We start from the raw sequence: 121896 nt of genomic DNA, 5'->3' as shown, positions 1-121896 counted from the left end.
AGTTGAACAGTGAAACCATATATTGTACCAAATCTAGCACCATTGTTAAAAATCTAAATTATCTCTCGTAAAAACGCTGAATGGATTGTGGAAAAAATACTAGTGTGTCTGAGCTAGCCAGGAAAACCAGTGACTTGGCAGAATGCATGACGCGTAGGACGTAATCATCTTCTTTTTTGAAGAAACGTCTGTATTATATAAGATAAGATTTGTTTTTGTTAATAAGATATCAATAAAATGGGTATGGACCGCTATTAAGACGATAAGCAAATATGGGTACTGGGTAGGTCGAACAAGACTGCATGATGGACATGAGTGTAAAAGAAGGCCTACATGTTGAAAGTAAAAATGTTACCTATAGTAAAGTGAGGTCCCATTTAAATGTTTCAGCTTGCTTGTAGGATCTCTTTTTTCTTTTAAGTATAATTTTTTATCACATACTGTCCTCGTTAACAAAATATTAACAACAAACAAACAAAAATTTACTAAGAATTTCGGATCAGACCCGATCTCTAGCAATTTTTTTGTTTTTGGAAATATCCAGTGAACGATTTGTCTGTGAACAATTTGTCTGTGAACGAATTGTTAGTGAACAATTTGTCGCGTGAACGATTTGTCGTGAACCAACTGTCGGTGAACAAGTTGTCGGTGAACAAGTTGTCTGTGAGCGTGACCTCCGTGTCGAAGGCGCCGCTGTGAGCGAATAGTCCGTGAGCGAATAGTCGCGTGAACGAATTGTCTGGTGAACGAATAGTCGCGTGAACGAAAAGTCGTGAACGATTAGTCGGTGAACGAAATGTCAGTGAACGAATTGTCGTGTCCCCCAATACATACGTATACGCATCTATTATATATTTTACAAATTACAGACGCGCCCTGTGTGGATCTATTCTATTGCCTTTGTTTCCATGTTCGTTTATGCTTCTATTGGGACACGTTTCTCTACTTAGTGTTGTCTGAGTATAATATAATAGTTATTGGTTTTCCGGGATGATTCAGATGACAGCCTACTTTGAAAGAAGAGGATATTATAATCTTATGACGGATCGAGCTTGAATTGTAAATTCTCCAACTGCCCTTAATATCACTCACACTTCAGTAGGTCTTACCTCTTGTAAATGTTAAATTACTTTTTAAACGCGCTATTTACTTATTGGGGAGAATGAATTTCTGAAGCTCTCTTCCCACCCCTGATCCCTAATAGTAATAGCTGACTAAAGGGAGAGGACGCGAACATAATTTTTGTTGTCGTTTGTAAAAGTTTGAAAAACACTATCTAGAATTACGATACAATCATAGAAATAAATATATTTTAATTCTATGGATACAATATATTCTTTGAAAAATCCATATACTAAACTAAACTATATAGGCTGTTCGTTAGGAGTTTAGGAAATTTCCATTCTTATCGGAAATGTCATTTATGAGATCCCTAGACTAGTTTTTTTTTTTTTGCTCTCTCAAAAATTTTTTCTATGATGTCTATAGATCTAGTAGTCAAGTTAAGACTAAGATAGATGGAATTATCCGATGATCGATGGAACCTGATCTAGGCTCTATACTATATATACTATATGATAATATGTAGATCTATGCATTTTAAAAATTTATTTGTTATCTATAGCCAACTTAAACGACTCTATAGATTCTAGATCTGTAATTATAGACCTAATTATTAATTAATGCTAAGCAGGTTTAGAAGGTCTTACCTGGACTGACACTTGTTAACTGTAATCTAGTATAGAATAGATCTATATAATCTAGCAGGGCTATTTAAATTAGTTAAAATTAAATATATATCACATTTTAGTATGTTATGTATCTTATCTTATCTTATATAATACAGACGTTACTTCAAAAAAGAAGATTATTACGTCCTACGCGTCATGCATTTAGTCATGCATATTAACCAATGACTTAAATTCTGCCAAGTCACTGGTTTTCCTGGCTAGCTCAGGCAACCCATTCCATGCTCTAATAGCACTAGGGAAGAAGGAGTATTTGTACAAATTTGTCCTAGCATATGGGACGAGGAATGTGCCTTTATCTTTGTGTCTTTCAGAGTATTTTATTTGAGAACAACATATCTTGTAACACTGGAAATGTTCATGTAATTGGACCATAGCTGGTTATTGGGACTTAGATCTAAATTAGTCTAAATGATAGTCTCTTGATCATGGCTGATGTGGTCCACTTTATTGTAATATACAGTATTATAATTTGAATAATTTGATGCTTTTAAATAATGACAACATATTTATTTTTTAGTGCATTGTTTTAGAGTTTCAACAGGAATGAGAACTAAAATAAATTGAATACTTCCTTTTTGTATTCATGATAAATGGAAACAACAGTATCCCAGTCAAAGTATAACACACATGATGATGACATCTTTATTTTTGAAGGTAAACTGAATGAAACCAAAATCATTTATAAACAAACCAAATAAAAAAAATACTTAAAAAAAAAACAAAGCTAATATTAAGTGTATCAATTAGTTTGGATTAGTCCTGTAATTAAATTTGTAATAAGCCTCAAATGACAATTGATTAGGGGACTTATTCTGCTAATGCTACCACAAATACTATTTCAGCTCATACCACCACTTCAATCAAGTACTATTTCTTTCCCTTGTTTGAGATATCAAACAAAGTAATTTATTACCATTAGTAAATTAACTAATTGGTTAATTTTTTTTTATTGATTCTTGTGTTATCAGGTAAAATAAATAATTGTGCAAAATTTCAACTTGATCCGAGATAGGGTGTCGGAGAAATAATGTGTACAAACTTTTAGCCAGACAGACAGACACACAGACAGACATAGTTGATACAAGCTTTGTAAAAAAAAAAGAACACTTTCAAAAATCTATCAATAAACTAAAAAGAATACCATACACTAGATGTGTAGAACAAAACTATTTTAATTTGTTTAATTATTTATGAGCTCCTGAGATAAAAATTGTAAGGTTAATGTAAGGCATGTGGGTGAATCACGTTAAAGACAGATAAAGTTCCTGAAAACTTTTTAAAAAAAAAATAAAATAATTCATTAGTCCCTAATGTTCCTTACTATTTTTACTATTTGTTTCTTTTTGAATATTTATTAAGACAAAACACAAACACAACAATATGTAACATTTTCTCTAACTGTTCTGAAATCGTATTATGAAAATAAACTTAAAAAGATTAAAAGATTACTTTTTTTTAAACTAAGGCTGAAAATTTATTTTAAAAAAAGTAAATTACTTTTTTTACCCTTATTGTAACGTGTCTGATCTCAATCAAGAGTAAAAAATATTCCACATGAATGCACAACAGTGGAATCTACACCACACACAGAGGTCATCTTCAGGCACAACACACAGAGGTCATCTACTGGCACAACACACAAGGGTCATCCACAGGCACCATATGCAGAGGTCATCTACAGGCACACACAGTGGTCATCTACATGCAAAACACACAGAGTTCAACTTCAAGCACAACACACATAGGTCATATACAGGCACAACACACAGAAGTCTTCCTTAGACAGAACACTTTGAGTAATAAATATTTAAATCTTGTCATTACTTAGGTGGTACATCAGAAGCTAACCAGGAGTCTGGAAGAATGATGCAAATCATCCTACCAGAGGGAACAATCATTCAAACAAGAGTGTTTTCTCTTGAGACAGCTTATGAAGTATGATATTAATTTTATTTACATTCTTAAAAAATTTTCAGAAAAAATTTAAGTATTGTAAAATAACGGAGGCGCTGTGGCTGAGCGTTAAAGGGCTTGACTTCTAAACCGGGGGTCCTGGGTTCATATCCTGGTGAAGACTGGGATTTTTTATTTAACCCTATTTGGGTGCCACTGAGTCCACCCAGCTTTAATGGGTACCTGACATTAGTGGGGGAAAGTAAAAGTGGTTGGATGTTGTGCTGGCCACATGACACTCTTGCTAACTGTAAGCCACAGAAACAGATGACCTTTACATCATCTGCCCTATAGACCACAAGGTCTGAAAAGGGAACTTTTTTTTTATTGTAAAATAATTTTAAAAATTCATAAGAAATATGCTAAAACTTATCTTATCTTATAAAATACAGACGTTACTTCAAAAAAGAAGATGATTACTTCCTTCGCATGTTCCTAGGTCAATGTAGTTATCCATGTTAACCAATGACTTAAATTCTGCCAAATCATTAGTTTTCCTGGCTGACTCACACTACCCATTCCATGCTCTAATAGTACTAGGAAAGAAGGAGCATTTATACAAATTTGTCCTAGTGTATGGAACAAGGAATGTGCCTTTATTTTGTGTCTTTCTGAGTATTTATTAGGTTTTGTTTTTGTATTTGAAGATTAAGGTTCAGTGTTTTATGTATAATTGCTACTGTGCTTTTAAGGCTTTCTAAATTTAGTGATTGTACTAAAGGTGTTACTCTAGTCAAATGTGAATATTCATTTGTTATGAATATCACTGCTTTATTTTGTGTCTGTTCCAGTTAATGTTTTCTTGAGTTGAGAGTCTTGTTAAAATTATGTTTGTTTCAGTTTGTATCTGATGCTTTAACTAAGTGCTGTGTTATTCAATGCTTTTTTTTATGTTTTAGTTCAAAGAGAAATGCCTTGGAGTGAACTATCCATGTCTAAAAGACATAGCTGTATACATGTGCAAAGACAGTTATGGTGAATTAGTAGAAACCAAATTATCTGATGAAGCTGAGTTTAATGGTTTGCTGGATGATTACGAATACATTCGAATAAGGTTAGCATCATTTATTTGCTTTTATTTGGTTTGATCTAATGTCTTATTAAGAAAAAAAATAAAAAAATTTTTTAATTAGAAAAAGGCTATTATACCAGTGTCAGACTGATGTAGCGTGCCGAATAGGAAAGGCAGGGAGCATTTTCCAAAGGCTGCAGCCTATTTGGACTAGCCAAGCCATTGGACTCGAGACAAAAATACATCTTCTCAACACATTCGTCATTCCAACTGCTACATATGCATGTGAGACATGGAAGTCATCTGTCAAAATTGAGAAAAGACTAAATGTGTCTCAACAGAGATGGCTGAGACGGATTTTGGGAGTCAGTTACACAGACCGGATCTCAAACAAGGAAATCCTATGCCGAACTGGAAGTCGAACACTTAGTGAGGTTGTGACTGAGCGTCGCATGAGGTTTGCGGGACATGTTCTACGTCAAAATGAATTATGCACACCAAGAGTTGGCTGCCTGGTCGTGAGGTTTGCGCGCTGAACTGTCGTTCGGATTTATCGATGGTCGAGGGTTCAAATCCTGCCCGCTCCCATCCCCCGTCGTCCTGCGGGAGGTTTGGACTAGGAAGTAAACTATCTTCAACTCTGAAGGAACATCCGAAACATGTAAAACATTTTACAAACAAACAAGAGTTGTGATAACATGGAAGCCAAAATGAGGAAAGCGCAAACAGGGATGTCCTCGTATTACCTGGCGACACACCTTCATGGAGGACCTCAGAACAGTGGACACCAGGTGGGAGGAGGCTTCAGACATTGCCAGTGACAGATCATTGTGGAGACAGCTTGCCACCCAATGCGCAGAACGGCGCGGGAGGACCTAAGTCTAAGTAAGTAAGTCAGACTGAATAAAAACATTAATAAAAAAAAAAAATAGGGAATGAAATGCCAAAGAAGAAGGCAAATGTTTACAAGATCATATTATTAACAATGGCATCAGGAGGTTTGATGCTGCCATACCATAAAACAAATTTACACCTTTTGAAAATAAAAAGGTTTGGCTGCAATGCCAACCAATCAATCAGGTTAAGGTTAAGGTAAGTAAAGGATGGATTGATTGAAAGCAACTCTACAGAGAGGTCTGGCTCTTAACACTCTTATCTGCTGTAACCTCTGCTTTGTTAAAAGTAAAGGTGCAACTGATAACATTTTGATATCTGGCTTAAGCCAGATATCTGGCTTAAGCCAGATATGGCTGTATAGTGAAATAAGATATCCTGTAGGAGCCAAATATCTAGTAAATAGCTATATACTGAAAATTTTGAAAAACTTCTTAATAGCATATCTATGTTAAATTTTATTCTAGTTTTTTTTTTAATCTTATGTTTTAAACTCATATCACTCATTGATGAATTTAACATCAGAAAAAAATTATTAACTTGTTTGTCAATGTAGAATATATTATATACATGTATATTGTTCTAATTTTTAAGCTCTTAAAGGTAAAGTACAATCTGGGTTTTATAGTGGGTAGATGTATGTGTTCATGTATTTCAGTCCATCAACTGGTCATCAGGACAGTGTTTTAAAGGCCACAAACCGCTTCCTGTCCTGGCGTTTAGGGTCTGATTCATAGCGACTTATCATAAGTAAGAACAATAATAATGAGGAGTTACTTGATTCTCCCAGATTATTAAGAATATCATTATTAAATCAAGACACTCAATGCAGGAGGAGGGTTTCAAGTTAACATGTTAGGAAAAGTAATTCAACAGTAATATTTATTTACAGTGTCATTATGTTGTCTTTGCATGTTGTGTTAATCCATTCTGGCTTTAAAATGGTCTATGATCTATGTCTATGATCTAAATTCAGTGTCAAGGACAAACAAATAAGGATTAGGAGGTGTTTAGTTCTCCCTTTAAAGCTAATCCTGTTCAGTGTCTTATATGTTAATATACACATATTTTAGCCTTCTACTTTTATCCACATAAAAATTAGTTACTGGCTTACTTGGCTATAAAATATAGTAATATGCTTGTGGTTTATGTAGCAAATGGTCACTTGTGTAGGTTTTGATTCTATAGTCCAGCCTCTTGAGATTTATCTCCTAGTAAGCAAACTTTGCACCAGTGTAGAGGTGTGGGATGTAGTCCAGCTCCCCTAGGTCAGATTTATTTCCATGTAAGCTAACTCATTACCCGGTTATCCATGTAGTGATGTGGTATGAAGATCAGTAATATTTATCACCAAGTAAACAAACTCTGTTCCCTCATAAGTTGTGACGTCAAGACAGTGTCAACTTGTTGATATTATGTCCACCCCCAGCTGACTTAATGTGGCCACCTGTCTATCTATGAACTCAATGTGATGGACTAAACAAATAAAAGAGGGTGGGAGCTTTTAATCTATATCTCTGGAGATATACCCACAGCTATGTCTGGTCAGTGTGACATAGTTAACATGTTAAATGACCCACTCAAAGGTCAAGACAAACAAAGTAAACAGATGTACCAGCCATTGCTGCTATGTATGTAATGTGCATTTATAATGTAAAGCTTAATGTCTATTTATATTAACCAGCCTTGTCATTGTAATAAATGATGTTTGGTACATATTCATTTATATTTAAGCACATTATTTTATATGAAATATAAACCTAAATATGTTCTATAACAGACATTAATGAAACCACATCCACTTTATGCGTATCAATAGAAATGTAGGTTGGCCTACTTTTGTGTACTTTTTTACTATCTGGCAAACTATCCTGCAGTGATATTCAACCAGATAGTGAAAAATGTCAGGATATCTGACCAGAGAGAGAACTACTATCTGGTGCATCCCTAGTTAAAAAAAATAAATAAATATAAAGCTTGTCATCAAATCCGAAGATAGGAGAGTAGGAAATCTACTGCCTAGGACAGACATAGACTTTGAAAAGAGAATCTAAGCCGACCACCTGCAGTCAACAGTTATGTCTGCTCTGGATGTGGCAAAATATGTAGATCACATATTGTATTGTTCCTATTTACCAAACATGCAATTTTAGAAGGATCCCTGACTGCAGCAGTCATAGGCTATTGTGTGGTCAATCTCACACACTTTATCATGCCTTGTGCCTAACTACAGACTGTCTTCTCTTTGATGTCACTGTGGTCAAAGCATACAGATTATGTGAGAATGGGCAGCAGAGATGCAGCAATCATAGCCCCAAAGTATGTGATGACATTGAAAACACAGATTGCCCAACAAGCAATCCTTGTGTTCATACTATTCTGTCTGAATTGTTTCAAAGATGTGTAAGAAAACAATGAAAATACTTTTCTAAAGGGAATTAGTAATTTGTAGCAATTGCAAAGCAAGATTATTTTAGCATTAAAGGCACATACGTTTATACAAAGAATTACAATTTTACAAAAAGCATTAAAACACCTTAGCCTTGATTATTTTTTTCTTTTTTTTTTTTGCTAACAGATCTTTAGATAATGAAGCCTCTGCCAGTAAAACTTTGAAACCAGTAGTTAAAATGAAGATTTGAACTGTCACTCAACTAACTTTGTATTGGAAGTAATGCACAAAAGTTTGTATTAATACTCTTTAGATTTAATAACATAAAAATTCCATTAACTTTGTTTAAGGAATTTATAAGAAATTCATTTAAAGCTTTATTCTACCTGTTGAGATTAAAACATTATGGTGCTATTTCTAAATGTTGATAATTGTATAGATAATTAATATGAAATAAATTTAATTTAATTTTTTTTTTCATATATATATAATTGTTGAACATTTGCCTTATTACAGTTTATGTTTTGAACAAATTCAATGTAACATCATGTTCAATAGGAGCAGCCCTCTTTATAATTCTTCCCTTCCCAAAATATACTCACTCACACATTTTTGTCTGTGACTTCTAGCCATAAATGTAAATACCATTGTGAAGCTAGTTGCTGAAACAATGAATACATAGGACATATATAATTGAAGCACTAGGGACCGAATTTCCCTTGCGCTGCCTTTATATATGTAATATGTATACATCATTCTGTGATTTCTTGTATCACTCATGTTCCCTTTGGAGAAAAAAAAATTATACATACAACCTCTGACCACTCTTTGAACTCTCAGACATATATTGAAATATTTGAAAGGCTTGATGTTGTTCTGTTTATGGTAGGAGCCGTTATTGGTTTGTTTTGTTGTATCTTTTTCATTGTGATGCTCTTCTACCAAGACATACATGACGTTTTGTGTTTGTAAGTTCATGAGACACACAAACACACTTCTTCTTCTTCCTTGTTCTCATTTTCATGTTGCAGCGTTCAAATGACTAGACCAATATATGAGATGAACTGTGCAGTGGTTTCCAAATCAGGGAGCTCTCCATATAGTTTTCTTTCAATTGGGGTGTTTTGGGGCCAGTGTCTTGTACTGGCCTCTTGGTAAAGAGAGCAATTTTGAAGGACATGGTCAGCATTCTATGGTGATACTCCACATGGGCAGATTATACTGGTTCCTATTTTGAGCTTCCTGTTCATATTTTGTCTCATTCTGTTGGTTCCAGTCCTGAGTCGTAAAATTAGATGTTGATCTTGTTAGGATAGCTTTTAAGGCATCATCTTTCTTGTGATTCGGATGAGAGCTTGTCCATTTCTCATTTTTTTATTCACTATTAGTGTCTTCTTTCTTCTGGATGGAATGCAATGTTTAATTTTGTGTTTGTTCTCCCACACTTGGTGAGTGTGTAAGCCTTCTCTAGTACAAACACACTCATTTCTGCAGTTGTTTCAAAGAAAATAAAAGATTGTTTTTACAAAGTATTCACAATGTTGAGTGACGTACCAGTAAAGTAAAGTTTCCCTTTCATACCTTGCGATTCATGGGGCAGATGATGTTAAGGTCATTTGTTTCTATGGCCAAAGGTTAACAAGCAGTGTGTCATGTGGCCAGCACAAAGATCAACTGCCTTTACTTTCCCCAACTAAAGTCAGGTACCCATTAGAGTTGGGTGGACTCAGGGGCGCGTAAAAATTCCAAACTTAAATTCTAGTCTTCACGGAGACCCAGGTTAGGAAGCAAAGCACTTAACCACTCAACTACCACATCCTAGTACCAGTACTAGTACAAGTACCAGTTCTTGAACAAATAAAGGAAGTCTATATTGATCAGTGAGTGGTATTTAGCCAATATATAACTAGAATTAATTGAAAAAAATTTATTTATTGAATTATAATTAAACATTGCATTTAGTTTTTATCTTTTTTTTTTCATAAGTATTGTTGTATACCAGTATATACAAAAATCTATATAAAAAAAACACCCTCATTTAGTATATTAACAATGTAATGATTTATAAACTTTGAGCATTGGTTAAAAATTGAATGTGGTAAGGGAAGACTGTGAGTATAAATTTTTATTGATTTTGTTTATGGGTTGTTTTTTTTTCATTTGTTGATGTAGCTTTAACATTTCACTGAAAACCACAAGCTGTTGAATACAAGACAAAAAAAGAAAAAAAAATGTTTTTGTTTATTTTGGTTAAATGATTGTGTGTCTGCATGTTTTAGGTTTATTTGTCCAGTAGTTCTTGTAGTTTGTTCTAAACTCTCCTAAGTAAAAAAAAAGTTAGTTTCAACAGTTAAAGCAGTTGGAGGCCAAACAAAATAGATATCAGATCATAGTGACATGAATAGGTGAACATGATCAATGTGTTAAATTGTTAAATTTAAAATGTGTAAAACTTATACTTTTTTAAAAATACTTAATTTATTTCTAAATTTCAATTTTAGTTTTTAAATTGTTGCTTTTTCAATTTTTTAAAAATAAAAGTAATGAAAAACATTAAATGATTTTAAATAATTTGTTAAAAGAAAGTTTTTAGGATTTAAATCATTTTACTTTATTACCCAGTAAGTTGTTAGCCTCCTTTATTGGTTGATCAACTTTGGTTCATCTCATTGCAATAAGATGAAAGCCTTGGCATTAGCTGTGGATGGAGCATTTCTGCCTTATTAAGCTACTGTAAAAACTAAAAATTATATTTTACGTTTTCGTACTTGAATAAAACAAATGTTGAAAACATCATCTTGAATTGCCAACATTAATTGGAAAACTTTTCCATAGACTTTTAGTTCTTGAAATGAAACATTACCATTTGTAATGTGTGGCTCCAGAATATTTGATGGGAACATTTTAATTGCAAAAACCTTTACAAAAACTAAATAAATAAAGGATGGCTCATGTGAGGTATGCTTTAAATTGTCAAGCGAGAGTATCAGGGACTGAATTGAGCCCTTCCCCCCTAGCTATCCCTGTCTCCCTTCAGGAACTTAAAATGGAATATTTTTTTTTTTTACTTATTTAAAAGTGTGTAACATTTAAGACAAAAATAAAAGATGTTTTAAGTAAAAAACAAACTGTCCAGTACAGTTGTGAACAGATAACTCAATAACATTCACGCTTCAAGACAGAAAAGCAAACACCCTATTTGTTAAGATAAGCATTTTCTTTTGAAAACCATTTGCATTGTACATGTTTATGTTCAATTATTAAAGATTCTATATCATATCATATTTAGCCAAAAGTCCAAACACAGATTTATGTACATAACACTATCTGAATAAGAATAAGCTTTAATACCTTTTTTTTTTTAAAGAAAAAGAAAGCTGTGTCCTTTTTTCTTATTCTGTGCTAAAAGGTTCCCCTTTCAGACCTTATGACCTATAGGACAGATGATGTTAAGGCCATCTGTTTCTTTGGCCAAGGATTAATGAGCATGGTGTCATGTGGCCAGCACAATGACCAACTGTCCTTACTTTCCGTAACTTAAGTCAGCTTGGATGGACTCAGGGGGGCCCTAAAAATCCCAAAATTCAATTTTCACCTTAGATTCAAACCCAGTACCCCAGGTTTGGAAGCCAAGTGCTTAGCCAATCAGCCACCATGCCCCCATTCTGTGCTAAAGATAGAAAAAAAAATCAGAACACAATCATACAGGTAACTTAAAACATTTTTTTTCTACCAGTGGAGTTTGAGTAGATGATGGAATTTTTTTTTTCTTTTTCTTAAGAAAAGAATATTTTGTCCTAGTCTGAGAATGCAGGGATTGAACATCATGAGCTGGAGTTAAATTCACTATGGTACCACAGTGTCAACCATCCTTTTTTTTTTATCAAACTGATGAAGTAAATCTTTGAAGATTTGCATGTTGTGGATGAAATCATTGTGTGCTATTCTACTCTTTAGGCTAATTTTCATATTGATATTAATGTGTTTCCTAGTAAGATAACATAGCAATAGCATACATCCAATATCAAGAAATTTGATCTAAATATAAATGGCTATATATATATATATTACAAATTTTTTTTCATCAGGAAAGTAAGGGGGAGGGGGGAGCTCAAATGAAAATTATAGGAAATGACTAATTGGGAATTTCCATTTGTATTTGTGGTTAGGGACAAAGAGTTAAAAAGTAACACTATTTGAATATCTTTTTCAGCTAACTTTTGGCAGTGTAAATCCATATCTAGTTGTTTAATGTAAATGCTGATATGAAATGCATATTAGCCATTCAGTGGAACACATTACAATTTATAGTGTTCTGGTTTCTAAATAATCTAAAGTTTTGAATTAAAAATCTAGATGTACACAATGTAGGCATAGGCTATACACATGTAGCCTAAATGTATGTATGATGATGTAATCTACTGTAGCTGAATAGATTCTAGATCTAGATCCCTAACCCTATCTCAAGAAACAGATCTAGATTTCCTCATTTAAAAAAAAACAAATTAAAATGACCAAGCATGCTCCTAAATAACATTTATAATTAATGTAGGCTTTCTTGCACAAATATATTGATAATCAATGTTGAATTAAATGCAAAATATATAAAAAACATGGGAAACTATTTATGCATAAAATCTAACAGAAGCAATGCCAATAAAAAAAGAGAAATACATGGACCAGGTACGTAGGGCCTAGACTTAAATTCTAATCAATGCAATTAAACAGAAATAATTGCCTTAATTAAGATTTATAATTTTGTTTTCATGGTTCAAGCACATCCAGTGTGCAGAGATTGATATAGAATGTTTATAAAGTTGGGTTTGTGTATGGTCATGTGAAATACTGCACTCATCCTTAATCTTTATTAAACCCATAAGTATCTACCACTCAGTAGTCATATAGGTTCAGGGCCGGTCCTACAGGTTGCAGGGCCCTATACGAAACATATTGCGCAGGGCCTAATTTGGGTTGTGATAAGGATAATAAGGGAAAATTAAGATTTTGTATTAGAAAATTAATTCGTCTTTGCATTTTATTTATACTTTACTAAGTACAAAATCAGTGCCAAATCCATGTTGAATGACACCCCGAAATGACAATTTTGTGTTTTATGGAGATTTGCATCAGTTTTCAGAAGGTTTTAATAATTTCAGGAGATTTTCATGACTTTTTCTTCTATTTTTTAATTTGAGGAGAATTCCTGGAACCTTTAAATAATAAGTTAAAATGGTTTAATTTAATAATTTACATCTAGAATTCGCATCGCGCAGGGCCTATGAAAGTGCAGGGCCCACTGCGGCCACATAAGTTGCAGTGGCCTAAGACCAGCCCTGTATAGGTTTTTCTGACTGCCTATAATCTCTACATCAAACTCTCTATCTTTTCTTTTTACAGTGTTTAAGACTACATTTTTGAGTAAACTATATTATTTGTAATGGGCTACATAAAATTATTTATACACTTAGAAATGTATGTAAATCATTTTATGACATTAGCTGTTGAGACCTATTTAAGAATTATTTCAAAGATTTAAAATAATCTTTAATAACTTATGATTCAGAAATTATGTTTTTATATAAAATGTTTCTTTTTTTTGTGTGTTTTATTTCAGAGGCATGTGATTCTAAATCCAAAAGTATTCCTGTATTATACCCTGATGGTAAAACAATTCATAGAAATATATTTGAACATGAAACTGCTCATGAGGTAGTTAAGAAGGAAAATATAGTTTCCATTTATTTTATATTTTCGCATTGAGTTTGCATGATTACAAATGTATGCATTCCAAGATTTCTTCAAGACAGATGACTGCTAGATGAAGCTTATTATTTTACCTTCTTTCAGCCCTAACTTTTAGTTAGATACCAGTTCTAGCACATTTGAACTCTGAACCCAGTTTAAACTTTGTAACATCAAGGAGTAACACATTTTTTCTAATGCATATAATATTTGCTTTTCAGGAAAGAAAAAATATTTCTGCATAATTAAAATGCTTATGTAGCCATCTTTTATTAAAAATGTTAATAATAGTAGGCCCTATGTGAATATATGTTATAATCTCCTTACAAATTCCATCTTTGTTTCTATGTTGATTTTGTCTTCTTTGCTGATTAGTCTTATCCAGTGTGTTTTATAAGTTTTCTTGTTTCTATTAGAGCACTTTCCCAGGGGTACTTTGTACCTCATTAACCATGCTGATTTATTATATTCTGTTATTTAAATAAAATAAATTAGTAATAAGTATTAATTCACATTCTTTAATATTATTTTATTTTTTATTTATACAAACTCATAATGGGTCAATCGGTGTTATTATACATCTTAAAAGTAAATATAAAGATCAGGTAATAAATAGAGATGTTTTTCATGGTTAAAATTATTTTTTTTTATCGTCCCTGGTGAACTTCTGAAATGTACACATTAATCCCACTAATTGAATAATTAATTGTAAAAGATTGATAGTTTTTGATGTACCAATAAAAATGAAGTTAGAGAATTGCTTAACCAAATGGCGTGAAAATACATTCGTTACATGTCTCAAAATGTATGTTTCATTTGTGTGGTTTAATAAGATTAGGATCGCCATGCCTTTTAATTCTCTGGTATCTGCAACATTTGTGTATCCAGTTTTAACAAAAAAAATTCTGAAATAGTTCTTGTCTTCTCCAACTTCATGTGAAGCTTTTTCAGCATTTGTAGTCATTAAGTTAAAAAAAAGGAACAGATTTGGAACAGCATCTCAGATTAAAATTAATAACCAGGGAACCGAATTATATTGTTACGTATTTCGGAATCTTCTGGCTAAATGTACTATTATATAGTAGGCACACAAATAAAAACACTGCAAAGAACTTAATGACTCAACTTTCAGCTTCATATAACTTTATTGACTATTAACTCTTAACAATTCGTCACTGTAACATTTAGCGTAGAAGACTGTACAATATCTGTCAGTTTACAGTTAGCTATACTTCATTGAAATTCATCTCTTCACTTCGTTGCAATTCATCTCTTATTGTCAACTTGCATCGAGCCATATTCCACAGAACAGACCACCGACACACTTCCCAGTGTTGCTCCAGGTCTCCCAAAGCTGAACCAAGTCGTACTCAAGTCTACCGAATCAGAGCCGTACACGTCTTACATCGACTGTATCAACTGTACTATGGCTCAAGTCCACTGTAGTTTGCTGTATAGACTTTAACCCTAGTTAACTTGTATCGAGTCGTACACATCTCTCTTCCACTGTCTCGCACAGTAGACAACAGTAACGACGACTCTACCTACGACTGACTTTTTACATTAACTCTGGTTTATATAGAGTCCCTAATCGCTTGTCCAAAGTTGCACAAACACTGCTAGTATCTTCTGGAATAACACGTGAGGAAACGTCACATCCTGTCTTAGTTTATACATGTACATTTTAGAGAACATTCGCTGCTTTGTTATCTCGCCGGGGTCACACGTTAACCTCTTCCTGTAACTGGTCATTTGTAACACTATGATCTGTAATCTTAGCACATAGATGCAAGTAGGCTACATAGAGAATTGGCGGGGGGCATGAGGGGTACTCAACGTTCCAACAATTTTAAAAGGGGTACACATAGGTCAAAATGTTTGGGAAACACTGTTTTAGAGATTCAATACAATTTTTTGAGGTTAATTACAACAAATTGGTATATTTTTAGGCTAAGATTTAGTCCATATATTTAGAGATGGATGTCTGCTTGGTCATGTGGTATGTGTACTGGATTGTCATTCGGTCATCTCTGTGGTCCTGGGTTCATTCCCTGCATACTGCCATCCCCCCTTGTCCTGCAGGAGGTTTGGATTATGATGTAGATTATCTTCAATTCTGAAGGGACATCTTAAACATGTAAAAACATTTTACAAAACAGATCCAATAGATTGAGAAGACTTGATCATAGGTAGACAAACAAGTGGGGAAATATGTTGATCCTAATAAATGAAATATAGTTTGATAACAGTGTAGGCTATAATTATTAATAATAATGTATAATAATGTATATTATTAATATAACTGTGAAGTTTAAAATATGTGACTTGATTGAGTGTACTCCATTATAATAATAAAATCCAGTGGTTCCTTGTACCATATAATATAACTGAAATCTAATTAAAAAGCACAAACAAATCCACAAATAGAAATTCAGAATAATTCTTAATTCATATGTCAAATAAGGAAAATTTAATACACAAATTTGAATCATATGCAAAAACAAAACACAATGAATAAAATTGTTAAGCCAAACTAATAGAATATGAAAATTAGACAAAAATAAAATAAACTTTAAATTTTGTTTTTGCCTTTCCAAGTATAAGGTTGTTAGCACTTTTTTTATATTGAATGTAGGAGCCCAGACTTAACATGAAGCTTTTCAACCTAGAATGGAAATTTCCAGCTTTCTGTTGATGTGAGATATATTCTACTGCATGACAATAACAACATGCAATATCACTGTTGAAAAAAAGAAATTGCAATATTACAAACATATTGATTAAAACCATAGTTAAGTTCCTTTTTCAGACAATGTGATCTTTAGGGCAGATGAAAAGCCTGAAATTCAAAACCCTAGTTTTCACAGAGATTTGCACCCAGGACCTCAGACAAGCACTTAACCACATAGCTACCATGCCCAAAACCATAAGTCTACATAAAATTATAATGCATGATCATCAAAGTCCTGCTTACATCTAGATGATGAAAATTTAAAAAAAAAATAAATTAGGAGATGTTAACCATTATCATAGCAATCTAAAATTACAAGCTCAATCAGCACTTAAACTAAATTAGTTTTGTTACTGAGTGGCAAAGCGCTTGACTTCTGAACATGGGAGTCTCATGTTCAAATCCTGGATTTGTAATTTCAAGATCTTTAGTGCACCTGTGAGTCCACACCCAGCTCTAAGGGGTACCTGACATTAGTTGGGAAAAAGTAAAGAAGGCAGTTGATCATTGTGCTGACCACATGACATCCTCATTAAACTTGGGCCTCAGAAACAGATGACTTTTACATCGTCTGCCCTAAAGATTGCATGGTCTGAAAGGGGAACTTTACCTTTTTTTTCTTAGTCCATGTTCTATGACACAGTACCTCTCTTACCAAGCATCTGAGCTTGCAAAGAAAAAAAAAGCCAATATCAATAGTGAAAATCTTTTTCTCCAAATCTGTTAACACAAAATTCAATATTCTTTTTTTTTGGTTGAAAATTGTGTACATTTTTATTTTGTAATGAAAGAGTATATTGTTTTTTTTATCTTCATCAGTTTTTGCAAAGCTGTTTTAATGAACAGATGATTTACTATGAGGTTATGTTGGAGTTACCATTAAAAGGACAAAGAGTTCTAAAACATGAGGATGATTTTACTGAATACTGGGATGATTTAGTAACTATACGTATTGTTCTACAAGGGTAATGTTTTGTTAGTTATTGTTAAAATACTTTAGGCTGGCTACTTATTGTAACTTATTAAATACATCTCATAAGTTTACATCCCAAAACCTGTTGGATCATTGGGGCACCACTCATACTCTGTCCACTGTATATCCATTCCTCTCTGATTTTGCCAATATCAAGAGTCTCTTTCATTGACAGGCCCATCCAATCCTTGATGTTGTCTTTCCATCTCTTCTTTTTCTGCCTCTCTTTTTCCCTGCTACTGTTCCTTATAGAAAGGTCTTTGCAAGACCTAAAGATCCCAATAATGGCTGTATAGTCTTAGTTTGTAAGGGTCCCATTCCCATTCTGATCCTGTTTCAAATTTCCTCACAAACCTATTTACTACTGTATATCAAAATATTTTAAGTTCATTAACTGTTGGTAATTAATTATTTTGTTTTGTATCAAACAAGGTAAAGAAATTGTACTTGACAGATGTGGTGGTATAAGTTGAATTAGTCCCTTTATACTTTGTGTAGAGAAGTAGCTCATTGTTTGAAAGTTTGAAACTAACAATAGAAAACTATGAAACCTTCTATTTTCATAAGCACAGTTCGAGTTGGCAAAGTCCTACAATTTAAAAAAAATTTAAAATGTATTTAAAAACGATCATGGTATCCCCTTCTTTCTACCACCCCCTTCCCTTTCCCAACTGGTCCAGACAAATAATAGGATCATAGCGCATGAAGAAAGCTAAAAGCATGAAATTGCGCTAGTAAAAATATTTCTAAAAGCACAGATTTATTATTGTTAGCTATTACAAATTCAATTAATGACTGATCCTAACTAATTGATACAATTACACTTAATATAAGCTTTATTTTTATTTTAAGTATTTTTTTTATATTTTCCTTTTTTAAAACTTCCAACCAAAGAAAACATTGTTAAAACTTGTATGTGTACGCTTCTATAAATATTGCGAACCAACTTTTCTGGCTATACAATATAAGGCTATTACTTTGCCCTCTCCATGAGCAGTTCTACTGGTACTGGGTAAAAAAAACAAACTTGCCTTCGTTTGTTGTTAACTTTGCAGAATTCCATTACTTACTTAATGAACTAAGTAGCAAAATACACTTAATGTTCTCCTTAAGCTGTTTGTCAGTGGATGATTTTAAAAAATCTCACTCCTTACTGTAAACATGTTAAACATTGCTGATGACTTTTAAAAAAAAAATATCAGTGATTAATGAAAGGGGGGGGGGGCAAGGTGACTGAGTGACTGAGTGGTTAAGCACTTGGCATCCGAACCTGGGGTCCTGGGTTTGAATCTTGGTGAAGACTGGAATTATGAATTTTGGGATTTTTAGGGTGCCCTTGAGTCCATCCATCCAACTCTAATGGGTACCTGACTTTAGTCGGGGAAAGTAAAGGCTGTTGGTCATTGTGCTGGCCATATAACACTGTGCTCAGTAACAGTGGGCCACAGAAACAGATGATCTTAACAACATCAGCCCTATAGATTGCAAGGTCTAAAAGGGGAACTTTTTTTTTCGTTTGCTAATTAATGAAGTGATCTTTCTGAAATTGTAACAAATGTTAGTCATTCAGCACGAGTTTATGTGCAACATTTCTGCTCAATAGGATTATGAAAAGTTGTCAAAATAAATGATTCAAAATTTAAACTTTAAACTATGTTTAAAGTGTGATCTAATAGCAGGAATTGAAATCTTAAAAGTGTGAGCTAATATCAGGAATTGAAATCTTGAAAGTGTGAGCTAATAGCAGAAATTGAAAAAGAAAACTTTTTTGTTAACACATTAATAAGCCTGCACTGCCATAAGTATTAAGTAGGTATTTCTATTATGTTACATTTTATAAACTTCTTAAATGTTAAAAAATCTGCATTGGCAATGATAAAGTAAATCTATTTATTTTTTCAGAACTGGAACAAATCGTGACCCTGATCCATCTCTCCTTGGTGACATTCAGTATAAAACACCTGGTACACCACCATAAAAAGATACACTGTGTATCTTCTTGCTGAACTTATTGTACTGTTAAACTGCTGTTAGAACAAATTTTTTGTTGTTATTCATTAAACTGTGTACATGACTTACAAAAGCTCATTGTTCTGTTGGCCAATATTGAAGTTTCAATTATCTGCTTGACTTTTATGCTCTTGTTTTTATTGGAATTGATGCAGTACACCTAATTCATGTCATCATCATTGTTAACCATGTTATAAACATGGTCAGCCTGCTCATGGCTGGAAAAAAGCTAAATATCTTCCACCTCCAATGCCTAAGACGGCTCTTTAAAATAAAGTGGCAAGATAAAAAAAAAACAATAAGGAAGTGCTACGAAGAGTAGGGTGCCAGGACATCCGCTGTGTTATCCGTAGCAGATGTCTTGTCTGGTTTGGTCATGTTCATAGAATGCCACAAGGTCGACTTGCACAAGGCATTCTGTATGCTGATCTAACAGAAGGCAGGAGAGCTGATGGTCATCCACTTCAAAGGTATACCTATGTATGCAAACGTGACATGAAGCTCTTCAAAATGGACCCTTACAGCTGGGGAAAAGTGGCACTGGGTAGATCTACACATTGAGAGAGAGCATAAAGGAAGGGTCCCGAATTGCAGATGCCATACACAACAGTAGCAGAAAGAAGGGTGAAAATGCAATGGCGCCTGGTGATTACAGCTGCCCAACCCGTGACCGCAGCTGTTTATCAAGGATTGGTCACACAAGAAGTTGGAAAGGGAAAATATCGTCTCTTGAGACGTAAAATGCCACAGACACATTATTGTTAAACTACTATTTGGAACTAAATTTAAAAAAAAATGATTTGTAGAATTATTTCGTTTCTAAAAAATTGTTCATAATGAAACAGAATTTATTGTAACATAAAAAATAGGAGAAACTATTTATAATTTTGAAAAATTTAGGAGTATATGTGGGAAATACTTTCATAAGAAATCATCAAATTTTCATCTGTCCCTTGACTTACCTGCTGTGACTTTGCATAACCTGTTCCCTCCACTTTTCCTTTTGACATCAAGTCATGTCTTACAAAATGACTGAGCCAGCTCAGTTTTCACTTCTTTACAGTGTCGAGGACTTCCTCCTTTTTGCCCGCCAGTGTTGACTTGTAAAAATACAAACTCATTTGTCACTTTTCCTGGTATTTGATACCCAGCATTTTTCTGTAACATTTACTTGTTAAGGCTTGGATTCATCTTTTAGCATTAGCGTTCAGTGTCCTATTTTCACTATCATATAATAGTTAGACCACTAGCAAAGAATACAGTTTTAATTTTACTTGGAAGCTGTTACTTTTCCAGATTTTCCACAGTTTGCTCATACCAGTGGATGCCAAGATTAAACGGTATTGACCTTAGATATTTAAAGGAGTCAACTTCTAATGTTTAGCCATTCCATTGTATGCAACATCTAGTACAATTTCGAACTATTATTTTGTGATTTTTTTCTGCACTGATTCCAATGTTAACTGCTCTAGCTGCAGCATTCATTTTGTAATGAAGATCTTGTACCTGGTCTGCATTTTCAATGAGGTCTATATCATCTGCAAACCTGAGACTAGAAATAGGCTGCTCTTTTATGGTTCAGCCAGGAGTGTATCCTTCTCAAGTGACTATAGTTTCCATCATAATATGCTCCAGAAATATGTTAAAAAAAGAAGTGATAACAGACTAGTCTAAGCAAAAATATTGTTGTGTACTTAAGATATTAAATTGTCTGCTTTGAAATCCAAAGTTTGTGGGGAATTACAAGTATAAAATTTATATTTATGAGATGATCCATAGTGGCTTTACTTAGAGCTAAATGGTAATTTAAAGTGAAACAATGTTCATATGATAAGTTTTGTACATATTTGGCTATTAATTTCTTGTACCAAAGAAAATGTCCTTTCTTTATCTTACTTGCTATGTAATAAAAATGCATTCCAATTTGTAAACTTAAAAATTAGGAGACATTTTCTATTGTATAATAGTGTGTGTAAAATAATTGTATTAAATTGCGTACACTAATATACTGATTGCTGGGAAGCTGTCTTTTTAAACTAAAGACTTATTGTAAACTATTTTTAATCAATTTTCTGTTGAACAAAATGGTGAATGATTGCTTATTTTTTTTTGGATAACATGTTTCTCAAATATGAAGCAGTATCTTATCTTATATGATACAGATGTTACTTCAAAATAGAAGATGATAACGTCCTACGCGTCATGCATATTAACCAATGACCTATATTCTTCCAAGTAGTTATACCTGGCTAGCTCAGGCAACCCATTCCATGCTCTAATAGCACTTGGGAAGAAAGAGCACTTGTACAAATTTGTCCTAGCATAATGAATGAGGAATGTGCCTTTATCTTTCTCTTCCTGAGTATTTTATTAGATTTTGTATTTGAAGATTATGGTTCAGTGTTTTATGTATAATTGCTACCTTACTTTTAAGTCTTCTATCCTGAAGGCTTTCTAAATTTTGTGATTTTACTAAAGGTGTTACTCTAGTCAAGTGTGAATATTCTTTTTTTATGAATCTCACTGCTCTATTTTGTGTCTGTTCCAGTTTCTTAATGTTTTCTTGAGATGAGGGGTCCCAAACAGAGGATGCATATTCCATTATTGGCCTAACCAAGGTTAAATAACATTTTAGTTTTTACGTTCTTATTTGATTTATATAAATTTCTTTTAATAAACCCTAATGCTTTGATTTTTTTTTTATAGTTTCATCAATATGGGGATTCCATGACAGTTTTTCGTTTATTATAACACCTAGGTATTTTGCATTTTTAGTCTGTGTTACTGGTTTACCATGAATAAGATAAGTGGAATTAATTTGTTTTAGTTTTTTTTTTGTTACTCTTAATAACTGACATTTTTCTGGGTGGAAAGACATGCTTCAATTTGATTCCCATTTCTGTAATTCACCTAATTCTCTTTGTAAAATTTCTGTATCAGTACACAGTACCATAGCAGATCAAGTCATGTAGACCTGATGTGCTATTAATTTTAATTTATGATTTCTGATTAATTTGATAAAAAGAGTACATAAAAACAAGATGTTCATAACACGAATCTCAATTATTGAGATTAACTCTTTATATCCGTGATTATTTTTCATGTTCTGACAGAATTGTTTCTTTTTTCACATTTGTACATTCTACCCTGTTATGATTAAACTTCAATAACATTTTTGTTTAGAATTATAGGAGAATGCATGCTCTTTTTACATAACACAAATACACTTTTGTAAAACCAAAAGTTAATTTAATTTAATGGGGTCAAATCAACAATGGTATAGTTAATTAGGAGAGAAAGAGTTAAAGCCACAGCATGAATATTATTAGTTGATAATTTACTGTAGCTGGAAAAAATAATTTCTTTACTTCTGAATTGAAAAGGATAGCTTTCTACTGTGGGCTTCAGAAAACTTGATCAGGGTCACTTGTATTTAATAACTTATAAAATTAAGAATTCCAAGATGAATATTCATTTAATGTATATAAAAATAAAACAAAATGTTAAAAAAAAAAAAAAAAAAGCCCAAGGAAACAGCCATAATTTTATTCCAAATATCTAGATGTACAGTTACATGATCTGAAGAGTGACATGATCAAACACTTCTGACAATGCTGGATGTAGGACTTTGATATCATGTTTATTATACATGTATTGTTACAAGTCAGGATTTGAAAAATACATTTAGATGTATTACAGAAATACAAGGATGAGTAGTTCTAATGTGATGTTCCTCACAATGGGCTTGATAGCAAGTGCTTTCAAAACAATTCAGTGATTTTTTTAAAACATGTATAACAAAAGAGAAAAAAGTTATCTCCAGTCAATTACAAGTGAGAGGATGGATTTTATCCAATGGCTACCACATCATAAAGAGAAGCAGTAACACTGCACTACCAGTACACAGATTGTATTAACCTTTAGGTACAAGTAGACAAAGTAGTTTAGCTATCACTCAATAATACAATCCAAAAAGATTCCTAGTTCATGTATGATAACTTGCTAATGGCCCCACTGCCAGCTCATAATATACAAAGTACTTGTATTAGAAGGTGTCTTCTTAGAAGAGATATGTCTGGCTATAATGTGTAAATTATAAATACAAAATGATCCAACACTACCCCTTCATTGGTATGAAACTTTTATTTTACAAACTGACAAAATTGTTCGCATTGAAAGCAACATAAAATGTATAAACAGTCTAAATAAATTATCAATCCAATGAGAAACAAATATAATGTCAAAACTGATTATTTTTTTAAAATCTGAATTGATTTTAAAGCAAAATTAAAAAAAAGAAAGAAGTACTTTAAATTGAAATATCCTAGGATAATGTAAGAAAGGTAAAAAAAATATCTAAGTCTTATCATAGTGTACCTAGTACAGAGCAGATCTGACAAACATCTTGTTTGCACTTCTTGGGTGTTGAAACCAGAATATCAAACTAAAACACTCAATAAGAGCAAACTACACAAGTAAATTGTACACAAACAAACTGTACACAGAATAAAGAGAGACTATACCATACAAAAAATGTAAGGGCTATGCCTATGATATTAATACAATAGGAAGGGTTGGGCAGATCAGGACTTGACTTTTTGAATACATAGAAATTAATGACATTAATTAGTTTTATAGAAGGTTTATTTTTACAACTGATGTGACTGGAGTTAGAATAGTCTAGACAATAATTTTACTCTAGAATTAATGACAACAAAAGAAAACCTCTAGCATTCTTTGAATATGATGGAATATACTTTAATAAAAAAAAACTTTTTGAATGTCATAATTATAATTGTCAACAACTCCAGTTTGTTTTTTTTATTTGGAAGTGAATTAATTTATTTTTTAATTTAGTTGATAGTCGAATAGGTACTCAGGAATAAAATATTTTCTCCATGACTTCAGTAATGATGTTAACCTATTTACCTGTAAATAGAAAGAAAGTCACTGATTACATCTGAATTTTCTATAAAAAAAAATATTGCATTCTTAATTATGAAAAGAAAGTTTCTCCAGTGACAATGAAATGTGTGACAAGTCTAATATAACAGGCTGAATAAAGGATAAAAAAAAGGGGGTGGGGTGGGGATTACTTTTTTCTTAATTGTCTCATCAAAACTAATTAAAATATTCAATTAGATTGTCTGTTAAAAGCCAGGACAAACATGTTCTTAATCAAAATTTGGAAACAAGAATCAAGTATTCTTTCTCAATAAAGTCTCAAGAGTCATCATTTTTATATTCTCCAAATTTTACTCTAATTTCATGAGGTGACTTCAATTGTCATCACTGATTTCATGAGCCAAATGTTTCCCCAAAATATTGTTTTACCTCCACTTAATGACTTGGAAATTTATGTTTAAACTTACAGTACATTTACTACAGAAATAAATGAATCTATACAGTGTAGTAGTAACTACTGAAGACTACAAATGTTATAGTGAAAATGAAGTAAAATTCAATGTTGAACATGCACTTATTTGTAATTTGTCCCGAATTGAAAGCGGGGAACTTGTATTAATGACTAATACTTTTACTGTGGGCTTTGTGAAGTAGCCAGGAAAACACAACATTGTGAATGATAAATGATTCTTGAAAAAATAGCAGGTTAGTGATACTTACTCTATATAACAATGTCAAAGCCTGGTTACTTGAGCCCTGCAAATGATCAAAGAAAATCAATTCAATTCACAAATATTCAAAACTGGAAGAAAATCAGAATAACTTGCAAAGAAACTTTGAAACAATTAGATTAAATACAACTTTGAACAATCATTTCTGTAAGAAAGAAACTCAGTTACATTTGTTTATTATTCCACAAACAATTGATTATCCTTTAAAAATGATCAATGTTGCTGACATAATTTGTAAATGAAAGTAAGGAAATTTCAATAAACTTTCAACTCTAAAAATAAAACAAATAAAGGGGACAAGATATCTTGAAGTTATTGATTTCTGTTTTTATTGAAAAATGTTACACAAAATAATTAGTAATTAAACACTCCAAACAAAAATCATTTTATCAAACTAAAAATAATTGTAAAAAAAAATATATAAAACTTTGATGGCTGATCAAACTACATGTCCAACCAAATAATATTGATAAATGCATTCTATTTATTGTGTTGAGTAATTTGAAATTCTACTTTACATGTGATAAACAATATAGGTGTCTTTTCAAAACCTGCTCTCTCTTACAAGGACATGTTTACAGAAGAAAGTTTGTCCTATAAGACAGCTAAAATATTGGTTAACACCATAAGCTCTGGTATTCAAACCATATACAAACAAAATAGAACATTTTTATTTTAAAAAATTTTTCCATTGAATTTAAATCCCATTCTACGCTGATCCTAGTACTTCCAGAGGAAAGTGCAGAGCCTAAACAGCTGCTCCTTTAAAAGAGAAAGAAATAGCTCATTAGACTAGGAGAATGTCTCAAAAGTGATCAGATAGTACGTCCTTTCGTCAAGGTGTCATTAGAAGGGAAACATTTAAAACAACAACTAGCTCTTTCACTTCTAAATTTGTCAAGGTAGTTTATAAAATAATCATAAAACACTGAACTGAAATTGATGTAATAACTAAATACTGACCCTCCAATGCCTCCAAGGCATAGTACTGGACATCCATGTCACCGTCTGCCTTTAATTTCTCTAACAAAGGTTTGACTTGAGTCTGGATGGAGCTAAAATAACCATAGAGGAAAACAAGTGAATACAAAGTTTCAAATCAAATTTAAAAAAAATAGGAAACTTGACATTGAGATATTGGATGTAGAAGATCCTTTTAAAAGACAAACTGTATTTAGAAACCACTGTGCAGTTACAGTTAGTGTTTCCCTGTCAAGAGAAGGGGTGTGTAAGATGTGAGATTGTGTGGTCGTTTATTTTATTAGTAGTGAACTGTTTTATCACAGGATTTTCAAGGGGGTTAATAAGGTATCCAGTGGTCAGTCTAGTCAGTTGTGCTGACCTGCTCGGGGTCAGGAGCAGGTTTCTGTGTTTGTTTCTATTCCGATAGAGCATGAAGGGGACATTACATTTCTCTTTTATTTGAGTTGTTACAGATTACTGGTAATGTCAAAAAAAATATTATTACAGTCCTATGCCTAAACGCCCATGCACTATTTGTAAGGGTGTATTTACCTGTTTTTTTATCCTTTGAGATACCCCTATTTGTATATGTGAATCAACTGATATGTTAATAAATCTTATAAATTTATACTCTATTGTTGATATCATAGTTGTTCCTATTAAAGTAATCTAGAATGGTCAACCTCTTCATATATATGTACTAACCATTATTTTTTAAAATATTATTATTATAGTTTTTATATAGCGCTACTTTCATGCTTATAGCATGCTCAGAGCGCTATGGTCCAATCTCATTTGTGGACCAGTGGAAGGGAGGGGGTATCTATCAGAAGGTTTTTGCGTGCTGCCTGTATACAAATATATTACTTTTAAGCATGCTTTTAGATAGAATGTTAATAATCAACAAAATTGGCTGTGTGTTGCATTACGTAAGACAAAACTACATCACCGAACACACAATAACTTTTTTCCTAAATACTTTTGAATACTCCACATACATAAACAGTGGATAAACATATAACTACTTACCTCTGATCTAAATGAGGAGCTAATTTCTGTAATGTCTTAGCTACATTAAATCGGACGTTGGCGACGGGGTCTGATCCCATGGTGATGATTGTGGGCAACATCAACCTGGTGGTCAGATCCTGTCCTAAAGGCTCAGCAAGCAACTGTCCAAGGGAATAAGAACAAATAGTTGTAAATATATTAATTCTGTCTCAGTAAACAAATAGAATTATTAATAAAATGGAAATGTGTTTTTGTAAACTTAAGCCTATCTAATAAAAAAAAAAAGACTTCATTAATTAAAAACAAGGGATTTAAAAATAGTCATAATTTAAATAATCTGAATATCGACGATTATAAAGACTCACATTTATACAAAAGAGACATGTCATTCGATGCAGATAATTCTGATCCCTTGACATCTGTAACACCTTTGGTATGACTGTCTGCTGAGCCCAATCTTTACCAAACTTTTCCACTAGTTTTTTCAAGTTTAGAGTGGCTGCCTCGCGAATAGCATAAACTGTATACACAAAAATAAAATTACAACCAAATAAGCAAAGCTACATACTAGTAGGTTGTAAAGAATCAGTTTACATAAAACCTTATACTTTTAAACGATAATTTAAATTTTATATTTCTTTCAACTCTTTTAAAAGAAAAAGAAAATCTCAACTCTTTCAGAAACGATGCTCCCAGCATTAATTTGATTTAGCACTAGTTAACGGACCAATGCTGGCATTGTTTAGTGTTTTAAAATGTATTATTCCTTAGTTTTTTCTTTTGTAGTTTTAAATTGCTTAAAACTTTACATGGACTAGTTTCCCAATGCTAAACCTCTGGAATTTCCTTCTTTTAAAAGGATTTTAAAAATCTCTATTTTCTTTAGATGGATGTTCTAGATGGTAACGATATAGGATATGGAGCTCAAAGACTATCATTTTAAGTGTTTATAATTGTGGTAAGAAAATAAGAATATTGTAAAAAAAAAAAAAAAAAGTTTTTACTAATTATGATCATAATAAATTTCAAAGATCTGGTCTAGAGTAGACTAGTACTGTCAGTTTTCATTGTACCAAAAGTAGTGACATGAATAATTAGCTCAAGATTTCCATTTTATATTTTAAATGTGTTATACATGTTTAGTGACTATACTTAAGATAAAACATTTTTGTTCACTATGGATCATGAAATGTTTCCTAGATCTTGGAGACTTATCTGCAGTCAGTAAGTTTTCATACGTAACTTACATAAACTATTATTAAAATAATTTTGAGTTTTATAAACATTCATTTGTATAATTTAAAAGGGGCATGAAAAAAAAAATTCTATACCAAATTTAACATTTTCTGATAACAAACAAAAAAGTTATTTTATTAAAATCAAAGATTGTTTTCACACCCTGAAAAAGCAAAAAAAAAAATTAATTCCTCCAAATGTGGATAATAATTCCCAAAGAGAAAAAATTAAAAACATAATGAAAAGTAAAATATAGAAATGAGTACATTAAATAATTGATTCTGTTTAGATTGAACTTAAAATACTTAATACAATGCATTTTAAATTAGCAACTATTCATGCTTGTACACAGTCCAATTACAAATGTTTACTGCATGTCTTTACATGTAATAAAGTGTAAAATTTACCGTGATCCACAAGCCATGTCATACACAAGGAGTTCAACTTCTCATCAAAGAACTCTACTCCCTAGTGAAAAAAAGTGAATGTATGTGTATTTTTTTTAATTTTTGAGAAAAAGAGTCTTTGTAATCACAACTAATTTCCATATCGATCAATAAAGCAGACTCAGTCTTAAGTAACTATACAGATACATATATATTCCTATTTGCCCAGTCTTCTAACATACATAGTGTATACCAAAAAATATCTGGAAGTGATAAACAAGCGTTTGTTTAGAGTATATAAGCAAAATGAAATCAAAGTTGATCCCTTTATACTGTACTTACTAACTGGCCAGCCAGAAGAGGCATGTATTCTATGATGGCAAGACGAACTCTCCATTTTGTGTCTTCAGCCAACTCAACAATAGCAGGTAGCAGGGACTGAGATAATTGTTTAATGCCAATCACTTCATTCACACAATCTAGATTGGAGATGATATTCAACCTAACCTCGGGGCATTCATCTAGAAGAGGCATAAAACAGTTACATTCAATTGTATTCAGAAAAGTTTTTAAATAGTAAAACATATCACGTTAATATCAAAAGGTGCACACTTAACAGTCATAATTTATGAATGATATATTGATAGGAAAAAAAAAAGTTCATCTGCTAAATTTGAAAAGATAAAAAATGTGGGATCTAAAATAAAATGCTAATGTATGTTTAAATCTTTGTGCAGAAAAACAACAACTCTCATGGTAGATCTAATACTAAAAGCACATACATGGATATACTAATATACTTAAGAGATAAACAGCGACTCTTGTGTTTATTCTTTTTTTAGATGGGGAAAGGGGGGGGGGGGGGGAGGGGGGCGCCTCACATTTTTAGATGAAAGATCATACTTGTGTATTTGCATGATCATTTGCGTACAAAATTACAAGATGCATACTAGTAGGCCTCTCATTTTTAATTTTTTCAGTGTGGTACTAAAAAAAAAACCCAACAAAAAAACATGGTAGCTTAATTAAGCGATCCAAGTAAAAACATAAGGAATTACCTTTTAACTGTGTCAGAAATAGTGGTAAAAGATGTTCTATTGTATTTTCTTTGCCTAGTATTGGAGACAGACCCATGATGACTGAGGCCAAGGCAGACTTGACATGCTGATTGGCATCTGCAACAAGGTCTTTCACACAGGGTAGCATGTTGTTCATGATAATCTGTTCACGTACATCAGGGGACAGAGCCTGACAAAAATCTGAGGATTAGAAATATTTTGTTTTACTGCAAAGGATGAAATGGATCAAGCACATAAAAGTGCTAAAAAATAAAACATTGACTCCAACTAGGCTAGGATACAATCTTGTTAGGTGTAGAAGCTGTTCGATGCCAAAAATCTTATGTGTTCCTATAATTATTATTTTCATATCAACTAAAAAATGATCTATTATATTCAGTATTACATCTGGAGATACGAACCAACTAGTTTTGTCATTGTTAGACCTAGTAGGTGAATGAGAGAAAGCATTAAGAGTAATGTAAGAATTATGAATATTATATTCAACACTAGCCGGATATGACCAGCAGCATGCAGGCTTTAGTTAGGGAATTACTCATCTACTGGATTGAATTTAGATCTGTCAAACAGGGAGAATGTTTCATGCACATTTTTTTAAAATTTTGCCACGAAAAATAAAAGTAGAGTGTGAAAACAGGTTAGCCCGTTCAGCCAACATCATATCAAATATAAAATACTGTAAAAACAGTTTTACCCAAATAGTTAAAAAGGTTTTGTTCTTTAATAGAGATACAATTAGATACTTTTTGTCTATTTTTAGGGCATTTCGCTTGTGAGAGGATAATAAAACATACACTATGGTCCCCCCCTCCTAATGATCTAAGGAACATTTATGCCTTATGATTGGTCGAACGGTTTTGATTTTTATTCGGGACATACATACATACATACATGCGCCTTACTTTGTGCTTTAAATTATATATAAAACATAATTACACTAGATGAAATGTACAGAAAAGTGAAGGGATTGATTCTATATTTCGCCAACTGAGCATTCAGAACTGGCAGTTAGGGCATAAAGACAAAGTAAGTTTCAGCTTGTTATTGTACTCAATTATTTCCTTGTCAGTGTAATATTCCAATAGTTTCTTTATTGATAAAGATGTCTTGAAATAAAAGTAAACTCACATAAACTAACATACTAAATGGAGATGAGATTCACAACAGCCATTTAACAATCTCAATAGTGGGAAAACAAGAACAGTAATCATACTTTTTTATCAAACAAAGATATTACAAATAAGATTAAGTAAAACTGAATCATAAAGCTTTAAAGCTATTTTATATCTCATTAAAAAAATAAAACTCAATGTTTTTTGTTTTCATTATTACTGACTTTAGAATAGTCTTAGATAAACTGCTTAGAAAAGAAATACCAAACTTTAACAAAACAACACTGCCTAGAAAGGAGAATACTTGATTGTAGCTTTACCTTTCACTTTGTGTGCTGATGCAGCTCTGACTTCTGCCTCACAATCCTTCAACAAACTTTGGAAAGCAGGTACAAGGTCATTTTTAGTGATTTCTGGACCCACAGCTGACTGAAGCTAGATATGTGGGGAAAAAAAAAAAAAAGGAAACCTTTCTTTAAGATATATAACAGCTAAGAAAAACTGCATTTGGCAACAAAGAAATGGAATTAAATGACATGTTCATTCACAATCTATAAAAAAAGACACGTACCTCTGTGAACTTATCAGCTACCATGTACCTAACTCTCCATGACTTGTCTTCTGCTGCCTGGCGTAGTGTAGGCATGACCAACTGCTCCGTATCTTCTGATGGGAGCAATGATGCTATGCTCACACTTGCCTCAACAGCTAACAGTCTGACAGAGTCCTTTAAGATTAGAAAGAAAGAACACATTAAATGCCATGTCATTGATACAATTTTCAAGGAATGTTTTAAAAAGCTTTTGGTGCTAAGCAAAAGTTGCATTGAGCTATATGGACAGAAAGCTTAAACAGGCTAGCTAGCCAACAACGTACTTGTTCATCTTGAGCGAGCATATTGAAAAGCTGAATGAGGTCAGACTTAAGGTAATCAGATTCAACTACTTTAGCAAACTCCCCAAGTTTTCCTGCTGCTGCGCGGCGAACCATTGGGGTATCATCAGCACACAAGCTGCGGAAATTCCTGAAGACAAAAAAATAAATAAAAAAAACGATAAAGAGATGTGATATAATTATTATAAACATTTGTGTCACAATATTTTTTTATAACACTTCAAATCTTTGGGAGTATAAAGTGAATTTTTAGTATTACATTTTCTTTATTCAATTAAAAAAAAAAAAGAAATAAATGATACATATTATCTTGAACATTCTTTGTTATACTAATCAAATGAAAGTAAAAAAACTAAAAATATCTGGAAAAAAATATTAATGTTTAGTCAAAATAACATCACACCACATTAGTACAAACATGAACCCTCCATATAGTAGTATACTTATGCCAATAATGTAGCATTAGTAGTACATTAAACTGGAATAGAATAAATAAGTACATGTTATTAGTGGAGCTTAAGTTGTTTAAATTATCGATGGGATGAGCCTGAAATAGTGCATGCTTTCTTTTTTGACACACACTGTATACCACTGATAATGAAAATTATCAAAAATGTTAACGCCATGATACTTTTATAAATTCTATACTCATTCAACAATATTTTTGACAGAATAAAAAAATTATTGAGAATAAATTTGATGCAACTCGAAATTAGCTCTTCTAACTTAGATTTAGAGGTCAGGTTGAGCTGAATCAAATTTTTTTTTAAATCATCAAGATTCTCCATTAATTTAAATTTAGACTTAATTCTCAACTAGACATGCTATAATTGGTATCGCCAACGAAATATTTATTTTAAAGAGAATTTGACCTACAAGAACATCAAAATTAGTGACATGTATTAGCAAGTAAAGTTTATCAAAGATATTTACTGAGGAAAGGACTGTTTTAATCTACGCTTTGCAAACACAAAGTTAAAGACCTATACAACTGTTAAAAAATAGTGGCTTGATCAATTGGACATGAACTTGGTTTGACCAAAATACATAAAATGGGGAAATGGGATAAAATGTAGGTATATCTAACTGATGTAGAAAACCCAAAATGTAATAAATCCAAAGCCACCAAAATCCAGATTTCCAGGATATCCCAGAAAAGTGACATTCCTGATACAATATCACCATCCAAGTGAACAAATAAAATAAAATAAAAAAAACAACAACATTGTACTGATGAAAAGAATAAGAAGTAAACTGTTGTTTTTTTTTCAAAGTTCAAAGGTAGCAGTTAAACTTTCAACTTACTGTCGCAACTCTGCTTTCACATTGGTAGAAACTCGCTTGTAACAAACAGAAAACAATCCACATGCTGAAGTTCGAGATGTAAACCAATCACCTAAGGAGTATAATAAACACTATAATACTTGAATATGATTTAATAGACACTAGAACTACACATATATCAGTATTTCATTGGTTTCGAAAAATTCCACCACAAAATATACTATATCCCTAGCAGTAAAAAATGCCTCTTACCACCAGCAAGCCGTTTGACCAAGGGTACAAAGTAGTTCTCAAGATCACTCTGACTGTGCTGATCAGCAATAATTCTCAAAGAATCAACAGCCTTATCTCTCACCACAGTTTCTTCAACTGTTGCAAGACTTTCTAGAGGGGGCTAGAAAAAAAAAAAAAGGTTTATATAGTGTGACAATTAACAATAGAAACAGTTTCCGATGATTTTAACATTTAAAATAGGTGTTTATTACTGATAAAAAGTAAATAGCATTAAATAAAAATAACAACTCACAATCTACCTTTTTATTTAATCCAACAATATTTCTTACAACTAATTTCATAGTATCTTGCCTGAATTTGTCATGCATCAATTGTTATAAAGAATTGTTCATATTTTATACAAAAAAAAGAAAACAAAATTAAGTGTTTGTCAAGTAACATCTTCAATAAAACTTCTTTCTGCTACTTTGAGCAGCACACATGATAATTTTTCCAAATGAAACACAAATCTGTTTTATTAGACCATAAATTAGCCTTGGGACAATTGTAAAACCAATAAACACACAGTTCCAATCCACTAGCCCTAGGTGATCCTCATCTTCATTGTCACTCTCTTCCTCCCTAACTTTTTGATACCTATAGCTCATTCTGCTTTCAAAACAACAAGTGTTTCAGTTTCAACCAAGACACAACTACAAAATACACAGCAGCTCTACAAATGAAGACAACACAAGGAACTAACAACATTTGCGTGTTTCTGATACTTAAGAGGATTTCCTGCCAATAATGGGACACCAAGTATTGATTAATTAAGCCAGGTTAATTCAGTTGTGCATGCAATGCCATCAATGAAGTCATCAATAGAGAAATATGTTTACAATTTTGCCCAAAGAATAATCAAAATAATGTGATTTTGGTATTTTATGTAACAAGTGTTAAAAAATATAATAATCATGAATTGCTGACTACTAGCAGCAATGCACATTATTGATTAAGTGATGAAAGGTAAAGAAAAAATGAAAAGCTACTTTTTAAACAGACTTTCACTAACAAGGGAATGAGTAAAGGTACATACTATATATATATTAAGATACAAGCAATCTAAAAGAATAAGCCAGAAATCAATAGTATTATGAAAGTAATAGGATCAGGTCACAATCAGAAATAGCTATTAAGAGGATAAGTGACAATAACTGGGCCACAATACTAAAATAAAAAAAAATAGAACAGAAGCTGCAAAGCCTTTGATATTTTATCTTCTCAATAAATGCTAATTTATTTTTCAACTTCTTACTGATAAAAAAAAAAAAATCAGAGTTAGTAAAAAAGACATTTTGTACAAAATTAAAGTCATTTTCTATTTCACTAGACCTAGATGTATGTTCCCTGTCTTTAACACAGAGGAAAGATAAAATCACTATATTTTTTTTAGAACACATCTTCGATATTCTTTTCAAGCAATTTAGTTAGGAACCCTGTAGCCCAATTACTAAAAAGAGTCATTCTGGATACTAATATCTGGAGTATTCCAGCTTCTGTAGCCTCATTGTGGCGCCTCTGTAGAAATGCCTAGTAATGAAACTAGATAGACCAATAACTGGTAGTCAGTGAACAAGGTTATCCTGGTTCTTACCTGGTCCCTTTATAAAAATCCTTTCAAATAACTAAATATGATAATGGCACCTATTAGGCAGATTCCCTACTGGACTTTTTTTCAAGGATACTACAAGCCTGACAAACAAAAGTTATCAAACTATTAATTGCCATTTTTTCAAAACCAAAAAATACCATCCTATTCTGAATTCAATGAAAACAATATTTTAAGGATTTCATAAGCACTACCACAAACCTTTGCACCATTGAACAGATGCTCCAACAACCCTTTACATTGCCTGAATAAATGATTTAATGAAGCATAAATCAAACAGGTAATGAATGAAAAATAAAAGGTGAATACTAACCAGTAAACAATGAACATGCTCTGGACCACCTACAAGAGGTGTAAAGCTCCCAAGCTGTTCAGCAAGGGCCAACAACACCTCGTCTTCATCATAAATAGTATCTGAAATAGAATAATACTGACATTACTAATTATTAAAATATACTTTAAAAAACGAAATAAATAACACTATATCACAGGAACCTTTCCGTTAATCAACTTTAAGATAAATAATAATACTCTCACTCACTATGCTAGAAATAAACTTTAAATAAAAAGATGATACAGAAATTATGTAAGAAAAATAAAACTTTTGAAGTCTAAGATTTGGCAAGTAAATTTAAATCTCAATACGGTCAATACCTTCAAAGTTGAGGTAAATTTGATTATTTTGAAAACAGGCTAAACATGGAATTATTAAGAATAAGCTCTACAAACTGATTGTGTATATGAAGCACCAACCTGTTAGAAAAGGTATTAGTTCTGTGCGTGTTCTCTCAACTCCTAGAGCCAAAGCGATAGTTCCAAGCTTTTTGATGCTGTTTAGTCGTAACTAAAAGAAAAAACAACAACTACAAAATGGCTTTCTTGTTTACTATTCTTTCTTTCTTTGCTTCTACGCATATCATTTTTAGTTTGCATAGAATTTATAATAAAAATGTCCAAGGCTAACAAAAAGATAGAGCATGGCTGCATGAATTTTCATGAAAAATTTAATTAACAGTTTAACAATTACAATAAACCAAAGTGTTTTGTGTTTTTTGGTATGATTATAAACATTTAGGTTAATTTGGGCATCGTAAGAGCTATTAAATTACATTCCCATTGAACTTTCTTCTCATAGAAATAGTTTTTTATCAGTTTTTGCTACCAGGCATCCCTTTTCTTGACTTTTCTCGGGGTGAAATGCGCCACTTGTAATAGTGCAATGCATCATTGGTTGGCCACCCCTGTTCTAGATTAATCTACATCTAGTCTAGATATACCTATCATCTCTAGTTTAGAAGTTAGCAGCTATATCATTTTAGATCTAGAATCTAAATGTCTACAGGAAATTGAACCAACTATTAAAGTCTCTGTATACTCTTTTGTTGATATTGACTATTTAAACTTGATTCTTGAAACAGAATGACTTCAAGTTGAAGTTCACCTTTAACTAGATCAAGATCTATAGTTAAGGAGTTTTTTTTTTTTTGTTTTTTTTTTTAGGAAATTTAGGCATCAGCTAAACATGAACTATCTAAAAAAGGCCTAAAATATGTCATAGTCTAGGTGTAAATAGGGAGTGTTAACTAATATTCGTATATTACTATCAATAACATTAATGAATGCTATTTTAATGAACATTGAGCTGTTATGACTTATGAGGCGCGCCACACTTTTTGCAACTATTTTAACAATTATCACTAATGTACTACAAGTAAAAAAAGACAAAAGGCAAAGAAATAGGCTACTAACGAAGTAAGAAATATGCTAAAACAATTAACAAACACAGTGATACGCACAACCCTGATCTCCCTCTCTCTTATTCTGTCTCTCCTTGTTGCCCTAATTATTGATCGAACAGGTATCAAATTAGGTTACAGTCACTGAGCCAAGTGAGGGGGGCTAGACAAGTGGGATGACCCTTTTTTTGGGTCAACTAGGTAGGCTACAGTGCCTACAGCATAGGTAAAACTTGTCACAACTTGTGTCCTGGTTATGGCGTCAGTTATTAATAGAAAAAAGCAACAAAGTAACACTGACCTGTCTAACTTGAGTTGGTGTAAAAAGAAATGGATATAAAAAAGAAAATTGAAGATAATAACATTTTAAATACTAGACTAGATCTAGAACTGAAGTAACTGAAGTTTTTGTTAGAGAGTAGTGTAGTGTTTGTTAAGTTACAAAGTAGGGAATTGTTTTCATTTATGTTAGCGATGGACCTCATTGACCTGACCCTCTTGACTTCATATTTTATTGCAACTATGCGTAGAAAAACAAAACAATATAAATATAAGTCTACTCACTCTACTCTAAGACGGTCTAAGTAACTTAGACTTGAGAGTAATACTTACTTAGGACTTAGAGTTATATGTCAAGTTATGACTAGATCTGACTAAGTTTTCTAACCATTTTACTTAGATCTAGATCTATCATAATCATCTAGATCTAGAGACGAGTTTTATTTACTTTTTAAAGTTAGACTATTAACTATTTCGTATTTGATTATCTATAGAATCTAGATCTAAATTATAAAAATTTATTTGATTTATTATAATTATGAGGCTATAAAAATTCAATGCGGCGGCAGGGCTAAACCTGTTCATTTGACAGAAATGACTAGACTCTATAGATTAGTTAACTTCAACTTAAGTTTTGAACATGTCAGACACAAACTGACTGACAGAGCAGAGACAGTCACACACACACACACAATGACTGATAAAAAAAAAAGAAAACAAGTTTTGAAGTTTGTTACAAAAACTGACAAAGTCCATGCTTTAATATGGACTATTTTATAGTTTAAGACGTAAAAAAATACACAGAATACACAATCACTTAATAAATATTAATTAGAATCTTATTTAAATTACCTGTACATCTTCATTTCTTAATTCATCAATTAAAACGGCAATAGGGTAGAGAGAGTCATCGGCATCACTGGTAGCCATGTTGAATTTATAAGTCATGTGACGTCATAACGATTTTATTTTTTCCTTTTAGAATCTATATATATATTTTTTTAATATGCAGCATGTTCTGAAAAAAGTCTACATTTCTTTTAATATTAAAATAAATAAATAGATTTAGATTTATATTTAAAGACTTTAGATTTAGTTTATGCTTTTTTTATTTTTAAATTTCTATTATTTTTGACGAGATGGCGAGATTTTAGAAATTGTCTATATGCACGGCGAAGCTTGTTCTTGTTTGGTCTTTTCTAGTTAGATTTTATTATGATTTTACATCTAGTCTAGTTTGATCAAAACTAGGCCATAAGCCTGTAACGTGTGTTGACTGGACATACCAAGTCTTTTTTTCTCCTTTTTTTATGGTGCGACAAGTTAAATAAATTTAATATCTAGGAAATTTAGGCACCATAAATTTAGGCATCCGGATAATTAGGCACTCGAAAATTTAGGCACCGGATTATTATGCACTCTTATAATAGCAGCCTTAATTTTAAAAATAATTTAAAAGTTTTAAAGTATATTTTATCCTTAGGCTATGGGCTATCGATGACGTTATCAAAAATAGCTTCTAGCGGATCCAGAACCTAGGAGTGTGGGGGGGGGGGATTTTTTTTTAGAAACCCTAACACTAACGCCTAGTAAACCCTAAACATAAACGAGCGTACAGCTCCGACGCCAAAAGCTTTTTCTTGCATTCTTTACTGCAGAAACGCATTCTCCTGACATCTACATCTCTTTATTCATCCTATTCAAAAAGGACCTTTTGAAAATGTTTTACTTGAAAAATATTCTAATATGCATTTACAGGCCCTTAATTTTACTACATTGCAAATACAACCGATTTGTACCTTGAAAATATAAGACGAAAAAAAAAATCGAAAAATAATTTTTTGTTTAAAAGCTCATTTTAAAGTGATACATTTTGTTCAATAGGCATGTTTGTAACTTGGTTTTGTTACGGAACTATAATTCAAAGCTCTAAACCAAAAATTTCGGAAGTGGGAGGAGAAATTAAGTTGGCCAATTAGATTCTACTCTAAATTTTTTTGCATTTACCGCCCCTCCCACCGGTACAACCCTTTTTCATTTAATATTTACTAATGATAAAATTTTAGATCAGAGTCTGTGTGCGACATACTATATAAATGGGTTAAAACATCAATATGTACCTTATATAGATAGTGTTTTATGGCCAACGGTTAACAAGCATAGTGGTATGTTATTGTAGGAGATATTATGGTCCGTTCTGCCATAAAAAGGCATCGATCTTAATTGTTGCCAATTAGTTTTTTTCTCAGAAGATAAAGCGACGTCCCTTAAATTAATAATTTAATGTCTTATAATTTGGCAATAATGTTGTTTTTAAAATAAAGTACAACCTATTTTTTTTATTTTAAAAGAAAGACCGCTTTTGCACCCCTTTCCTTTTTTTGTAAGCACGTACGGTAATGTTTAAACATTGGTGCTGGCACTCAGCATTTAAACTACAAATAAATTAAAAATAGTGAGTACCGTCGGACACAAAAAAGCACTATATAAATATCATAATCAGAGGGAAAAAAAACAGTGTTTCTCAACCTTCGTCAAAAGAAAACAAAAAACAATCACGTTGGTGGCCTTTCTCTTGACAGCTAGGGGATCTGGGGTAGCGCTGTAAACACACACACACACACACATACGCGAGACGGAGATGCCAGACAAAAGACAAGAAGTCAGTGTAGGCCTAAATAAACTTGTTGAGATTTATAAGTCTGCTCCACGTTAGCCAATAAGGGAAATCGGTATGACTTAACAATGAGCATTACTTTTGACTTAATATTCAAATATCTACAAGCAAAAATTAAGAAAAGAAAATTGACGTAATGTGTACAAGGTTGGCTTACACAGTTGTACGCTAGAAGCTGACGTTTGAAATTAATACACATACAGTCATACACACATATAGAGTCTATATCTGCCTTGACATTTACAAAAAATAAGTTTGCAGTAGATATTTATAGTCTGAATTTGAATTTTCTTTGAACGAGGTGAAATCTTTATATTTGTATCAATTGTCTAAGTGTAGTTCTATAAGCGCTAAAATAATTAGAAATGTTAAACGCACGGAACACTACGTCACATGTCTTACTTAACTCTGGCAAATGGAAGCAACTTTGAAACAATAATCGCTATGTTTAGAAATTTGACTTGAGTTTTTGTCAGCAAATCAGTGAACCATTAAGAATTACAAATAATATTTCCATTTTTTTTTCTTGTTAGAATATGTATTGTCACAGTATTAATGTCAACCTACTTGCATAAGATTGGATATTCCCTATTACTGTCAGCCTTGTACAACAAAATCAGAAGTAAATACAGTTGTATAAAAGTAGAATGATTTTAGACATTTCAAATAATTTGACATTTCTAGTCATTGCTAAGTGTTTGATAAATCTCGAGAAAAATTACAATGCATTTAAAACAAATAATAAAAGAGTGGATACTTTCTATGGGGCCTTCATCTCAATACATTAAAGGTAGGCTTATGTATATTTTTTTCAAATTCATACAATTTATTTAGTATCAACCTACTACAATTTTTTTTCTTGAGACATTTGAGATAAATTTCCAAAACTTCAGATATAAACTTTAAAAAAAAAAGGAAAAAAAAGAAGTAAAAAAAGACAATATTATTGATTAATTTTATTGGTTAATTTTTTAATTGATTCTCTTTGTCAGGTAAAAGAAATAATCGTGCAAAATTTCAGCTTGATCCAAGATTGGTTCTCGGAGAAATAACGTTTACATACTTTTTACCAAACAGACTGAGTTGGTACAAGATTCATAAAAATATATTTAAATCTCATTCTATTTTTCAGCCTCTGCAACACAACCTTCAAGGTCGACTGTTGTTATTACATCATTCTCTGGACATACAGTCGTTCTGAAGAACAGGCCTGTCCCTCAACATCAACAACGTCGACAACACCAACAACGTCCACAACAACACAGATCAAAATAGATGCTATTTGTTTATATGTTATTCGAACAGTTTGCGGTGCTATTGTTTAAAATATTGGATCATTTTTGTGTGATCTAGAGTCTACGTAATGAAAATGTAAATAATAATTTATGATTGAAATATTTTCTCGCATAGTGTAAATAATCCTTTAGGCATAATAATCTCATTATCATTAAGGATATGTGATATGTTTCGTTTTTAGAAACACGACTACATAACTAAAAACTGTAAAATACTCTTTTAAAATATGAATATTGGACCATACAGTTTATTTTGGTCTTTAGTTAAGTTTAAAGCAATACTACATACAAGTTAAATTTCTAAAAGTTATATTTAAAAATAGAATCTAGATCTAAATGTTTTGGACTAATACTAAATTTAGTTAAATTGATAAGGCCATCGATCCTACCATTGTTTCGGTATGTGAATCCTATGATTTAAACTCTTTATTATCACATTAGGTTTCTATTTCTATTAGAAGTCTCTGTTTTAATAGAAAGTTCGTATTATTATGAATAGTCTCTAGCTTTGCGTAAAGTTTTGATGAAAAGTCTATAGTTTTATTTTTATGAAAATCGTCAATTATAATTTTGAAAGGTCACAACTGTTACTACTGTTATCCATTTAAAATGTCTCTCATGTTATTATTATTCTTGTAATTCAATGCCTCTGTTATTGGTATGAGTGTTCTGTATGATCTTTTACAATACTTCTATTCAAGTCAGAACTTCTTTGAACCTAAAAGGTGGGGCCTGAACCCATATCTAAAAAAAAAACGGCGCTAAAGATGTTTGTAGAAATTTAACAATTGATGTATATCGCTGAAAAAAAAAAAAAAGAATTACTAGCTCGATGGCAACATGGAGAAAACTATAGTTTGAATATTAGAATTGTTCAAAGTGAAAAAGAAATAAATTTAAGTTTAGCTAGTCAGCCGAAGTGTACCTATAACTGAGTTGTTTATTGAATTTAAAATTGATATGAGTTAATTGAAGGATTATCTTAGTTTACTTATATTTGTTATTTGTAAATCTATTAACGATTACATCTTGATTCTAGAACTAAATCTAAACTAGATCTTAAAAGTTTTAAATCAGAAATTTAGGTACATTAGATCACTAGATCTAGTAGTAGGCCTAGATGTTTATATAATAATAATAATTATACAATTTGGGTAGCGTCGTTTGTGCCTCGAGCTGACGGTGCCATAGTATGAGTTCAATAACCGCTTGGGCAAATTTTTTAGAAATTATTTTTTAAATATTTTATTTTATTTTCAGTTGTCAAATGGAGGAGGTATTTTTTTTTTTTAAATATATTTTTCTTAAAATGTTTTTTTTTTGTTTCTGTGAAGAATAAAAAGTATGAATGCGTTATAAATGTGTAAATCATAGATTCAAAATTGTTATATGTATACTACTGTTTCAAATGTTATGTTTCAAATTTTGACCTTAAGAAACGCACTTTAAGTGTTAAAAAGAAGTAAAGAATGTTGTGCATTTCTGTAATTTTTTAAACCAATTTATTAAACGTTATCTTCACGTCTTATACAATCTGTATTACACAATCACACCAAATATGATTTACAATTATTAACTACAAGCTTAACGCCAGTTATTTGTTCCCAAGTAAAATATTGCTGTATAAAACCTCGCCGCTCCGCTTAAAAACGTTAATACAAATAAATAATAATGAACCATTGATTTCAATCTAAATATGGATTACATTATTTTATATGCAATGCAGACAAAGCAAAAGAAATAATTTTCAGAATCTTCTTCTAGTGTCATCAATAAGGAAAAAAAAAGATGTAGCAGAGTTCAGTCTCTAAAATTCACATGCACGATTAGATTAACACATGGTGACGCGTAGACCTTCTTGTCTTATCTTTTGAAGGAACGTCTGTAATGTACAAGGTAAGATTATCACTTTAATCACCTTAAAGTTTAAAGAAAAAAAAACTATTAAAAATATCTCTCTGCAAGGCACAAAGCTAAAGGCGCATTTCTTATTCAATATGTTAAGACGAATTTATATGACAAATGACTTAGCAAATAAAGTATCTAAATGTACTTCAACGGCAATATTAAATCATTAGAAACATTTATATAGAGCTACCACCAAAACTATTGTAGACTCAATATGATTTGAAAATACAACACAAACAACGGTAAAAATATAGTCTATACTGTAAACATAAATATCATAAAGAATATGTAAGAAATCGATGCCGTTGTGTCAATGACGAAATATGAAATATACATGAAACACATCTAAATGTGTTTAACTTCAATCATGGTTTGTATAAAATGTCATTAATAAACCGAAAGTGTATCTCGATGCCTGAGCAATGTTTACGTTCTTGCCTGTCACTTCAGGAATCTGTGATCAACGAAAAGAGATTATAGAATATTGAAATTCCAAATGACATACTACACAATTCAACATATTTATATTGTTTGAAATGAATAATAACTTTAGTTTCATTTTATAATGATTTTGGTTTTATTAAAACCTATGACAACAAATGCAATAAAAAGCAAAATAATGCATTGGTAAATACTTTGTACATAAAAAAATGTCTAAAAATACTTTTTACAATTCATTCACAGTTCATGGGAACTAGAACCCCGACACGGCTCTCGAAAACGGATCAAATGATTTTCCCAGAAATTTGATAGAAGACGCACATCGTTGGGAAAAGAATTTACTAGCAGATTGGCCACAACGGGAAAGCTTTAGTGTAGTTTTGAAATATATAGACCATAATATATTATGAACATAAAATCTAGACCACGATCACATTCAAGGGGTAGGATTTTTGCTGTTGAGATAGGCATCAAAAGATTTGTTTGGATGGGAGCGTGTTTACTGTCGGCTAATGTCAGCCAGGTTTAATGCAAAATGATTGAAAATAACTGTCATCCAGTGCTATGCACCCACAAATACAGCAGTAGAAAAGAAAAGGAGTTCTTTAGCTCTACATTTTGTTCTAGAGCGAAGACTAAAACGGATATCATGCATTCAAGCTTATTATGGCTGATTTGAATTCTAAGCTAAGTACAAACAACACTGGTAAGGAGCTCTATGTGGAAAAACATGACAGGCTTCTTTTTCGCGGTTCTGTTCCCTGAAGGAAGGTCTTTGCGAGCCCTGAAGACCTTGTAATATGGCAATACATTTTTAGCTTAGCATAGTTAGCAGGTCATCGCTGCAGTAACCCTGTCTCTAATCCCTTGGTTTGTGATGCGGTCTTTGAATGTGATAACTAGCATCCTTCTGTAGCGTCTCGATTCCATTGCTAGGAACCTCCTCTCTAGCTCTGCAGTCAGCGTCCAAGACTCACAAGCATATAAAATGTGGCGATGACCTGAGAGCGCATCAGTCTGATTTAGGTGCCTAGGGCTAAGCCTTTGTCTTTCCATATTATTTTAAGCTTTAAAAGGGCTGCTGTGGACTGTGCAATTCGGGCTAGTAGTAAAGGTTTCGTTCCCTCATCTGAGACAATAACTCCAAGGTATTTGAAGTTGCTAACACTAGTTAGCTTTTCACCTCCAATACTGATGTACCTTTTAAAGCCATGTTGGCTATTGGTCATACTTAGTGGGTTTTTATTTATTTGTATGCCATATGCTGCGGAAGTCTTGTCAATGCGCATCACCAGGTCAGCTAGCTCTTCTTCTGTCCCTGCTAGGCCATCAATGTCATCTGCGAAGCGCAAGTTAGTAATTCTTCTTCCTCCAATGCTTAGAGTACCTCCATAGGCCTTACGAGCATCTTCCATTATCATTTCATTATTATATTACACAATATATATATATATATATATATATATATATATATATATAACTCCGCGCAGGGTGGAACATAGTCACGGATCTCAAAAACGACTCTAACGATCTTTCTATAAATTTAAGAGTTTATGTATATCACTCTAGGTCTAGATCTACAATCGATTTTGAAGGGACTATTGCGTTCGGATGTGGAGGTAGAGCGTTCAAAATGTTCATTGTCTTTTTATTTAATCTAACATTCTTTAGTTATTAAGAAAAAAAATCATTCTAGAAATTGTATAAAAGAGGTATTGTCTTTTTAAAAATACTATTTTTATGTTTTTCTTGTCTAGTATTAATAGTAAATCGTTGTATAATGGTTCATTTTTATGAAAAAACTGTTTGCATATCTACTAATTAAATGATTCGCATTCAAATAAAAGAAAAAAGTAGCCGTTGAATCAGAACTTTGAAAGGTCTAATCTAAAATATCTTGATGTCGGATTTTCTGTGGATCAAACGGGACAGACGGGCGACATTCAGATCACACAAAACTAATAGTGGCTATTTCCCATTCTTAGGCAGCTAAAAAAGACAACAATCAATGGGCCTGTAGTCATAAAATGTACAACAAAAAAATACCTTTTTTACTTTCAACCAACATCGTTTCTCTATCCGGATCACCTGTTGGAAAAATAAATTAATACATAGACAGCATGAGTCATTTCAAAATAATAAAGCATTGTTAAATGGCTATTGAAATAAAAAGAATTGAGATATTAAAACATTTGGCGAATTTAGCTCCTGACGGACAATTATAGAAGGTTAACTCATCAACATTCTTTAAGCTTTCATTAGTTCAAATAAGAAGAGGATCTTGTAAAACAGAAACATCTCGAGAAGAAAAAGACTACAAGATAATACTTCTGATTTGGTGTGAATTGCGTATAGCAGTGATGCTTAACCTTATTCGGCAGGCGGCCATTTTTATTTCCGACACTCGTGTGGCGGGCCACATCAACAACAAAAGAAAGGAAACAGACAATAGGCCAAAGTAATGTAAAAAGTAACCCTTTCAGACCTTGCGGTCTAATAAGGAAGATGATGTAAAGGTCATCTGTATCTGTGGCCCATGGTTAACGAGGGTGTCATGTGGCCAGCACAACGAACAACAGTTACTTTTCCCTCGTTAGATCTGGGTGGACTAAATGGCGCCTCAAAGATCTTGAAAGTAAAAATCCTAGTCCCTACAAGAATTCAAACTCGGAAATATCCAGTCCAAAGGCCAAGCGCTTTGCACTCAGTCGGCGTGCCTCAAGTTTATCCAAAAACCAACTTTATATCCGGCTGCATATACAACATCAGTGAATCTAGAATTATAGATTTCCGTGAGGCGATTACGTACCATGGATTTCTCACGATTCAGTTCTGATAAGGTTTGTCCTCACAAATAAGTGCTTATAGTTATTGTCATAATCCTAAACGCTTTTTTTTTTTTTTTAAAGATTTTTAGAAACGTTTCTGCAAGCAACACGGAGTACAAATCAATTGTCTGCACCACTTGCCAATTTGTCAATCGGGAATATCTAGCTTTGTAAGTCAATCAGTTCCAGTTGCAGCTTTGTCTAGGCACTTGACACATTGGCCCATAAGCGTAGTATTGGTCTCGAAACGACAATATGAACACGATAATCGTCATATGGTGTAGACCAGCGGTTCTCAACCTTTTCAGTTCCACGACCCCTTTCTACAAATGTCCACTGCGGCGACCCCCAGCCGTAAAATCATGTTTTCGCTAATGTTATAAAATCGTAACCATAATGTAAATATCTGATAGAATTACCAAAGCTGTATCTTTAATCACCGAACTATAAATATTCCTGTTTATAACTAATTAAAAATAACTGAGATTGTAATTTTATGATAAGCATTTATTTACTTTTATATCGTGATCAACATATTTATGTTTTTAATTATCTGGTAATTGTAAACAGAGCGTTTCGTCACACCGTTTGATGGATCGTATTTTTAACTGTTACAAATAAATGCTTATGCTGTGACAATCACAAAGTTTGGAATGATTATAGATGATTATGATTCAGTTTTTCGCATCATCTATTCTCGAATGACAATTATATAAAAAAAAATAGTAGCTACCAAAGACAAATTTTGTACAATGTCGAATTTTTTTAGACAAATTTTTTTTTCCCGATGGTCTTAGGCGACTCTTGGAAAATTGTGATTCGACCCACAGGTTGAGAACCCCTGGTCAAGACTGAACACATTGCCACATAGATTTTGTTGGTGTATAATTCAATGAAATCTCACAGGCTCGGTTTCATTTTATACTCGACATCTCTTCTAATAACTCTTGCCGTCAACCATACTCGTGGCACCATCAGTAGTCACTCACACAAATTTCTCCCAAGAAAAAGAATGATATCTTATAAGGTTGAACCTTCTTTGACATGACTTCGAAAGTGGTGGTTACATGCCTGCACATCATAGCTACTAACTTTTCTGATTTTAAAAACTTCAAATTTTTTTTTTACCGCAAGTTAATATCAAGATCAACATCGTCAGCGGCAATTGAAAACATTTCGTTTTGAAGGGGGATATCTATCATCGCTAGCTAACAATTAAGGTGTAATCTAGCAATCGCGTCTCAAAACAAGAATGTCGCATTATTTATTTCTGTGTTTGGTTTCATAAAGCTGTTTAATATTATGTTCTTTAAAAACAACAACTCCTTCTTTATAAATTAAATATGCTGGCTTATCATCGGTACTTATCCATTGATCCTAACGTAGGAAAATATTTTTTTTTTCAAACTTTCTTTTGAGGGGGGGGGGGTTAAAGAGGGAAGGGGATTTTCTACACTTTGTGCCGACGTTTCGGCGGGTAGAGTATAGTTACGCCACGCCGGATGTGGCCCACGGGCAGTATTTTCGGCATCACTGGTGTATAGGATGGATAGACTAAAAAAAACCTAAGATATATCTAGTTATAGTTTGAACACAAATATTTTTTTGCCTGCTCTGGAAGGTAAAGATGGCTAAAAGTGTTTGCTGTAGTACTGAAATGTATGAAAATAATTAAATACTGAAATGGCTTTTTAGGCTGTTTAGACTGAATGCATCATTCAAATACTTACATTTGTTGGAATCTACATCGCTCTCCTGTATTGTAAAGAGATTTTGTAGTTTTTCATTTTCTAGTTCTACGGAAACAACCGAACAATTGATAACTTTCATATTCACTCTTTTATCTAAACAATGAAAACAAACAAGAAATCAACAACAACAGTTGAATGCAAGACAATTGACAACAATATTAATGTATGAAATACAAATACAAAATTAACTCGTTTAAAATATCTCGTTAATCATTTTACGTGTATCTATCTATCTATCTATCTATCTATCTATCTATCTATCTATCTATCTATCTATCTCTATCTATCTATCTATCTATCTATCTATCTATCTATCTATCTATCTATCTATCTCTATCTATCTATCTATCTATCTATCTATCTATCTATCTATCTATCTATCTATCTATCTATCTATCTATCTCTATCTATCTGTCTGTCTGTCTATCTATCTATCTATCTATCTATCTATCTCTATCTATCTATCTATCTATCTATCTATCTATCTATCTATCTATCTATCTATCTATCTATCTATCTATCTATCTATCTATATCTATCTATCTATCTATCTATCTATCTCTCTCTCTCTCTCTATCTATCTATCTATCTATCTATCTATCTCTATCTATCTATCTATCTATCTATCTATCTATCTATCTATCTATCTATCTATCTATCTATCTATCTATCTATCTATCTTTCTCTATCTATCTATCTATCTATCTCTATCTATCTATCTATCTATCTATCTATCTATCTATCTATCTATCTATCTATCTATCTATCTATCTATCTATCTATCTATCTATCTATCTGTCTGTCTGTCTATCTATCTTTCTGTCTTTCTATGTATGTATGTATTTAATGAATGTAATGTTATGTATGTATGTATGTAATTGTGAATGTATGTGACTATGTATGTATGTATGTATGAATGTATGCATGTATGTATGTATGTATGTATGTATGTATGTATGTATGTATGTATGTCTGTATGTATGTATGTATGTATGTATGTATGTATGTATGTATGTATGTATGTATGTATGTATGTATGTATGTATGCATGGATGCATGTATGTATGTATGTATGTATGTATTTACTATGTATGTATGTATGTATGTATGTATGTATGTATGTATGTATGTATGTATGTATGTATGTATGTATGTATGAATGAATGTATGTATGTATGAATGTATGTATGCTTAACGGAAACAATGAAACGTTAACAGCACGTCTCAGACAAGCCCCATTGGAGGAAGATGGGGATCCGGAATATAAAAATCATATGGTATAAATCTACTAGACTTTATGCTTTTAGAGCTAGTCTGAGAAGACGGTATGCGATATGATTCTAAACATTAATTTATTAAACTCTTGAGGAAATTGGTTATACATGCGGATATACCCAAAGACGTATTGTCTATACAAGAAAAAGATTTTCTAGATCTTTAGCTAAATTTAAATTTATTTATAATTGGAATAATTATTACGGTCAAACAAGAATTTTCCCAGTGTCGCCAATAAGCTAGTAATTCTTTTTCCAACGATACGCATCAACTGTCAAAGTTCTAAGAGTTCCAGGGGGGGGGGATTTAATTTCGGGGGGGGGGATTTGAACTCCGCCCCCCCCCCCAGGCTACGCCCATGAGCTGCAATGAAACAAAGGTTACTTACAATTCCACGGAAGTGATTCTGATGGAGGTTGACTCATTTTGAATATATAAGCAGGTTGAGCTAAAAATTTTAAATAATAAATCATGTAAACAAAGTAAATTTTAAATCTAATATTTAAAATTGGTACAAAGTAGGCCTATTTATTTTCAAAATCTCTCTCCATGTTTCTCTTTTATTTTCGTACTTTTAAAAAAAATAAAATTTTCAATCTTTCGTCCACACAGATCTTCATATCGCTTTCTTTTCTTTTTCTATATTAACTATAAAAAGATCTATATAGCTTGGATCTTAAAGTCAAAATAAAAAACAATAAATTCATTTTTAGCGGCCCTCGCAAAGGGGAAAAGACGCTATTAGTTCTGTGTGGCCTGTCTGCCAGTCTGTCCGTCTGTCCGTCCCGATTAGATAGCAGAAAGTAGAAGAGAAAATGGAAATCGGACATCATGATATTTTAGATCATTCAAAGTTCTGATGCAACGGCTACTTTTTTCTTTTCCGAAAGTGAACCATCTAATTTTTTAAATTATCTATGCAAGCAGATTTTTCAAAACAATACACCTCTTTTCAATGAAAAACTTCAGGGGAGGTAAGTCTTTTAAAAAGATCACAGACATCTTCATTAATAAATCAAGCTTCATTAATAGATGCACGCATTGGTACAAAAAAATTTGCATCTAAGGTCACAACGGAAAAAGTATCAATGGATCATTATAAAATAGATTTTCCATTTATTAACTAACTCATGGAATATAATACTGATTCAAATGTTATTTTAGAAAACAATTTTCATACGAACTTCGTTTTAGTTGAAAGTTTAAAAAAACGAAGTACTTTTATAGCGCGTAGTTTTGACAAATCCTCATTATAGGGGCCTACACTTGACAGTCTAAATAAAACTAAATAGAGCTCAGATCTAGACATATTTATAATATATATATATATATATATATATATATATATATATATATATATATATATATATATATATATTAAAAATGTATTAATAATTTGAATACAATTTTAATTATTAAGGCAATAACTTATCTTCTGACAGCTTAGGGGTGCAGATTTATTTTTTATGTAAACAGTTGTATCACATTATGAAATGAATTGGATACGAACAGCATAGTAGGCCTATACCTTTACCAGGTCACAAAAGGCCTACTAATTTTAAGATTAAACGTGTAAATTCTTACAAGTTCTAGTCTAGATATAATAGATTCTATATCATTATTTTATATCTAGATCTAGACTTAGATCTATGACTAGACTTAGATCTTGAATCTAGATTTAGATCTAAAACTAGTTCTAGATCTAACTAGACCTATGTATAGTTTGTACTTTGTATGACACAATACAACTGAGATATTAATTTTTATTTGCGAGTGGAAAGTCTTGCTTGTCAAGTCATTTGTATACATCTGTACTCTGTAGCTAGCTCACTACCTTAAGTGCTAAAGTAGGTCAATAATTTTTTTTTCGTGTCGCCAATTTATCTAATTTTGTAAGAAGAATCAATCTTTTTAGTTTTTCTTTATTACATTTAACATGTTAATAATTTTTCAATGTATGGATAAGGTTAATAATTATTATTTAAAAAAATATAAGTGTACTCTAAATGAATATATGAAGATACTGTGGCTGAGGGGTAAAGCACTTGGAACCGGAATCCCGTGTTCGAATCCTGGTAAAGACTCTAAGTGGATCATTTCGGGGGCAGATTCAGACTTTGTGTTTCCACACAAACTATCTTTGTAACCTTGTTTTTTTTTTTTTAAATTTAACAGAATTTTTTTTTTAAAGTGTAATAGTTAACACATCTTTAAAATATTTACTTGTGCAGCTTTCCTGTATCGCAGGCATCACAGGCATTGGTTCAATGCCGCCTTCTACGGAAACATCCGAACAATTTATCACCTTCATATTAACTTGTTTATCTAAAAAGAAAACAAGAAAAAAAAAGAATTAAAGCACTTAATATCCAATACCAAAATTTGCTGAATCTATATTATAAAATACCACTGACTGACTGATTGATCAAGAGATCTCATCGACTGTCGAATGGATTCACATGAAATTTGCACACAGGATTCTTTTACCTCCTAGGCGCTAACTAGGCATACGTTTTGACTGATTCGCAAACCTGACCACCGAAATTCAATCTTTCTATTAGACCTTTGTATTTCATTTGCTTTAAGGTCCAGTTTTATTACAACCAAATATTGGAGGTAGGGGACGACATGTTTTATTGAGCACAGCACGAATTGTCAATAAATGATGATTTTAGGGATACGATTTTCCTCCATCCGCGGACATGACCAAGCCAGTGCAGCTGTGCAGGTGTTGTTGTTTGAGGACTGTAGAGATGCAGGAAATACCCTTTCAAGCAAGTATCTCAGTGTTACACAATCTTTCTTGCCTCTGATTTTCTGTGCTATTTTTCTCAGAGAAAGCTTGTATGCTTTGCAACATGTACATTTTTATTTTCGTCAAATTTTGTGTGCCAAATCTACATTTGTATCTGGCAGGATCGGATCGATGTGTGCTGCATTAGATCCATTCAAGAAGAAAGATGTTAACCAGTAGTTAGACTATTGGACAGTAGTTAGACCTTTATTTGCCTAATTCTTCAACTCAGTATTATAGTGTTCAAACGTTTCACCATCTTTCTGATTTCTTGTGTAAAAATTCAAATCTGTCATAAACAGTGTTTGACTTCCGCAAACGATTTTCAAACCTTTAAATTACTTTGTCTACAGTAACAACTTCACATACTTTAAAAGTAGTTAATTTTTTTTTTACAATTGTATTGCTAAGTTAAGTAAGTTCTTGTCAGGTTCCAACTAATACTACATTTACAAAAAAATGTTTACTTTTTTTTTAAAGAGAAAAAATCTATTTAATATGCACATAAGTGGAACCTATTTAAAACAACTACTAATAAGTAGTTTATTCATATTATCGCGTGAACTGCATAGCTGCTCTACAATAATAGAACACTGAACTAAAGGATTTTTTATTTTTTTTACGGAATATTTTTTTTCCCTTGTGGCTTTGAATAAGATTGACCCTTTACAAAACAATTAGATCAATTAGATAATCTTTATATGACATAAGTTAGGCCAGGTTCACGTCTAACTTCACCTTCACTATTCCTTGGTCTACTGGACCGTTGGTGGGGCATCACATAAGATCGGTTAACCTTTTTTCTCCATTTTTCTCTGTCATTTGCCTTTAATAGAATTTCATTCTGATGTCTTTTCTGAAAATATTGAAACCTGCCAATTTACCTGCCTGGGTGGACGACTTCGGAAAGCCGATTTTTAGTTTGTGTCAAGGGGAGGTAAGGCGAGAATGAATGTGTTACTTTGATATTTTGGTATGATAGTGATATCCCCTTGTTACAAAAAAAAGTAAAGTTCTTCTTTCAGACCTTGTGGTCTATAGGGCAGATGATGTAAAGGTCATCTGTTTCTTAGACCTACGGTTAACGAGCGTGTCATGTGGCCAGCACAACGACCAACCGCCTTTACTTTTCCCCAACAAATGTCAGGTACCCATTAGAGCTGGGTGGACTAAAGGCGCCGAAGATCTGGAAATAAAAATCCCAGTCTTCACTAGGATTCGAACCCCGGACCTCGGTTCAGAAGCCAATTGCTATACCGCTCAGCTACCGCGCCTCCCTTTTTACAAACTGTCTTTATATCCTTCTTAACTCTGAGTAGATTTATACGTTCGCATAGAAGAGAAATAAACCTGTTTGGGTATGTTCCTTATAACAATGGTACTTACAATTCCATGGAAGTAAACGATCTGGAAGGTGATTCAAAGCAGCTTTACAGGTAGATACATTTTCTAAAAAACAAAATTTTTAATGAAAATTAGTTTAGAAAATGTAAAATACAAGTAGCATTCACCCGTCACAAAATAGCAGGGCAGGACTAAACCGTTGTGACCAAGAAGTCATGGAAAGATCACTCTTTCTTTTTTTTTTTTACCCCACGTAGTTTTAACGGCAAAAAAAAAAAAAAAATGGAGGGGGGAGGAGAACAAGTAATCTACTTTGTATTCACACGTCACTAAATAGCAGGGCCGGACTTAATCACTGTGGGGCCCTTTGCAAAACAGATTTCGCGTGGCCAAGTTTGGGTAGGGATACGGATAATAAGTTAAAATTAAGTTTGTATTAAAAATAAATTCATCTTTGCATTTTATTCATTCTTTACTATGTACATAATTACTTTACGAGCCTTGCGTGTAGCGAAGTCATACATTATGTCATACAAATTTTATTTCCTACATAGATCACACTCAGTAGCAAGCATTACCAAATGTTTCAATCTATCGACGAGAAATGTTGACCTCAAGTAATTCTTCATTACTTTGAGATGCGAGAAGCTTCTTTCACCAGATTCCACAACTACGGGTATTGCATAATGCCGTTCTTTTTTCGAGCGTAGGATTCTGTTATTACTTATGAAATGGTTTAATTGAATTAGCACGGGTCCTATGAAAGTTCGGGGCCCACTGAAGGAAGTTGCAGAGTCCTACGGCCGAGCTTGCAAAATAGTGACGTTGGCGCCGGTCGGCTAGTGTATAATAATTTTAAGACACCATTTCATGCTTTTCAAAGATTTAATTTAAAAAAAATATTGCTTGATATGTGTGTTTTATTAACCATTGAGGTTATTTAAATATTTAATAATAAAAACATGTATATGTTATGCATAAGTGTACCGCTAGTAACATTTTGGAGCTGGGCCAATAAGATGCTTTGTAAAAAAAACACTTATGATCTAGAAGTTATTTTCTAAGATATTTATTTTATAACCTTGTTTACGACAGGCCTGTACATTTAATGCCTACGCTGACCGTTCATGCGTGTACATTTCAATGTGTTGCTTAGCAAGAAAATAGATTCATCGATAGACCTACTTTATATAAAGGAAACTTATTAAAACATTTTTATTAGATATACAACTGTTTATAAGCTATAGAGAATACGTTGTTCTTTTCTCCTGAAATTTAGTTTTGACTTTGTTTCAACTGTTAACCTGTGAGCACTTGATATATCAGTTTGTGCGTTGACTATTCTCCGTCATCTCTATCTAACTTGTTGGCAAGGCAAGGCCTCATTTAAACTGTTGCGACGTCTAGAAAACATCATTAAAAAAGCATAAAAAATTACACTTACAACATTACCACATTTAAAGGAACTTTTTGAACAAAAGTGCCAAAGAAAAATCGAAAAAATCATGGAAGACAACGGCCACCCGCTCCATCAGAACTACGTCAGGTCGTCGCGAAGTGGGCGACTGCTGTCAATAAAAACAAGAACGGAGCGGTACAAAAACTCGTTCGTACCTCACTCGGTCAGACTCTATCACCGCCACTCATTGATCAGGGAACGTGAAATGCACCAAGATACCTGTGTGTAGTCGCTGAATGAACTCTTTATGTTGTCTATTGTATTTATGTGTATGTTTCTGTTGTGTTGTCTTTATATGAAAAAAGAGTCCTTGTAATTACAACAAATTTCCGTAAGGATCAATAAAGCAGTATTAGTCTTAGTCTAAAAATGACTTATGCCCCCTTTCGGGATTTTTAGGGCGCCCCCTTAGTCCACTCAACTCTAATGAGTAAAGTGAAGGCGGTTGGCCGTTGCTGGCCACATGACACCCTGCTCGTTAACCGTTGGCCATAGAAACAGATGACCTTAACATCATCTGCCCTATGGACCGCATCGTCGGATAGGGGGAACTTTACTTACTTACTTTACAGAAAGTTATTATATAAGCTTATGCACATATTTAACAAGTCCTTCACTCTTTTGAGTCTAGAGTACCTGAAACAAGGGACTAGCTAATAATGGCAAGACATACATTTGATATGGCCAAGGTATAATTAGCAAGCCCTCTTTTTTGAAAAGTCTGAACATGTGTCTCCTCCAACTTTCCATAATCGGATCAAGCTTAAACTTTGCACATTTACTCATTATAGATAACAAAATTTGAATGAATAAATAAATAACAAATTAGTTAATTAATTGACTAGAGTTGACTTTATCCTGTGTGCTCTCAGGGAAGTATAATAATAATAATAATAATAATAATGTAAAATGCTTTAGTGACGATATCTGTATGTCTTTTGGTCTGGATAAGTGTGGCATCATAAGCATTAAAAAGGGCAAGGCAACGAACACCAACATTGCATTTGAAGGCATCGAGGAATTGAACTCCGCCTCTATTTATAAATATCTTGGAATAAACCAGAATGCCAAGATAAACCATAAGAAATTAAAAGAGGACTTTCTTGGCAAATATAGGCAAAGAGTTAATAAAATCCTCAACACCAAACTGTCTGGCAGTAATCTCATCACTGCAATTAACAGCTGGGCCGTCCCTGTGCTCCTTTACACGTTCGGTGTGATCAAATGGACTGACACCGACCTACATGACATTGACAGACTCACTAGAAAATTACTAACCAAGTTTCGATGCCTACACCCCAAGTCCTTCACCATAAGGTTATACCTGCCCAGGAAGGATGGGGGTCGTGGATTGCAGAACATCTTCAAATTGTGTAAGATGCAAGTTTTAAAAATACGATCAAAACTGCTCGCCTCCAGCAACAAATTAGTTTCCTTCCTACGGAAATACGACTCCGATGCAACCCCTCTGAACCTACACAATTCTAATGTCAATATCGGTTTGGACGACGTAGGGCATGAGATTCGCCAATGGGAAGAAAAAACACTCCACGGAAAATTTCCGGCTTCATTACATGGGGACAACATCGACAAGGCTGCTTCCTTAACATGGCTCAAAGCAGGTCATCTCTACCCTGAAACAGAAGGCTTTGTTACAGCAATACAGGACAGAGTAATCAGGACAAAAAATTACGAGAAGCATATCCTGAAACTCAATGTTGTCGACAAATGCCGAAAATGTGGAAATGTGGGCGAGTCGATTGAACACATTATGGCAGGATGTCCAGCCCTATCAGAATCAGCCTACCTAGGTCGCCATAACCAAGTTGCAAAGTTAATACACCAACACCTGGCTTTGACGTACAAATTGATCGGTAAGGACACTCCCCCTTATTATAAATACTCTCCGCAAGAGGTTCTCGAGTCTACTGAACATCTGCTGTACTGGGATAGGCCTATTCTGACCGAAAAAATGGTAGATTTCAATCGCCCGGATCTGCTGTTCATCGATAAAAAAGAAAAAACCGCTACCATTATCGATATCGCCGTACCACTGTCTCATAATTTAAGAAACACTGAGATAGAAAAACAAAGAAAATATGGGAACCTAGGCTTGGAGATTAAGCGTCTATGGAAATTGTCCAAAATAACAATATACCCCATTGTTATATCAACCGAGGGGATAATAACAACTGACCTCACAGACACCTTCAAGGCCCTTAACATTCCTAGGAACATCTTCGTTGCCTGTCAGAGGGCGGTACTGCTGCAGACCTGCCACATCACCAGAAAATTCCTCAGTGGAAACTGTTAAAGGGACTACGATGAATTTTGTTACTCTTTAGCGAAACTCGACCCTGGCAGCGCCAGGATGACTACTCGTTCATTTCTAACATAATAATAATAATAATAATAATAATAATAATAATCTTTATTGTCCGTATGCAAATTTGTCTTACAATTTGTGCATTACACCAAACAAAAAACATTATAACTATAAGAAACCAAAGTGTAAATTAACACCAGACTCACTCATAATTTACATGTGACAAAGTTGATATTAGATTGTTCTTATTTAATGTTTTGATTGCCAGGGGAAGAAAAGAGTGTTTGTGTCTGTTTGTCTTTGCTATCGGTGTCTTGTATCTCTTTTGTGATGGTAACCGCAACCACACCTCTCCACCGAACTCGATTCTGAGCAGCTTTCTTCATCTGCTCCCATGTCATTCCAGTACCATCAGCTTCAATGATGACTGACCTCTTCTAGGTTTGCTTGGGTCTGCCCACTTTCCTCTTTCCTTGTGGGTTCCAGTCAAGTGCCTGCCTCGCAACATTGGTAGCTGGTTTTCGCAGGGTGTGTCCTATCCAGCTCCATTTTCGTTTTGTGATGTCTTAGTTTATGGGCTTTTATGTAGTTCTCTCCCACAAATCGATAGTAGTTATCTTTTCTGGCCACCTAATTCCTAATATCCGGCTTTTCCATATTTGTTTTAGTGACTCTCGAAGTTTCTGAACCTCATAGAAGGACAGACTTAACGTTAGTATTATAGATTTGTATTTTGTTATTTAGAGATAGTGCCTTAGAGCGCCAGATTGTTTGAAGAGTTTAAAAGTTAATTAATGAATAGTTATCAATTATTTTAATATCAAAATAAGGGGAATAATTGCAACAGAGATGTGGATGTATGCATTTATTCGCCTCATACGTTTTATTTCGTTTTTTTCCAATTCTCTGATGAATTGAAATTTTACATAATTATTTATAATCAATGACAATATACGAATCGATCACAAAATTAAGCAATTAGTTAATCATTTATTAGTAATTATTTTTTTTAATATAGCAGAAAGAAAGCTAAAACCTACAATCTTGAAATTAATGGCAGTAGTTAGCGTTATTTTCCCTTACATTACATTTGTTTAAAAAAAAAAAATATTTTTTTTGTTTTGTTTTTGCCTGTTCACCAGCAGTGTTGCTAAATAATTCATGAACGAGTTTAAACTGAACAAATTCGCTGTACAACTGAACAAGACAAACAGCTTGCCCCACATACACTATCGCTTTCACACACAATTCAAATTTCTTCAACATGATTGAATGTGTCTGAAATACAACTATAATACATGAATTTAAAAAGATACAAACAAAATAACTCACGATTATGTTCCTTGGTTTTGTTTTTATCTGTCGTTTTTAGAGTGGCGAATGTACCTTTACAGGAAGATACAATTAATAATAATGTCGTGAATTTATGCATTAATTATTATTTTTTTTATGTTCTTTCTAATAAATTAAAATTACATCGATTTTTTTCAATATTAGATCTATATCAATCTTTTCAGATGAAATGGATGAGAAGGTGGGCTGAAAAAATGGAGTTTAAAATGACAGAATTTGAGTTCTGAGACATCTTTCAATTTAAACATTTAGAGGGAAAGCAAAGAAAGCAAAAATTAGGCAGTAAACCACATTAAGCCTTCTTGCGCGATTCATACATACATATATTAAACATAAATGAATAACAGCACCAGGGACCAAGTTTTTAAGAGAGAAAGTAGTGAATTAAAATGCTACGAAAATAAGGGCACGCGCCGACCGAGGCTCGAACCTGTGACACTGGATTCGACACCACCGCCTAGCGATAACGCACCAAGCGAAACTAGCCTCTAGACCATCGGAATGTCCAAAAAACATTCTTCTGATCCAGAGTCATTTCGCCCGTATGCAAATTACCACCCCAGTGGTCAAAGGTCACAAGCTCCAGCTAGCCCCTCCCCCACCCTCGCAGCATCCGTTCACTAACAACTTCGATAGAGCCGACACAGACAGCCGTTAGGCATGTATTAGACAAACGATGGCTCTATCTAATTGTTTATCTCTCACAAAGACAAGTGGACAACATAAACACATTACATATAGAAGCTTCAGTGGGTACGAGCAATAATGCTGTAAACGTAAATGTAAACATAAACAAAGACAAGTGGACAACATAAACACATTACATATAGAAGCTTCAGTGGGTACGAGCAATTATGCTGTAAACGTAAATGTAAACATAAACAATTAGATAGAGCCATCGTTTGTCTAATACATGCCTAACGGCTGTCTGTGTCGGCTCTATCGAAGTTGTTAGTGAACGGATGCTGCGAGGGTGGGGGAGGGGCTAGCTGGAGCTTGTGACCTTTGACCACTGGGGTGGTAATTTGCATACGGGCGAAATGACTCTGGATCAGAAGAATGTTTTTTGGACATTCCGATGGTCTAGAGGCTAGTTTCGCTTGGTGCGTTATCGCTAGGCGGTGGTGTCGAATCCAGTGTCACAGGTTCGAGCCTCGGTCGGCGCGTGCCCTTATTTTCGTAGCATTTTAATTCACTACTTTCTCTCTTAAAAACTTGGTCCCTGGTGCTGTTATTCATTTATGTTTAATATATGTATGTATCATTTGTTTCAGCACCTAGCTTCAACTCTATGTTTACATGCACGATTCATAACAGGAAAACGAATTTTCATTCACGGATTTTAAGCTCGTCCCCTATTGTGAGATGTTGAAATTTCCTAACTCTCTTGCATCATATTCATTCGACGTTACAGTATGAAAACATTTTCTTTCAATGTCTCCTTTCTTAATTAACAAGCATTATTTTTTAAACCTACTATTTGATTAGGCCATTTTAACTCTTTCTCTCCTATTTGACGATGCCAAATAACGTTCATTTGACCTCCATTTAACTAAAGTGGTTTTGGATTTATAAACTTTAAAATGTGATGTGTAAAAAGAGCATGCCTTCTCCTATAATTCAGTACCAACTATAACGTTTTCTGATAATAAACAAAAACGTTATTGAAGTTAATTCATAACAGAATAGTAAAATACAAATGAGCACAATGAATACTACTCCTACTAATACGAGGAAAATAATTACGGAGAGAAAGAGTTAAATATGAAATTGTTTCTTACAAGCAAAGTTACTTACTGTGGACACCAAAGACTTCCGAATCATCACCATCGTCATCAATAGGTAACTCATAGCCTAAAAAGAAGGTAACCTGAACATTATACAAATGAACAATGTTCGTGCTTGACTATAAGACTTTTGAATGAACCTAAACAAATACATTTGCACCAAGTTTTGCACAAATGTCTTTACAGATAAAAAAAACCAACTACATTTATTAAGAAAATGTACATACTTACGGTACGTATAAGGAACAGAATATATAGTGTCGTCATTATTGATTGCAGTTAAACCTATACACATATATAAAAAAGATAATTTCAGGTCACAGTTGTCGTCGACAAGGACGAAGGAGCACAATTCTATGTACACACACACACACACTAACACACACACACTAAACATGCAAAAAAAAAACATTAGAGAGTTTTGATGCAATTATATAATTTTGTATGACCTTTTCTATCTAATTTGGGAAACCTGGTTCAAGCAAATGTATTGGGCAGGTCAAACCATGTGGTCTTAACTGAGAAATTGGTTTGTCATAAATTATTACATAAATTTTTTTTACCAGTACTGACTCCATACTCATCAATTTCAGAAACGCCTAGAAGGAAAAATCAATAATAAAAAAAAATATTAAGAAAAATGATAAAAGAAATTACATTCATTATTTGTACATTTTGTTTTCCTATATTCTACTTACAATCATTGAAATGCTCGAAAAAAATTCCTACATAAAAAAATAAATTTAATAAATAATACCTTCTTTCACAAAGTAAATATTTTGAAAATCCATTGAGTCACAGATTGATTTATCAAGAAATCTTTTGAATTGTGGTACGGACTCACATGAAATTTCGTACACAGGTTCCTTTTAACAGATTCGCAAACTGACCAACGCTAATAGCGGAAAAACGAAACCTTTCTATCAATTTTTTCTGTTTTATTTTAGAGATTTCTCTACATTCAAAAGGGGAAAGATAAACGATAAAAATAAATAATACCACATTGATATTTTTTTTATTTAGAGAGCAAAATAAATATCAAAATAAATGTAGAAAGGGGAAATGGCACTAAATCGGGGCTTCGGAAAATACATTATAATCTCTAGGCCTAGGACTAGTGAAAGTGTTCCTAAATTAACGGCTGTGATACGCCTACCGTTTTGTATTTGTTCAGGCCTTTCTGACTTGGACGGATTACTCTGGATATGTCTGAGTTTCTTATGCGGGTGTATTCAATGTTACTAACTAAAAAGAATATAGGCTCACACAAATTAACAAGTGAAGAAGCTAAGTCCAAACTGTTATAAAACACAGATGAAGGTTTAATACTGCTAAAATACCACAGTCGAGTCTCTGTCTATAAATACGTGTTATCCCTAAGAAATCCTATCACCAACTGACTTTATGATTCTAGGTAGTAAAGTCTAGGTCGGAGAAATGACAACGCGCAGGTAAAAAACAAAAACAAAAACAAAACAACAAACAAACAAGGCTACAAAGACAGTTTGTGTGGAAACACGGACTCAAAATCGGACCCCGAAGTGGTCCACCCAGGCAGGTAAAAAGGCAGGTATCAATATTTTCAGAAAAAAAACAAGAATGAATTTCTATCAAAGACAAAGGACAGAGAAGAATGGAGAAAGAAGGTAGACAGATCTTGTGTGGTGCTCCAGCTTTCCAGCTGACCAAATTATAGGTGCAAGTGACTGTGAAGTTAAATGTGAGCCTAACCTGATGTCTTATAATGAATATCTAATTGATCAAATTCTTTTGTAAAGGGTCAATCTCTTATTCAAATCCTACAAAAGTTGTAATGTATACAAATTAAACACTCGACGAGAATATATAATATTAACAATACATGGGCGTAGCCAGGGGGGGGGGGTTCTTGGGGTTCAAACCCCCCCCGAAATGAAATCCCCCCCCCCCCGATGGGGGGGGGGGACGGAATTAAATGAATGATTTTTTATTTCATTTTGTTTATTTTAGGTGAGATTTTAATACTAAATCATCACTTACCACAGCACAGCCGAGGCAGTTTTGAGTTAAAAACCCTCTACCAGGGGGTTTTGAGTTTAAATCCCCCTACCAGGGGGTTTTGAGATTTTAAAAACCACTATCAGGGGGTTTTGAGATACAAATCCCTCTACCAGGGGGCTTTGAGTTTAAAACCCCCTACCAGAGGTTTTTGCAGTTAAATCCCCCTCTTCTATAAAACAAAACAAAAAAAAATGCAAACAACAATCCCGAAATTCCAACAGCACAGTTGAGGAAGATTTTGATTTAAAAACCCCCTCCAAAATTTACGATAACCCCAACTTCAATAGAAAAAAAGCAAATTACACACTCAAAATTCTATGAGCGTAGCCAAAGGGGTTTAGAGTTTAACCCCCCTCCCCCTTCCAGTTGGGGTTTGAAGCTAAAAAATACCTCTTCAATATAAAAAAAAAAGCAAATTACACACTCAAAATTCTATGAGCGTAGCCAAAGGGGTTTTGAGTTTAAATCCCCCTCCTCCAGATGGCTTTTTCTTTAAAGTTTGAAACCAGATGGTTTTGAGTTTAAAATTCCCCTACAGAGCGTTTAGAGTTGAAAACCTCTCTTTTCAATATTATTTTAAAGCAAACTACAGTCACCAAATTCTATGATCGTAGCTAAATGGGGTTTTGAATTAAAAAACAAAACAAAAAAAAACCCCAGAGATTTTTTAGTTTAAAACCCCTCAACAAATGATTTGACGAAAAAACTTTCCTTTTCGATATAAAATCTAAAGCGAAATACAGGCATGTAATTCCAAGAGCGTAGTCAAGAAAGGTTACAAATTTCTACCAGTGGCTTGGGCTCCATTAATTAAGTGTGAATAGTCTTCTGCCGAAATTGAAAATTATTAAATGTGTCTCAACAAAGATGGCTATTACAGATTTTAGGAGTCAGTCATAGAGATCGGGTCTAAATCAAAGAAATCATATGCCGAACTGGGAGTCGAATCCTTAGTAAGGTTGTGACAGAGCGTCGCATGAGGTTTTGCGGGACATGTTTTCCGACAAAATGAATTACGCAAAATAAGAGTTGCGGAAACAGCTTGCCGGAAAATGCGCCCAACGGCGCGAGAGGGTCTAAGTCAGTAAGAATAGCACATTAAGTTTTTGAAATTAAACTTTTTAATAGCAAGATAATGCACTGTAGATACCTCAGAATATGCATTTAGTAGGCTTTCAATACCAGAAATAGTGCTCGGCGGCGGGGCTTCGCCCCGCGCTGGGGGAGCGCTGCGAACTCCCCCAGACCCCCTTGCTAGCAAGGGCGGGGAGTCTACAATAAACAATAAACGTCTTCCGAAAAGGTCAGAATGTAATAAAGATTAATTATGTACACACACAAACAAACATATATATATATATATAATTTTTTTCCGCGGGGGCGGGGGGTAGGTAGGGGGGATCCCCCCCCCCCAAACCCTCCCCGAAAAAAATCCTGGCTACGCCCATGTAACAATATGTTACTATCCAGTGAACGATTTGTCTGTGAACAATTTGTCTGTGAACGAATTGTCAGTGAACAATTAGTCGCGTGAACGATTTGCCGTGAAACAACTGTCGGTGAACAAGATGTCGGTAAACAAGTTGTCTGTGAGCGAATAGTCCGTGAGCGATATGTCGCGTGAACGAATTGTCGGGTGAACGAAATGTCTGGTGAACGAATAGTCGCGTGAATGAAAAGTCGTGAACGATTTGTCGGTGAACGAAATGTCAGTGAACGAATTGTCGTGGAACCCTTTCTACTTTACGAGATCTAAACGGGACGGACGGACGGGCAGACGGAAGACACTTTACACAAAACTATTAGCATTTTTCCCCTTTTGGGGGCCGCTAAAAATGGGGTTCCAGACAGCGAAGAAATAGCGAGAGAGAGAGAGAGAGAAAGAGAGAGAGAGAGAGAGACAGAGACAGAGACAGAGAGAAATGGAAAGAACGAAAGAAAGAGCGGGCCGTGAAATTTCATTGTAACAGATACACTTATTCACGGCTAAAAAAAAGTATGTTAGGTTGATCGTTATAAATAGACACGTTTAGTACAATTGATAAAAAAAAAAAGTAAACAGGATGTTCCGCCCATAACAAAAAATATAAAGCCTGTGATCAAATCAAGGGGCGTAAAGTGTGTACTTCTAGTTTATATGTGTCACAAAACCTCCTGCTACAAAGAAAACACAAAAGGTAGTCCTATTGAAGAAATTGTAACTACAACCAAATATTATATCGCAAAAAAAACAACAACAACAAAAAAACATACAAACAAACAATTAGGCATAAGTATTCAGATAAATATATAAAAAAAAACAATAACAACAAAAAAAGTTAATAAAATAGATAATTAAATAAATTTAAAGAATTTTATTTTCACAATTTACCCTCTTCTGTAATTGATTATTACCGGATAATTATGTGCATCAGGGATTTTCCTGCACAAATTGCAGAGGACAAGAGAACAGCGCTGGCAGAAGAAAAATGTCAGAGGCCAATGAGACTAACTCAAGCTGGAATAACCTGCCCAGTGTGCAGTGTGCAGTGTGCAGCCGAACATTTCAGGACTCACATAGGTCTCCCAAGCCACATGAGGAGACACAAAACTTTAGTGCAAAGGCCTCAGACCTCAACAAAAGTGATTATCATAGAACCACTAGTATATATATATATGTGTGTGTGTGTGTGTGTGTGTGTGCGAGCATTTGTATTCATTACTTTTTTCTTTAGACATCTTAAGCGCTAATACTAAATAGACCATGTGCACACCTACACATGGCAAACACATGAACAATTTTCGCATTTGTTTTCTACGCAATTATGATTAGGTACATGTAAGGAAATACCGATTATTAAGTGTAGCAAAAATATCCCTGGATTAATAAAAACCCCAACACCTTCATCATTACACATGTATTTTTACTGTCCAAATGTTAAGGATTTTCCTCATTTTTTTAAATTTTATTATGTCTAATCATTATTATTATAAGAGAACAGGTCGTGATTGTGTCCAGAAGAGATCAATTAGTATATATGTTTCTTACTCTTCATAATCAATACATTGTACATCATTCCGAAGACAGCTAGTCTAGAAATAGTAAATTAGGTTTCTAAATTAAATAAACTTTGCTCCATTAAATTTTTTCTTTGCTACTATTTGTCACATTTTAAAAAGAAATTACGACAAAAGAAAAAAAAAGAAGGTTACTTACTGCTGAGGTCTGTGTTTAAGGAACACATGCCTAAAAAAAAGATACAGTTAAGGTTGTCCTAGTCAACCATATTGGCCTAATACACGCACAGTTAATACAGCCACACACTAAAATATGTATATATATATATATATATATATATATATATATATATATATATATATATATATATATATATATATATATATATATATTATTTCATTTCATTGTGAGAACTTTGGTCTTTATTTAATATTGGTTTATTGAGAAATAAAATTTACATTGACTTTAATATAACACCTCTGTAGTTTACTTATTTGAAATATGAGTTTGTAAGTCACGAATAATCTATATAAAAAATGTGTAATATTTTAGTTTTTCAAAAAATAAAAAGCAACAACAAGGTACTATCATTTCGTCTCATTTGATTAAGTAAAGATATCATTGAAACGTGAAAGTGACGGAGCACTTGTCTAAAACGATTTTACAATGCCATTTCTTTAAATATTGATTTAATGGTCTAAGGCTCGATTTTATCGCTACGAATCCCTCGAAGTTGGCATTATTTGGATTTCTTAATGTCAATTTAACCCTTTTATAGAACGCAAAACTGATCTTCTTTGTCTAAACTTGAAAAGTTACTTACTAGATGAATCACGAGAACAAAGTATGACATGCCTTTTCACGCTTAAAAAAGTCCTTTTAACATTACACAAATGAGAGCACAAATATTTTGGAATGCTATTAAGTTAGTTAATAATCAGATAAAAGTTACCAATACTGTTTCTATCCTCATCAATCTCAGAAACTTTTGGAAGGAAATCTAAAAAATATAAATGCAAATGGATATTTATTTTTTTACATGCGGATTAATGTAAAATGAGAAAATGAAATGTGACATGGGAAAATCAAAAGAAAACCTAATATATTTGTTAAAAAAAAATAAATTTTGAGTGCACTGCAAAATCATATTTCTATAGTTTCCACTCACACACTATAGTTTTTAGCAGCCCACAAGGCGAAACAAAAACAAACAAACAAAACTATATGAGTTTTGTATGATGTGTCTATTTATCTTAAAAGTTCAATTTCACCAAATGTGTTGCTTCCTAAATTCTGATGGAAAGCTACATATTGTCTTTTGAATGCAAATCCTTTTTTAAAAAAACAAACAAACAACAAACTATTATTTTTTTTATAGCTACAATGTTTTGTTTGGTGTAATGCACAAATTGTAAGACAAATTTCCTCAAGGACAATAAAGATTATTATTTTTATGTTAGAATTGAACGAGTAGTCATTCTCTGACGCTGTCGAGTTTCGCTAAAGAGAAACAAAATTCATCGTAGTCCCTTTAACAGTTTCCACTGAGGCTAGTATATCCCCAGCTATCCATCTATCTATCTATCTATCTATCTATCTATCGTTATATATATATATATATATATATATATATATATATATATAAATATATATATATATATATATATATTGTTCACTAACTTTCAGATACTGTTGACGTCGAATATCTTGGGTTAAAAAATGTCTTTTGATCACCGTCGTTGCGTCTAGGCCTGACTTGACGGTTTCTATCTAAATAACAAACAAAGAAGATTTTGATCATGCATATCTTACACTGTCCACAGCTATAAAGATTGGTAATGGCAGATTTAAATTTCGCTGGAGAGAAAGGGTACGCGTTTTGACACATATTTCCCCCGCATTTTTCGGGCTAATGGTCAATATTGCTGCTCGCTTATCGCTGCTCTTGGAAAACAAATTATTTGCGTTTTGTTTGTCCTCAAATGTTCTATGCGTTTTGAAGGTTTATATTTACCTCTATACAAGTCAGAACTTCATAGAACCTGGAACCAGGAACCTGGTAAGCTGATCACATAAATGGCTCCAACTTTTTTTTCTACATACGGTATTTAACAGTTTATGTATATTGCTGAGAAAAGAATTACTTCCTCGTTGGGGACTCTAGTTTGATAAGTTTTCAAAATAAAACATAAATAAATGTAAATTTGATCGAGATCCAACATCGGTTTTGAGAGGACTTTATATCGTGTTATTGAAAGGACTATCATTTTCGGTTATTTCCGAATGTAAGGCTTTATTAATTCAAGAATTTAATAAATGAATGTTCAGGAAATATTTTCTAAGTCTAGATTTAAAGGCCTAGATCTATATTGGAATTATTCAATAGTAACCAAAAAGCATGTTGTCGCCAGTCGTAGTGTACTGATAATAAATAACTGTTCCCAGTTAAGATAGTTTAGAATAATTAACATAATCTTATCATACAGGGTAATATTTTATTGTGAACTAGACATATGTTACCCGCGACCCGCGGGTCTTTATTTGCGCATTACTTTCGATATGGTCACTGAGAGTGTTTTGTAAACAATTAAACGAAATAATAATGTAATAAGTAAAGCGAATGTGTCAATGTAAAAATAGTGTGAATGAAGCTATCAAATCAAAATAGCTAATAGGCTTAAATCCATTTTTTTTTCAAATTAAAACATTTGCTTGTAGGCCTACATATATTTGATTAAAATTTGAGATGAATAGACTAAATTTTGTATGTTCATGTGTATAAAGTATAAAGTAGATCTTGAGGTAGACATAGATCTAAATCTACACTAATCTAAATCTACACTAATCTAGAGTTAAAAATTGGCTTGTATAGAGTTCATTCTGTGCTGCGCATGCGTGAACTTTTTTTCATGAATGAATATAGGCATATCTCAACACGGCTACGCAGCTTTAGCGAACAGCGAACGAATGTAGTAAAAATGCTTTAGAAAAACAAATTTGAATGTTAATTTGATTAAAATATGAAATGAATGGACAATAATTAGTATGTTTATGTGTTAAAGCATAAAACTATCTATGCGAAAAGAAGTTTTATCATCTTAGAGTTCAATAAGAGTTTTAGACCTAGGCCTAGGAATAGACTCAGTAGAGAGATGTGTTAATGTGTAACCATTTGGTAATGTCTAATAAAAGAATGTTCGCCAGGAAATCTGTAGTCACAGATTATTACAATGTGTTCAATCTTCAAAGTCTACTTTCCCATTCCAAAACAAAGGAAATCGTCATAACACAATTTCTCAAAGCCTAACTTGCTCACACTGAACATTTTCTCCAGCTCGCGGTCAACGAATTAGCGTACGCGGCCGCAACTTTTGTTTTACTATAAACCTTGAAAAAACGTAAGTCATGTTTCAGAAGTCACCCAGTAAAATCTACTCAATCCCAAAATATCACCTTGAATGGAGACACCTTAACGCTGTAGACTATTTCACATATCTTGGAAGCATAGTATCAAATGGCTCATTGCTTTTAAGAAAGGTTGATAGCCATTATGTCAGGGCCAGTAATGTTTTTTGGATGCCTCCAAGCGAGAGTGTGGTGTAACAAATCACTCCACCTGCCTACAAAAATCTGTGTCTACCAAGCAGTGATTCTTTCAACCCCTCGTTATGGATCTGATAAATTGGTACTATAGAGAAGCAACTAATACTTCTTTAACGCTTTCATCAAAATTGTTTGCACTCAATCATGGACACACTGTGGCATGAGTGCACTACAAACAGTGATGTCCTTGCGAAAGGAAATATGAGCTTCTAATAGTCACGCTGGGCAGGGCACAAACGTATGTCAAAAGCAATTTTTTTGAGTGAGCTGAAAGGTGGTCGACGTAACAGATGCCCAACGGAAACGCTTCTTTAGAATACTAAAGCAATGTATTTAAGTCTCTAAGATAAAAATGCGTCATTTTACTTTGTTACAAAGTACGTGTTTACCCTACAACATAGAGATTTTGTATCACTTGATGTTTCGTGCTAAAGCCATAATGAATATACTAATTGCAATATTAAATATCTGAACGTAACCATTTGAGAAGTTACACTGCAAAGACTTTTCCAGATCAATAATAGGCAAATAATTCTATGCAAAAGATGCAATGTGAGCTATGGGACTTAAGAGAGTTTCTATTCTAATCACCATGTATAATGTCATTTAGAACTAAAAAAACAACACAAAAGCAATCCTTCGAATTGGTAGTCTCTACACGATCGTTCCTCTTCACCATAACAAACAAGTTTCTAAAATTCGAGTACATATGTTTCCTAACAAACTACTCATCTCAGCGAGACTCGTTCATCCGCTACTACAATGTATATGTATTTAAGAAGCACGTACCTAAATATATTGCAATAATTTTCTTTTGTAACTTAAATTTGGGAAATGTGCGACAAATTCCGACTGCTACATATATATTTTATATTTCAGCAACATAGCCCATTGTTAGACATTGCTCATAAAATTCTAAATTGTGGTAATTGGTCTCACATAGTACTGACCTAAATCTTTGTTTTGCATGTATGTGTAAAAGTATCAATAGCTAATTATATATATATAAAACAACATCAACAACATAATGAAATGTGTCAAAACTTTGAATATTTGTTTTTATTATACTATCAATTTCGGGATATTTAGTGCGCCTCTGAGTCCACCCAGCTCTAATGGGTACCTGAAATTAGTTGGGGAAAAGTAAAGGCGGTTGGTCGTTGTGCTGACCACATGACACTATCGTTAATCTCGTTTACCGTGGGTCACTGAAACAGATGACCTTTACATCATCTGCCCCATAGATCTATACCTCAACGTCCGAAAGGGTAACTTTACTTACCTTTTTGATTCCTTTTCATTTTATAACGAACTAGGGCAGAAATGAGGACCAAGAAGCCAATTATTAATGAAACTGTCAAAACTATGTCTATATCTAAGATTGAATCCCCTGCAAAGAAAATACATAGAGTTTTAAAAGTATTGATAATTTAAAAAAAACATTTTTTTTTAAAAAGAATATATTACAGCTTAATAATTCTTGACTTGATTTTACTGACCTTATATCATGTCAATTCAACCATGTCTGGTCGAAATCTTATAGTCTTATATACGTTATTTCTACCAATTTATATTCTTGGATCAAGCTAAAATCGATTTGTCGTAATTTAAAAAACTTATTTTTTTTTATAATGAAAATGTATTAAGCTAAGTGGAGACAAGTACTTAAAAGCTCAGTGGAAAACACATCGGTTTTCCATCATGGAGGCTCGAATTCGGATTCAGACTCGAGCAGCATTTGAAATAGAAGCAAGGAAACCTTCTTCAAGATACCCCCTCGCTCAAAAATGTTCCACAAAAGTGATTGGACCATAGCGCATACAAACATGAAAGTTGCGCTAAACGAAATAAAAATTATAATCGCACATTTTTTTTTTTTACTGTTGGTCAAGATCTAATAAAGATCAATTACATGCTTGATTCAGAAGATTTGATACAATTTCATTCAATTTACGCGAGTTTTTTTTTTTTTAAGTTCTTTTTTAACAGTAAGCTTGTTTTTTTTTAAAAAAATACTTTAGAGAGATTATTTCAGCCTTTCATTTGAGGAATGATCATCATTCCTTTAAGAAAAAAAAAACATCACTTTAACTACATCTCGATATTGACTATTACCTTTGGTGTTATGCAATTACTAATAAAAATCTAGTGTTTTTTTTTTAATGCATAGAAAGATAATGACAAACTTACAAAGCCGATGATGAAAAAACTTAATAATAATAAATAATTTCTTAAAACAATTACTGACTAAGTTCTAGCCTATTGTTCGCAAACTGCGGATCTCGAACTGCATGCTGTACTTTGGTTCCTTGGCTGCGGCTCTTTCACGAAATCTTTACTGCAGACACGGAATGTTATTTATTATTTATAATTTACTATTTTCCTTTGTAAGAGTAAACTTATTTGAAACACCAACCTACACAAAAGATAAAGTGACACTAGAAGAGCATCAAAAAGAACGGATTGTCGTTCACAACATGTTTCTCATTATTTCCGTTCCACAGCAATGCGCCGAATTATTTTTGAATTAATTTGACAAAGAAAATACATAGGTATAATTTGTATTTTACCATTAGACGCCGACAGCACGAGGGAGTGCATGAAACTCTTTGGTAAGCTATTATCCCCAGTAAAGACCCTAAAGAGGACATTCTAGGCTTACTGCCTTTAAAAAGGCAAAATGTTAAAACTGAGAGATTCAAAAATTCATACAATTATATAAGAAAAACTATCACCTCAATTTCAACAAAGTGCAAGCACGACAAGTGCAAATAAAAAAAATATCTGCTTTGAAAGGAAAACTAAATCACGAGCTACACCCCATCATTGTAGTGCTTATCGGGAAGCACTATGTGCGTAGGTATGTCATGAGGAAACGTGCAAAGTAATGGAATTAATGATTCAGATTATTAACTTAATTGAAGCTAAAGCTCCTTGCCATCGCAAATTCTAAGAATTTCTAACAAAAGGTTAAGAGTGAGTGTGCATATCTCTCTGCTGCATTCGAAGGTTGGTTATCAAGATGAAACCTTTAAAACATTTCGCTTCACTGTTTACTGAAATGAAAGCATCACTTCTCGAGAAGAGTATTAACTGTGCAGTGTTATTGAACGATCTGTGGATCAAACATTGAATTTCACTTTGAATTTTACATCTCATCTATATCAGTTTTATAGTGAGTTAAAAGGAAAAGGAAATACGATTTTTTTTTTGAAAGTTAGAAGAAGTAATTTCATTCGAAAACAAATTGTCACTTTTTGCCGAAAGACTTGAAACAGAAACTAGAATTATCTTTCCTAGTTATTGTTACATAATTGTTGACTTTTGCTATAGGACAAGAACAATGTTAAATATAAAGAAAGCATTTCTCTGTAGAGTCTGTAGGGCCAAAGACTTGAGCAGCCACAAAACGATGTTAGTCTTTGTTAAAAAAACAAAACAAACAAAAAAAAAAACTCAGATTGACGCATTAACAGAAATAAATTTTTGGCATTTTAATATTGATATTAGCAAGTTTGAAATTAATACTTGTGGAGTTCAACATTCGATTATCTTTGTGCCGATTAAGAGCTATTGGAGAAAAATTAATTTGGATTTAGTTTACGCAGAATTGATCTGAAACATCTGGAGAGGTATCATATCTTTTTTTGTTTGACACATTGAAAAGCATTTCCAACTTGTACGACCAACTTAATGAACTAGCTTTGTAAGTGTAGTTGTATCAATAAGTTTGGATCAGACATATATTTATATTTACTATAGATCTAGACTGACAACAATAAATCTGTGCGATGGTTTTAGTTTAAAGCAATTTCATGCTTTTAGCTTTCTCAATACGCTATGATCCTAGCACTTTCTCAATACGCTATGATCCTATCACTTTCTCAATACGCTATGATCCTAGCACTTTCTCAATACGCTATGATCCTATCACTTTCTCAATACGCTATGATCCTATCACTTTCTCAATACGCTATGATCCTATCACTTTCTCAATACGCTATGATCCTATCACTTTCTCAATACGCTATGATCCTAGCACTTTCTCAATACGCTATGATCCTATCACTTTCTCAATACGCTATGATCCTATCACTTTCTCAATACGCTATGATCCTATCACTTTCTCAATACGCTATGATCCTATCACTTTCTCAATACGCTATGATCCTATCACTTTCTCAATACGCTATGATCCTATTACTTTCTCAATACACTATGATCCTATCACTTTCTCAATACGCTATGATCCTATCACTTTCTCAATACGCTATGATCCTTTCACTTTCTCAATACGCTATGATCCTAGCATTTTCTCAATACGCTATGATCCTATCACTTTCTCAATACGCTATGATCCTATCACTTTCTCAATACGCTATGATCCTATCACTTGTTTGGACTATTTGGAAAGAGGGAGGAGAGGGGAGAAAGGAGGGGGAGAAAGAAAGGAGATAGCTGGGTCATCGTTTTTAAAATGCATTTATAATTTTAATAAAAAGTGAGCGACCTAAATTGGAACTCGAGAGCTAAGGCCTACTCAAACTGTATGCTTATGAAAATAGTTTGTGTTCAGTTATGTAGAAATATTTTTTTCCTTACAAACAATAAAGGGGACTAATTCAGCTTATACCAATTTATCAGTCAATGAAAATTTCTTTCCCTTGTTCGAGATACTAAACAAAATAATTAATTAACAATAGCTAATTAACTAATTGGTTATTCTTTTTTTTTTAAATTGAGTCTTGTGTTGTCAGGAAAAAGAAACAATTGTGCAAAATTTCAACTTGGTCCGGAATTGACAGACATACAACAGACAGAGTGAGTTGATACAAGCTTTGTAAAAACAATACCAAGTACACCTGACCTACCGTTTATTTCTAATGACATGTAATGCCATTGTTTACAGTAGTATTAGTTGTTTTTTTAACGGATAATTTTTCCATTATTTATCCTTTAATTTTAAAATAAATAGTACATTTATAAGAATATGGTACTACATTTTATTTAATGTACTGTTAGTTAAACTAAGACGCATTTAGCATCTTTAAACTCGAGATTTAATTCATATCCTTCCACTGGACATGTCTGAACTAAAGCAGAGCTGAGGCTTTAAGAAACACTTGGCTCTTTGATTCAACTTGAATTTTCTAATTTTTAGATCTGGCTATTTTGAAGGAGTTTGGCAATCTGATCTAACCTACTCTAGTGAAGGAATAATAAATTGGTGTTTGTATTAACAAGTTTTTGTTCGGATAACTAAAAGTGATGATATTATAGTCTATAGTCTATATTGAATAAAGGAATGTGTGGTACCTTTAACAACTATAAATTCCCACAATAAAGGCTTTCCTACACCGTTGTCAGCTCTCAAAAGATAATTTGTAAAGTCTTCTTCTTGTATTTTATGAATAATAAGATTTACTAAAATCAAAGGTTTCTTCAACTCCGTAAAATTAGCGCTGTATTTAGTTTGGTTAATTTCTCTACTATCTATTCCTTTTAGAAGCTGTATATTTGTTGGTTGAGGGTGTCCATAGAGCTTCACACTTATTGCAGCTTCATCGTCAATGTGATATTCGAAATGTTTTGGCGAACTGTCAGACTCGTACACATGTAGAGAACCTGCAACGTTTAACAAAAAAATTATCTACTATCTTTAGTCTATCTGTCTGTCTATCTGTCTGTCTGTATGTCCATATGCCTATCTATATTTTTACCAACATTGCAGTTTAATAAAGACTTATTACACATTGCTTTGTCGAAAGCTATCATAATAGATGTAAATATTATTTTCCTATTAAAAAAACATTCTAAGCTAAAGAATCGCGATCTAATAACTTAGAAAAAATTGACTTTCCCATTCTTAATTATTCACACTAATTATTATTTTAAAATATGGATTTGCTGGTCGATGCACATATTTCCATCATAACAAAGGCAAAATGAAAATGTACAATTTTTAATTACGCTATCAGCATTAAAACAACACATGTGATTAAAAAAAAACCCAGCGTTATTTCCTTCGTTGATAGGTGGAGGGCGGGGCATAAAATAGAAACAATACACAACACTTTTATACAAGTCTTGAATTCGTAAATACTACAAAAGCATTTAGCGGGGGAATACAAATTAAATGTCACAGGTCTATACGCCAAAAAAAAAAAGAATAAAGGAGAAAAGTGTCACTTACATTTTACTAGAATCAAAACACTTGTTTGTGACTGGGTTAGGGTGACAGGATTTGACTCCATGCATGTATAATTATTGGTGTTCAAACATGACGAATTAGCTATTAAAAAATGTATGGCCCAGATATTATCTTCTGTTTTTAATGATGTCACGTTTGGCTTCCATGTCTCATTAAGTAGACTGTTTCCATCACTTTTGATAACAATGTCAGGCTTAGGGTAGCTTTCCACAAGACAGACAAATTCCAGCATTTCTCCTTCTGATATTTCCACTTGCGAGTTGTTGTTAACCATGTAGTGGATCACACCCGTGTCATCTAAAATAAATAAATAAACCAAATAAAAAAACTTACACCGACTTTAAAAATATCTGTTTGACTCATTCAATATTAACAAAGACACACCATTTTATTTATTGGAATTTACATTTACTAGAACCTTTATAAAATAAAGGCTACTTTTTTGTGTATTCTCAGTACAGAGGCAGATGTATTGTTAAATAATATAAAACCATAAACTAAGCTATAACAGGGTTACAAAGACAGTTTGTGTGGAAACACAAACTCTAAATCAGCCCCTCGAAGTGGTCCACTGGCAGGTAAAATTGGAGATTTCAATATTTTCAGAAAGAATATCAGAAACTATAAACTACAAACTATCAACAACTATACCTCTATGTTGATACAAAAAGAAGAGAAAGAGATGTGCTTGTGTAGAAAGTATTGCCGATACTGTTGTATTGTTAGCTCGACTAACGACTTGATATCGCAGGATATTAATGTTATCATTATTACACTGTTGCAATTGGGAAATGGGTAGTTCATGTGTATAATGCGAAACGTTAATTATTAATTGTTTTAAATTACATTCCACTAATAATCATACTATATAGATTTTCTCTCACTTTTTTTAAGCAACAATTTTTTCTTTTAAGTAAAAGTATCTACTTTAAAAGTAATTAATTAATTTAGTGATACAATTCTTTAAAATCATTTATTAACAAAAAATCTAAAACCTTTTGATTAAATGTGTTAGAAATATGCTAAATTGTTTTATTCCCTTACTAAATGGTCTCCCGTGTACTTTATTATCAATAGTGAATAATTGTAAAAATGGTTTCTTATTATGAAGAAACTACTTGCATGGTTGATTTGTCACGAATGTTAACCAATGACTTACATTTTTTAATGCTGTAGAACGAAATTACAGATGAAGATGTTAGCAATGAATAGACTACTATCTATCTGTATAAATATCTATTATAATATAGATAAAAAGATTTTAGCCTATAACTATTACAAGTATAAAAATATCTTTAAGGAAACCAAAAAATATAATACTAACATGAGAAGTCCAGGATAAACTCTGATGTTCTATTCTCATCACAATACAATGATTTAATGGTACACGTGCAGCTACTACCATGATCTCTCTTCGTTATCAGTGCGTACAATGTAGTTGAAGTCCCCAAGTCACTGATGGTCATGCCAAGACAGGTCAAAGTAATGTTGCTGTAGTAATTCTCGCTCTCCAGACCTCGGCAAGTTATGGTTATATTGGTCTCAGAATTATGTACTATCATAGGGTTACCATCATTGACATAGACCACTGGACTGGTACCTATAAAGGAATATACAATAAAACAAATTTTGAGTGACCTTTTGGCTCGTTCATGCATTTTTCTTTCTAAAGGGCTAACCTGAGGGTGTGCAGTAGGGTTTGAAAAGTAGGTCACAGGACGGTAAACAATTAGCAAAAATGGAAGGAAGCAGGGAGAGAGAAAATACAGTAAATCAGTGATGTCCAAAATACGGCCCGCGGGTCAGACCAGGTTTCGCCGAAACGTCGATACAAAGTGTAGAAAATCCCGCCCCCCCCCTTTTTTTTTTTGAAAAATAAAAAGTTTGAAAAATGTATCTTTACCTACGTTAGGGCACTGACTTTTTCTTAGAAAAACGGCTCAACCATTGCGCATCTACCTTACTTAGGGTAAATAGTTATTAAGTTTGTAAATAAGCCGTGTTGAGTAAAATGGAAAGCATTGCTATTAACAACATAAAACTTGTATAATGCTTCTATTATTTTATCACAATAACATCTGCACGAGCCTATTGATTCTGTACGAGCCATTGATCTTTCTCTAAAAATAGGTATGGGAATTTCTCTTACATTTCAGATTATAGCCTGATGAAGTCTCATAAGATATGTTGCAGGAATCTTGGTAGTGAGCAATACAGGTACAAGTAATTTGATCTCTGAAGTCATGATACACGGTGATGGCATTGGCTTGTTTAGTGACGGTTTTGTTGTTACACGTAAGTGTCATAGTCATGAGGTCAAAAGCATTCTCTGATTTAACACATGTGATACTAAAACTCATTTCCTCCAAGTTATCGTGTGGTTCTGTTTGTTCACTGTTTATAATAAACAAAGGTTTATGAAGAATTGATTCTGAAACAAAAACAAATGTGCACCATTTTTATACCAACAATGTATAGTAAATACCCTTAGATGGATAATATTGTACAATGAATACGACGAGGAAAAAAATACTTTAAAAAACAACAACAACAAAGCTTTTATTAAGTGTACTTGTATCAATTAGTTTGGATCAGTCATGCAATTATATGTTTAATTGACCTAGACATAATAAATCTGTGCGATTAGAAATATTTTTTTAGGCAATATTTTGTTTCTAAGCTTTTAGTTTTCTCAATAAGCTATGATTGTATCACTTGTCTCAATGAGCTATGATCTTATCACTTGTCTCAATGAGCTATGATCTTATCACTTGTCTCAATGAGCTATGATCTTATCACTTGTCTCAATGAGCTATGATCTTATCACTTGTCTCAATGAGCTATGATCTTATCGCTTGTCTAAATGAGCTATGATCTTATCACTTGTCTCAATGCGCTATGATCCTATCACTTGTCTCAATGAGCTATGATCTTATCACTTGTCTCAATGAGCTATGATCTTATCACTTGTCTCAATGAGCTATGATCTTATCACTTGTCTCAATGCGCTATGATCCTATCACTTGTCTCAATGAGCTATGATCTTATCACTTGTCTCAATGAGCTATGATCTTATCACTTGTCTCAATGAGCTATGATCTTATCACTTGTCTCAATGAGCTATGATCTTATCACTTGTCTCAATGAGCTATGATCTTATCACTTGTCTCAATGAGCTATGATCTTATCACTTGTCTCAAGGAGCTATGATCTTATCACTTGTCTCAATGAGCTATGATCTTATCACTTGTCTCAATGAGCTATGATCTTATCACTTGTCTCAATGAGCTATGATCTTATCACTTGTCTCAATGAGCTATGATCTTATCACTTGTCTCAATGAGCTATGATCTTATCACTTGTCTCAATGAGCTATGATCTTATCACTTGTCTCAATGCGCTATGATCCTATCACTTGTCTCAATGAGCTATGATCTTATCACTTGTCTCAATGAGCTATGATCTTATCACTTGTCTCAATGAGCTATGATCTTATCACTTGTCTCAATGAGCTATGATCTTATCACTTGTCTCAATGAGCTATGATCTTATCACTTGTCTCAATGAGCTATGATCTTATCACTTGTCTCAAGGAGCTATGATCTTATCACTTGTCTCAATGAGCTATGATCTTATCACTTGTCTCAATGAGCTATGATCTTATCACTTGTCTCAATGAGCTATGATCTTATCACTTGTCTCAATGAGCTATGATCTTATCACTTGTCTCAATGAGCTATGATCTTATCACTTGTCTCAATGAGCTATGATCTTATCACTTGTCCCAATGAGCTATGATCTTATCACTTGTCTCAATGAGCTATGATCTTATCACTTGTCTCAATGAGCTATGATCTTATCACTTGTCTCAATGAGCTATGATCTTATCACTTGTCCCAATGAGCAATGATCTTATCACTTGTCTCAATGAGCTATGATCTTATCACTTGTCTCAATGAGCTATGATCTTATCACTTGTCTCAATGAGCTATGATCTTATCACTTGTCTCAATGAGCTATGATCTTATCACTTGTCTCAATGAGCTATGATCTTATCACTTGTCTGGACCTGTTTGGCAACGGGGAAGGAAGAAGTTTTTTTTTTTTTTTTTTGAATGAGATCAATTTTTAAATGCATCAAACATTTTTTTTTTACTCAGGGCTGAAGTGTCGTCAAGGGGACAAATTCAATTTATACCACCACATCTGTTAAGTACGATTTCTTCTTTTCTTTGTTCAAGATACCAAACACAGGATGGCTTCCTGGTCGTGCGGTTTGCACGCTGGACTGTCGTTCAGATTTATCGATGGTCGAGGGTTCAAACCCTGCCCGCTCCCAACCCCCGTCGTCCTGCGGGAGGTTTGGACTAGGAAGTAATTATCTTCAACTCTGAAGGAACATCCGAAACATGTAAAACATTTTACAAACATTTAATTAATTACCAATATTTAATTAACTTATTAGTTGTTTTTTTCAAAACTGATTCTTGTGTTTCCAGATTTAAAAAAAATTGTTTACAAACTTTTTGAGATACAGACATGCAATCTTTGTTATTAAATATATAAAAGATAAAAACTTAAACTATTTAAATCTTATGTCACAAAAGGATTGACGATATGGTAGACATATTAGAGTAGCAAGTACCTGTGACTACTAATGAAATATTTGTCTCTACTTTCAATGAGTTTTCGGCTACATTTTCAGCTGTACATCTCAAAGTGTACTCGCCAACATCCAAGGCAGTGACTTTTATAGCATAAAAAGGATAAATAGATGTTTTAATATCTTCCTTGAATTGAATCGCTGTATCATTATATTGAGCAGAAAATACAAATTTTGCTTTTGGAGAAACATCAGTTTTCAGCACAAAGCATCCAACGGTGGTTTCAGTGCATTTTCTAGTGTGTACAGTTCTCAGATAAGGAAACACTTCACTAGGGCCATCTATCATACAAATAAACAAAAGAAATATTAGAGTGAATTAAACAGCTAAAAAATTTCTTTGCATTTGATTTCAAAAGACTTTGTTCTGCTCTTTAGAAGAAGTTTATATGATTTAAATAGCAACATAGCCGAAATGTGTTCTATCCTATTATATCAATAGACCTATTGTTCTAACTGCTCTAACATGTGAAAGTCGGTAGTTCTTCGGCTTATTTACTATTATTATTCAATAGTCAGCCTGATGAATTCCACTGAGGGATTTTCTATTCATCTGGCTGGTCTGCAGCAGTACAGCCCTCTGACATGCCGCTAGAATCTTGTTAGGAATGTTAAGGGCCTGAATGTATCTGTGAGGTTAGTTGTCATTATCCCCTCGATTGATAAAACAATGATATATATTGTTATTTTAGATAACTTTTATAAACGCTTAATCTCCAAGCCTAGGTTCCCATAATTTCTTGATTATTATTTTATTATTATTATTATTATGTTAGAAATGAACAAGTAGTCATTCTCTGGCACTGCCAGGGTCGAGTTTCGCTAAAGAGAAACAAAATTCATCGTAGTCCCTTTAACAGTTTCCACTGAGGAATTTTCTGGTGATGTGGCAGGTCTGCAGCAGTACCGCCTTCTGACAGGCAACGAAGATGTTCCTAGGAATATTAAGGGCCTTGAAGGTGTCTGTGAGGTCAGTTGTTATTATCCCCTCGGTTGATATAACAATGCGGTATATTGTTATTTTGGACAATTTCCATAGACGCTTAATCTCCAAGCCCAGGTTCCCATATTTTCTTTGTTTTTCTATCTCAGTGTTTCTTAAATTATGAGACAGTGGTACGCGATATCGATAATGGTAGCGGTTTTTTCTTTTTTATCGATGAACAGCAGATCCGGGCGATTAAAATCTACCGTTTTGTCGGTCAGAATAGGCCTATCCCAGTACAGCAGATGTTCAGTAGACTCGAGAACCTCTTGCGGAGAGTATTTATAATAAGGGGGAGTGTCCTTACCGATCAATTTGTACGTCAAAGCCAGGTGTTGGTGTATTAACTTTGCAACTTGGTTATGGCGACCTAGGTAGGCTGATTCTGATATGGCTGGACATCCTGCCATAATGTGTTCAATCGACTCGCCCACATTTCCACATTTTCGGCATTTGTCGACAACATTGAGTTTCAGGATATGCTTCTCGTAATTTTTGTCCTGATTACTCTGTCCTGTATTGCTGTAACAAAGCCTTCTGTTTCAGGGTAGAGATGACCTGCTTTGAGCCATGTTAAGGAAGCAGCCTTGTCGATGTTGTCCCCATGTAATGAAGCCGGAAATTTTCCGTGGAGTGTTTTTTCTTCCCATTGGCGAATCTCATGCCCTACGTCGTCCAAACCGACATTGACATCAGCATTGTGTAGGTTCAGAAGGGTTGCATCGGAGTCGTATTTCCGTAGGAAGGAAACTAATTTGTTGCTGGAGGCGAGCAGTTTTGATCGTATTTTTAAAACTTGCATCTTACACAATTTGAAGATGTTCTGCAATCCACGACCCCCATCCTTCCTGGGCAGGTATAACCTTATGGTGGAGGACTTGGGGTGTAGGCATCGAAACTTGGTTAGTAATTTTCTAGTGAGTCTGTCAATGTCATGTAGGTCGGTGTCAGTCCATTTGATCACACCGAACGTGTAAAGGAGCACTGGGACGGCCCAGCTGTTTATTGCAGTGATGAGGTTACTGCCAGACAGTTTGGTGTTGAGGATTATTATTATTATTATTATTATTATTAGTCATACGAGCCTGATCTAGCCCTGACTGTTCAGCATCAGACTTATATTCTAAGGGTCAAGAGATCAATGTAATAGACACATAAGCATAATAATTCAAAAAAAAAATATTTTTTTGCACAATTTAATTTTAATAATTTGATCTACACTCAAGTTAAAACGTAATCAATAACCTCGGTGCTGATATAGCTAAGATGATAAAACATTGATTAGCTAGATGAAACAGAAACTACAATACAAGTTTTTTAAGGGCGGGGGTGGAGTGAAAAATTAGGTGAACGAATTGATAAAAAAATTGAGTGAATGTGTCTGGGAGGTCGTTTATATTATTATATTGTTGTAAATAAAAAAAGAATGGGGTCCATGGCACAATAAAAAATATTTACAATATATAGCCTGGGAACAAATCAATGGGCGTATCTGGTGTGTAATGTCAGTGTAATATATGTGTTCATAACATATAGACAGCTTCAGAAGTGTTAGTAAATGAACTAATGACACATACATGGGGTCTGAAGCTTGTAGTTCAAATGGAATACATTTTAAAATAAAACTATATATATATATATATATGGCTCCTTCTGTCTCGGAAGACAATTAATTATATATGACTATATCTTCAACCAGTCTTACTAATTCGTAATTATTTTTTTTTATTAATTCATGTATTGTCATCGAAAATGAATAATTGAGCAAAGTTTCAAACTTGGCCCGAAAATGGGAAGTGGGTGAAAACAGTTTATTTCCTGACAGATTGAGAGACTTGATATTCGCTCGTTAAAAAAACATCAATCAATAGACCCTTAGAGGCAAAAGAAAATAAATTATGAAACTTTATCTAGATATTCATTGTTAGCCGCGTACGAAGTTATCTTATCTTATCTTATATAATACAGACGTTACTTCAAAAAAGAAGATTATTACGTCCTACGCGTCATGCATTCAGTCATGCATATTAACCAATGACTTAAATTCTGCCAAGTCACCGGTTTTCCTGGCCAGCGAAGGCAACCCCTTCTATGCTCTAATAGCACTAGGGAAGAAGGAGTATTTGTACACATTTGTCCTAGCATATGGGATATAGTATGTGCCTTTATCTTTGTGTCTTTCAGAGTATTTTATTAAATTTTATTTTTGTATTTGAAGATTATGGTTCAGTGTTTTATGTATAATTGCTACTTTACTTTTGAGTCTTCTGTCCTGAAGGCTTTCTAAATTTAGTGATATTACTAAAGGTGTTACTCTAGTCAAGTGTGAATATTCGTTTGTTATGAATCTCACTGCTCTATTTTGTGCCTGTTCCAGTTTCTTAATGTTTTCTTGAATTGTTTTAGCTGAACAAGTTTTTCTGCAGTATAGATGACAAATTGAAGCCTAATCTTTGTCCACGTAAAACAAAACTAGAATCAAATGAATGAAACAAAAAGTAAATCCGTCTAAATAACAAATATTATAATTACTGAAAGCAATAAGAATAATCACATACACGTGATTTTTCGATTATGAAACATATGTCAAGTGAAATTTGATGATTACTTACACACCAGCTGAATATCTAGAACTGCTTCGCGTTGTCCGTAACACTGTGATGTATAGTAAGCTACACACTTGCACTGTAAATTGTGGCCTCTAGTTATATTCCTATTTATCGTAATCGGCTCGTCGAGTTTTGTAGTAGTTTGGTCCAAACAGGTCAGCGACAAATTCTGTATTCTATGAAAACCGCCGGGAACGTCGCAGGAAATTGTGACATTTTTAGACGACACTCCTTCCACCAGTGGTAGTTTTTTGTTCAATAAACGAATCACTGGTAATTGTGAAGAAAGCTCTGAAAGAACAGCATTCTCTATGTAAAAACTTACCCAACCTGAAATTTTTAATATAAAAGTGGTGCATTTTTTATGAACAGTCAGCTTGCATAGTTAATTGTAAAAATTAAATGATTCACTTTCGTAAAACAAAAAAAGTAGCTGTTGCAATAAAATCGTTAAAGAAAAATTTTGTTATCTTCAGGCCACAACGAAAGAGGGTGTAGATAAAAATTAAACATTTCAAGATACAAATAAAACGAAAACCAGACACCTAGATACCAACCACAAGTTACAAGAAGTCAAAACAACGGGAGCCAAATCGAAGTCTATAACAGCGAAACAAAGTTAAACAACACAAAGAGATTGGAGCCTAAAAAAAAAAAAGGTCTTGAATGTTAGTCAGGTCTAGGTGGGCGTCAACGAGTACAAATTTTAATACTAGCCACCCTAGTTCCATTAGAGAATATAATGGTTTGCCTGCATTAGCTAGGAAAACATATCTATATATTTATATCTATATCTATATAAACGTATGCAGAAAACAAATATACTATTTGTTTAGTTAAATAACTACACACAAATACATATACAAACATATCACTGAAAGGTACTCATGTCAATTATATATTTTTAGAATGTGGAGAATGTGTCATACCTTCAACAGTTATAAAGATATCTTTGCGCACTCGAAGCTTCTGATTTAATACGTTTATAGCTGAACAAGTGACTGTAAATTTTCCCTTTCTAAAACTGGCTATCTGAAACTGTGCGGAGTTAACCGTGGATACATTGTTTGATTGTTCCACTACAAGCGAATCCGCCGGACTGGCATTACAATGAAAATACACACCAGGAAAAACATTGTTGCTGGACACTGAACATCTAAGTGTTTCAAAAGTACATAGTTCCATAAACATATTCCTTCTTGATACTTCCATTTCTGTTGGTCCATCTACACAGAAAAAGAGACAATTAAATATGCAAATGATTAACTTATGCTTTTCATATTATGCTGGTAACAATTTTTTTCATAAAATGATGTATGATTTGACTAGCGTTGCACACTGTTAGCTACGTTAATTCGCTCGTTCCCAATCTTTCTGTCTATCTCTTTCGTTATCTGTTACTCTCTTTCTCTCTCAGTCTATATATATTTTTTGCCGAAAATACATTGTTTATTATTATTATTTTTTTTTTTGCAATTCCATAAAACAGTCCACATTTTAACAAACGTTTAAGCTTGTGAATTGTAGCGCCTGTAAGTTGAATTGAACGTCCCACTCTTTCAATGTCATATCTCTCTATCTCTCTCCCTCTCTCCCCCTCTCTCTCTCTTTATGTATCTCCTAATCTCTTTCTCTTTTATCTCAGTTTTTTCCTCTTTTTTTTTATTCCTGCGTACCATAAAATAATAGAAATTCTCTCCCATTTTGACTTTTAACTTGAATTGAGACTGACCTTTTTATTCTTCTCTTTTTTTGTGTGTTTCTTTTAGTCAATAAACTTTGTGAAGTTGTTTTATTGTTTAACTTTGAAACTAAATATTCTTACAAAAGACAGAAACGCAAATTCAAGGATTCATATAACGAATTTCATTACATCTTAAAAATGGTAACGCACATAACATTTCGACACAAAATTTTGATGTGTGTCATGTCTAGATATAATATGAACAGGTTTGTGCAAAGTTACCATGCGTTGCACAGTTATTCCCCATTTGAAGAGAAACTATATTTAAAATAATTGTCAATTACGAATACTTTGTGTTATTAAACATTTGTATGTATGCTTTATATAAGGAATGCGGCTATTTGGGGAAATACCTAAAATGTTTTAATAGAAAACTTTCAGCTTTTAGTGAATTTCCGCGTTCTGGCTCCAAATATGTCAAAACCATTTCAATTTCCTACAGTTTTCGTTTGGCTGTTACTGAGATCTCTTAAAACATAAAACAACCGTTCGGTGATATTTTACACATACCTCATAGGTTTCAAATATTTTCAATGAATAATTTTTCTAAAAATATTTTTGTGTGGAAACGTCTACAATGCTTACAATGAAGTTGGTCTTAGTTGTCAAGTAATGTTCCCCAGACCTTTGACTCTATGGGGAAGATAATGTAAAGGTCTTAGTTGTCAAGTAATGTTCCCCATACCTTTGACTCTATGGGGAAGATAATGTAAAGGTCTTAGTTGTCAAGTAATGTTCCCCATACCTTTGACTCTATGGGGAAGATAATGTAAAGGTCTTAGTTGTCAAGTAATGTTCCCCAGACCTTTGACTCTATGGGGAAGATAATGTAAAGGTCTTAGTTGTCAAGTAATGTTCCCCATACCTTTGACTCTATGGGGAAGATAATGTAAAGGTCTTAGTTGTCAAGTAATGTTCCCCAGACCTTTGACTCTATGGGGAAGATAATGTAAAGGTCTTAGTTGTCAAGTAATGTTCCCCATACCTTTGACTCTATGGGGAAGATAATGTAAAGGTCTTAGTTGTCAAGTAATGTTCCCCATACCTTTGACTCTATGGGGAAGATAATGTAAAGGTCTTAATTGTCAAGTAATGTTCCCCAGACCTTTGACTCTATGGGGAAGATAATGTAAAGGTCTTAGTTGTCAAGTAATGTTCCCCAGACCTTTGACTCTATGGGGAAGATAATGTAAAGGTCTTAGTTGTCAAGTAATGTTCCCCATACCTTTGACTCTATGGGGAAGATAATGTAAAGGTCTTAGTTGTCAAGTAATGTTCCCCATACCTTTGACTCTATGGGGAAGATAATGTAAAGGTCTTAGTTGTCAAGTAATGTTCCCCAGACCTTTGACTCTATGGGGAAGATAATGTAAAGGTCTTAGTTGTCAAGTAATGTTCCCCATACCTTTGACTCTATGGGGAAGATAATGTAAAGGTCTTAGTTGTCAAGTAATGTTCCCCAGACCTTTGACTCTATGGGGAAGATAATGTAAAGGTCTTAGTTGTCAAGTAATGTTCCCCATACCTTTGACTCTATGGGGAAGATAATGTAAAGGTCTTAGTTGTCAAGTAATGTTCCCCATACCTTTGACTCTATGGGGAAGATAATGTAAAGGTCTTAATTGTCAAGTAATGTTCCCCAGACCTTTGACTCAATGGGGAAGATAATGTAAAGGTCTTAGTTGTCAAGTAATGTTCCCCAGACCTTTGACTCTATGGGGAAGATAATGTAAAGGTCTTAGTTGTCAAGTAATGTTCCCCAGACCTTTGACTCTTTGGGGAAGATAATGTAAAGGTCTTAGTTGTCAAGTAATGTTCCCCAGACCTTTGACTCTATGGGGAAGATAATGTAAAGGTCTTAGTTGTCAAGTAATGTTCCCCAGACCTTTGACTCTATGGGGAAGATAATGTAAAGGTCTTAGTTGTCAAGTAATGTTCCCCAGACCTTTGACTCTATGGGGAAGATGATGTAAAGGTCTTCTGTTTTTGTAGTCTACGGTTAACGAGGGTGTCATGTGGCCAGCACAACGATCAACCGCCTTTCCCTTTCCCCAACTAATGTCAGGTAGCCTATTAAACCTGGGTGGCTCATAGGTGTCCAATGATCCCGAAATTATTAATTCCAGTCTTCACCAAGATTTGAACACTGGACCAAGCGCAATACAAAGTATCAATCCCAGTCTTCACCAAGATTTGAACACTGGACCAAGCGCAATACAAAGTATCAATCCCAGTCTTCACCAAGATTTGAACACTGGACCAAGCACTATACAAAGTATCCATTCTTCTATATAACAAATATTAATGTTTTAGGATTATATTTAAAAAATAGCTGTTTTTAATTTGTTTTTAGTTGTAGATAATTACAATTGATTTAAATATACAACTAAGTCATACACACACGCACACACAAAACTTACATGCTACTATAATTATAAAACTTGATGTTCTACTAATAAAACAATCCTCTTTAAATCTCGCTTGACATTCGCACTTGGAGCCATTGTGTTTTCTGGAGAATGATTTCAACATTGACACTACAGGACCGTTGACACTTTTTGAATCATTCAGACACTGAAGGGTTAAACTGGTAACGACATTCGAATTGTCTTGCATGAAGCATGTAACCTTCACCGCTTTCTGTGATTCACTTATCGGTAGACCATTATTCACCACAAATGCCGGTAGATTTTTTGAAGACTCTTTGGAAAAACGAAAAAAAAATGAAGAAAAAAAAATGCAATTAAATACATTTTATTATAATATAACTATTCAATAAGATATGATTTATATAACCTGTAGTTCTAAAGTTGCTTACTGAAAGTTTTTTGAGGGTCTAAATGTTTTTTTCTTATATTTTCTTATATAACAATGGATTTTTAATAATGCGTCTATGTCTTGATTAACTTGATACGTCTTCCTGGTTGTCTCATAGATGACCCACCTTTTATAATTTAAAAAGTGATAAATAGATAAAAAGTGAAACAGATTTGTTGCTTTTTCTCAAAAGTGGAACGTGAATATGACTATTGGTATTTCAAACGTATTTAAACACAGTTCAAAATATTGTTTATAATAATAATAATAATAATAATAATAATAATAATAATCTTTATTTTCCGTACGGAAATTTGTCTTACAATTTGTGCATTACACCAAACAAAAAACATTATAACTATAAGAAACCAAAGTGTACATTCACACCAGACTCACTTCTAATTTACTTGTGACAAAGTTTATATCAGATTGTTCTTATTTAATGATTTGATTGCCAGGGGAACAAAAGAGTGTTTGTGTCTGTTTGTCTTTGCTATCGGTGTCTTGTATCTCTTTTGTGATGGTAAAATCACAAAATCCTGACACAAAGGGTGATTCTTTATTTCGAGGATCTTGTTAGATTTTTTTTATAGATGTTTGTCTCAAACAACTACCAAAATGGGTTTTTTTTTTGCTAATGATTTTACCAGCAGCATTTAAGATTCTATAAAGTTTATTTTTATTTTTAATGCTCAGATTGCCTTACCAGGCAGTGATATTGAAACTTAAAATATTGCAGATGTGAGCGTGATAAAACATAGCCAAGGCCTTTTCAATAACATTAAACGAGGACAATTTTCTTAGTAATCGTAATCTTTCCTGCCCTTTTTTGCTGATATAATTAGTATTTGCAGTAAAATTTAGTTTATTGTCTAGGATAGTACCAAGGTATTTAAAGGTTTGCACAATTTCAATAGTCTCTCCAGCTACAGAAACAATATCATTTTCCTTCTTTTCCCTACGAAAATCGATTATCATTTCTTTGTTTTTTTTTACATTTAATAATAAAAAATTATCTTCACAGTATTTTTCAATATGTTCTATTTCTCTGAAATACTCACTTACGTCCGAGAGCAGGGCAAGAAGAGCCGCATCATAAGCGAATTTTGTGAAGGAGCAAAAAGGACTATAGGACTGAAAATCATTGGTGTAATAAATGAACCACAATGGCGATGTCACAGCCTCCTGGGGCGCCCCTGTGTTAGCTATGCGTTCATTTGATATAACATTGTTTACCCTAACCTTCTGAGATCTCTGGATCAAAAATTCATTAGCCCATAGTATTATGTATGGACTAATCTGCAACGCTTTCATCTTTTCAATGAGTAAATGAAGTTGTATAGTGTTAAAAGCTGATCAGAAATCAATAAAGAACAATCTTACAATAAGTGTTTGGTAAGTCCAGATGTTTGCAGACACAATTTAAAATATTTAGGATGGCATCGTCTACAACTTCACCCTTTTGGTAAGCAAATTGTAAAGGGTCTAACTTATTACAAAGATCATTTAGAAGAAGCATTTTAACCAATTTTTCTAAACATTTAGACAAAATGGAAGTAAATGAAACAGGTCTATAGTCATTCATTTCCTTCGGTTTGGAAACCTTTGGCACAGATACAATTATAGATGACCTCCACACAGGTGGTATCTCATGGTTTAGTAATGAAGTGGAAAAAATATCTTGGAAAGGTTCAGCTAGTTGTTCAGCACAATCTTTTAAGATTCGCCCTTTTATTCCATTAGGCCCACCAACTTTCATTGGGTTGACGTTTTTGAAAATGTTACAAACTTGCTCTTTAGTATCGCTAATTCTAAACAGATGTTAACATAGACATCTTCAAGGGCTTTGAGTCTTATATAATTAAAATAAAAGCTTTCTAGGTACAAAAGAAAAAAATAGAAAATAGATATGTATTGTCAGACATATATTAAAAACATTTCTTTTACTAAGTTCACATCGATGGTTATATTTGGTATGTTGCCCTTACACAACGTAGTATTCTAACTGCAGATAGTAGCTTTTTGTGTCTTCTATGCAAATTACATGTTCGTACCTAAAATAATTTACAGAAACATGTAATTCATTAATTTAGCTTTTTTCTCCATAGCTGAAATAATAGCCACTTACCTGAGACATTTACTGATATGTTAGCTTGGGCTTCAATATCAAAGATACTATTTTTGACATTACACGTCAATGTAAAATTTCCAACACGAACAGGTGTAATAATGATGGTGGATACCAATGATTTGGTTGTCATTCTGACTAGAAAGGACTCCGGGTGATCTACTTTCATGTTGAACTCTACATCAGGGCTAACCTCTTTTTGTAACACCCAACATGTGATAGAATGATTGCTGCAGACATTCAGGCTGAGGTTTTGAACTGAAGTCATCACATTGGTTGGACCAACTAAATATGATACATAGTTTGTTTTTAAAACGCACATATTTATTATAATACTTTGAATGCATGTTTTAAGGTAAAATTTGAAAATATGTATGAATTTTGTTAATTTAAATAAAATATATTTTTTTTATAATTTCTAAAATGAGCATTAAAATTAAGTGAAATGTACTATTTATTAGTTTTTTAGTTTTACTATTTATTTATTTATTATTTCTATACAGTGAACAACAAGAGTTTGAATTACTTACACGCTATTTTCGGGACATTGAAAGTTATAGAAGAATTCCCCAGTGGTGAGACAGCAAGACATGAAAAATTGTTTTCTATATCTATTTAAAAAGAAAAATTAAATGTAAAACTCTTAAAAAAAACAAACAACTTGCCTATATTGAGTGACTGTTCAATCAATCATAGGCATAAAGCGGAACTTTGCTTGGTTTTAAATATTGTCAAGAGTCAAGTAAAACGAACTGAATAACATCAAGATTCTGCAGCTCTTTTCAAAATTTATTATATCAAAATTTTTCTATTCCATTAAAATATTAAGTTAATCAGAATAAGAAAATAATTAATTAATTTCACCTGTGATATTGCAGCACTATGCCACGTAAAATCTTATTAGTAAGTGAACTAATGCTATAGTTCCCAAAGCTTATTGTCGCTCAGTCTGTCTGGTACAATTAGTTTACACGTTGTTCTACGTCACGTTTTCGCATCATGTTGAAACTTTGCACAATTATTACTAATCAATGATGAGACAATACAAAAAATAAATCATCATTTAGTTGTAACTAATTAATTTTTTATTATATTGAAAAATTACTAAGCTAAAGAAAGAAAAAAAACTTGCAATACTGAGATATATGGCAGCGATTGAACTTTGTTCTCCCTTCCCTTAATACAAAATTTGTTACAAAAATATTTTGTTTTGCTATGCAGCTAAAGAAAACAAAATGTTTCCCAGTAAAGAAGGCCTTTCAAGCATCTTTTGAAAAAAAACAACATTTTAAATTTAGATTGAAATGAAAAAATTACAACAGATTGTTTTATAAATAGTAAAGTGAATTAATAATGTTTTAATAATTCTTCTTACACTTAATTACACACCTTTTGTCATATGTAATGTAAGGGTAGAAGAATTACGAAGTCTGATTGCTGAAGGTTCCAGTATACCATCTTTTACCCAAAGCACTTGACTGTAAATGTGAGACGTTACATTTCTCCAACAGGTGCAGTTTAGTGTTGTGTTGGCCAGGATGTAACCTTTCAGAACTCCTTGGCCACTGATGCAAGTGGGATCGAAAACAGCCTCAGGGGGTTCTAGTAAAACAAGAGAAAAAAGACTGGAAGTTTAAAACAAATATTAAAAAAAAAGCCAACTAAACTTCATGGAATATAATAAAACAATGACCCCGAAGTGTGAATTTCCACAACTGAAATTATTTGGGCAACTATTTAATATTGGATAAAGTTATAGAGAACACAATCTTTTTTTTTTTGTTGTTGTTGTGAAATTAAAAGAGGACGCTATAAAACATGCGTACTTTCCCGGCTCTAAAAAAAAAAAATTCGTCTTTAAATTACTCCTACCGGCATAGAAAAGAAAACTTACTAGTAAATAGCTTCAGGAAGAGACGACTAGAAAATCTGTTAAAAACCACAGCAGTGAGTACATTTAAAACTCAAGTATTTCTAACACGTGCTTGAGTAAGTACATTCTACTCACGATATATAGGTCACGTCTGGGTCTACGCTTTTAGGTACTTAAACATGTTTTTTTTTTGTTTGTTTTTTTAGCGGCGAAAAGACGCTATTAGTTTTGTGTGAAATGTCTGTCCGTCTGTCCGTCTGTTCGTCCGCCGCGTTTAAATCTCGTAAACTAGAAAAGATAGTGAAAATCCCACATCACAATATTTTAGACCATTCAAAGTTCTGATGCAAAGGCTACTTTTTTTTTATCTGAAAACAAAAAATCTAATTTTTTAAATCACTTATGCAAGCAGTTTTTTTTAAAGAGAAAAAGCTATTTAGTAAGCATTATAAGTTAGACCTAATTTTAAACGAATAGTAATGTAAATGTAAACAGCATTCTCTTAAGCATTTTTTTATGTTGCGGAATTTTTTTTTTTCGAGGATTGTATAAAAGATTGAGCCTTTTCAAAACAATTACATCAATTATAAGACTTCAGCTAGGCCAGGGGAGGCGCGTTAGCTGAGCGGTAAAGCGCTTGGCTTCCGAACCGGGGGTCCTGGGTTCAAAGACTGGGATTTTCAACTTCGGAATCCTTGAGCGCCTCCCAGCTCTAATGGGTACCTGACATAAGTTGGGGAAAAATAAAGGCGGTTGGTCGTTGTGCTGGCTACATGACACCCTCGTTAACCATAGACCACAAAAACAGATGAACTTTACATCATCTGCCCTATAGACCACAAGGTCTGAAAGGGTAACTAGTTAGCCCAGGTTCACATCTAACTTTGCATTCACTTGCACATATCCCTTGATCTGCTGGACCGTTGGGGCACTACACAAGATCTGTCAACCTTCTTTCTCCATTCTTATCTCTCATTTGTCTTTGATATAATTTCATTCGGATGTTCTTTCTGAAAATATTGAAGCCTGCCTGGGTGGAACACTTCGGGGGCTGATTTTGAGTTTGTGTTTCCACACAAACTGTCTTTGTAACCTTGTTTTTTTTTTTGGCATTAATCTTCGTTCTCAAACAGTCTTTAATTTTTGAACACAACGTTTTGTCTTTCATACTGATCGAATTTTTTTAAAGAAAAAAAAGTAACATTTATATTATGGCTTTTATGATCTAAAAATAGGCCAACATGCTTCTTATCTTATCTTATATAATACAGACGTTACTTCAAAAAAGAAGATGATTACGTCCTACACGTCATGAATTCAGTCATGCATATTAATCAATGACTTAAATTCTGCCAAGTCATTGGTTTTCCTGGCTAGCTCAGGCAACCCATTCCATGCTCAAATAGCACTAGGGAAGAAGAAGCATTTGTACAAATTTGTCCTAGCATATGGGACGAGGAATGTGCCTTTATCTTTTTGTCTCTCTGAGTATTTTATTAAATTTTGTTTTTGTATTTGAAGATTATGGTTTAGTGTTTAAGTTATGCCAGAACTTTGCCATGCGCACCGCCATCCAAGATAGTGCAGAAAGAAGGTGCGCACTATCAGCGACCAGACAAGTTGGATGTTGACATAAGAGACTAACGATTTCCGCCCAAGTAGAGAGCCAATATGGAGATGCTGTACTCAAGGCAGATACCCTTTGTGTTTGTCATGTCTCTATGTAAATAAACGTCTATGTCCTCGTTGAGTTGCCTCACTTAAGTTATTACAATATTATATAATATAACGCATTAAATTTTAAAATGAGGTGTAAGAATAATCGATATTTTTATTATAATATTGTTATAATCCTGCCATGCACACCACCATACAAGCTAGTGCAGAAGGTGCGCACTAGACTGACAAGGGTATTTACCTTAGAAAGAAGCAATGTAGATCCGCCCAAGTCCTGAACCTTAATCGATTCACTTTCGAAAAAAAAGCCGTTGCATCGAAACTTTGAATGATCTAGAACAGGGGTTCTCAACCTGTGGGTCGCGACCCCTTGAGGGGTCGATTGACGATTTGTCATGGGTCGCCTAAGACCATCGAAAATATGGATTGTATTTAGTGTATTCTTCTATTGCTGTGTATTATGTTATGGGGGGGGGGGGGGGTCGCGGCAGAGTGGGGGGATAGTAAAAAGCGGTCGCCAAGCTTAAAAGGTTGAGAACCGCTGATCTAGAATATCGTAATGTTCAATTTTCTTTTCTAGTTTATAAGATCTAAACGGGTGGGACGGTTTGACAGACCACACAAAACTAATAGCGGACATTCCCTTTTCGTGGGCCGCTAAAAATGTAAAAACCTCTTAACCATGCAAAATACCAAAGTACTTTTAAAAAACAACAACAAAGCTAATATTAAGTGTAGTTGTACAAATGAGTTAGCATCACTCATTCTGTTCAGGTTGTAATAGATCTAAACTAACAATATTAGATCTGTTCGATGAAATATATTTTTACAAAGCTTAAATCAACTAACTCTCTCTGAAAAAAAAACGTTTTGTACACGTTATTTCTCCCGCACTTAATCTTAGATCATACTTCAATTTGGCACAATTATTTCTTTTACATGCCAACCGAAAAGCATTGATAAGGAAACATTAACCAATTAGTTTATGAACAATTGGTTATTAGTTAGTTTGGTATCTCAGACAAGGTAATAAATTGTTAATGATTAATAAGGTGGTATAAGTTGAATTAGTCCCCCCTTATTATTTGTAGAAAGAAAAATGTGTAAATAACTAAACAATTTTTTTTTCATAAGCACATCCCTGGCGCAGAGGACAATATGTTGGCTTTTGGAGGCCTTGGCCCTCGAGTTCATCACAGCAGAAGTCGCTCACTTTAAAAAAAAATAAATACATGTAAAAAGCGATCACACAGATACCCCCTTCTTTCTACTCCCCCCACCACCTCTTTTTTCCCAACTTGTCCAGACAAGTGATAGGATTGTAGTGTATTGAAAAAGCTAAAATAATGAAATTGCGCTAAACAAAAACAATTGGTGAAAATAATTTTAACAGATTTATTATTATTCGTCTAATGACCCATCGAAACTAATTGATACAACTACACTTATTATAAGCTTTGTTCTTTTAAAAAGTTTGTTTGTTTAATTGTGCTTGTTACCAATCCTTTTTAGATGCCTCCTTGTTGTTTTAACCAAACACATTACAGAGCAAACACACAGGCCTCTTAACAAACTTGAGTTGACACACACGCATGTATACAGAACTCTTTACGATACACTGCTTAATAATCACTCCATTGTAAACCCTTAAAGCAATTACAACTAAACGACTGTATTACTTTTTAAGAGGAAGTTTTAAGTGCACTTACAAGAGATGTATTAATAGAAACTTCAACCCTTACCCTTGCATATTTAGTGAAAATTCACACATTACCAGGAAACAAGGGCATTAAAATGATTTTCTGTTTGTTAAATAAAATGGCCAGCCGTTCGTGTGGTATGCACTCAGAACTGTTTTCTTGATGGTTTAGATCCTGCTCGCCGCAATTTCTTTCCTCCCCCCTCCCAAAAAAAAAAAAACAACCTTAGTGCCTAGGCTAGATGTAATAATGTTCAATACTGTAAGAACATCTAAAACTAAAACAAAACGAAAACAAATTTACATAAAAATGAATACATTTCATATAGTAATTATTAATTAAACAAACACATATGTATTGTTAAAATAACTTAACAGTAACAATTCACTAGGCAACATTTAAAAAGAATCAAATACCAATATAACTCACAAGAAAGCTAAACAACACACCAAAATAACTCATATAACTTTATGTATATTTTCAAGGCACAAATCGCCACACTATAAGGCTGCAATACGAAACAATGTTAAGAAATGATCTGAACTCAATGTCATATATGTCCAAATAAAATATTATTACTTGAAAATTCTCTCTCTTTTTTTTTAACCAGAAAGATAAGTACTTTCTATTCTACTATCTGAAATAAGATCCAATTTTGAATACGACGAGAGTTAATTATGAGTGGGACGGGACGTTAAAATTCAGGTCGTTCTATCAACTCCAAATCAAACAATGTGTGGATTATTTTGACGCCCAAAAGTGTGGATACTGCTGTTCACGGCCAAGATAAAGAAGGGTTTCCGTTCAAAAGACAAAAAGCCCAAGAATATTAGATATTGTATAGAGACGTTTTTTTTTAATTTTTTTTCGAGAGGGTATTTGTAAGTGCACGTAATATGATCATTCACGGGTAATAATGTGTCTGGTGGTAGACTTTTTAAAAGCCTATTGTTTCCATTTTCAAGATATCAATATCTACGTGGGAAAGCATTAAGATGCTCAGGGGGCAACACAAAAAAGGAGGGGGGAGATAGAGAGATAGAGAAATATAAGTGATACTTGAATTCACGTGTTCAAAGGCATTTGTGGAAAGCTTAAAATGTAGACTGGAGAAAAAAAAACACTATAATGTCTGGCAACAAATTTGCAGACGATAATTTTATAATTAATCCTTTTTTTTCTCTAAATACTATTCTGCTGCTTATTGTTAATTGTTTTACATAGTATGCATACCTAAAAGTGATCTCTCGATGTGATACTCATGGTGACCCTGTGGAAAATTACTCGCTGAAGCAACCACCACGTATTGCTGGACTCCTTGACCTAATTGTGTAGCTGGTATTGTTAGTTCACAGGAAGTTTCAAAGTACAAGGTGGCGGTGGGGTGGAAAGATTCTTCATATTGTACTTTGTGTGTAACAACAGATTTTTTACCCTGCAAGATTTATAAGAACATCATGAGTTATTTTGATATTCTTAATTTGCCATACAAATGTGTTTACTAAAGTTATATATATAATGGCGTCACTAGGGTGGTTGTCATCCGGTGCGCTCAGCTCCGGGTGTCACCCGACATCCATAAAAATCCTTTTTTTTCGTTTGTTTGTAGCGCTGTAATACTTATACTTTATAATTACCTACGTTTTTTGATTGTTCAACAATGATAAAATGAGTGTCTATTACACTTTTACAATTCAGTAGTTTTACTATTTATCTATTGTTCACATGGTTTGTGTTGTCATGGGGAAACTCTGAACGCATCCTTATTCTTTGGAATCAAATACTAAGCAATTGATCTATTTCGATTTTGCAACAATGCAACTATAAGTAAATTAAACTTATTTTTTGTTTTGTATTTCAAACTTGAAAACCTATCTCAACGATGATCTCAGTTAATGTCTTTGACGATATCTTTTTTAATAAAATTTCCCTTTGTGAAAGTGTCTTTGGTTCCTTTGAAAGTTTTAATTGTTAATCATTTTTCACATGACGCCGTACATATGCAGATGGTAAGAAACGGTTGAAGGCTTTGTTCAATGGTTTAGAGATATTTTTAAGGTCTTAGTAGCATATAAATCATGTACTGTCAACTTTTATTTTCTTCAAGAATAACTTTTGTTGCCTTTAGACTATTCTCAATCGTGGTATTACTGTTGAAGTCGCCTTTTAAAATATAATAGTTTGAAACTGACATCTAATATACTTCCTTGGTTGTTGAGCTAAAGAATTTTTCGGTTGGATTTCTCCAAATTTATCTGCTACACCAATGTTAAAAAAAACGATCAATGCATGTAACAATGAACTTCTTTTTCTCTTCTCAAATAGTGAGTCAGACAACATCTTGTGATCTCTCGCCTGACATTTTCTTCTTGTTTTTATTTTTTTTCTTCCGAAAAACAGTGCTTTTATTTTTTTAGAAGAGTCTATTTTTTTTTACAAGATCCTTTTTAATAACACTTTGCGCTAACAAGTTATGCTTTTGTTAAACGAAATGTTTAATTAGTCACCACTTTGACAATAGTCTAAAGATAGGCCTACTCTTCTGTATATTTGTCCTTCTAGTACATCTCCCCCCCCTCAAAAAAAAAAAAAAAAAAAAAGAAAGGTAAAAATAAAAGATCATAAGCTGCGCCTCTAGTGGCAATAATTTCAGAACGAAAAAAAGTATTTTATACATATATACTAGTCAAGTGTTACCTGCGGTTCGCGGGTTATAATTTGCGTATCACTGTCGATATAGTTCCTGAGAGTGTTTTGGAAACAATTAAACAATATTATACTGTTATAAGTAAAGAGAATGCGTGAATGTAAAAATAGTATGAATGGAGCTATTATTATAGCTAATCGACCACAATTCATTTTTTCTAATAAGAAATTTTGGTTGTAGACCTACAAATATATGATTTCAATATGAAATAAATAGACTTTATTTTGTATGTTCATGTGTTGAAGTATAAAGTAGATCTATCAACTTTGAATTAGATCTAGAGTTAGAAATAGATCTAAAGTTAAATATTGGCTTGGATAGAGTTCTATCTGCGTGTGCGTGGAGCCTTCGCTCTGCGCATGCGTGACCTTTCTGTCTTCTCTAATGAAGGATTGAATGAAACGGTTGTTAGATGAATGGAACTATTAAAATGTATGACAGAACTTACTTTACATAACTCAGCAATACATTTGTAAAAAAGAAAAAAATGTTGACAAAAAATCTAAAACCTTTTGCATAAATGTGTTTAAAATATATAGTCTTCTCCCTTACTAAATAGCCTCCTGCGTTTGTTACTATTAATAGTAAATAGTTGTAAAAATTGTGTATTTTTATGAAACAATTGCTTGCATAAGTGATTTTAAAAGTTAAAATTTTTCACTTTTAGAAAAATAAAAAAGTAGCCATTGCATTAGAAATTTGAAAGGTCTAAGATATCATGATGTCGGATTTTTAATATCTTTTCTTGTTTACGAGATCTAATTGGGACGGACAGACGGACGGACAGACATTACACATTAACTAAAAGCGTCTTTTCCCCCTTTCGGGGACGCAAGTAAAAAGTAATTCAATTTACACATTCAGCTTTTTTTTTTTTGCATCGTAAATATATACTTTGAAAATTGATCATCATATGAAAAAATAAAATATAAAAAAAAGCGTACATATTTAAAAACAGTTTGCTTTCAAGGGACAAAAAATAAAGCAACTACTTATTCCAAGTAGCATATTATAATATTGGCATTTTGATTTATTGGAGAGACAAACACAGACGGCCGGACAAATAGTGCAAATAAAACTAATAGCAGCCTTATTTCTTTAAGGGGCCGTTAAAAATGCTAAATGGCTCATGACTACTTCTTCAAAAAAAAAATAACAAAAAGAAGTTTAAAGTTAAACTAGGAATAACTTTCTTTTATACTTACATCAGTAATTTTAAACAACGTACACTCTATACTTGGGTATACGTTGGTAATATTGCACATAACTGAAAACTTCTCACTCGTAATAATTGGGCTTCTACATTTGATGTCAATCGCATCACCTGTAATGTTAAGTATATTTTTTTTAGTACGGCTCGCGGTATAATTTGTTGTTATGTGGAGTAGGAAGCATATAAATACAAGTAACTTATAACAAGTAACAGAATTTCTTTAAAAGAATAAGAATCCCTTCTTTAAACAATTGACCTACGTCTTTAAGTGCGATAATTTTTACTCTTAATTAATAATAAAAAAAAAGATACTAGTTAATTAAACAAACGTATTAATCTACTTTGAGTAGATAAAAAGACTCCTAGAGACCCAGATGGTACGCAAAATGAATGTTTTTTTTTCAAATCTTTAATCATAAATGATTCGGGACTACCCGTTGACGTATTGGTGTTTAAGATATGGAATGCATTTTTCTTTTTGCAGACACACAAAACAAACACACAAATCACAAATACCCTAAAATTTTCGTAATGAATGTTCACTTTTTTGGGGGGGCAATTTTAAGTAACTAGTTTCGGTTCTTTGAGCAGTTATTAAAATATATATATATATATATATATATATATATATATAAACCAGTAGAATGCCTTTCTTTCCCCCATCTTTGGGGTCTAGGCAAAGGATCGGTGCTAAGCATGATTTCCTGTATTCGGAACTTATCCATTTACTGAGGTATCTACAACGCTTTTCAGCTAATAAAAATTGTTGGTCAAATAACAGAAATGCTAATCGCTGCTTTTTAGAAATGGATCCCAGTGACTGGTACGAAAACAAATCAATGTGTGCTGTATTTTAACATCACATGTCTGTAGTTTGTTTGAATTTTGTAAAGTCTGAGACTTGAGTTCTTGTAAATTTGCTTTATTAATAAATTCCCGCAATTGACAGATCAAAGAGGGGGGGGGGATGTTTAAGTATCAAAATACCCCTTTGCTATTTTCATGTGGTAACTATAATTTTTTTAGTTGTTTTTTTTTTAAATAGTTTTTTTTAAGCGAGGAGGCTTGAACTAGGTAGTTCGATAAAAAATTTCAAACTCAGAATATACTAATAAAACCTATATGGTTGAAAAGGGCTTGAAAAAATATTTCCAACCATACTAAATTTATCATTGTATGACAAGTGGAAGGGGAGATATTAATTTTTTTTTGAGAGGGGAAAAGTCTTGATTTTTTAGATCCATGTCATTTCTGTTCACTACCGGAAGTTGAATCAAACTGAGAAATAGGTCAAGAGTATTTTTTTGATTGTGCTGCCAATTGAGCTAATTTTGTAACAAGAATGAACCTAATTTTTTTTTCATTTTGTTTTGAGTTTCTCTTTATTGCATGTAACATTAATTAATTTTGAATGTTTTGATAGGATTAATAATTATTATTTAAAGTGTACTCTTAAGGAATATATAGTAAAACACTATTTGTAATTGAAAAAGTACTTATGTTTGTTAAAAATTCATTTTGAAAGATTTAAATCTTAAAAGAGAAAAAAAATAATTTTAGTTAAGTCCCTGGTACCTATACTTTTAAAGTATGAATTAATTATTATGCTAAGATTATTATTTAAAAAATTGAAAAGTAATACTTTGATTTTAAGTAATTTTTGATGCATGAAGTAAATAATTTTTACATCTATATCAAATCTGCAACAGGTTAATGAAGAACATAATTGGTATCATGCATTCTAAATATTAATGCCTAATACATGATTTTATATAAGAAAAAATGTATAGATATTCTATTTTATGGGTTGATTATTCATCAAAATAGATTTTTTTATTACAAAAAATGTTGTTGTTTTTTTGGGAAATAAAATCACATACTTACAATTATCACTTACACATCAGCAAATCAATCAAATAAAATTAAAAAACACTTAAGGAAATGTAAATACTATCATAATGAAAGAACAAGTATAATCTCAGCATCATCCTGCTCTTCATATTTTTTTCCAATGGGATATTGTGAATCTCACAGATTTTTAGATTATTTGCTTTTGTAAACAATATATTTTCTATGATCAAAACATGTGTTAAAGAATATGCACACCGATGTCTTTCAAAGCAGCTTTTATTTCATTTGTCATTTCATTTCTGGCTCATCTGTCCACTCTCAACTAATTAATCCATAATAATTTCCCCACATCTTTTTCTTGGTAAACAAAAAGAAAATGTGTCTCATGCTCATCTCTTTTTTAGTGCAAAGATAATGCAAGCGTTATTGTCCTTGACTTTTGTCTTACCATCTAAAAATAGCCTTTTTAGCAATTGGTGCTTTTCGTGATAAAAAACTTAGAAACCTAAGATTCTTTCAGCCCAAGAATTGTAGTGAATCACATTGTTTTTATACCCACTGATGGGTCTGATAAATCCCTTATTAATGAGAAACTGTCACATTAATATGTCCAGTGTAGACTGAGGTATAGTTTGATTTAAAAATTGAGTGGAGTTTACTAATCATGGTTTGATAATTTATTACAGGACAACCAAAAGCATTAATCAAATAGTTAAATAGAAACTCTGGTGCATCTAGCATTTTTTAATGGTGTGGAATGTGTCCTTGATGTTCCAACTAAATGTGAAAAACAAATTTAATTCAAAATTTCTTATATTTATGTAAAGATATATTAATATAATAGCTATATAATATTTTTAATAAAAAAAAACTTTTACACAACTACCTTAATAGATTAAATCAAATCATATTGAATTGGAATAATTAAAAAAATATTTAACCTTATGAAAAAATAATTAATTTTATATGTAGATAAACAAATGCTTTTAAAAAGAAATTACTCAAATCATAGATGGTTATAAATAGGGGGCCGATTGAGATGGATTTAAATATATACTGTCAGTGATGGCTGTATATATGTTCTAACAAACCTCTTTTTTCATGGATAATTTTTTTTCTGCCAACTCTGTCTTAAAATATAGTGTTCAGTGCTAAAAATGTCAACTATCGATAATTGGTCACAAATTTGAGTGAATCGAGAGGACTTCACTGTAAGTCGTTTTTTTAATTAAATTAGGTCGTAAATACGGTTCTAACTTATCGATTAAGCATTTTTAAGCAAATGCCTAAATGCCTCTTTTTTTTTTAAGTTTGGCTTACGGATTAATTCAATTGACAAACATAAAAACAAAATGTGCAGTCGTTTGATCTTCAACCAAATAAAAACAAACCAACACTGGAATAATCGGAACATGCCTTTTAAAAATATAAACATTCCAGGTCACAATGAGCACAAATTTCGTACAAAAAATTAGCAAAATTTAATTTTACTATGAAATTCAAAATACCATAGTTTTGGACCTATGCAGTTTGTGTATGAAAAAATGTAATACTACTTCCGGTGTTTATACGCGGATATCGAACTACCAACTTGAACCTCACCACCTTATTGAATTTAGTGACAGTATTTTGCTTTGGGTTTTTCGTAGATTTGCTATATTAAGGAAGCCTAGGGACTTTTTTTGGGGGGTGGGGCATCCCTTGCTACGATGATGAGATGTTTATTTATAGTTTATTTTAGATTTTTTTTTTTGGGGGGGGGCCTGGGGGGGGGGAGAAGGGATTGAACCTGAAAAATCCCTGGCTACTATCATGGAACTTTTTTTAAAAATTTAGGGTTGAGTTGAACTTCATTAATTTGTTAATAGAATTAGGTGATTAAAGTTTGGCTTTATTATTTTTTTTTATTAAACCTCAAAAATCCCACTTGAAGTTCTCACCGTAGTTCTGCTTTAGTTTTTTTAAGGGCGTTTTAAGCTTAATAATCCATTTGCACGAAATACTAAAAAAAAACAAAAAAAAAAAAAACAAAAAAAACTAAAACTAATTTTTTAAAGAAGGCATATAACTTCGAAGCCACCATGGCTATGACTGTAGTTTTTCTATATATTTTTCATTTTGCAAGTTTTGCATCTGAAACTCATATGGATTTGGTTACCGCAATACTGCTTTAATTTTTTAGTTTAGCAAATGGGGGAAAGGTAGTTCATCTTGAAAACGCTAAAACTTAAAGCGAAACTAAAGCATACTTGTAGCTTATTTGTGTGTAAAAGAGGGGGTTTTAATTTCCAACCCCCTCTCCTTCGCTAAGGGAATTAGGTAACTGTAGTTTAGATTTATTTTAAAAGTACTAACGCAAAACTACAATCCTCCATCCCCCCTCCGTGTGGTAATTATTTTTCGCGGAGGGGGGCTAACCCCGAACGCCCTCCCCCCAAGGCAATGCCTATGTTTATAAGCCATTAAAACTGTTGCCGAAATTGTGTACATCATACCATTAGACTTTCTGTCCCTTTCTACCAACAAGATAAAATATTTAACGCTTCTCATATTTTCCCCTGTTGCCTTTCCACATCAGAGATTTACTGTAAGTGACTAGGCTAATTATCTTGTCTTTTAAAGTAACGTTTGTAATTTGTAAGATGAGGTTTGTGGATCATAAGGCCACTGAATCACATCACCCATGTACCTATCTGTAGAATAGAGCACTCAAATCCATTATACCTTTCTTTCGGGCCATGACTGCCTGACATCCATGGGCCAAACCTCCTTCAAGACCCTTTAAAGTTAGCTTCAGTTTCCGTCTGTCACCACGAGGAAATACTGCATAGGACTTTCTGTGGATAGGCATTTAGATAAGCTGCCAAACTAGTCGCTTCACACAGCTTTTGGATAGATATGTAGATGGTTTTGCATTAGAAGAGCATCAAGTATTTCAGTTGTGACTACCATGTAAATCTGCAGCTTTGACGCAAATGCCATGACGATTAGTGAGTTTCCTTTGAAAATCATTAACTCTTTACGATTGAAAAGCAGATGATGGCCACAGAAATTGTCCTTATCACTGCATACAGATGTTTACTACAGGCTTAGAAAGCCCTGGATGACAACCACCCATTTAAACAGTGCCATCCTAAAGTCACAAGCTATAAATTTGGAGGACTTCCTACCTCGGGTTTAATTATTTTATATCCAAGTTCAAAACTTTTGTGACACGCACACACACACATACACAAACACACACGTTATGCTTAAGTTTGTGTCTGTTTTACGATTATACTTTTAAGGTTTAAGTATGAAAAAAAAAAGATAATCTCTTACTATAAAACGCGATGTCTTCTGTAGTGTTTTCTGAACAAGAAAGAGAGGTCATATTTCTAGATTCCAAAGAGACTGGAACTGTCAGTAGAAAATTGGAATCTGTTGAAGAACATGTCATCGTATCTAATGATGTATTGCAGATGTCGTTGTGATATGTAGAATATTGGCTGGATTGTCCGTCCTTCATAAGAACGTTGATTGACAAGGATTGGTTTACTTTCGGACATATCAATGTAAAAACCATGGGCATTTTCCTTGCATCTGGAATAGGTAGCACTGAAACAAAAAAGAGATTTACACTAAGTATTATTTCAATTTAAATTATAAAACATAGACGTATATCTTATATCTTATATCTAGACTTGACATGGAGATCTTTTAACATTGCAAAAAAATGTCGTGAATTTTTTTTTTAAAGTTGAAACAAGTTATAGAAAGTAAAGTTGTTGTTTTTTAAACCCTAACCTATGTAGCATATAATTATTTTTTACATCTAGATCTCTTTTTCTCCCTCAGCAACCTGCGCGCCAATTTTCACAGCGCGACGCCATAATGCTCTGTCATGTGCTATGTCTCCCAGGTGACTGGGTCCATGCTTAACCCCTTCATAGAAGCTTTGAGGGTGTCCCTGAAGAGCTTTCTTTGACCACCTTGCGAGCGCTTTCATTCGGTTAGTTGGCCATACAAGAGTCATTTAGGTATGCAGCTGTCTTCCATTCTGCAGACGTGTCTTGGCCATCGCAGCTGGGACTGCATCAGGATTATGTGGATGCTTTGCTGGTAGAAGAAACACGCCAGAGAAGAAAAGCAAGATTAATGACAATAGCTCCAGCTGGAATAACCTGCCCTTTGTTCTCTTTGTGCAGCCGAATATTCCGGGCTCACATAGGTCTCACCAGCCACATAAGGAGGCATAAAACCCCAGTGCAAAGTCCTAAGCCCCGTGGATGTCAAAGTGGTCATCATCGAACCACGATGGACGAACTATATATATATATATATATATATATATATATATATATATATGTTATGTAGTAATTGAACATAAGAAATAAGAGTACTCTTGTCTCATAATGAACCTCATTCACTAATCGTAAATAAACACATTTAGCCACATCATAATATTGGTAGAGCAATAAATAAAAATACAACTCACATGACAGCCTTTATGGTTTACATAATATACTTAGAACCACGTGGCTAAATGTTGTTTGTTTACGATTGGTGTATGAGGTCCATTATTATGTTGAAATTTTAAGATACCTAATCTAAAAAGATCTAGCTAGATAATCAATCTATTCAAATGTGCATAAGATGATTAAAATCATCAACAGACGTGAATTTTTTTCGATCTAGGATTTTCAAAACATGATCTCAATGGAAACTAACTGGCTTTGTTCTATATATCTGCTTGAGTATATAGTTCTGTGATTTATAACCCCTGTCTAAAAAAAATCCAAGAAATAGCCCTGCACCTGGTTCAAAATTGGTCACTACCCATTTTCTTAGGCAAAAGAAATTGGATGTCGTTTATTTACGAAATAAACGATGTTAATTGTTCGCTTCAGGCTACTTGTTTTTATTGATGCCAAGGTGTTTAATCAATAAATCGACCGAAAATGAAATGTATTTGAAACCAAAAATTGTCACGTTCAGAGCCTGCATGGTAATTGGTTTCATATAAATGCCGACACGGCTCCAAAAATAGTGAGTAACAAGTCCTAGTTAATGAGCATTAATCTGGATTGCGAAGCTGAATGTTACAAGGAAATCCACGGTCGTGGGGGCCCCCATTTGGCGTGAGGCCTGGGAAGGTTGTCCCACTTTCCACCCACAAGAGCCGCTACTTCTCCCGTATACATCTATCGCAGGTTAATATAATTGAAATAAAAAGTTGTATACCTACCATTCGTATCGTTGGATTTAATCATGTAACTTGAGCATATATATGATACGATTAGATGTGTATAGTTCAATACCTCCATAAGGTAATCATTGTTGACCACGGCGCACTTCATTCCCAAGCTACACTTAATATGCATTGTCTTCAAGAAACCAACATTTGTTATTGTTCCATCTTTATACATTAAAGCTACTGTTGTTAAGTCACCGTGGGGCGGGCAGTGTAGCTTCTTTTCTTGAAGTTCTGAATTTTGAAAAAAAAAAAAAACAAGTATTACGAGAAAAAAAATCAATTAAAGCCAACAAGCAATTTTGTGAATTGACAAAAATATTTTTGTTTAAATTGCAAATGTATACCTGAATGCCAAGAAATTCTTAATAGATATTTGGTATGAAACATAAATTATTTTAGTATTGTTAAAATAGAATGAAAGCATAATCTAATATCTAAAAATAATAAAGAATGGTAATGTCTACGATTCCGAAGATTAAGAATGAGTACAATGTTTCAAAGGACTACATAAACCCACGTGGCACCTGCTTCACTAGCGGATCCAGAAGTTTTGAGCGGGGGAGGGAGCGATTGTTTTTCAAACCTAAACTCAAACGCCCAGTAAACCCTAACCAAATGTACAGAAAGTAAGATAGATAGATAGATAGATAGATAGATAGATAGATAGATAGATAGATAGATAGATAGATAGATAGATAGATAGATAGATAGATAGATAGATAGATAGATAGATAGATAGATAGATAAATAGATAGATAGATAGATAGATAGATAGATAGATAGATAGATAGATAGATAGATAGATAGATAGATAGATAGATAGATAGATAAATAGATAGACATCAGAGAATCACAAAATGGTCTATATTACATTTTGAGTAGTGTTTCTCAACCTTTAGCATAAACAAACAGTCACGTTGGTGGCCCTTATCTTTTCATCTATGCTGCTAGGGGATCTGTGGGAGAGCTGTAAGATCTTGATCTCCACTGGGATTTTAGGGGTAGGCCCGACGCCTAGCGTTTTCTTGCATTCTTCACTGCAGAAACGCATTTTCCTGGCATCTAAAGCACACTGTTTAACCAATTAAAAAAAAGGCTGATAACATTTAGCAGAATAAAAATTAACTTTGGGGTCAGTGCCAATACTGAAGTGTGAGTTAGAATCGAGATACAAGCAGTGTAAGTATATCTCTATTAGTCGTATTTATCGTAATATTATCCTCATGTTAAGGAAGACCTCTTGTAGTGGGCCTATTTTAGTCAGAAAAAATATTTGCAAAAAAAAAACAACAAAAAGATGGTTCAACCCGCTTTGGGTTTTGACTGGCGCAAAATGTCTACTTTTTAAGAATCTTTGACATAACTTTTTATTTTCAATTCTAATGTAAATTTATAGGCCTTTACATTGGAAATATGACAGATGTGTTTCTTGAAAAGAAAAGATACTCGACAGATTTAGATTAAGGCTTTTATAGACGTCGCTGAAAAAAAAAGTGTTTTCGACAAATGATATTTATTAAAAAGTTCATTTACAAATTATTAATATGTTTAAGACGCCTGTTTTTTAACTTCTTTTTTTGTTACAGAAATATATTTCAAAGCTATGAACAAAGCAAATACATTTTTAAAAATTCGGAAGACGGAGGAGAAATGAAGTAGACCAACTAGATTCTTCTTAAATTTTTTTTTTTTTAGGATTAAAGTATAAATAAAGAATTATAGTCCCAAAGATATTTTTACAAAAGTAAAATATTCAATTCAGATAGGGTAAGGTTTAGAAAAGGCTACACTGAAAATATATTTGGGTTCAGAACTCATCTCAGATGTTACCCTTATACCGCAAAATTTCTTTTTAGGCCTAATTCTAAATTTTCCAAAACATTGTCTTTCTTTAAAAGTTCATGCAGATCTACAGTGACTCTGTCGCCATATTTGGCTATTCTTTTTTTAAAACGTCATGTCGGGGACGGTAGAGAGAAAACGAGTATTTATGTGATCGTCTTCCGTCCTTTTATAATGATTGCTAACAATTGCGTTTGGCATTAAAGAATAGGGGTAAGGATTTATGGCACATATAACTTATTTCAGTGACAGATTTTTTGTAAAAAAAAAATTAGTAATTTCTGAATTATAATACAAATAAAAAAGGTATTGGTCTGCCCGGCAGGGTTGGGGGGGGGGGCATTGCTTCTATTGCCCCCCTCTCACCTGGTTCAACCCTCTTTGATTTTATATTTACTAATGATTTAATTTGAGATTAGGAAGTGAAGTGACATACTATACAAATGGGTTCAACTATCATTAAGTAGCTTATATTAAATTGACATTCTACTAACTTTGTTTACATACAATGATATCTGCTTGGGAACGACATACATAAGATTGGTTAAATATATATATATATATATATATATATATATATATATATATATATATATAAGTAGCTTTTATTATATAGATATGTAACTAATTAATTTAACAAACTAAGACTTCTTCACACGCACACACAAAATGGATCGCCCTTCCCCCACTTAATGCAATCGCCGCTCCACAAATCGGCAACTTACCAGAAGGGGGATGACATAAAAAATATGGTTAAAATGGTTAAAATATCAATAAGTAGCTTTCATCATATAGATATCTAGTTAATTATCTTAACAAAATTTGATTTCTCAAAAATAAAAATTAGACCGCCCTCCTACATGAAAGTATGGGGGCGGGGGGGGGGAAGGCGGGATTGATGTAATCCCATCCAATCAAATCGTCCAAAATACATTATGACATTATGCAATTTCTCTACTAAAATTCCCCCACTACCTCCCCCCCAGCCCCGGATCCGCCAGTAACCTACTAACAAAAAGCATAAAAAGCATCATAGACAAAAAGTACTTGTTTTAAAACTAACAAAAAATGTAAATAAAAATATTACATACTAAACTGCTTCTCCTCATGGAATATATAATGTTCACAAAAATATGAAGCTATCCTTTGAAACCAATTTATATCCCTAGTGCTTAAAATATTATACATGCTGTTGTAGGAACAAGTCATGTTCCCGAAAGCTACACAGTAACTGTTGGCATAAAATGCAGCTATCTCTATGTCACCATTGTTGAGGTTAACAATCAACGAACTATTCCAATTAGTTTTAATACATTTCAGCAACGTCTCCTTTTTCTCTGGTACTAAAACAATACCTAATAAGGAAAAAAAAAGATTATTAAAAAAATAAATATAAAATTAAAATCAAATTAACATAAATGAAATCACATTTTAATATTTATTATTGTTTTCATTTTTCTCAACACTTTACTAGGTGACTAAAAATAATTATTGATGATCGACAATATTGACAATACATTGTCGTGAATATAATTAAATATTATATGTCATTATTAATGTACGTTACAACTTGCGACAAAATACATGAACTATTAACTAGTACATAAAATTATTTTTTGTTGTTTTACAGCAAAAGTTTTCACATTAATTTTGTTATCAATGAAGTTGTAATTTCCTCTTCCTGTTTTTGAAATCAAAATAACTATACTATCTAGAAAAAAGTGTTAATGCTTTTGAAAAGTAAATAAAAAACAGTGTTGCTTTAATGGATTTTTAAAAAATGTGTTCTGGTCTAGTACAGATGTATTTTGACTGAGTGCAGTGTGTCGCTATTAAATATAGGTTGTTTTCATTACATGCGTCAACAAAGCCAAATTGTTCAACGGTCCATTTCTTGATGGGATGTGAAAAAAGAAATTTTGCCTACAGAATGGAACATGTCATTACAGCCCATATGGTGCCCAATCCAAATAAGGGAAACCTGTAGGCTCCACCTTGTATGTATGGAGGTTCTCCTATTGAATATTTAGGAGTAATGTCCCTTGTCAACTGTTGTTATCAACCAAGATGGCGTATGAATAAACAGCTGTTTTCGATACAGCCAACACTGAGAGTTTTGATATTAATCGTTTATGTATGTGTGTATATGTTTCAGCGAAAGCATGTTTTGATATTAAATGCGCGTCTAGTTCACATAGATGTAATAAAACGTGACCTCAAATCAGTGAACATCATCCTGACAATTGGGAAGACATAGCTCTAGACCGCAACAGATGGAGAGAGACAGTGACCAAGAAAGCTATGAAAAGTGAAAGTACATGGGTCTCAGCTGAGGAAGAAAAACGTACAATCCGAAAAACGGCCAGCTCCTCTACCACCGAAGCAAAAGCCACCTTAACCTGCGCTATCTGTGGACGGGAGTGTCTCTCCGAAATAGGGCTCCACAGCGACACGAGGAAGTGTGCTCTGAGATGAACCATAGTCGCTCCACGACTGAAGGAGGCCAATGAATGAGTTCACTGAGTGGTCTCTTTAGACGCCCAGGGCTGATGGAGGTTGGCTTTGCTTTCACAAGATATACATCAGCCTTTGCAGCACACCATGAACAAATATTTTCTAGTTTTTAAGATTTAAATAGGACAGACGAATGATGGACTTTTTTTATTTTACAGGTACACTGATCAAACACAATTTTTAGACGCTTTTTTTTTGTTGGCTGTTAAAAATGAAAATGTAGAAAATGGGAAAATTCGCCAAGTCGAATGTTCTGCTCAATTAATTGAATTATAATTAAAAAGAAACGCCGAGATCAATTAAGGACTTGGTTGTTTGTTTTCGAAACCTTTTTTTAGTTTATCTTATCTTATCTTATAAAATACAGACGTTACTTCAAAAAAAAAAAAAAAAAGAAGATTGTAACGTACAAAGCGTCATGCATCTTATCGTAATAATGCATGTTAACCAATGACTTAAATTCTGCCAAGTCATTGGTTTTCTTGGCTGTCTCAGGCAACCAACTCCATGCTCTAATAAATAGAATATTTTTTTCCTTGTATTTGAAGATTATGGTTCAGTGTTTTATGTATAATTGCTACTTTACTTTAAAATCTTCTATCCTGAAGGCTTTCTAAATTTAGTGATTGTACTAAAGGTGTTACTCTAGTTAAATGTGAATATTCGTTTGTTATGAATCTCATTGCTCTATTTTGTGTCTGTTCAAATTTCTTAATGTAATCTTGAGTTGAGGGTCCCAAACAGAGGATGCATATTCTCTAATTGGCCTAACCAAGGTTAAATAACAATTTAGTTGTATTTGGACTCATAGCTGCACAGTAACCTTAGGGAACTAATGAAATTTGTCTGTTAGACTTTGTCAGATTTCGGCGTGGTGAATAGTGTTGGCATCCGATAATTCCGAACTAATAAAAAAAAAAAACAAGATTACAAGAAAGATTGTGTTATCACACAAATTCATAGGCGGACCCCAGTGGCGTAGCAAGATACCAGTTGGCCCGGGTTCAGGAATACATTGGTGGGCCCCCTCCCCAATAAGACGAATACAATGTTTGACAAAACAATTCAGTAATCTGAATGTATCGGTACATTGACCATAAGACGTTCCAATGCAAGTAGAGTAGCTTTTTAATAATCTTGTTACGTTGGACTCTGATGGAATTCGAACACGAATTAAAAGTTTTTTTGTTTATACATTTTTATACAGTATGAAACGAGTTAACGGAATTTGAAATATATAATTCAAGAAATGTTTTAGGAGTCCAAGTTCCCATTCTACACATTTACATTCCTAAAACACTTTAGGTGTCATGCTTTGAAACATTGATACAAAGTAGTATCTAGTTCTACGTCCATTATTTAACAGTAAATATATCGAATATTTATTTACCGAACATTTCTCTAGCCTTCTAAGTAGCACAGTAAGAAACCAATGCGTCTATTTCTAAATGTACATTCTAGTATCTAATCATATTGGAAGCTCCTTCATAGCTTGAGCCTAGTAGCTTATTTAAGGATTTTTTTTTAATTACTCGGAGCATTTGTCCAGCGAATACTCACATATATAAAAACCTAGAAATTAATATCTAATTTTATTTCTTTGGATGTTCCGTCAACGGAGGTCACTAAACAGTATCAATAAAATAATCCGTATTTGATATTGACTTTTCATTCGTTTTGGGCGCAGCCACCAACGAAAGAGACATATGGTACATAATTGATATCCTAATATACCGGTATTTTTTCCAGAACTGCATTATCCAGCAGATCTATTATTTCGTTTTGAACCTCTTGGGCTTTGATTTCCTGTCAAATTTGAATATTCAAAGCAATTTTCGGAGGTTTTAGTATAAATATATGTCGTGAAATTTCTTTTAGAGCAATGAAATAAGTTTCAACCAAATATTAAGTATTGGTAAGAAAATGGCACTATTCCATGATCCATTTAGTTATCTCTCTTTCTTCTAGATCTTGTAATAAACCTGCTTCCCAATTCTGTCTCCTCATTAATTGCAATAGCATAAACCTATCTTTTAACGTTTCCTATCTCTGATGTTTCTTTGGCTTGCTAAATATTAAATGTTATTTTAATTTTGTTTAGATTTCATCTTTCTATTCTGATATAATGATTACATTCACATTTTCTATACACTACAGAAGACAACAAAACAATGCAATGAAGACTTTCGAGGAAACATCGTCTTGATTGAATGTCTTACACTATTTCACAATGAAAACTTCTTCGGATTCAATAGTTTTTTTTTTATATCAGACTATTTTTTTTTGTCAGACTAATTTTTTCAATGTCAGACTAGTTTTTTTTTTTATGTCATACTTCCAGATTATACTTTCACTAAGTAGATCTAGTAGGAGTACTGCCTGGTCGTGCGAAATATATAAAACTAAATGACGGACAGACTGACAAATAGATAACACAAAACTAATTGTAGTTTTTCTCTTTAAGGAGAGCGAAAAAATGTATTTTGTTTTAATACGAGAAAGTTGACCAGGTAATAGATATTGATGCATCGCTTTCTTTTAGCATTTTATTTAAAAAATTCTTCCACAAGGCGTTAAGTGAAAAAGGAATCCATAATGTCACACGGCCTTGTTAGAGAAAAAATATATATCAGGATTAATCTTAAAAGTGATTTTCAATAATTGATTCTAGTAATTTACTTTCTTATTTAAAAAATCCAGGATTATTTTAGGTTATATCATATTTTCAAAAGCTTTTAGTATTTTGTTTTCTAAACTTTGAGGACAGACCAACCAACAGACAAGCGGCTTTTATCCTTATTGGCCATTAAACAAATAGATAAATAAATAAATAAATCTGATTATTTAAAACTTGTTTGGAAGGAACTAGGTTAGTACAATGTTTTGGCGTGGCCGTCATGCCACTGCACGAAATTCACTACAGAAAAAGTTGATTTAAAAAAAAAAGCGTCACATCTACATTCAAAGTGCATTCTTAGCCTTTATAAACAAACATAAATGTTTTCTTTTAAGTAGGTATTTGACCATTATTTAAACTTACCATAGGCTCCATTGAAAATTAAAAACAAAACTTGGAAAGAAATCATTTTGCCAGCATTAATTGAATGACAAATAACAGAATGCTAACATTTCTCAAGATGAACATATTTATAAGAATAACCATTATCTCAACATATAACCATCTAGACATTGAGACTACACAACTCTTAATCCCTTTAGTCAATGAAGGCAATACTAGGTAGTATCTATTTTATATGTGTAGCACGGTCTTTTGTTTATAAATTTAGTTAACTAAGATCCGCTTTCTAGTACTAAATATAGATACTCCTTGAGTGGTGTCCTATTTTTTGATAGGTCAGGCTGTTTACAGCTACCTGAAAGGGTTTGACAATCTGCAAAGTAACCTTTAAATGTTTTAAAAATGTTTTTACGCTACTTTTAAGCCTAAGCGACATGCTAAGTCCAGTGGCGTACCTAGGATAGTGTGACAAGGTTGTCCTAATTTGAACATTCCCCCGGGCTTTCCAAAAAAAAGGGGTTCCCCTAAATAAGTGTCCGAAATTAATTTATGCATTAAATTGTACGCCATAATCTCATGTCCTGATGTCAAATGTCAAAATGCAGGGACTTCTAAAGAGGTCCAGCCCCTCCGGTCCCCAAAGCTTTATCGACGCCAGAGGCTAAACCTGTCATGCTTGACCGTTGGTGTCATTTTTTTTTTTGTAAAAATAATTTCCTAAACATCATCTCACTTCTTTTGCGAATTAGGCTTTCCTATAATAATAAAGTTTCATCTTCTGTTAGGGACAATGAATGATACAACTTGATCCGAGAATGGGAATAAGAAGAAATAACGTGTTCTAAAATTCCTTTCAGACGGACAACATGACTTGGTACAAGCCTGTAACAATTGAACAATAACTACAACATCATGTGACTTTCCTTTGCACACTAACTTAAGGCGAATTATAATATATATATATATACAACTAAAAATGCACACGAAATTCCTTTACATTAAAATAGATTGAGAAATCGGACAATTAAATTAAACGCAAGTTATTGCAGAATAAACAATGAAAGCTGTGTTTTTAAAACGAACCTTATAACTTATTTAGTAATAAGCTTATTAGATTAAAAAAATGTAATGTTGAATTTATCAGACACAAAATAGAGCAGTGAGATCCATAGCAAACGAACATTTACATTGGACTTGAGTAACACCTTTGGTGATATCACTAAATTTAGAAAGCCTGCAGGATAGAAGACTTACAAGTTAAGAAGCAATCATGCATAAAACACTGTACCATAATCGTCAAATAAAAAAAAAGAAAAACTAAAGTAAAACTACAGTTTATTCAGAGGGAGAGAAGATTGAAAGGTTAAAACCTAATCCAATAAAAAACAAGATTACAAAGACAGTTTGTCTGGAAACACAAACTCAAAATCGGCCCCCAAAGTGGTCCACCCAGACAGGCTTCAATATTTTCAGAAAGAACATCCAAATAAAATTATATCAAAGACAAATGAGAGATAAGAATGGAGAAAGAAGGTTGACAGATCTTGTGTAGTGCCCCAACAGTACAGCAGATCAAAGGATTGGTGCAAGTGAATGCAAAGTTAGATGTGAACCTGGCCTAACTAGTTCCCCTTTCAGACCTTGTGGTCTATAGGGCAGATGATGTAAAGTTCATCTGTTTTTGTGTCCTACGGTTAACGAGGGTGTCATGTAGCCAGCACAACGACCAACCGTCTTTACTTTTCCCCAACTAATATCAGGTACCCATTGGAGCTGGGTGGGCTCAGGGGCGCCTAAGGATTCCGAAGTTGAAAGTCCAAGTCTTCACCAGGATTCGATCCCGGGGCCCCCGGTTCGGAAGCCAAGCGCTTTACCGCTCAGCTACCGCGCCTCTCCTGGCCTACCTAACTAAAGTCTTATAATTGATGTAATTGTTTTGAAAAGGCTCATTCTCTTATTCAAATGTTCAAAAAAAAAAACAAAAAAAAAAAAAAAAAAACTGAGCATAAAAAGTTGTCTACGAAAATGACGTTTACAAGACTACTATTCGTTTTAATTTAGGTCTAACTTATAATACATACTAATTAGCTTTTTCTCTTTAAAAAACTGCTTGCATAACTGATTTTAAAAATTAGATTTTTCGCTTTCAGAAAAAAAAAGTAGCAGTTGCATCAGAACTTTGAATGGTCTAAAATATTGTGATGTCGGATTTTCAATATCTTTTCTAGATTACGAGATCTAAACGGAACGGACGGACAAACATTTCGCACAAAACTAATAGCGTCTTTTCCCCTTTCGGGGGCCGCTAAAAACAACAGAAAAAACAAACAAACTAAGAACAAGAATTCCATAATGTCCACCGGTGGATTTAGAGGCTCACACATCTCTGCTAAAAAATAATAAAGAACACATAATAAAGTCCTAATTCCACCATAATCTTTACTTAAGGGGATTAAGTCCTTTCCAATAAACGTCACTGAGTCTTATTAATTGAGTAAATCTACGAGAAAGTCAAACCAAACTATAATAACATTTTATTGTATCATGGAGAAGACGAGATTCAGGCTATTACAGTAAAAAAAAAATACTTACAGATTAATTCACGCAATAGCCGATTAATTGATTATTCAAGTAGTTTGTGGAACACCTAGTCAGGTCTTGCGAAGCACAAGGGTTCCGCGGAACACAGTTTGGGAAACAGTGTATGTGTAAAGTAAGAAAATCACATCATCTTGACACCTACAGATATATATGCATTAAAAGAAAACGTACCAATAATAGATGTAGAACTAACAGATTATTTCTCTGAGCCGAGAGAGAACTAAAATGATAAAGGCTGGAAAAGAGATGAGAAGATAGGGAGCTTTTTCGTCCGCTGCACCTAGTTGCTGGAGGTGTCATCCTAAGTTTGACAGATGGATGGGGCTCACGTCAAATGTTATGTTGCTCTTGTGACATTCTTCGGTTGTTTCAGTCATTTAAGGAATTGTGCCTGTCGCTTCAGAAGTTTATTTCAATCACTTCAGGAGTTGTTTCAGTCACTGCAGGCGTTTTATTTTATGACAGATGTTCTTCCGTTGCTTGTGTTTCTATGCTGCTGTATATTTCTGTTGTTGTAGTAGAAGGGGGTGCAGTTGCAGACTCAGAAGTGTTATTTGTCGCTGGTAATGTGATGTGATGGTTGCTGGTGATGTGATGGTTGCTGGCGATGTGATGGTTGCTGGTGATGTGATGGTTGCTGGTAATGTGGTGATTGCTGCTAATGTGACGGTTGCTGGTGATGTGATGTGAAGGTTGCTGGTTTTGTGATTGTTGCTGGTGATATGATGATTGCTGATTAAAAAAAAATTGTTGTGATAGTTGCTGTTGAAGTTGCTGTCCATGCCGAAGTTGTTAATGTTGTAGTTCTAGTCGATATTGTAGTGCTTGTCGGTTTTATAGTGATTGTTGGTGTGTTCATTGTAGGTGCTGTTGTAAAAGACGTTGTTGTAATTGTTTTAGTTGTAGCCGGCATAGTAGTGGTTGTTGGGGTAGTAGTCATTGTTGGTGTAGTAGTGGTTGTTGGGGTAGTTGTAGTTGATGATGTTAAGGTTGGTTCAGTTGTAGTTAAGGTCGGTCTGGTAGTGGTTGTCGATGTGGTAGTAGTAGTTGGCGTCGTAGTGATTGTTAGTGTCGTAGTGGTTGTCGTCGGAGTCTTGTTCTAGTTGACAGTGTGATTGTTTTAATTGTAGTGGTTGTAGGCGTAGTGGTCGAGAAAGTGCTAGTGGTTATTGGTGTAAATGAAAATAGAGAAGAATATTGCATATATTTTAAATCATATTTTCTAATCAATAATTAGTTAACTTTATTTAGCAACTAGGCGCATTAAGACTAAATCTTCACTCTCCTATGAGATGATTGAAATCACGCTCTTTACTTATCTCTTTATTTCTTTTGAAAGCTGAACTTACTTCGCTGAGTCATTTTTCGCATCAAGGAAAGCAATGCATTACATATTCTCTTCTAGAAAATTTCTTGTCTGTTTGCGCAACAGCAGGATCAAGTAATTACCATCCATTAGAGTTTCTATAACAACACTTACTTTTTTATAAAGTTCGGAATAGAAAAATTAAAACATGTTCACTGCGCAGAATGTTATTCTTGTATAGTGACAGAATCGCAATCTGAGGACCACTAATAGTGAAAAACAGCAAGCTTTTTATGAAACCTTTGTATTTTATTTTTGTATTCCCCCAAAAGCTGCAGTTTACATATAAAACATAAAAAAAAACAATTCGGTATTTTTAAAGCATTTTTAAAAATCTTTTTCCAATAGTCTACCTATTTTAATATGCCTTACGTCATTTCCTCCTCATTTTAGACATGTCTTAAATAAAAGTTAAATATAAGACAAAAACAATTCTAATAGGTTTAATAAGTTTGATCTAGTCTTTTTCTATATTTTTTTTTCAGAAAAAGAAAGATAAGAAAATAGAGCGGGAGAGAGAGAGAGAGAGAAAGAGAGAGAGAGAGAGAGAGAGAGAGAGAGAGAGAGAAAGAGAGAGAAAGAGAGAGAGAGAGTAAATGTACTTTGCAACATGCTCAAAAAACAACTAATTTTAAATGCATTAAAAATATAAATCTAAATCTATTGTTTTTTCGCTACATTCAAATTGGGTCAAATAAACGATTACTATTAATAAAACCAAATTGATCTGTTTTTGTGGCCTAAGGTTAACGAGGGTGTCATGTGGTCAGCACAACGACCAATCGCCTTTACTTTTCCCTAACTAATGTCAGGTACCCATAAGAACTGGGTGGACTCAGAGGTACCCAAGGATCCCGAAATACAAATCCCAGTCTTATTTCCCTTATTCGATTTCAAACAAAATGATTAAGTACCAATAATTAATTGACTAATTGAGTACTTTTGGTTATTGATTAATGCTTTATTTTAGGTACAATATATAATTGTTAAACAACTTGATTGGAGAATGCGTGAGGGAGAAATAGCGTTAACTATTCCTGAAAATGACTAAATCCAACAAATTTAACCATTTTTACGACCCCCAAAAGGGGAAAAGACGCTATTAGTGAAATGTCGTCGGTCTGTCCGTCCGTCCCGTTTAGATCCTGTAAACTAGAAAAGATATTGAAAATCAGACATCACAATATTTTAGACCATTCAAAGTTCTGATGCAACGGCAATTTTTTTTTTCTGAAAGCGAAAAATATGATTTTTTAAATCAGTTTTGCAAGCAGTTTTTTTTAAGAAAAAGCTAATTAGTATGCATTATAAGTTAGATCTAAATTAAAACGAATAGTAATCTTGTAAACTGCATTTTCCTGATCATTAATTATTGCTTTCAATCTGTTTTGGGGATTCGAATAAGAGATTGATTCTGTGGATTACTTATGTTTCTGTGGTTTATTTTGTGATTCTGTGGATTTTTGTGTGTTACTGTTTAGAGTGAACGGCGCGAGGGTTGTGTAGTAAAGTAGTTTGTAGTGTAGTTATCGTCTCTTTTCTGTCTCTGTACTTGTGATAAACCTTTGTAAAAAAAGGACCTGGATGGTGGACTTGTCCACGCTCCAGGTACCTTGCTTCTAAAGCTGTCAGGCCAGGGGGCTGTTAAGGCCACTATGGTGAGCTTAATAGGGTGCCTGAAACTAACACCGGACGAAGTGGGTTCTCTCTATCGCTTTGAGAACCCCTTTGTCTGGTTCCTGGTCCCAACATCCGCCCGAGTGAGAACCTGTATACTAGGGAAATCATTTGGGAATGAGAAGGACTTCAAGATAGATGTCTGTACCTTAGAAGACGAAAAAATCAGGGTTACCCTTCACTGGGTAGCACCAACCATAAACAAATCAAAGATAGGAGAAATCTTTGGAGCCTTTGCAGAAGAAGGCTCCAAGATAGAGCCAATCAAGCTAGGCAACTCAGATAAGTGGGCGGCTTGGATAAAAATTCGTAAACAGACTGAACTCCCCCATTATATTCAATTACGATACGAGGACGATCCGAAGACCTACAAGGTCCTCGTGACCATCCCGGGACGTAGACAACAGTGCTGGCATTGCGGACAGGATCAGCACTGGTCAAACCAGTGTCCAAATAGGGCGAACCCCAGACGGGACCAAAACCCCACAGAAGGTGCAAAGGAGGTAGGAGGGAAAATCTCCGATGCCATGGCCCTTAAAGGTGAGGGAGAGAAAAAGCAATCCGAGATTGATCAACAGCTAAAAAAAGATGGCTTCACAATGGTTGAAAGCAGCAAAGGAGGGGGAAAAAACAAATAGAAGCTATGGGAGCTACTCCAAGTGGTCTCCCCCCACCTAACAGCCCTGAAAACAAATCTAAGCAAAGTAAAAAAATTAAAACATCCGTAGGTGCAAGCTCAGCACCCACCACCCCAACCAAAATAACAAGAAAGAGGGCCCTCTCTCTCTCTTCCTCATCAGAGGATCTAAACGAGGATCCCCGGGTAGAGGAGGAGAAAAGAGAGGAAGAACAGTTCAAGCTCGAGCTGAACTTTCCAGACTCCCCGTCAGTGCTAGTCATAGATGAGGGCGAGGACCCTAACACACATTCAAACACATAAACAACAAAGCAACTCTTAAAAATAAAATGCATACACACACAATAGAATAACAAACACGCAAACCAATCTCACACACTCATGGCAGACATCAAAATTCTGACACTCAACATCAGAGGGCTTAACAATAAACACACATGCATAGCACACCTCACAAGGAAATACAAGCCAGATTTTATCTTTCTGCAAGAGACCAACACACAGTTAGAGTACAAGGCCAAAAAAGCAGTCTGTCTTATGGGCCTCCAGGAGGGTTATTTTAGTTTAGGTAGAAAGCCACGAGGGACAGTCATTTTACAAACATCCAATAGGTTTTCAACCACACACTCATATCAAGACAATAGCGGGAGGATAGTAATAATTAGGACAAGCTCACATAAACACACATACACTGTTCTGTAGTCACAGATTAATAATGAATTACTGTAGACGTTACTAATTAATAATGATAATAACGAGACTGTCTTGATCAAGGTAGACATATATAACTAACTTTTATTTCCGTCCGATTCTTTGCTTTCGCATAAAACATAAACAACAAACAATGACGTAATATCTTCTAATATTAGTACATCCTTCCTTTTGAAGCTATTATCACATCCTTCCATTTAAAGTTCTTAATACTTATATTTATAAGGAATTTTGACAACTCGACCACTTCTGGGTGTCTTGACCGGCACAGCAAGTTCTCTAGATGTTGGTTCATAATTGTCTGTTTCTTTTGTTCTAACAGTTTGCTGTTCATTGTCTTCGTCGGTGTCATAGTACCCAGAGATGTCTTCTTCGTAGCTCTTGTTTAAAAACCGTTGATTTCGTCTGTATGTTTTCCCATCATTTGTCTTTATGATGTAAAATCTGGGTGACGGATGTTTCTTAATGACGACTGCTTTCTGCCATGTTTGTCCTAGACGAACTCTCACCTTCTCCCCGACAGAGTAGTCTTTAGGTAACCTTGCTTTTGCATCGCACCTCACTTTGCTTTTCCTCTGTCGTTCGTTGAGTAATGTCTCTGCATTTTCAGCTACCGATGGTTTCAATAGTTTGGGATCAGTTGGAATGATGTCCCTGAGTCTTCTACTCATCAGCAGTTGTGATGGCGAATAAAGCAGTCCGCTTATCGGAGTATTTCTATACTCGAGCATAGCGAGATATGGATCTTTCCCACTTTTGTATGCTTTGTTGAATATCTGCTTTACGATACCAACATACACCTCACTTTGTCCATTTGATTGAGGGTACCTGGGACTTGATGTTGTTATCTTGAAACCCCATTCAGAAGCAAACTCTCTATATTGATAGCTATTGAATGGCATATTGTCGCTCACTATTTCTTCTGGTATGCCATGTCTAGCAAAAATACCTTTCATTGCCCTGATAACACATTCTGCTGTTTTGTTCTCCAGTCGTTTTATTTCAGGGTATTTAGAGAAATAGTCCACAACAAGCAAATAGTCATTGTTTCGCCATTCAAACAAATCTGTCGCAACCTTTTTCCATGGTCTGTCTGGTACAGCATGAGGTAACAATTTTTCCTTCACATTATTTCTTTTGAACGTTGCACATGTTGCGCACTTAATTATTGTCGAAAAAATATCTTTGGACAATCCTGGCCAAAACACACTCTGTTTTGCCTTGGATCTGGTTTTCTCAAGACCAAAATGACCTATGTGCAACTTGTCGAGAATTTCATT

General features: G+C 33.4%; 3 protein-coding genes and 1 long non-coding RNA gene across 12 annotated transcripts; 2 read left to right on the top strand and 2 right to left on the bottom strand.

Moving 5' to 3' along the window:
• The first annotated feature begins 1420 nt into the window (after positions 1–1420).
• On the top strand, positions 1421–22981 carry LOC106073884 (uncharacterized). Of its 8 annotated transcripts, none has more exons than XR_008774847.1 (8): positions 1421–1584; positions 2282–2405; positions 3580–3686; positions 4604–4758; positions 8189–12685; positions 13617–13711; positions 17295–17440; positions 19351–22981. XR_008774847.1 is itself a non-coding variant. In XM_013234542.2 (4 exons), the coding sequence occupies exons 1-4, from the start codon at positions 12616–12618 to the stop codon at positions 19424–19426; spliced, it is 387 nt and encodes a 128-aa protein (XP_013089996.2). In that variant the 5' UTR covers positions 12081–12615; the 3' UTR covers positions 19427–22981. The 8 variants fall into 8 exon arrangements, 1 of the variants encoding a protein (XP_013089996.2); XR_008774843.1 differs by having other exon boundaries at positions 1421–1656; positions 2269–2405; XR_008774846.1 differs by having other exon boundaries at positions 1425–1584; positions 2269–2405; positions 8189–8294.
• Positions 22982–22988: 7 nt separating this feature from the next.
• Positions 22989–37960, bottom strand: LOC106073882 (serine/threonine-protein phosphatase 2A 65 kDa regulatory subunit A alpha isoform-like). Of its 2 annotated transcripts, XM_013234540.2 has the most exons (16): positions 37809–37960; positions 35695–35785; positions 35255–35355; positions 33312–33453; positions 33081–33171; positions 31758–31905; positions 31453–31608; positions 31202–31316; positions 29749–29949; positions 29033–29211; positions 28712–28772; positions 27434–27588; positions 27087–27229; positions 26058–26149; positions 25084–25119; positions 22989–24387 (listed from the first exon to the last, which is right to left on the bottom strand). In XM_013234540.2, exons 1-15 carry the CDS (start codon positions 37902–37904, stop codon positions 25109–25111), a joined length of 1782 nt encoding a protein of 593 aa, XP_013089994.1. In that variant the 5' UTR covers positions 37905–37960; the 3' UTR covers positions 22989–24387; positions 25084–25108. The 2 variants fall into 2 exon arrangements, with proteins under 2 accessions (XP_013089994.1, XP_013089993.1); XM_013234539.2 differs by lacking the exons at positions 22989–24387; positions 25084–25119 and adding an exon at positions 25530–25856.
• A 1551-nt stretch (positions 37961–39511) lies between these two features.
• LOC129922891 (uncharacterized) lies at positions 39512–42411 on the top strand. Its single transcript, XR_008774850.1, has 2 exons — positions 39512–40423; positions 40766–42411. It is a non-coding gene; the product is annotated as an uncharacterized LOC129922891 (long non-coding RNA).
• Positions 42412–42550: 139 nt separating this feature from the next.
• On the bottom strand, positions 42551–113872 carry LOC106061851 (uncharacterized). Its single transcript, XM_056011034.1, has 31 exons — positions 113646–113872; positions 109183–109446; positions 106241–106480; positions 104335–104610; positions 99155–99273; positions 96476–96677; positions 91382–91594; positions 90523–90603; positions 89993–90277; positions 87468–87749; positions 84233–84529; positions 83307–83594; positions 79692–79991; positions 77196–77477; positions 76371–76646; positions 75029–75343; positions 74152–74460; positions 70118–70225; positions 66913–67002; positions 66185–66232; positions 65431–65460; positions 60758–60793; positions 60426–60479; positions 60205–60261; positions 58387–58440; positions 53312–53374; positions 51355–51456; positions 49520–49579; positions 47836–47949; positions 45324–45365; positions 42551–43290 (listed from the first exon to the last, which is right to left on the bottom strand). The coding sequence occupies exons 1-31, from the start codon at positions 113689–113691 to the stop codon at positions 43283–43285; spliced, it is 4941 nt and encodes a 1646-aa protein (XP_055867009.1). The 5' UTR covers positions 113692–113872; the 3' UTR covers positions 42551–43282.
• Between the last annotated feature and the right edge of the window lie 8024 nt (positions 113873–121896).

Source organism: Biomphalaria glabrata, chromosome 14, assembly GCF_947242115.1.
Source record: "Biomphalaria glabrata chromosome 14, xgBioGlab47.1, whole genome shotgun sequence".
Classification (NCBI taxonomy): domain Eukaryota; kingdom Metazoa; phylum Mollusca; class Gastropoda; family Planorbidae; genus Biomphalaria; species Biomphalaria glabrata.
The sequence above is the reverse complement of the archived record's forward strand: the minus strand, read 5'-3'. Positions and strand labels throughout refer to the sequence as shown.

Excerpts from the sequence above, each read along its gene's own strand:
- LOC106073884 (XM_013234542.2), top strand. The coding sequence starts at position 12,616 with ATGGGAAACTATTTATGCATAAAATCTAACAGAAGCAATGCCAATAAA. Across the intron at positions 13,712-17,294 it reads AACATGAAACTGCTCATGAG|TTTTTGCAAAGCTGTTTTAA; the intron begins GTAGTTAAGAAG and ends TATCTTCATCAG. Across the intron at positions 17,441-19,350 it reads ATACGTATTGTTCTACAAGG|AACTGGAACAAATCGTGACC; the intron begins GTAATGTTTTGT and ends TTATTTTTTCAG.
- LOC106073882 (XM_013234539.2), bottom strand. The coding sequence starts at position 37,904 with ATGACTTATAAATTCAACATGGCTACCAGTGATGCCGATGACTCTCTC. Across the intron at positions 31,317-31,452 it reads TAGCTGATAAGTTCACAGAG|CTTCAGTCAGCTGTGGGTCC; the intron begins GTACGTGTCTTT and ends CCACATATCTAG. Across the intron at positions 29,212-29,748 it reads ATTTCTGACACAGTTAAAAG|ATGAATGCCCCGAGGTTAGG; the intron begins GTAATTCCTTAT and ends TGCCTCTTCTAG.
- LOC106061851 (XM_056011034.1), bottom strand. The coding sequence starts at position 113,691 with ATGATTTCTTTCCAAGTTTTGTTTTTAATTTTCAATGGAGCCTATG. Across the intron at positions 76,647-77,195 it reads ATCAGGCTATAATCTGAAAT|GTACCAGTCCAGTGGTCTAT; the intron begins GTAAGAGAAATT and ends ATTCCTTTATAG. Across the intron at positions 60,262-60,425 it reads TTCTGTTCCTTATACGTACC|GCTATGAGTTACCTATTGAT; the intron begins GTAAGTATGTAC and ends CCTTCTTTTTAG.